We start from the raw sequence: 144,179 nt of genomic DNA, 5'->3' as shown, positions 1-144,179 counted from the left end.
TATGACAGTGTTTCCCAACCAGGGTGCCTCCAGCTGTTGCAAAACTACAACTCCCAGCATACCTGGATAGCCGAAGGCTACTTCCCAGCTCTCCTAGACTCCTGAATGACCTATCAGACTGGACTCTGATTTTGTATGCAGTGTTTCCCAACCAGGGTGTCTCCAGCGATTGACAAATACAACTCCCAGCATGCCCGGACAGCCTTTGGCTGTCCGGGCTTGCTGGGAGTTGTAGTTTTGCAACAGTTGGAGGCACCCTGGTTGGGAGACACTGACTGACTTATGAGGTCCTTTTCTGTATCCTTTCTGTAACTTCAAGCGAGAGCACAGCATCCTTCATGGCCCCTCCGTCATTCAGTCCTTGCTGGGATGCAGCGGACACTTCATCTGTTGATTCCTGTTCTTGTGATCATTGCTTGTTTCCAAAACTGGGACCCCCTATCCGTTAGATGTTTTTGTCACATTCACATAATAAATCTCTATGATGGCAGCTAATATGCTAATGAAAGCCTTTGAACTGTCATCTGGGCGCTCAGGTTCATGTCCGATTGACAACTGAGCAGACCGCCCCCTTGACAGTCCATAGGCTTATAGCAGCATTAACTGGTGGCATTGTCACTGTTGCTCAGTTGACATTGTGACATGATCCTGAGCTCCTCCCCCATTGAGAGCTAAGCACTGGTGGGAGAGGGCTCAGGGTAACCCCCCCCCCCCCCCCCCCCATTGACAGTGAGCAGGAATGAGAGTCTAGGTCCTCTATAGCATATCGAGCCGGGGGAGGACGTGGCCGATGGCAGCACAATTTTTACAGGCACTTAAACAGTTTTACTGTGAAAATCATGCACCTATTGGCCACCGCATTTGAGTGTGGCCTTGTCTGTATGCGTCCACCACAAAACGTTTACCTCATAATGCAAAGCACCATAAGGCTTTTTTTCACACATACGTTTTTGAAGTGTGTTTCCTTTCCCCAGTGGAGCCCAGAGAAGAATTTGGCTTTTTGGCACTGCTGGGGCTCTCTTGGCAGGTGATACCCTGATAGGAGTTAATTCGGGAGAGACCACACACTTGCCTTAGAGAGGCACTGCCATTGTTGAAAACTTTTGATATATTGCAGGTCTGCCATTTCACAATATACAACTGTTGTATGAAAAAAAAAAAAAAAATGTAAATTTTCACCCAAAATTTAAGCTCAAAATAGCTGCCACTAGGGGTCGTTTGTCTCTTAGCCAGACAGACAAGTCTAGATTTTGCATCATCCTGGATACCTGCCTTAAAGTGTGCCGGTATCCAATATAGGCGATCCCTGCAGTATCATGTCGAGTGTGTGCGCGGGCACGCACTGCCTGTGAACGAGCACAGGGAGCGCGTGCACACAGGCGGTGCGGAAAACACTCACAGGCCCTACTGGAGTTCTTGTCTAAACCTCCCCCACTACCTCTGGGATTTCGTAGTAATTCAGCCCCTGTAGAGCAGTGAGTGAGGCCTTACCTTTCATGCTTTTAGGCACGTAAGAGTCTGCAGCCGAGCTCTGTGCCGTCTGTCCCTTGTGCTGCTGCAGCATATAGCTCTGTACTAGAGGGCTGCATTGGGATTGGGCCCCTCCTATGTCTCCTTACCCTGCCATTGCTGCCCCCCCCCCCCCCCCTTGCCATTTTGTGGAGCCCGGGTAGCCTGACCTGGAGGATCATGCTCGTGCTGTGGCCCTGGTTGGGTCTGCAAGTGTCTGCATCTCAGCAATCCTCCCAGCCAGGGCCTCTGCACATGGGGTTAAGTGCACTGTAGAGCATTGCACCCTAGTGTCTTCCACAGACCCTAGGGCGCAATGCTCTGCAGTCTGCACATCCCCCCCCCCCAATATGTGTATAGCAGTGTGTATGTAAATTCCTATACAAGTGGAGGTATGTGCAGAGCATTGCACCCTAGTCTGTACTACTGACAAGGGTGCAATGCTCTGCACATGCCCACACCAGTATAGGAATGTACATACACCCAGAAAGGAAAGGGTTACAGAATAGAGAGAAGTGATTGGTTGACTGCCTGGCTTGCTCCAGATGAGTCACTGTGAGACAGATAGACACGCCCCCTCCAGCCAGCAAGATGAAAATGTAACTCAGCAGCAGATAAATGCTTTTTTCACACGATCCGGATTAGGTACTGAGTAACATATAATTTTTAGTTTTTTTTTGTTTTGCACTATGACAGGTATGCTTAAAATATAAATAAATAAAAATGTACCATAGAGAGTATAAGATTTGTAGTAAGAAGTTGGCTTTGGATTACACCTTCAGAGAACTGATCAGGCAGGAGGTCCAGAGTTTGGTTCACTCTATATTGAGGCATTTGGAAGGAGTCCGGTCTTTCTACTGCATTATAAGCTGTCAGTGTTTAAGGATGAAGCCATAATCGCAGATAATGGGGAGATTTATCAATACCTGTGTAGAGGAAGAGTGGTGCAGGTGCCCATAGCAACCACTTAGAGGACTTCTTTGATTTTCCAGAGACCTTTTTAAAAAGGAAGAAGCAATCTGGTTGTTATGGACAACTACACGGCTCTTTCTCTACGCAGGCTTTGATAAATCACCCCCCCCCCCCCAGTGACTCAGACTCTAAGTTCAGTGGTTGTTGTGGAAGGAGGGTATTCAGGAAAATAGTTATTTCCAGTGGAAGAGGTTGAGCAATTGTTCAGTTTGTCCATAAGTCATTATTCACAGTTCAATATATAGGCTTTAATTAAGAAAGCATGGTCTAAACCAAATAAAAAACAACTTTTTATTCCTTCTGTGGCTACCTTGTTTTAATGATTCCGTATTAGCTAGGGCCCTTTAGTTGGATGTCCCTTTCACAAAAGTATGTAGAAAATCTTACCTGCCCTTTTGAAGATCTTGGTTTCCTAAAAACAATCCCCTATGGACAAAAGGCAGTACAAGTACAGGTGCCTTCAAACCTAACATTCCTTCTTGTTATGTAGCCAGATCATTAGCAGATTGGCTGGGGACCTGGAGTCTTAAATACAAAATAATGTCCCAAGGGTAGAAATTTTGTCTGGCCTTTCTTCACTTTCACACTGCTGTTGTAACCCACCGGTAACGGGTCCATTAGGCTCTTTTTAATTGGCCTTTAATGACAGTTATCTTGCAATGGCCGGTTTACTACTGAATCAACAGCAGTGTGAAAGTAGCCTAAAAAAGGCTATGGCCATTTTAGGAGACTCTTTGGATGATGTACTAACATTTTCAGCCACTCTTGCTCACTCAACCAAGCGAGTTATCTGGTAGAAAGAAGGAAGAAGAAAAAACAGTGGGTGAGGGGGGCGGGGGGTTTACACTTGACTGCTTGGCCTTTGAAAGGATAATTTTAAGAAAATTGAGAGGGCAATCTGATGCAGTCATTCCCATGCTGCAGAAAACTGGGGACCTCTAAAATCTATTTCTGCATTTGGTCTACTTATTTTTTCTCCTTTTTGGGAGATCTAGACTTAGACCTGAACAAGCCTAACATAGCAGCAATTTTGGACTTTCTCTAAAAAGGTTTTAGAGAGGCCTTAAAGGGGGTACTCCAGGGAAGTTAAGAAACATAAAAATGCCCCAAAGCCACCACAATACCTGTTCTGTGTCCTCTGTAGTTATCATGTGTTTTTTACAGCTCTTTTGGCCCCTGATGTCTCCTAAACATAATTTTTAGATCCACTTTGTCTCCTCGAAACAAAGCCCACTTCCTTCAGGACAACACTAACTGATTTCTTTTTGGTCTAGAGCTTTGGCTGTACAGCCACAACTCCCCTCCCCGTGTGAGAGCTTGTGAGCTGTGAGAGAAAAGCAGTGAAGGTTCTTAGTCACAACTGATAACATAATTGCTGTTTTTCTGCTGAATATCTAATCACTGACTTCTGCTATTCAGAGCACAGTATGATTTATTGCTGGAGGAAGGATAGTCTGAAAGAAAAGACCTGCAGTGTGTGAGTTGCAGTGTGAACATGCACACAGATAGTGAAAGCAGTTGGCTGGCAGCCATTACACAGAGCTGCACTGACTTCTGGGAGTTGTAGTCTGTGCTGCACACAAGGAAAAAGTGTTTTTCTCTCACTTGCTGCATGTAAGTGACAGCTTAAAGAGGGAAACTGCTCTATATTGCTAATGAATAATATTAGATATATAGGTTGGTGACAGGGAAAGGATGGGCTATGGGTTTAGTTCACCAGAGTACCCCTTTGAAGGGATTATCTGGCATTTTGCAATACATTTATATCCTGCTGGGGGAGGGGGGGGGTGGGGGGAGGAGGGAGTGGTAGAGAGAGTGAAGAGTGAAAACAAAATTATACTTATCTAGCCATGGTCCCCGCCTCTCCCTTTTAGACTCCGTGAAATTGGCAGAGTGGGTAGGTTTTGGATATAATAAGACAGACTATTGAAAGAAGCAATCAGATTGGTTGCTATGAGCAACTTTTCCTCTGGGCAGGTTTTAATAAATCTCCCCCCAATGGACGTAAATGTACGTCCTGGTGCCTTGGAACTTAACGCACCAGGATGTACATCTATTATCCTGAGTGGTGGTCCAACAGCGAAACATGCACAGCCGATGCGCTTGCTTTTTAGACTGTTAGTGGTGGTGGCTAGTTCAAAATTGCTGATTTTGGTCACCTTACATTCTCTCAAAAATGGAATAAAAAGTGACCAAAAGGTCATTCGTGCAAAAGTGATCCTGATTAAAAACTAAAGATCATGGGGCAAAAAATATGCCTTAATATTGCCCTGTATATGGAAAAATTAAGTTATAGTGTTCCGAATGCCATTACATATGGGTCTGTGGATGGGAAAAATAAGTTATACTACACTGCTCCAAAAAAAATAAAGGCAACACTGAGGTAACACATCCTAGATCTGAATGAATGAACTAATCGTATGAAATATTTTCGTCCTTACATAGTTGAATGTGCTGACAACAAAATCGCACAAAAATTATCAATGGAAATCAAATTTATCAACCCATGGAGGTCTGGATATGGAGTCACACTCAAAATCAAAGTGGAAAAACCACACTACAGGCTGATCCAACTTTGATGTAATGTCCTTAAAACAAGTCAAAATGAGGCTCAGTAGTGTGTGTGGCCTCCACGTGCCCATATGACCTCCCTACAACGCCTGGGCATGCTCCTGATGAGGTGGCGGATGGTCTCCTGAGGGATATCCTCCCAGACCTGGACTAAAGCATCTGCCAACTCCTGGACAGTCTGTGGTGCAACGTGGCGTTGGTGGATGGAGCGAGACATGATGTCCCAGATGTGCTCAATTGGATTCAGGTCTGGGGAACAGGCGGGCCAGTCCATGGCACCAATCTTTCCTCTTGCAGGAACTGCTGACACACTCCAGCCACATGAGGTCTAGCATTGTCTTGCATTAGGAGGAACCCAGGGCCAACCGCTCCAGCATATGGTCTCACAAAGGGTCTGAGGATCTCATCTCGGTACCTAATGGCAGTCAGGCTACCTCTGGCAAGCACATGGAGGGCTGTGCGGCCCCCTAAAAAAATGCCACCCCACCCCATTACGGACTCACTGCCAAACTGGTAATGCTGGAGGATGTTGCATGCAGCAGAATGTTGTCCACGGAGTCTCCAGACTCTGTCATGTGCTCAGTGTGAACCTGCTTTCATCTGTGAAGAGCACAGGGCACCAGTGGTGAATTTGCCAATCTCTGTTACCTGGCAAATTCCAAACGTCCTGCACGCCCCCTCCCGTAGGCTTGCATTGAGGGGCGAAGCGTAACGTCACACGGGGGCGGAGGCGTGACATCACACACCGCCGGCCATGTAGTCGCCCGTAATCAGACCCGGAGCGAACACGCTCCGGGCACTGATTACAAACTGGGTGCCGCGTGCATGATCACGGGCGTCCCCCAGCTGCGGGACTCCCGCGATCAGGCATCTTATCCCCTATCCTTTGGATAGGGGATAAGATGTGTAAGCACCGGAGAACCCCTTTAAATGAACTGGTGCCAGAAAGTTCAACAGATTTGTAAATTTATTTTATTTAAAAATTTTAATCCTTTCAGTACTTATTAGCAGCAGTATGCTACAGAAGAAATTCTTTTCTTTTTGAATTTTTCTTCTTGTCCTCAGCGCTCTCTGCTGACACCTCTGTCCATGTCAGGAATTGTCCAGAGCAGCATTGGTTTGCTAAGGGGATTTTCTCCTGCTCTGGACAGATCCTGATACGGGTATCAGGTGTCAGCAGAGAGCACTGTGGACAAGACAAAAAAATAAATTAAAAAAGAAAAGAATTTCCTCTGTAGAATACAGCTGTTAATAAGTACTGGAAGGGTAAAGATTTTTTAATAGAAGTAATTTACAAATCTGTTTAACTTTCTTGCCCCAGTTCATAATGTTTTCCACCAGAGTACCCCTTTAAAGGGACACCTTTTTCACTAAACCCAATAAACAGGCTTATAGTGCAGGTGAATCTTCAAGGGGTACTCCAGTGGAAAACTTTTTTTTATTTTAAATCATCTGGTGCCAGAAAGTTAAACAGGTTTGTAAATTACTTCTATTAAAAAATCTTAATCCTTCCTGTTTTTTATTAGCTGCTGAATACTACAGAGGAAATTCTTTTCTTTTTGGTACACAGTGTTCTCTGCTGACATCATGACCACAGTGCTCTCTGCTGACATCTCTGTCCATTTTAGGAACTGTCCAGAGCAGCATATGTTTGCTATGGGGATTTTCTCCTACTCATGACAGTTCTTAAAATGGACAGAGATGTCAGCAGAGAGCACTGGTCATGATGTCAGCAGAGAGCTCTGTGTTCCAAAAAGAAAATAATTTCCTCTGTAGTATTCAGCATCTAATAAGTACTGGAAGGATTAAGATTTTTTTTTTTTTTTTTTAATCGAAGTGATTTACAAATCTGTTTAAGGCTGCATTCACACCTCGTTTTTACGTTACGGGTGCCGGATCCAGCTGGGGGAGGGGCAAACTGGGCTCTCCCGTACCCCAGCCGGACCAGCGCTGAAATCAATTTACTTTAATGAGCCGACCGGAGTCAAACGGTGACTCTGGTTGGCTCATTTTACCCCTATGCGGTTTACTGACCGGACCTAAAACCGTAGTATACTACGGTTTTAGGTCCGGTCACAAAACCGGATATGGTCAAAAATGAGCCGACCGGAGTCACCGTTTGACTCGATCGGCTCAATAAAGTAAATAAATGGATTTCAGCGCTGGTCCGGCTGGGGTATGGGAGAGCCCAGTTTGCCCCTCCCCCAGCCGGATCCGGCACCCGTAACTTGAAAACGAGGTGTGAATGCAGCCTAACTTTCTGGCACCAGTTGATTTAAAAAAAAAAAAAAAAAAAAAATTTTCCACCTGTGTACCCCTGCTCAGTGTTTGGAACAAACTGTTCTGAACGCTGGAGTCGGCAGCTCGTGACGTCATAGCCCTGCCCCTTCAATGCAAGTATATGGGAAGGGGCGTGGCAGCCATCACGCCCCCTCCCATAGACTTGCATTGAGGGGGCGGGGTGTGATATCATGAGGGGGTGGGGCTATGATGTCACGAGCTGCCGGTTCCAACGTTCGGAACAGTTTGTTCCAAACGCTGAGCAGCGGAGAACCCCTTTAATAAAAATCATCAAAACCTGTGCGGAGGGAAAGTTGACCAGTTTCCCTAAAGCAACCAATCAGATTGTTACTTTAATTTTTGAAAAGGCATCTGAAAAATCAGAGGCAATCTGGTTGCTATGGGCAACTGCTAAACTCCTCCTCTGCACAGGTTTTGATAAATCTCTCCCACAGATCCTATAAAATGTGGATCTTCAAATTGTAGAACTTCTGAGCAATGTGTAAGCCTCCGGACAGGTGTCACTTTTATGTTTGGGGTCTGTATCAGTTTACTAGACAGGAATGTAAGTGTGCTTTTTTCCAATACTTTGCACTCCTGATATAGGACAAAATGTTTTCTGTCAGCTATGAGGCAGCGGCTTATTTAGACTTGTACTCCACAGGGATGTGGAAATCCTATCGCCCGACACTCGGGACAAGTAGTTTTGGGCGCCGGGCAGGTGATTTTTTTTTATAGATTTAGCCCTGTATCGGGCTAGCAGGGACAGACCGACTTCTCCATTATTATTTTTTTTATGCCGGTGTGAGGCGCAGGAGCCGATGCAAGTCTGCACCTCACACCGGCGCTCAGAGTGTATGGAGGGGGCGGCAGCCCCCAGCTGACCGCAGAGCCCGAGGCCTGAGGTTTGCATGACCTAATTAAGCCACACACCCTCATCTCCCCTCCCGGAGGATGCAGCTACACATTACACAAGAAGACAGGGGGATAGATGTCCACAGCTCGGTACACAGCTCCTTCCCTCCCCCGTACACATCTCCTTCCCTCCCCCGTACACAGCTCCATCCCCTCCCCTACTCTGTCTCCACAGGACCTGATCTACCACGGGGAGGTTGCAAGTTTGCACGGGGAAAAAACAGAGCGGGGGGAGGGGAGAGAGGACGTCCGGTGTGAGGTGAAAAATTCAAACCTTGTGGATGAACAGAGTTCATGCGGCCTAGCTGCTATTGTGCCGGGACTACAGCTCTGATGTCCACTCATGGCGGCTCAGGTGAGGAGGCCGAGAATGCAGGCGGCGGCAGGAAGGGTGGTTGTATATGTATGGTGTGAGTGTATGTGATGTGTGTATGTATGTATGTAATGTATGTGTGATGTGTGTATGATGTCTGTGTATGGTATGAGTGTATGGTGTGTGTGTGTGTGTGTGTGTGTGGTGTGTGTGTATGTATGTGTGGTGTGTGTGTATGTATGTGTGGTGTGTGTGTATGTGTGGTGTGTGTGTATGTATGTGTGGTGTGTGTATATGTAATGTATGGTGTGAGTGTGTGTGTGATGTGTATGTAATGTGTGATGTGTGTATGATGTCTGTGTATGTGTGATGTGTGTATGTATGGTGTGATGTGTGTATGATGTCTGTGTGATGTATGTAATGTATGATGTCTGTGTGTATGCATGTAATGTATGGTGTGAGTATGTGTGATGTGTGAGTGGATGTGTGTGTAATGTATGATGTGGGGTGGCAGTGGTGTGTGTGCGCGTGTGTGTATGATATGGGGGCAGTGGCCGGTGCATGTATGATATGTGTATGCATGTATGATATGTGTATGCATGTATGTTTTGTATAGGGGCGGACTGACACGTTGGGCATTAGGGCAGTGCCCAAGGGGGGGGGGGCGCAGCTGCCAGTTGTGCTATCTAATTTTATTTATTTTTAGTGGCTTCTGGCCACCCGCACTAAATTGCACCCCCAGAATCCTGAACCCTTCATACTCGCCCGCTGACCAAGAGCCCCACAGATGCACGCAAAGAGGCCTGAACCCAAATTACAACTTCCAGCATCTTGCACCATAACCTAAACTGTAGAACTATAAAGTGTAACATGCTGGGAGTTGTAGTTTTGGTTCGGGTCAGCTGCAGAGCCATAGGCTGTATCAGGGCATGATGGGTGTTGTAGTTACTAACTGCAATTCCCAGTATTCCTTGACACAGCCTATGGCTCTGCAGCTGACACGGACCAAAACTACAACTCCCAGCATGCTACATGTAACTGATCTGTTATAACTGGTGGATCAGTAGGGTACAGCTATTGTTTGTTGTTTCCTATAGTCTTAATGGGGGAATTCATCTATAGTGGTATAGGTGAACGTCTTTTACCCCATTAGTGTGGTGGAAACTGTGTACAAGCACCAGATTTATTACAGGGTGCAGGGCAAGTGATAAATCTGGTGCTGATCACATATCTGACCTCAGTGCTTCACTTTGTATGGTGATTCCTCTGAGACTTTTTATCTGGTGCAACAAAATGTGCGACTTTTTAATAATGCTGTTTGCAGTCAGTTTTGTAAGCCAAGGCAGGGCTGGTGTAGATTTGTGCCTAATTTATTGTAGTTGCGACAAAAGATGCAACAAACTAAAAAGTTGCATATCATGAATTCCTGACCACTGCATGATATCAACTGAAACCACCACTTGCTATGTTCTTTGAGAAAAACCTTCTAAATCGAAAGTCGCAATGAAAAGTCTCTAAACAGCATCTGAGACAAACTGTGAGACAAATGTACACCACAAAACCAGAGTAAAACCGATGATAAATTCCCCCCAACATGTACAGCGGACATAAAGGTAGATTTAAGAAAAATGTGTGTATAATAAATATATATGGATCAGTACTTTAATAAATGCTAGTTCCCATTTGACCTACATTATATAGGTAATTGTACAGCTGTTCACTATCAGTAATAGAACAATAAAAATAAACTGAACTCTACAGTTCTCTAAGGATTAGAGAATTGCGTCTCCCCCCCACCTATGCTGTAGACTATACATGTTACAGTAGCCTGTAATCAGCAAATGGGCTCCAGCCTATGTACTGCAGTTATTGCATCTACTGTGTCTTGTTGGGGGGATCTGTTATTTTTTTTAAAGCTCTGCATGTGAAAAAAAGCAAATCTCTGTGATCCTGACTTGTTTATAGAGCCTTCACAAAGCTTGATCAGTTGTGTAGCTGGGCCACAGGGTTGTTTATGTTCCCCTTTAAATTAATCATTCTGGGCAGCCAGCATATCCCGTTAACATGTGAAGGTAATAACTAGGAATGTCCCAATACCATTTTTTTTTAAGACTGAGTATGAGTACCGATACTTTTAAGTACTCGCCAATATCAATCGGCACTGTTTCAGTAATCTGTAGATTGCATACACTGATCAATGAAAAGCCATAGCATAGCATTGATCAGTGTTATTGGCGCTCCTTAACTACTGCCTGCCATGGATGGCAGCATTAAAGGAGCAACGATTGGACGGCACGGAGCATGGTAAGGGACTTCTGGCCGTCCTCATAGCTGATCACCATCCCTGAGCTAACAGGCATGTAGTTAACTTCAGGACTTTTACAGGCTGCGGTCAACTTTGAGCGCGGCAGCTATAGGGTTAATGCCGAACATCACCGCAATTGGTGATGTTTGACATTAGTCACAGGTCCCGGCTATGATGCGTGCTGCATAGTTTGGCACCTCCGTGATACCTGCCGGTGAGTATCAGATTAGGTACCGGGGACTTTTGCAAGAGTACAATTACTTGTGCAAAAGTCCAGTATCGGTACCAGTATCGGTATGGAGATATCCCTAGTAATTAAGTTTCTTGTTCCAATGGTTAAGGAAATATATAAAAGTACTGCTTACTCAGCCAATTACTAGCTGAGAGTCTCCTTAAGCCCAGTACACATTAGATGGATTGCAAAATTGGCACATTAATGTGTATGGTCATCTTTACAGAGCGATCACTGCTACAGACAGTAGGTGATAAATCTTACTGTATGGTAACCATTTACACATGATGATTAAAGATTAGAAACCTCCTTTAAGTACTTTCACATAAGTATATGTACACTTATTTCCTGTGTATTTTAATGCATCTTCTCTGCAGCTGATTTTGCTGCCTATTGACTTCAATGGGTAGTAGCAATATCTGCAGCGGAAAATCTGCAGCAAAATATGCACATGTGAAGTCTGTGTAAACTTGGCCAACAACTGAGAGAGAGAGAGAGAGAGAGAGAGAGAGAGAGAGAGAGAGAGAGCATATGTTATGGAAAAATGAAAGTTGTCATTACAAAGTACAATTGGTCCCATAAAAAACAAGCCCCATATGGGTCTGTAGATGGGAAAACAGGAGTTATGGCTATTGTAGGGCAAGGTGGATAAAAAGTGCAAAAAAACTAAATAAACTAAGATTTTTTTTTTTTACATTTTATTTATTTATTTATTTTTTATTTTTTTGACACTGACTATTTTGGTTTAAATTATTTTGTGTACCAAGACAAGTGGATCATCATGAGGGACAAGTAGATTTTGCTCCGTTTTAGTCCCTTGGACAAGTAGTTTTTTATAGAAATTTCCACACCCCTTCTACTCATTGGAGAATTTCACTACATCATATTTTTAAGGGTTTAATGAGTAGTCCAGCGATTAAATTCTTTTCAAAAATCTTCAACAATGACTCCTTAAAGGCGTACTTTGCCCCTAGACATAATATACACTATCCAATGGATAGTGGATAAGATTTTGGATTGCAGCAATCTCCCTGCTGCACTTAGAATTCGTTTGGAGCCTCAGGTGCAGCGCCGGAGGCTCGTGACGTCCCAGCCTCGCCCTGCTGGTGATGTCACGGCCATGCCCCCTCAATGCAAGTCTATGGGAGGGGTCGTGGTGGCTGTCACGCCCCCTCCCATAGACTTGCATTGAGGGGGCGTGGCTGTGATGTCACAAGCCTCCACATCGCCAGTCATCTGGCACGGAGCAAAGTTTGCTCCCTGCACCAGATGTCTGGGGTGCTGCAGCCGAGATCGCGGGGGTCCCCCAGGCGAGACTCCCACGATCAGACATCTTATCCCCTAGGGGCTGGTTACCCCTTTAATGTTGGTGTAAAATTGCAGCAGTTTTGCTTTTGGACTTTACAGTGCTGTCAGGCAATGTTCCTATAAATATGGTCCATGCATGTACTGTCAGGAAACCTCAGGGTATATATTTCACATCTGCTTGGTACTTTTCTCTGTCTTGATCTTGCTTCATGTACAGCAGTCTACGGTATCATAGAGGGTTGTTATAATGTTTTGCCTTAGCCTGTTTGGATAGGACCTCAGAACCTACTGCTTACTGGATCTCATTGCTTAAAACCTAGGAGAGAACGCTTTACCCAACAACAAATAGCATTTGATTTCACAGGTGTAATAGAGCCCATTGTGTTTTGTCATCAGAAGGTCCTTTAGGAAGGCAGCACCGGATCACACTAGATCTCCATAAGGCCTCCTTTCATATATACTGTTTGTATGTTTGGGGTATGGCATTATTCCTGGAAGTTAGAAGGTGCTGTACATAGAAAAATACATGTAAAGCACTAATGTCTATGTTTTACAGATCACCAGGAGATCCTAATTCAGAAAACCTAGAAAATAGCCGAATGTAAGTATGATGGGCTTTATGTACTGTACAGTTTTATGTAAACGTCATTGGAACCTGCTTACCCCAACTACTAGATGGTACGGCGCCTTAGTGTACTGCCCAGTCCCACCTTGATGCACATTCTGCTTGACAAGAACTCTAAGAGGACAAGCGAGGCAGGGCTAGATCCGGAGTATAGCACACAGCCTGCTCCTGTAGTGATGACATGAAGTATGTTTATCTGATTCTACAGCATCTTTTACACTGCTGTTGTGACATGGCAGTGTGACGTCCGTCGGGGAACCCGGGGAGAAAAGCGGGAGGAAAAATACATCTTGCAACGTTTTTTCCTCCCCGCTACTCCCGTTTAAAAAAACATAATAGTAAATGGGATCTGTCGGGACCCAACAGGCACAACGGCAGCGTGAAAGGGGCCTTAGACTGAAAATGTTACGTCCAGTTAGCCCACCCTAAAGGTAACTGTTTACTAAGACTTGCAGCCTACTGGATGGGCATTCACTTCTGTGGCTCATAGAACACCTTTATCCAACCTCTCCACATCTTTGTGGACTACATTGCCTGTTCTAGGAAGCCAGTGCCACCGTATACTGTATATATGAGAGTACGTGTCTTCCCACATAACTGATGACACCAGCCCCCATTACAATACTGCTCTTATGCTTAGGATTTTCCAAACTCATAGCACTATAATTTTATTAATTTACTAACAAGTGTACCTCCACTTTTATTTCAAGTTTAATAAAGTGCCTATCTATGTTTGGAGAGTAAAATGTCATTTTAAATGTACTGCTATTCCCTGCTGGCATATTACCAAATGGGGGGGTTTAAAATTTGTCACGTGACCACCATTGTAAACGTCCTAGACAAGTACCGATAATGTCAGTGGAGAGAAGTGTCTGGCTGTTGCTTATGCCTCCCCATAGATAACACAAGAACGTATGGCTGTGCCGTATAGGGAGGCCAGGAGAATAAACCTTCAGCCGGCAGTTCAAAAAATGTAAAGCAGTTTTTTATGATAGTGAAGCGTCTGATCATTAGGAACTCCCACTGGTTAGGGCTTTGTTTCCCAATCGGGGCGCCTCCAGCTGTTGCAAAACTACAACTCCCAGCTGGGAGTTGTAGTTTTGCAACAGCTGGATGCACCCCGATTGGGAAACACCGGGTGAGGGGAACGGGCCCCATTTTCCCTATTTTAGTGAAGCAAGCATCTGCGGTACTGCTCCATTTAGTCATTCCAGTAGATATAAAACGAAGCGGCAGGACAAATCATAACTCCATTCAAATAAGAGATATTGGACCCCTGCCCTGTTTTTCATGATTATTGTGGGTCCAAGCAGTCAGAACCCACCGATAATACAGTTATCACCTGTCATGTGGCTAGGTAAGAAGTGTCTATTTTTATACAGCACCATAACAATAACCAAACAGATTAATTTCTTCACATATATCTGCCATTAATCATTGTAAGTTACACTTGTTCATGTCCTGGAAGTTGGCAAAATATTTTCTCAATCGCCTTTTTTGGTGATTGCTGCTCTATTTGCTGTCCCGCTAAATATAGCGGAGTACATTGCTCCGGTCTCTGATGGTCCTGCAAACAGTGACTCTTGTGGCAGTCAGCGCAGGTAAATGCTTAAAGGGGTACTCCGCACCCCTAGACATCTTATCCCCCTATCCAAAGGATAGGGGATAACATTTCAGATCGCCGGGGTCCCGCTGCTGGGGACCCCCGGGATCTCAGCTGCAGCACCCACCTGTACGGCTTCCACCTCACACCGGCAACGCTGGAGGCTTCAGATCCCGACCACAATGGCGGTAGAGCGTGACGTCACGAGTCCGCCCCGTGTGATGTCACACCCCGCCCCCACAATGCAAGTCTATGGGAGGGGGCGTGACTGACCTCCCATAGACTTGCATTGAGGGCAGGGTGTGGCGTCAAACGGGGCGGAGTCGTGACGTCACGCTCTTCCGCCATTGTGGTCGGGCTCTGAAGCCTCCAGCGTTGCCGGTGTTAGGTGGAAGCCGTGCAGGTGGGTGCTGCAGCCGAGATCCCGGGGGTCCCCGGGACCCCGGCGATCTGACATCTTATCCCCTATCCTTTGGATAGGGGATAAGATGTCTAGGGGGTGTGGAGTACCCCTTTAAACATTCCAACAAGGGGGTGGGAACCCTAGACTCCCCACAATCATTCCCTGTCCTCGGTTAGACAACCCCTTTAATAAATGTGGAGGAACACTCGGACTATTTTTTTTTCCCCCCCTCTCCTCTCTTCAGCGTTATAACAATGCTGCCCCCATAATTGCTCTTTCCATCTTACATTTTGTTTTCTTAATTTTATGGCATGTCAATGACACCGTTTTTCAGTGCACTTGCTCTACAAGAATGTGTAGTGTTTTGCTGTTGGGAACTATTTTGGGGTCTATTCTTCTCATGGCTTGGCTTTTGCCTGTACGTGCGTATAACTATGTTAAGCATGATAGTCCTGCATGCAGAAGCTATGGGGATGTGGCCATAAAGAGGACACCAAACATTAAAGTGAACAAGCATGTGCTTTTAGAGGTGGTGTATTTATAGAAGAAACTTCTGGCTTGTATCCATTTTCTATGCGCCTCTGCACATATCCATAGCTAACACAGAATCTCCTTTAAAGCAAGCTTAGCAATGTCTACACTTCTACTTAAATACCCCTACAGTGGCCTTGCTGTATATCTTAAAGGGGTACTCCGCTGCTCAGCGTTTGGAGCAAACTGTCCCGATCGCTGGAGCTGGGAGCTCGTGACGTCATAGCCCTGCCCCCTCATAATGTCACGCCCCTCCCCCTCAATGCAAGTCTATGGGAGGGGGCGTGGCAGCAGCCACGCCCCCTCCCATAGACTTTCATTGAGGGGGTGGGATGTGACGTCATGAGGTGCGGGGTTATGTCACAAGCTCCCGACTCCAGCGTTCGGGACAGTTTGTTCCAAACGCTGAGCAGCGGAGTACCCCTTTAATAATTGGCTCCACCATAATCTAAGCTGTGCAAATAAGAAATGTCATCGGCGGGATTATGGGACCATGAAGCGCTCTGCAAAAAGCCATTTGGTGTCAGATTCCTTCAAGATGAAGAAACAAAATACAAAGTTGTGTAGTAATTGTTTGTGTGTTAGACGATGTAAAGTAAATCTTTGGGCATCCTCTATATCGATACAATATAATCAAAAGCTTATGGCTCTTCAGATATCCAGACAGCCGCAGAATCCATGTAGGACCTGGATCTTCTCAACAACCAATAAATGTTTTATTGTTACAAATATCCATATTAACATAAGATAAAAAAAAACTTGCAGAAAATAAACTATTAGCTTTTGGTTTACAGAAACTCTTCAGGAAACAATTAAAAACTATTACAAAAGAAAAAGTAATCTGTTGTCCATATCAACCAGAAAGGTATCCAGACACTTTCCAGTATTGGCAGAAACGGGACAGCTGCAGTCTATTGGTTGCTTTGACCACCTGTGTCCCCCTCCTCCCATCTAAGTTCAATAATGATATTTGATACAGCCCCAAAAATGATAAACTTATAAGATCAATATAAAGTGGGTGCTGTAAGTGATGGCATATCACCGATAGGTTAGTGCAGGTAAAACTGATGAGATTTCCTACTGAGCAGGGAAAAGCTAGAAGGGGGGCTATAGCACCTTTATTTTCAGTGTTACTTAGGTCAGACCCCCCCCCCCCTGAACAGTGATAGAATATCTTAGTGATATATGGTCACTTTACAAAATGAGAGTAAAAAAAAAACAATAGAGTCATGGTTATTATAGGAGGGGAACAATTCCCAATGTTTAGGCTGGATTCACACAGCCGCTAAGGTCTTCTTAGTGCCCTCTGTCACTGAACCCGTTTAAAGGACAGGATAAAGATACTGCATCTCGTTCCCCCCCCCCCCCAACTCCTAGGTACTGCAGGACACCCAACTGACCCCATTTAAGTGAATGGGTCCAGCAGGACCTGGTGGTGTCTGTTGTGCAAAGGGTTCATTCAATTTCCTTGTTTGGTGCTGAATGGGACGAAGCCCAGCAGAATGGGAACGAGCCCTCGTTAGTAATAAGAGCAAAGAATGTCTCATGTTAACTGTTTTTAATGTGTTCATTCTTGTGTAAGATGAAGAATTTGGTGACTATACTGCTTCACATGCAGGATTTTGATACATATTTTTAACCAAACCAAGAGTGGAACCAACATAGAGAGAAACTCTCATGGAAAGATTTTCTTCATTTTATGTGTTTTGGTCCTAATCCTGGTTTTGCTAAAAATTCTGACCAAAGACTAATGAAAATTGTCTGCTGTAATGTACCCAATACATGTAGCTGCCATTATGTTTACAGCAGAACATACACTATATAGTACACACCCTACCATTCATACAGTCTTGCTGACTAGAGATGAGCGAACTTACAGTAAATTCGATTCGTCACGAACGTCTCGGCTCGGTGGTTGCTGACTTTAGCCTGCATAAATTAGTTCAGTGTGTGCAACACAAAAAGAGAAACATAGCCGCACATCCACCATTTGTAATTTGATCTACTTGCTTCTCAGCATAATTTCAAAAACTAACAGGTTGTTAGTATACATTTTAATCAAAAAGTACAAAGCCCACTGGCCACGTCAAGGCCACCTCGTTAGAGTGGGTCCCTAACCTGACACTGGCATAGCCCCCGGCGGGGCCACCACTGCCTCAGAGACCCCATGCCCAACGGAGGGAGCGACCCAGTGGCCATGCAGCCCCACTACTGCCCGACCAAGCCCCTGGCTCTGGGCCACTCCACCCCACAGACAAAGCATCACAGAAACAATGGCCGCCACAGAATAAATTAGTTCAGGTTTCAGGTGCTTCTGTGGGCTGGAAAAGGTGGATACAGTCCTAGGAAAGAGTCTCCATCCCGCCGGAGCACCTGAAAGCTGAACTAATTTATGCAGGCTAAAGTCAGCAAACGCTGAGCCGAGAAGTTTGTGACAAATCGAATTTACTGTTAAGTTCGCTCATCTCTAGTGCTGACTCTTGTGTGTTACAGCACATGTTCAGAAAGTGTCATACTAGTTTTGATGTTCCAGTCCTCTATCTTTAGAAGAGTTAACTATGTTTGTCTCTTTGCTGAAGTCATACATATGTGTCTTTGTATTTTCCTTTTTTGTATTAATTAGATGTTAATTTTCAGAAAATTAGTGTGGTGAAGAGCCAAGCGCATGCTCAGATAGTGTCTGCGGCAAAGCATCCCAAAGGAGTGTTTCTTATTGTATTAGAAAGTTGCTATTCAGTTTGTTGCAATATTACTTTTATGTAGTATTTTTATTTGTTTCTTTAAGATTGTATTCCTGAGCTTAGCTAGCAAAAGTTTAGATTACAACCTGTAAAGTCAATATTAGCATTAGGGTCAAGCTATCAAAATCCAGCATTCTTCTTTATAGCACAGAGGTCTGAGTGGTTGTGAACCAGTTTACCTATGATAAATCTGAACTACTAAATCACAGGTTCGGAAAGTGCTGTCTTGGGCAATTGACCAAAGGTTTAATAAAAATAAAAATGCCCTGTTATGTGTACCCATGTTTATTACAACACCATTTTGGGCTTTATTCATTTATATATACCTTTTTTTTAAAAGTTAAAACAAAAATTGTGATTTAAAAAAAAAAAAACATCCAGGTAAGCGTGTCATAATGGAGACTAAGGATAATATAGTGAAACATTATAGTCTAGAGATTGTCTCTTTCCTGACCTCTAGACTATACTATTCCACTATATTGTCCTTAGTGGCCATTATCATTCACATGTACCTGGCGGTGTTTGTTTTATTTTATTTTTTAAATATTTTTTTTTTTTTTAAATCACCCTTTTTGTTATAACATTTAATGTGTGTGTATATAAATGAATAAAGACCCCAAAATGTTGTTTTTAAACAATTCTTTATATACACACATTAAATGTTATGTTTTAATAAACATGGGATACACAGGATAACCAGGCTTTTTAAAGCTTTGGTCAATTGTTGTGTGTGGTTGATGCCATACTGTGTACTCTAAGGCATTTTTGTTGTTGTCTTGGACACACAGCACCAAAGGCTTTGCCAAAAGATGGCCTCTAATTTAAAGAGTACCTCTCATCAAATTTAAAAAATATATATTTTATAGTATAACATATATATAGATTAACTTTGTAATTGGATTCTATAAAAAAAAATGTTTCCTTAGCAATGTCTCCCTAGGAACCCCTCTCCGCCAGCTTTTCCAGTGATTTCGGACTCAGGCTAGCCAGGCTGCTGAGTCCGAAATCGCATACTCGGCACAGCTCCCTGCCTGTCAAACAGACAGGCGGGAGCGAGCGCTGTGCACATATCCCTGCAGGGCACGGCAGCTCTGTCCTACAACGTTCGTCCTCTCTGTATGGCACTTGTATAGCCAAACAGAGAGGAGGAGACTCGGAGGCTGCCATCCCTGCCCTGTACTCAGCCTGTTTGCGCGCTCCCGAGAGGGAGTGCAGCATACAGGAAGGGCGGAAGCCGGCCCTCGCAGGCATCAGATGAAGTCGTGCCTGCCAGGCCCCGCCCACTTCCTCCACACGTACACGGCACCATACTGAGCTACCGAAGATAGAGGGGAAAAAAAGTATTTACAGGGGGTTTTAACTAGAAATAATCACATGGATAGAGCTAGTCAGTCAGGGACAGATGGGGAGGGGGATTAGGGAAAGTTTAGTTGATGATAGGTACTCAAAGCCTCTGATTGGCTATGCATACTAATAACATATACACAAGAGAACTAAAACCCTATTCTTCTAATTTAAATAGGGTTTAGAAATGCTTGTCATGCACTGGCTTAGCAAATACAGTATATGTAAGATTAATGCCAAATTAAAGGGGTTTACCACCAACATTATCCTTAAAACAGGACTTGGGCCTGTCCATGGGGATTCCCATTAATTATGAGAAATGAGCACTGTTGCTCCATGCATTTCTACTGTCTGGCAAGGATAGCCAAGCGTGGTACCTGCAGATAGTGGAGTGTGGTGGGAAAACCCTTTAAAAAATGTGAAATAATAGTTATTACAGAGGAGTATGGCAGTTAGTTTCATCCATATAAACAAAACCTCTGAAGTTGTCCAGATCCGACTCGCACCATTGACTAATGTAGGGTATAAGTCAGATTTGACTGACAGAAGGGGAGTGAAGTGCCCGCTTCTGCACACTTTAACTACCTATTACTCACAATCTCAGAGGCTCCCAGGACTAAGACCAGGTGGTATCTAAAGCTTGAACATGTCAAAGATGTATTTTAATGACACAAATTCTTTAAGTTTTAAAGGGGTACTCCACTGGAAAAAAATAAATAAAAATGTAATCAACTGGATCCAGAAAGTTAAACAGATTTGTGAATTACTTCTATTTAAAAATCGTAATCCTTCCAGTACTTATCAGCTGCTGTATGCTCCATAAGAAGTTCTTTTCTTTTTGAATTTACAGTCTGCGTGACCACAGTGCTGTCTGCTGACACCTCTGTCCATTTTAGGAACTGTCCAGAGCAGGAGAGGTTTGCTATGGGGATCTGCCCCTACTCTGGACAGTTCCTGACATGGACAGAGGTGTCAGCAGAGAGCACTATGGTCAGACAGAAAAGAAATTCAAAAGGAGAAGAACTGGAAAGATTAATATTTTTAAATAGAAGTAATTTACAAATCGGTTTAACTTTCTGGCACCAGTTGATTTAAAAAAAATAAGTGCTCTAGTGGAGTACCCCTTTAATAATGCTCAATGGCTAAAAGACAAAATGCCAAATACAAACAATGGGTGCCCTTGGTAAACCTAACCGGTATAGTGTATTCATAACCTAATAAACAGGTCACCATTCCAGCACCAGGATATCTCAGATAAGCAGATAAGAGACCTTTTATATAGTGAACAATTTCCTTGCTTGAAAACAATGGGGGAGATTTATCAAAACCTGTGCAGAGAAAAAGTGGACCAGTTACCCATAGCAACCAATCAGATTGCTGCTTTTATTTTTAAAGCCTGTGAAAAATGAATGAATCCATGAAATAAAGGAACAAAGTATTACACTCAAGCACAAAACTCCTTTTTTCTCTAAAACGCAATACGGCACCAGTTGTCACACAAAGAAATGTAGCTGTACAGTGCAATCTCTCCAGAAGACGAGCCCCTTCATCCAGAACAGATGTCATGTGAGAGCTTTTTAGTCCACCATACATTCATAGTGGCTATTTCATTTGAAAAGACCATTTTTTTTATAGCAATTGTCAGTGTTCCACTCAGAGGACACATTATAGCCTAAAGGCTGTTTTTAAGATGGACCAATGTAAGCACAAGAACAAACTGATCCTGATGATCAGTGTTTATTTAATGAGCATTCACGTGGCTCAGTTGCAGGCTGGGTTGTACAAACTATCTGGATCGTTCATGCAGTTCTTTATTTTATTATTGTCTGACACTTCTTAACCATTTACACTTGATGTGCGTCTAATAACAGTGAATTTAATGGTGACAAAAGATGCAGTCAGCTTGCAACGTTTTCTCCTTTGTTAGCCTATTGTCTTCCCTTTAACTTGGACCAATTTTTAGGAACGAGTGTTTGTGCCAAAGCTCATTCACTCAATAATTGTCCTTTGTAAAAGAGCCTTAAAGGGGTACTCTGGTGGAAAACTAATTTTATTTTTTTCAAATCAACTGGTTCCAGAAAGTAAAACAGATTTGTAAATTACAACTAAAAAAAAATTCTTAATCTTTCCAGTTCTTATCAGCTGCTGTATGCTCCACAGGAAGTTGAGTGGTTCTTTCCAGTCTGACCACAGTGTTCTCTATTGACACCTCTCTGTGTCAGGAACTGTCCAGAGCAGGAGGGAATCCCCATAGCAAACCTCTCCTGCTCGGGACAGTTCCTGACATGAACAAAGGTGTCAGTAGAGCACTGTGGTCATACAGAAAAGAACAATACAACTTCCTGTGGAGCATACAGCAGCTAAGTACTGGAAGGATTAAAGTTGAAATGTGGCACTAAATTTTTAACTCCATTAGTGCCCGGGTTGCAAAAACTATTAAAAAAAAATAAAAAAATTAAAACTTTAACTCCCCTTCCTATGTTCCCCTGTTGCACCGGTATCTGCATCCCCCAGCGCTGCTTGGCTCCCTGCTTCTCAGGCTCGGAACGTCACACTACAGTCAGCGTATCGCCGGCCACAGGGATGCCCCGCCCTGGCTCCTTACGTGACATTGCGCTCAGCCTATCACCGGCCAAGGTGGGACATTGCTACAGCCGGCAATACGCTGACTACAGTGGGATGTTCCGAGTCTGGAGGAAGCATACTGGAGCAACAATGTAACTTAAGGAAGGTGAGTTAAAGGGGTACTCCGGTAGAAAAAAACCTTATTTTTTTTTTTGTCAAAGTTAAGCATATTAGTAAATGACTTCTATTAAAAAAATCTTAATCCTTCCAGTACTTATTAGCTGCTGAATACTACAGAGGAAATTATTTTCTTTTTGGAACACAGTGCTCTGCTGACATCTCTGGACAGTTCTTAAAATGGACAGAGTAGAAGAAAATCATAGAAAACATATGCTGCTCTGGAGATGTCAGCAGAGAGCTCTGTGTTCCAAAAAGAAAATAATTTCCTCTGTAGAATTCAGCAGCTAATAAGTACTGGAAGGATTAAGATTTTTTAATAGAAGTCATTTACTAATCTGTTTAACTTTCTGGCACCAGTGGATTTAAAAAAAAAAAAAAAATTAATTTCCACCGGAGTACCCCTTTTAAAGTTTTGTTTTTGCAGCCTGGGCACCGAGGACATAAATTTTCCACTGCATATCTCCTTTTAAAGTTTTAAAGTTTTTACAGCCCGGGCATTATTGGAGTTAAGTTTAGCGCCACATTTCTCCTTTAAGATTTTTAAATAGAAGTCATTTACAAATCTGTTTAACTTTCTGGAATCAGTTGATTTTGAAGAAAGATTCCGGAGTACCCCTTTAAAGTATGCACTGCAACCAATAGTAAAGCATAAACGTTATACTATGTGGGAGACACAGTCTAAGGGTGCGTTCACACTGCGGAATCTCCACTCACTGAATTCGGCAAGCGTAGATTCCGTCTGTCTGCCGCCGCCGAAAAGACTTTGGTTATAGGGCCGCGGGGCACTGAGCCATCACCATTGACAGCTATGCAGTGCTAGCGGAATCCGCACAAAGAACGAACATGTTCTTTCTTTGCGCGGAACAGTTTCAGCGGCTGAATTGTCCGCCGCTGAAATTCCACAGTGTGAACGGATCTCGCGGAGACCCATTCACACTGTTAGGTTCACTCCGCGTAATTCCGCTCTCGTAATTCCGCGGGAATTCTGTAGTGTGAACGTACCCTAAGTAATAGGGGCACAATAAGAGGCTTCATCTTGCACATGTTTCTGTTTATGCTTCTCTATTGGCGGCATTGTGTACTTTATGAAATGTCCGGTTTATTAGGTTATGATTACACTCTTGCACTATGCTTTACCGAGGGGACCCATTATTTGTGTTGTGTGGTGTTTATCTTTTAGCCATTGTTAATAATTATAGTTAAAGGGGTATTCCAGGCCAAAACTTTTTTTTGTATAGCAACTGGCTGCGGAAAGTTAAACAGATTTGTAAATTAGGTCTATTAAAAAAATCTTAATCCTTCCAATAGTTATTAGCTTCTGAAGTTTTCTTTCTAACTGCTCAATGATGATGTCACGTCCCGGGAGCTGTGCATGATGGGAGAATATCCCCATAGGAACTGCACAGCTCCCGGGACGTGAGTCATCAGAAAGCAGTTAGACCGAAAACAGAAACTCAACTTCAGAAGCTAATAACTATTGGAAGGATTAAGATTTTGTAATAGAAGTAATTTACAAATCTGTTTAAATTTCCGGAGCCCGTTGATATATAAAAAAAAGTTTTTGCCTGGAATACCGCTTTAAGTTTGTAATGGTGATACGCCTCTGTGATAACTGATACATTTACCTATCTAGGCCTAGATAAGTGTTTCCCAACCAGTGTGCCTCCAGCTGTTGCAAGACTACAACTCCCAGCATGCCCTGACAGCCAAAGGCTGCCTAGGCATGCTGGGAGTTGTAGTTTTGCAACCACTTGAAGAGCTGCAGGTTGAGGGACACCAATCTAGACCTTTTTCCCAGCCAGTATGCCTCCAGCAGTTGCAAAACTACAACTCCCAGCATGCCCAGACAGCCGAAGGCTGTCTGGGCATGCTGGACGTTGTAGTTTTGCAACCACTGGAGGCACACCGGTTGGGAAACTCTGGCCTAGATTAATAATACTCCGTTATTTGTGGGTATAGCGTGATTGGTTCTTGGCTCTTACAGTCTGCCACAGAACTATGGATGAGACTAGTTTGTGGATTACCCAGGATATCATATAGGGGGTTGCGTCACATCAGCATCTTTAGGTCCACCATTGTGATAGATATGATTTATAATAATTACATATCTAGATTAAATGTGATATGTTAACAGCTGACCTGTCAATAGATATAAAAAAAAACAGTAGTTTGTGTTTTAAGTCTGTTCATCTCAAGATTTGTTATTATGTATGTGCAAGACTAACCAAGCTTCACTACTAATCTGAATGAGCGTTCTATATGGAAGCTGTACTAATCCACATGCCTGTTTGAATGTTTGCTACAGGAAGCGAGCAGCTGCAAAGCATCTAATAGAACGCTACTACCACCAGTTAACTGAGGGCTGTGGAAATGACTCCTGCACGAATGAGTTTTGTGCTTCCTGTCCCACTTTTCTCCGTATGGATAACAATGCAGCAGCCATTAAGGCCCTCGACTTATATAAGGTTAATGCAAAACTCTGTGATCCTCATCCCTCCAAGAAAGGAACAAGCTCATCTTATCTAGAGAACAACTCCAAAAGTGCCCATAACAACCAGTGCTCGGAAAGAAAGATGAACAAGAAGGAAGTACACGGACCCAGGGATGACTTCAAAGGTAAAGCATTCTCATTGTCAATTACAATGTGTGAGTTTAAAGTGGCTTCTATAGAAATAAGGGAGATGGAAGTGTGCCCTGCGATCATGTAAGTACTCTTGACATGTTTAATCCCTCATTAAGGGTGTAATAGAACACTGTGGTGAGGCTCTAACAAACCCATTTTTTGTTTGGTGAGTGGCACTACTATTGCATGTACTACACACACACACACACGCACTAAAATAATACACCTGTGTGCGGAGACCCTCTGCAAGAGATTTGGGCGCACAGCCTCTTATTCACAGCAAATGTCAGATTTGTCTTCAGCATCTCCTGCGGTCCTGCAATGATCATCTTACCTACCTGATGCTTCTGCCATGTAAAGATATGTATTACATTTGTTTTTCATCTAGCTGTTTTTTTCTTTTTTTCTTAAGCAAATACAGTGGTCCCTCAACATACGATGGCAAACCGTTCCAAATGGATCATCGTTTGTTGAAACCATCGCATGTTGAGGGATCCGTGCAATATAAAGTATAGGACAGTGGTCTCCAACCTGCGGACCTCCAGATGTTGCAAAACTACAACTCCCAGCATGCCCGGACAGCCAATGGCTGTCCGGGCATGCTGGGAGTAGTAGTTTTGCAACATCTGGAGGTCCGCAGGTTGAAGACCACTGGTATTGGAGGTTATACTCACGTGTCCCCGCCGCTCCAGACAGTCACCGCTGCCCTGGATGTTGCCTTCCATCGCTGTCGTCGCGTCCCCGGGGTGTCCCCGACTCTCCGGGAAGGTCTCTGCTGCCTGGGAACGTTGCTCTCCGTCGCCGCCATCACGCCGCTACACACTCCGCTTCTATTGGATGACGGGACAGCGTGCGCGGCGACGTGATGACGATGATGGAGAGCGCCGGCGATGCAGGGGATCCCGAAGAGTACGCTACGGAGCCCCGAGGACAGGTGAGTGATCGTTAGCGGACCACCCGAGGCACCATAAACTGCTCGTGACGCCACGCCCAATCCATTTATGTCTATGGGAGGGGGTGTGACTGCCATCATGCCCCCTCCCATAGACATGAATGGCAGGGCATGGCGTGACGTCACGTTTCGGAGGCAGCCCCCGGCACAGAATGCCGGGGGGGGGGGGGGGGCTGCACAAAGATTGTGGGGATCCCAGTGGCGGGACCCCTGTGATCATACATCTTATCCCCTGTCCTTTTAGATAGGGGATAAGATGTATAAAGCCAGAATACCCCTTAAACTTCAGTGGCCTGAAAAAAAAGTCAAAACACATATATTTGCAAACGGCCCAAACGTAGTTACTTGCAAACTATGTTTGGGCCGCTTTTGTCAAGGGGGACCATGTCTGTACGGTATATCATGTTGTGAATGGTCTCTCAAATGTGTGTTCTCATTACAAACATGAAAAAACCCTTTTCTGAAAAAGAGCGTCCTGCCTTTAACTCCGAGCAAAGCTTCTGTCAGGGGAAGTCACAGCCAGCCAGGCATTTTCCTTGTGGGGAAAATGTTACTATTATTATTTGGGGGCCATACAGCCATAAGACCATCCATTTAAAGGGGTTTACTCAACTGGAAAATTACCCTCTACCCACAGGGGGCTAGCATCCACCCTCAGCAATCTCAAGAACAGGGACCAAAAGCTCCCGTTAGAATTTAACAGCATGTTTTGCCTCCTTTACACTACCCCATCATTGTCTATGGGATCTGCAGGGACAACAGAGCACTGTAATCGGCTATCTCTGGCAGCTCCCATAGAGGATGAATGGAGCTGCGGCGAGTGTGCACAATTCGGCCCCATTCTAATAGGAGACTCTTGACATCTAGACGGGCCACAGTGGTCCAATCCTTGGCAATCAGATAGTTATCCCCTATCCTGTAGCTAGGGGATACTTTTACCCTTTGCTAGACCCCTTTAATACGTAGACAGTCATCTAGTTGATGACTACAAAGAGGTGAAATGAAGCATTAACAAATCCTTCCTGGACTTTCAGTTTGGGAGGGTTACCTTTTTATTTTGTATGTAGTTTTTATCTACAAACAAAAGTACAATCTTTTTTAGGTAATCTGTTACCTATACTCTGTTATGAGTACTAAAACTCAGTCAGAATATTAGATTTAAAAGGATTTTACAATACTTAAAATATTGATGACTTGACTAAAGGGATATTTCATGAATATTTATCAGAGTTCATCTGTCGGCTGGGATCCCCACAGTGAACAAAATGCATCGGCCAACCCCTTCTCTGTTTATGTAGGCACAGCGACTCAACCACAAAGGCTATATCTGATCCTGTGAGAGAGTTTGAACTGTAAGGACAGGTGTGAACATAACATGGGACACAGCGCCTGCAGATTCCCACCAGTGAAACAATGGCCTATCACAACATTTTTCCATCAAAGCATTACTATCGTTACAACTCGTGGCAGAATAGGGTAGGGGGGAACTAAAAGCACTACCCCGTATTCTGATACTGGTGCCAATACTGACTGCTTGATGCCTGATGTTCAGTCCTGGAAGCCCCATTCAAGTCTGTGGGACTTCCAGAATGACGTAAGTAATCGGCACCAGTCTCGTGCAACGGGACAACGCTTTTAGTTTCACCCGTATCCTGCTGCTGGCTGAAAAAATAGTATTGCTTCTTGCTACTGCCCACTCAGCCATTTACTGCCTGCAGTGGTGTCTTATTTCATATAGCGATTAGCTGAGCAGTTCCTGCTGGGACTCATCCTGGAGAAGTGGGGGATGGGTAGGAGAGCGGATCGGGCAGATGAATATGGTTGCTTTTTTATTTTTAAAGCACCCTGAGCTAAATATCAAAACATATTTTTTTTATCACTGAAATAACCCTTTAGTGTATATTCACACATACATTATGCTTTGCATATTTAATGTGCAGGATTTCAAGCTGTGTTCAATCATTTAGTTTACATTTAAAATCTGCAGCATCAAATATGTGCCGGAGCCTGTACGTGTGAATAGACCCTTAAAGAGTAGCTATCCCTAAACTAAATTTCCCTATTCCCCCTCCCCATCTGTCCCCGACACTAACTACATCTATCCCTGTTTGTATTTCTGCCCAAATCCCCATAAAATTACCTCATGTAGAAGGGCTGCAGGAGCTCAGAGTTGAGCTCTCTGGTGAGAGCAGGAAGTGGGCGGCCCCGGCAGGCGCGACCTCATCTGAAGCCTGGCCGGGGCTCACTTCCGCCCATCTTCTCTCTCTTTCCTGCAGCTTGCGCGCTGCAATGAATGAGGAGAGAGAGAGATGCAGGGGGGTGGGGATATTAAAATTTTGAGTACTGTACTCGCTCACTGCCTGTATAGGAAAAAGGCAGAGAGCGAGCACAGCGGTCGTGCGCGCGAAATTTAAATATCGCCGCCCTCCTTGCATCTCCCTTTCCTCATTCATGTGAACTCGCATTCCGGACCACGCTGCCCGGCCAGCGTTGGTCTGAACGTGCTGAACGTCAGGGGGGGAAAAGTAATCCTGAGCCACACAGGGTGACACCTAGTGGCCAGGTTTACAAACTTAAAAAAAAAACACATAAAACGTGATTTTTTTTTTTTTTTACATTTACTATTTAATAAAACATTTTTTAATGAGTACCCATTTAAGGTTTAAATTGTAAAGAGGCTGCTGAATGTGTAGTTTCTTTTGGACGTTGCCCATTTCTCTTGATTTTGCCTCCTCTTAGAAGCTCTTCTTCTCTTTTCTTCTTTTAGATGTGTCTTTTCTCTCTGAAGAAAAGGTATATGAAATTCTTGAACTATGTCGAGAACGGGAGGATTACTCTCCTCTTATTCGGGTAATAGGGAGAGTGTTTTCCAGTGCTGATGCCTTGGTTCAGAGCTTCCGAAAAGCAAAGCAACATACTAAGGAGGAGCTAAAATCTTTACAGGAAAAGGATGAAGATAAAGATGAAGATGAAAAGGAAAAAGCGGCTTCTTCTGCTGCTATGGAAGATGATTCTGCAGCTTCATCCTCCAGACTGAATGACGGTACACAGGGAGATAACAATATACCGAAACTAGGCCCAGAAGAAGTATCTCTAGACATTGAAGCAGTTAGGCGGGTCTATCACAGGTTACTTTCGAATGAGAAAATAGAATCTGCCTTTCTTAATGCACTTGTGTACCTATCTCCCAATGTCGAATGTGACTTAACTTATCATAATGTATATTCAAGGGACCCCAACTATCTCAATTTGTTCATTATAGTCATGGAGAATTGTAATCTCCATAGCCCAGAGTACCTGGAAATGGCTCTACCATTGTTCTGCAAAGCTATGAGCAAATTGCCTTTGCCAGCACAAGCAAAGTTGATCCGACTATGGTCAAAATACAGTGCGGAGCAGATCAGAAGAATGATGGAAACATTTCAGCAGCTAATAACTTACAAGGTGATAAGCAACGAATTCAACAGTCGCAACCTAGTGAACGATGATGATGCCGTTGTGGCAGCAACGAAATGCCTGAAAATGGTTTACTATGCAAATGTAGTCGGAGGAGAGATTGAGACAGATCACAACGAAGATGAGGACGAAGAACCCATCCCAGAATCCAGTGAATTAACCCTCCAGGAGCTTTTGGGAGAGGAAAGAAGAAATAAGAAGGGGCCCCGAGTAGACCCCCTTGAAACCGAACTTGGTGTAAAAACCATTGACTGCAGGAAACCCCTCATCCCTTTTGAAGAATTTGTTAATGAACCACTCAATGATGTTCTTGAAATGGACAAAGACTATACTTTCTTTAAAGTAGAAACTGAAAATAAATTTTCTTTTATGACATGTCCCTTTATCCTGAATGCTGTAACAAAGAACCTGGGACTGTATTATGACAACAGAATCCGCATGTATAGTGAAAGAAGAATCACCGTGCTTTACAGTCTTGTTCAAGGACAGCAACTCAACCCCTACCTAAGGCTCAAGGTTCGAAGAGATCACATCATTGATGATGCTTTAGTTAGGGTAAGTCTTAAGATTTTCACTCTAAGTACATTCTCGCATACCCCAAGGCTATTCTTTGCCTGTAAATTTACTGCATTACAATTATTTTGTAGTAATTACTTTTCTAGCATTTAACCTGTCTATAGAAAAAGCTATAAGCTATGTAAAAAGATGCTTGTACATGTCTTTACTGTGCTTAGGGGACCAGATGTCTGCACCACAGGCTTTGCCTTTCTGCATCTTTGATTTGCCAATTCAATCTGCATCATAAAATCAATTGTGACAAGTACAGTATGAGTCGAGATGCTTTCACTAAGGTGGCGGCTTCCATTGATTTACTTCTAGAAGAATAGTGACAGAACTTGCTAGCTTAAAGGCTTTTGTTTTTTCTTTAGTTTTTTTGTTTGTCATAGCCTTCAGCATATTTGAAGCAATGTTTTGTAATAGTCTAAAGGCTCTCTGTTTACACTGCAGGGGGCCCATGTTAAGCTGCCAAATTAGAGGTTCTGTCTATCTGTACATATTGGGCAACATTTTTTGTTTATCCCAATACAATGAGACCAAAGCTTGTGGGGTGACATGGTTAGACCTCTATCTTAGTTGAAGGGGTTGTCCAGTACAATAAAAATAACATTTTTCTAATCCCAGACAACCCCTTTTACCCTTGATAAATCAGCTATTGACCGTATCACTGATGTCTTTGAAGACCCACAGTCCTCTGCAAGAAAGATAAGAATTTACAAAGGGGCCCAAGACTAATGGATATTTAAAGGGATATTTTTTTTATTTATTTGACTATTCTACAGGGGCTGTAAAGTTGTTGTAGTTCATAATTTAGTGTCTGTATCTGTGTTTCATGGTGGTCTCGCAATAATTCTGTGATTTTTGCCCCAATGATTTATTTTTAACGGCATACAAAATGAGAGCCTTCTCAGGTTTTCCCAGTTTGTAGTGCAACCAGAGTTATTACATCACTAGTCAGTTGTTCAGAGGGGGCTTGTCTTTGCTTCAATGGGTGAAGCCTCCGCTGGGTGGGAGGGAGATCACAGAGCTGGGTGGTATGACCAAAAATGTGTATCACAGTTACGGCGGGTCCACGGTATTTACGGTATTTTCCACCCCCCCAATCATGTGACCCGTGGGTGCTGTTTCTTTTTTGGGGGTAAAATGGGGAAAAACAGACAATTTGGGGGGCTTTTTCACTTTTTTTCTTTTACTTTCATATTTTTACATTTTCAACTTTTTTTTATTTTTATATTTTTTTATTTATTTTTTTACACTTTTTATGTCCCCATAGGGGACTATTTATAGCAATCATTTGATTGCTAATATTATCCAGTGCTATGCATAGGACATAGCACTGATCAATATTATCGGCTATCTCCTGCTCTGGTCTGCTCGATCTAAGACCAGAGTAGGAGACGCCGGGAGACGGACGGAGGCAGGTGAGGGGACCTCCGTCCGCCGTTACAGATGACCGGATCCCCGTGGCAGCGCTGAGGGCGATCTGATCATTTATTTTAACATGCGCACTGCCGCAGATGCCGTGATCTGTACTGATCACGACATCTGAGGGGTTAATGGCGGACATCTGCGCGATCGCGGATGTCTGTCATTACCGGCGGGTCCCTGGCTGTCTGGGACCTGCCGTGTAGGACGCCAGCACTTGAGCAGTCCGAGTGCTTGAGGTTATAAACAGGACGTAAATGTACATCCTGGTGCGCTAAGTACCGCCGCACCAGGACGTACATTTACGTCCGTTGTCATTAAGGGATTAAAACATGGCCATCAGTATCAAATTGTCAGGGGTCAGATACTCCTGCAACTCTGCCAATCAGCTGCTGAAGGGTCTGCAGCATTCTTGTGTACACACTGCATCACCTTGTACCACCTCTACAAATAATACAGCAGGGTAACCACTGTCAGATATTTATGGACTAACCTAAGGATGTGTTGTCAGTTTAAGGCTTGATGGCATCCTTTGTAACCTATAATGTTGAACTATACCCCCTCCATACACAGCAGGTGCCAGCTGCTATATGCAGCTGACATTAGCAGTCAATGACAGGCTTTGGAGATCTGTCAGACACTGTCTTTTAACTGCTTAGATACCTTAATCAATAGCAATTGCAGCATCTGTTCTATTGACTGTTCTATTGTGCATCATTGGTAGTTCAGTTGTAATGGCAGCCCTTGGCATTAGGTTACTGCAGCTGCTGCAAAATAAACCTAAACTGCCCAGTCATTGGGGGAGATTTATCAAAACCTGTGTAGAAAGGTGGTACAGTTTGTATGTGATCTATAGTTTATATGGATGACTGTGAGTGCCGGCTATAACACTAGGTAAAGGGGTCAGCTATGTAAGTAGTCGTAAGATTTATTGGCACATCCAGTTATTTTGGTGGGTTTTGCCATTAATTATCAAATAGCAGGATAAGCAAGACAAAAATAGGAGGCACCTAACTAACACAGCTGAGTCTCAAACTGCAAATGCAAAGGAAGTCTATGGGATGAATCGGTACAAAAATGCTGAAAATACGGTGGTGCCTGGATGTCGAAAAACATATAAGCAAATAAACTAAGAAAATGAATCCGGCAACTCACCGCAACCATAGGTGATTCAGTGTGGTGCAGCCGCCATGGATGTCCGGGATGGTGCGGAAAGCTCAGAGATAACGAACCGGTAGGTTTTGTGCAATTGCACTTCTTCCGGCCTCATGAATCCCCTATGGTTGCGGTGAGTTGCCGGATTCAGTTTATTTGCCCATTAATTACCAAATGTCTATGTAAAACATAAGACTTTTTTGTTACATTTATGCATATAGTACTTGTCATACACATAAGACTGCTTACACTAACAGCTGTCTTTTCTCTTATGAACAGGCACCATTAGATCAACAGGGTCTACTTGTTTGTTTAATAGCTTAAGATATCGGGCTGAAAATGGTGAAGTTGGTCCATATTTTTCTAATGTTTATGGCAAGCTCAGCCATGCTTCAGACTGCTTAAATGAGCCCCAACCCAGTCACAAATTAGAACTGGTGACACAAATTTACATTTATGTAAAGCTGCTCATATTACTTAGATAGCTGTCAGCTGATCACTTGTTTAGACAAGTTATGTGAGATAGATATCCTTCTTGCAGGTTACTGGTGGAGCTTGAATAAGTCCACCCTCACATTTTTGTATATATATTTTTTTTCATCTTTTCATGTGAATCTCTGCTGCAGGGCTGGTGCAAGGATTTTTGCCACCCTAGGCGAAAGCTAAATTGCCGCCCCCTTGACCCTGCCGTTTGTCGCTGTCCTTTGACGCCTTACCACTTACTACTGAGGTGACACACTGTATCAAACCCAGTTAGAGATTTTATGCGACACATGCGCTGTAAGAATGCTGAATGGACCTCAAATGGTACAGCGCCCCTTTGCCAGCCTGAAGAATACTAATTATTGTGGTGGTGGTGGTGGTGGGGGGGGGGGGGGGGGTGTTAGCGGGTGGTTTGGAGGCTGGCTAAGTTTCTTGTGGTGGCCAGAGCGGCGCCTCCCTCAGGAGGGCGCTCTAGGCGCTGCCTGTTTTGTCCATAGGCAGAGCCGGCCCTGCCCTGCTGCAGTGTAAAGTAGTGACTGCACAGTCTGTATAACAGTGTTTTTAATGTTGTGTCCCCTCAAAATATCTCCACACAGTCATTAATGTCTAAAACTTGGCAAAGGGAAATGTCCAAATTGTGTCAATATTTTGTGTAGCCACCATTATTTTCCAGCACTCCCTTAAGCCTCTTGGGCCTTGAATTCACCAGAGCATTGCAGGTGGTCACTGGAGTCCTCTTCCACTCCTCCATGACATCACGGAGCTGGGGGATGTTGGACACCGTGCTGTCTCCCACCTTCCGTTTGTGGATGTCCCACAGATGCACAATAGGGTTTAGGTCTAGAGACATGCTTGGCCAGTCCATCAACTTTACCCTCAGCTTGTTTAGAAAGGCAGTGGTCCTCATGGAGGTGTGGTTGGGGTCCGTGTCATGTTGGAATACTGCTCTACTGCCCTGTCTCTGAAGGGAATCGTGTTCTGCTTTAGTGAGTCACAGTACATTGGCATTCATGGTTTCCCTAACCCCTTAAGGACGCAGGGTTTTTCCGTTTTTGCACAGTTTTTTCCTCATCACCTAAAGATCATAACACTTTCAATTTTGCACCTACAGACCCATATAAGGGCTTATTTTTTGCGCCACCAATTGTATTTTGTATAATCGATCATTTAACCACAAAATTTGGTGGAAAAAAATATTTGTGGGGAAAATTTGGGGGGGGGGGGGGGGAAGCCATTTTGTAACTGAGGGTTTCCTATTCTACGCAGTACACTTTTCGGTAAAAATGACACCATAGCTATCTTCTCTAGATCCATACAGTTACAAGGATACCTAATTTATATAGGTTTTATTTTTTTACTACTTAAAAAAAAATAACTACATGCACCAAAATTAGTATGTGTAAAATTGTCATCTTCTGACCCCTATAACTTTTTTATTTTTTCATATACGGGGCTGTATGAGGGCTCATTTTTTTTTTTTTTTTTTGCCATGAACTGATGTTTTTATCAGTGCCCTATGGGGGCTATAACATTGCAAAAAAAAAAAGTTTATAAATGTGATTTAACACTTTCCCTAAAAAAAAGACAGAATCGCCCCCCTTTTCCAATAAAAAAAATGTGGTATCGCCGCATGCGTAAATGTCCGAACTATAAAAATATATAATTAAACTGTACAGTCAATGGCGTACGTGCAAAAAATTTCCATAGTCCAAAATAGTGTATTTTTGATAACTTTTATACCATAAAAAATGTATAAAAAGCGATCAAAAAGTCCAATCAAAACGAAAATGGTATGATAAAAACTTCAGATTAGGGCACAAAATATGAGCCCTCATACCGGCCTGTACACGGAAAAATAAGTTATAGGTAGAGATGAGCGAACTTACAGTAAATTTGATTCGTCACGAACTTCTCGGCTCGGCAGTTGATGACTTTTCCTGCATAAATTAGTTCAGCCTTTCAGGTGCTCCGGTGGGCTGGAAAAGGTGGATACATTCCTAGGAAAGAGTCTCTTTTTCAGCCCACGGAAGCACCGGAAAGCTGAACTAATTTATGCAGGAAAAGTCATCAACTGCGGATCCGAGAAGTTCGTGACGAATCGAATTTACTGTAAGTTCGCTCATCTCTAGTTATAGGGGTCAGAAGATGACAATTTTAAATGTATTCATTTTTCCTGCATGTAGTTATGATTTTTTCCAGAAGTCCGACAAAATCAAACCTATATAAGTAGGGGATCATTTTAATCGTATGGACCTACCAAATAATGTGGTGTAATTTTTACCGAAAGTAGTAACAGAAGCCCCCAAAATTTACAAAATGGTGTTTTCTTCAATTTTGTCGCACAATTATTTATTTTTTCCGTTTCGCCGTACATTTTTGGGTAAAATGAATGATGTCATTACAAAGTAGAATTGGTGCAAAAAAAGCAATCATATGGATTTTTTTGGTGCAAAAAGGAAAGGGTTATGATTTATAAAAGGGAAGGAGGAAAAAACGAAAGTGGAAAAATGTTTGGTCCTTAAGGGGTTAAGTGTTCCCTTTTTATTTTTTTGAGCATTGTAGTACAGAAGATTGAAGCAGGATGGAAATGGTTGCTTAGTAACGTTCTGAGGGTTTGGGTCAAGGGACTGGGGAAGAAAGCGTCAGTTAAGAGGAAGTGAGCACAGAGCCGCAGCAAAGGATCCTGGGACCTGTAGTTTAACCCCTTAAGGACTGAACCCTTTTTCACCTTAAGGACTCTGCCGTTTTTTGCAATTCTGACCACTGTCACTTTAAACATTAATAACTCTGGAATGCTTTTACTTATCATTCTGATCCCGAGATTGTTTTTTCGTGACATATTCTACTTTAACATAGTGGTAAAATTTTGTAGTAACTTGCATCCTTTCTTGGTGAAAAATCCCAAAATTTCATGAAAAAAATGATAATTTAGCATTTTTCTAACTTTGAAACTCTCTGCTTGTAAGGAAAATGGATATTCCAAATAAAAAAATTTTTGGTTCACATATACAATATGTCTACTTTATGTTTGCATCATAAAATTGATGAGTTTTTACTTTTGGAAGACACCAGAGGGCTTCAAAGTTCAGCAGCAATTTTCCAATTTTTCACAAAATTTTCAAACTCAATATTTTTCAGGGACCAGTTCAGGTTTGAAGTGGATTTGAAGGGTCTTCATATTAGAAATACCCCACAAATGACCCCATTATAAAAACTACACCCCCAAAGTATTCAAAATGAAATTTAGTCAGTGTTTTAACCCTTTAGGTGTTTCACAGGAATAGCAGCAAAGTGAAGGAGAAAATTCTAAATCTTCATTTTTTACACTCATGTTCTTGTAGACCCAATTTTTGAATTTTTACAAGGGGTAAAAGGAGAAAATTTTTACTTTTATTTGCATGTAAGCACATACCTCATAGGTCTATGTAAAGTGTTCGGCGGGCGCAGTAGAGGGCTCAGAAGGGAAGGAGCGACAAGGGGATTTTGGAGAGAACATTTTTCTGAAATTGTTTTTGGGGGGGGGCATGTCACCTTTAGGAAGCCCCTAGGGTGTCAAAACAGCGGGAAAAAAAACACATGGCATACCATTTTGGAAACTAGACCCCTCGGGGAATGTAACATGGGATAAAGTGAGCCTTAATACCCCACAGGTGTTTCATGACTTTTGCAAATGTAAAAAAAATTTTTTTTTTTAACCTAAAATGCTTGTTTTCCCAAAAATTTTACATTTTTGAAAAGGGTCATAGCAGAAAATTTGAAGCCCAATTTCTCCCGATTCAGAAGACACCCCATATGGGGGTGAAAAGTGCTCTGCTGGCGCACTACAGGTCTCAGAAGAGGAGTAGTCACATTTTGGCTTTTTGGTAGCAAATTTTGCTCTGGGGGCATGTCGCATTTAGGAAGCCCCTATGGTGCCAGAACAGCAAAAAGCCCACCACATGGCATACCATTTTGGAAACTAGACCCCTTGGGGAATGTAACAAGGGGTAAGGTGATCCTTAATACCCCATAGGGGTTTCACAACTTTTGCATATTTAAAAAAAAAAATAGTTTTTACCTAAAATGCTTGGTTTCCCAAACATTTTAAATTTTTACAAAGGGTTAAAGCAGAAAATTCCCCCCAAAATTTGAAGCCCAATTTCTCCCGATTCAGAAAACACCCCATATGGGGGTGAAAAGTGCTCTGCTGGCGCAATACAGGTCTCAGAAGAGAAGGAGTCACATTTGGCTTTTTGGAAGCAAATTTTGCCGCATTTAGGAAGCCCCTATGGTGCCAGGACAGCAAAAAAAAAAAACACACTGCATTATATTTTGGAAACTAGATTCCTTGGGGAACGTAACAAGGGGGTAAGTTGTTTGCTTAGTTTACATAGTACACCGCTATGAATTACGGAAGAAGAGTTATTGATGGACTGACTCTGCAAAGTGCAGTAAGGGGTTACACTAGTAATGTGCACAGTGCAGCAGAATCCCATGACATTTTTCTCTGCTTGGTAACTTCGTAGTATGAATGGGCCCTTACTCTTATGAATGAAACCAGTTACACTTGCATTTCTTTGCCTGTCTTATGTTATAGAATACGACCATGTCAGCTAATAACAGATATAATAATGTGCTTTATTTTTACTAATAACTATATTCTTAATGCCTCTTCCCTCCCTTCAGCTAGAGATGATTGCGATGGAAAACCCAGCAGACCTAAAGAAGCAGTTGTATGTAGAGTTTGAGGGCGAGCAGGGCGTAGATGAAGGAGGCGTTTCCAAAGAGTTTTTCCAACTTGTTGTAGAGGAAATATTTAACCCTGACATAGGTAAGTGTTGTATGTGTAGATCTATTTTAATTTAATACTTGGAAGTAGGGATGCACCGAAAGGGGAATTTTTGGCCAAAACAAATAATGTTTTGCTTGGCCAAAAACCGTAACCGAAAGTGCATTGCCCCGCCCAAAAATCTGTGTAATGTCAGTCAATGTTATTAGTTATTACCAAATGAATACTAGATATCACCAAATGGTTCTAATAAAAAAATCTAAAACCTTCTTGCACTCACTTTAGAAGTAGTCTTTAAACATGACTCAAGACTTTACATGTTAGCGTTCAGATTGTTTAATAACCTTTTGAACCTAATCTGCACAGAGCTAAAATATTTCCACTACGTGAAATTTTGTGTTTTTTTTGTCTTAGTAGAATTCTATATTTTCATGGGGTGGTATAAAATAGTAAGATAACGCCTTGACAGAAAGTCATGTAAATATCTTCCTTTTTAAGAGGAGAGCTACTTGCGTATATTCTAAAAAGTATTGCCCAAGGCCCTTTTCACACGACATAATTACTCCGTTTTTCGAAGTTCCGTCAGAAAATCGGCAGTTACAAAATCCAATACGGCCGTTAGAAAAATCCCATAAACTATAATGGGATTTTCTAATAGCCGTTTTAACCCATTATAGCCAGTTATTAATAACTGCCTTTATTTTGTGACGTAAGATAGTAATGGGTGAAATAGTTCATGAACTATTTCTCCTGTTCCTATTTTCCATCACAAAATAAAGGCAGTTATTAATAACGGCTATAATGGGTTAAAACGGCTATTAGAAAAATCCCATAGACTATAAAGGAATGTGGAAGGAAAGAAGGAGGCCCTTAGGTCCGGCGCTGCTTGGTCCACAAAGGTTCAGTGGGAGACGTAGTAGAGGTTAAAAGCATGCATGCATTTGGAAATTAGTTTTATTTATTAATTTTAAATAAACTACTTTTAACCTCTACTACGTCTTCCACTGAACCTTTGTGGACAGAGCAGCGCCGGACCTAAGGGCCTCCTTCTTTCCTTCCACATTCCAGTATTATATGGGTTCCTGCATAGGATACCAGTCCAGGCACCTCGGCTGCAGCACGGATATCCTCAATACCCCTTAAAACGGGGAGACACGCCTAACCCCCAAGAGGGTCACCAGGTGAGAATACACCCTGTCGGGGTTTCTATCTGGGGTTATTTGTTTTTACGGTATCACACGAGGCACTGTCCTCTCTCCACTTTTTTTCCTCATTTCCCCTGTAGACTATAATGGGATTTTCTAACGGCCGTATTGGATTTTGTAACTGCCGATTTACTGACGGAACTTCGAAAACGGAGTAATTATGTCGTGTGAAAGGGGCCTAGAATGTACACAATTCTGATAATGCTTGAAAAAAAACTCCATAGTGGACAAGGTTCACAACCTTTTATTTTGGAATTACTTTGCAGTGCCATTTCTAATCTTTTGTATACACATATTAACTAGTAGAGCGTGGTGCAGCTTTAGAAAAAGCACTGTGTTTATCCCTTAATAGAGAACACCCCCAGTCTCATAAACTACCCTTGCACTAGAGATTGTATGCACATAAGCATTGTACATGAAATGTACCTATGTTCTGTGTTTGCATGTGTGTGTTTAGGGATTATCAGCACTGCATTGTATTTGTGCTCGGTGAACACCTCTCTTGTATTTCCAGGCATGTTTACCTACGATGAGTCCACAAGATTCTTTTGGTTCAATCCATCTTCATTTGAAACTGAAGGGCAGTTTACTCTCATTGGAATTGTGCTGGGCCTTGCAATTTACAACAATTGCATTCTAGATGTGCACTTTCCAATGGTGGTTTATAGAAAGCTGATGGGGAAGAAAGGAACGTTTCGTGATTTGGCCGATTCTCACCCTGTAAGTCTTGTTGGAAGATTAGAAGTGTCCTATTATTATAGTTTCTTATTATATGTGCTATAAGGTATCTGAAAACAAGTTAATTTAGATCTTCTTTACTTTACTCTTATGTCATAACTACATTGAGATTTGTATTAGCTGACCTTTTCATCTATTTTGCATGCATTTCTCGTTTTCTGCTGCTTACTGTGAGAACTCCTCTTTGAGAACAGTGCATGCTATTTTTAGAGGGATTTTCCACCTTAAATTCAAATTGCGTTCCGATTGAGACTCTGAGATATTTTCTGCCTTGCTGTATGGAGAATTTAATTTGCACGAGCAGAAGATTAGTTTCTCAGGTCATTGGGTTCTTCAAGATAAGACATTTTGTGTAATAAAGACATGTCTTGCAGGTCCTGTACCAAAGTTTAAAAGATCTACTGGAATACGAGGGCAACGTAGAAGATGACATGATGATGACGTTTCAGATATCTCACACCGATCTCTTTGGGAATCCTCTGATGCATGACTTAAAAGAGAATGGCGATAAAATCCCCATTACAAATGAGAATAGAAAGGTAATGATCAATATAGTACTAAATAATTCCTGTTTTGCACATTACAAGTCTTTGACTGCCTTTGTGTTTGCCCTGATAGGGTATTTAAAGATAACAGAAGAGCACAGAACTATTGCAGAGAGATGGATGGGTGACTGGCGTGTACTTGCCAGGCTGTTGCTTCGAGTGAACTAGTCACTGGGGGAGTTGTATTGCAAAAGTATTTTCTAAAAAAAAAATCTACTTCCACATTTGCAATGTTTAGGGTTTATAATTGCCCTCCTAAGATGAATGTCCTCTGAAAGTGATACATTACCTAAATCACATTTTTATCATCAACATTTGTTTTATTCTTCTATTTATATAAATAGTGGGGTCAAGTTAATTGTGGCTTAACCCCTTCATGACCCAGCTAACTTTTTTTTCTGGCTCGCGTTTCTTTTCCTCCTTACCTTCTAACTAAGACCCTTAACTTTTTTTTTTTTTTTTTTTTTCCTCCCTACTGACAAAGTTGTATTAGGGCTTATGTTCTGCATGGCGAGTTGGACTTTCCACCAATTCCCTTTTTTTTTTTTTTTTTTTTTTTTTTTTTTAATCAAAGTATCACAAAGCCAGAAAAAAAATTATATGGAGGGCAAAATGTAAAAAAATATGGAATTGCACAATTTTGTTGGGCAACGATTTTTTCGGAGTTCAAAATACGGTAAATCTGACATGCCATCTTTATTCTATGGGTCAGTACAATTCCAATGATACCAAACTTGAATAATTGTTGTTTTGTTCTACGGTTGAAAGAAAAAGGAAACCTTGAAAAAAAAAAAAAACTTTGTTCATTACCATGTTCTCACCACTAACTTTTCTTTTCCACCTACGGATGTGTTAGGGTTTTTTTTTTTTTTTGAGCTGTAGTTTTTAAAGGAAAACGGTCACCTGTTCATCCGCACTATAACACGATATACCGTAGTGTATAGTGCAGTTGAACAGGAGACTATGCAGGGTCTCGGGCTGCTATACGTACCTGCTATACCTACATTCATAAGTGCCGGCGCATCACTAGATATTTAAATCTAGCCCGCCGGAACACCTCGGTGCAAAAGTGAGCGCTGGAAGAAGGGGGATCTTTGGAGGATCGGGGCCCCGGACTGCAGGTGGGTATAGCAGTCCGAGACTCCGCTTAGTCTCCTGTTCACCTGCACTATAACCTGGTCTATCGGGTTATAGTGCAGGTGAACAGGTGACCGTTTTCCTTTAATGGTACCACGTTTGTGTAGTTCAGGCTCTTTGATCACTTTTTATTACATTTTTTTGGGGATGTAATGTAACCAAAAATCTGGAATTTTGGCTATCTGGAATTTCTTTGCGTTTACGCCATTCACTGTGCAGGATCAGAAACGTAATAATGTAATAGTTCAGACAATAACTCACGCGGCGATACCAAATATGTGTATTTTTACTTTGTTTGTACAGTGTTTTATTTAAAAAATGAAAAGGGGGGTGACTTGAATTAGCGGAGGAATTTTTTTTATATTAAAACATTTTTTACTTTTTTTTATGGGACCACTAGACACCAGGGCATAGCGGCACTTAATGTTATAATGCCATGATCGGTATAGATCACTGTAATTTAAACAGTTAAATGACGGACGTCGGAGCGATCTCCAATGTCAATCATTCATGGCAGATGTCAGCTGTTGATAGCAGCGGACATCTCCCGGTCATGACATGGACCCAACCCGCGGGCCCCTGACATGTCCGCCCACCCGACCCATGACGTACATGTATGCCATGGGTCAGGAAGGGGTTAATGACTGCCGGGGTACCTAGTAAGGCTGAATAGCTATACCAATACATAGATAATCCAAAAGTAGTTCAGACTGGCACATTGTAGGTAAGGATTTCTAATGCAATGTGGGTATACAGCTCCTGCACACCTGACTGGTGTGGCCCATATACTAACATATAAGAATCAGCACTCTAATAATGTTCTATTAAACCTCCTATTCATTTTCAGCATGACTCATTTGACATACCAAAAGTTACTTACACACCTCTTGTGGTCATACCCCATATGTGTGAAATCTGCAGACCCTCTAATGATATGGAGAAGTGAACCGTATTCAACACATGAAGTAACTCACAGCCCATACTCCTGCTTAGTCAGAATGTTTATTTCATTGGAGGCTTTCAAGTTCTCCAACACAGGACTCCTACTGGTCAACTTGCTTGTAGAATCTATTGGTGTTCATCTCTTTGCTAATCTTCTTGGCTCGCATCCCGGTGCTCACTATATATCTTGTTAGGCCTTTGATTTGGCTCCATACCCCAGATCTCCATTGTTCATTGCAATATTCTCTTTCCTATTTGCCCTCATTATTTATGACCGTGTCATCATTAATGACTTTATTCACAGTTAATATGTGATGGTGTACTTAAGTTTTTAGACTCGATACTAAGTTAGATTGTATTTTATTGTCTGTAGTTGTATCTCTTATGTGGTGAGGAAGAAACAGAAGCAGTCTTGGTACCTCTGACTTTCTGGTCATAATCTGCTGAATAAAAATAAATGGAACACTTAAAAAACACAATGTAACTCCAAGTCAATCCCACTTGTGTGAAATCACACTGTCCACTCAGGAACAACACTGATTGACAATCAATTTCACATGCTGTTGTGCAAATGGAACAGACAACAGGTGGAAATTATATGCAATTAGCAAGAAACCCCCAATAAAGGAGTGGTTCTGCAGGTGGTGACCACAGAACACTTCTCAGTTCCTATGCTTCCTGGCTGATGTTTTGGTCACTTTTGAATGCTGGCGGTGCTTTCACTCTAGTGGTAGCATGAGACGGAGTCTACAACCCACACAAGTGGCTCAGGTAGTGCAGCTCATCCAGGATGGCACATCAATGCGAGCTGTGGTAAGGTGGTTTGCTGTGTCGGTCAGCGTATTGTCCAGAGCATGGAGGCGCTGGAGGAGGCCGTAGGAGGGCAACAACCTAGCCTCAGGACTGCTACCTCTGCCTTTGTGCAAGGAGGAGCACTGCCAGAGCCCTGCAAAATGACCTCCAGCAGGCCACAAATGTGCATGTGTCCACTCCTACGGTCAGAAATGGGACTCCATGAGGGTGGTATGAGGGCCTGATGTACACAGGTGGGGGTTGTGCTTACAGCCCAACACTGTGCAGGATTTTTGTCATTTGCCAGAGAACACCAAGATTGGCAAATTCGCCACTGGCACCCTGTGCTCTTCAGATGAAAGCAGGTTCACACTGAGCACATGTGACAGACGTGACAGAGTCTGGTGATGCCATGGAGAACGTTCTGCTGCCTGCAAAATCCTCCGGCATGACCGGTTTGGTGGTGAGTCAGTAATGGTGTGGGGTGGCATTTCTTTAGGGGGGCCACACAGCCCTCCATGTGTTTGCTAGAGGTAGCCTGACTGTCATTGGGTACCGAGATGAGATCCTCAGACCCCTTGTGAGACCATATGCTGGTGCGGTTGGCCCTGGGTTCCTCCTAATGCAAGAAAATGCTAGACATCATGTGGCTGGAGTGTGTCAGCAGTTCCTGCAAGAGGAAGGCATTGATGTAGTCACACCCTCTCCCATAGTCTTGCATTGAGGGGGCGGGGCAAGATGTCACACGGAGCGGAGTTGTGATGTCACAATACTCCGGCCCAGTGGTCTTCACGCTGCACACTCGGAGCCTCCAGCGCTGCGGAGAGCTCACAAAGGTGTGTGTGCAATGACAGATTGCTGGGGTCCCCAGCGGTGGGACCCCTGCGATCAGACATCTTATCCCTATCCTTTGGATAGGGGATAAGATGTATTAGGGCTGTAGTACGCCTTTAATAAAATAATAAATTGAAGAAAACTAAGTGAAACAAATTCTATGAAATGTCCTTCTGCTTGGCTATTAAAAATAAATAAATCAAGTTGACTGAGTAGTGTAAAGAGGTATACATGACTACCTGTTCATTCATAAGAAATAATTGAATGAAAGTATTTGTACATTGTTAGAACCATCTCTTTGAGCTCTTCTGTATGCCCGTGGCAAGCCACGTTCACTGGACATATTTTATGTGGTTGGTTTGTCAAATGTACTACATTATATTAGATGTCAATGTCTTGTGTTTTTATTTACGTGTCTTTCCTTTTTATTCCAGGAGTTTATCAATCTCTATACAGATTACATTTTAAATAAATCTGTGGATAAACAATTCAAGGCTTTCAGAAGGGGATTTCACATGGTCACCAATGAATCCCCACTCAAATATCTGTTTAGGCCAGAGGAAATTGAGCTGCTCATCTGTGGAAGTAGGGTAAGTGACTTCTGTCTTTATGGTCTCCTATGTTACCCAGCCCATTGTCTTGTTGTCAGGAGAATAGCTTATTCCATTGTTTTTTTCCACAGAACTTAGACTTCCAAGCTCTTAAAGAAACAACTGAATATGATGGAGGCTACACCAGAGATTCTCACATTATTAGGTAAGTAGATGGGGTTTTGATGAGTGACCAATGATTAAGATACTACTTCTGGGATATCAATACATCACTATACGTCCCTATGTCTAGATTTACGTTACGTAAAGGAGTTTTTCTCATCTTCTAAAGTAAGCACACAACACTAGGCTATGCCACCACTTTATGTTCGTGGTACTGCCTCTCGGATACCCACTCGAGCATCAGAAGGATTCGGATTCAGCAGAGTTTTTTTTTCCTGCACAGTACCACTTCTGACCACCAGCTGTGCAGGGAGCAGTTCCATTCATTTAAAGAGGTACCTTGGAGAAAAAAATCTTTATACTTATACAGATTTGTAAATTATTTAAAATCCCTAAGCTTTCCAGTACTTATAAGCTTCTGTAACCCCTGAAGGAAGTTGTATAGTCAGATATGGTGCTCTCTGCTGACACCTCTGTCTGAGTCAGGAACTGATCCCCATAGCAAACCTCCTCTGCTCCGGACAGTTCCTGCACAGACAGAGGTGACCACAGGGAGCACAGTGTCTGACTGGTGTTACGTAATGTACTGGAAGGCTTGAGCTTTTTTTAAATAGAAGTAATTTGCAAATGTGTATACCTTTTTGTCATCATTCGATTTCAGAACTTTTTTCTTTCCTGTCAAGTACCCCTTTAAGCTGTGCTGTTTTTTCCTATAACAACAAGGGTGCTGTGCTGTAGTGCAGAGTAAGACTGTGATGTGGCTGTTTTAAACGGAGTCTGTTTTGATGGGTGGGGGGGTCCTATCAATATGCCAATAAGATGGGATTTAGGATGTGTTCACACACTAGTAACCAGCAGCGGGAAACTCGCTGCGAGTTACGCTACCATTCATTTGACTGGGTCTGTGGGCAGCCTGCAAATCTGACACTATTGGAGACTGTCCGCTGACCCATTCAAATGAATGGTAGCGTTACTCACAGCATGTTTCACACACATCAATTATGGGTACACTTCTGTTAAAACACTTTTACAGTTGAAAAATTAGAGGAAAAGTTCATATTTAACTTTTTGAAAAAATGTTATTGAAATATTTTAAAGTCTAAGTTGATTGTCTGTTTTATATGTGCAAAATGTCTGTCCCACTGGTAATTAAAAAAAAAATTAGAGATGAGCGAACTTCCAGTAATTCGATTCATCACGAACTTCTCAGCTCGGCAGTTGCGGTCTTTATCCTGCATAAATGAGTTCAGCTTTCAGGTGCTCTGGTGGGCTGGAGACTCTCTCCTAGGACTGTATCCACCTTTTCCAGCCCACCGGAGCACCTGAAGGCTGAACTCATTTATGTAGGCTAAAGTCTGCAAACGCCGAGCCGAGAAGTTTGTGACGAATCGAATTACTGGAAGTTCGCTCATCTCTATAAAAAAAATAATAAAAAATGTGGTGACATCCATTGTGTTTTATTTTCCTTTTCAGGGAGTTCTGGGATATAGTACATTCATTTACAGATGAGCAGAAAAGATTGTTCTTACAGTTTACAACTGGCACAGACAGAGCGCCTGTGGGTGGACTAGGAAAACTAAAGATGATTATAGCCAAAAATGGCCCCGACACAGACCGGTAAGCTGCTGTTACTGCTGAAATACTTCAAGTATTGTAATATATTTCTTGTGCATCTTTAAGACCCCATGATTTTCACCTAGGTGGGGAATAGTAGGACAAAATTCTCGATCATGAAAATTTCAGCCCAGGCAGAAGTATTTGCTCTATAGCACTTAGAAGCTTAAGGCCCAGACTGCAAGGGCGTATGTCCTGTGTCATCTAGGGGTTAAGAGGCATCAGAAACTGTTAGGTTCTATGTTATTACAAAACACATAATGAGGAGCAAGAAATATGTAACAAATATGAATGGCTAAAGCTGTGAATGAAACCTCTTTTTGTATATTTCCCTGCAGGTTACCGACATCTCATACATGCTTTAATGTTCTTTTACTTCCGGAATACTCAAGCAAAGAGAAACTGAAAGAGAGATTATTAAAGGCTATCACTTATGCCAAGGGATTTGGCATGCTGTAAAATGAAAAGGCAAAGGAAGCATAACAAAAGGGATAACAATCAGTAATGTCAAGTCCCTGTCCACAAAGACCATAAGCTAGTCATGTAGTCACCTGTATGTGTGCCTCCCTTCTCCACTGGGACATTGGGCTGGAACAGCAGATTTCTGCTGCTTATATGAACAAAGTCTTTCTCCCTCCCCTAGCGTGAAAGTGTTGTACAATCTTTCACATGTATGTACAGAGAGGTTTTCCTAAATATTTATTTTAAGGGTTAAATCACTTTTGCTTGTGTTTAATACTGCTTGAAGTGGAGCCTACTTGTCTCTGACAACAGATACTCTCATGAATATACTATCTTGTACCAGAATAACTTTCAAGAATTTTACGTTACTGCTTCGGTTTGTCATGCATCTTCTCAAATCCTTAAATCAGGAACTGTGTTTTTTTCTTTTTTTTTTTTTTTCTTTTTTTTCTTTTTATACCGTTTGCTTATAAAACTTGAAGTAATGGAAACAGTGTGATGCAATTACTGCTGTTCTAGCCCCAAACCATTTCTGTGACGGACAAAAAAAAAAAAGATAGTCAATAAAGATGGAAGGGAGTACTTGGAATGTTATACTACAGCCTTTGCAGCCTTTTACTTTAGCCACAGCACAAAAAAATATACAAATTAAAGATACAAAAAAATAATTTCACAATTTGTTGTCTTCACATCTTGTAAGGTATACTGTGTTCATTAGAAAATCTTCTATCTGGGTCTGTGAATAGGGGGTAGAAATTAGCGCTGTTTTTACTTTGTTTTTTTTTTCTTGACTTGTGTTTACTGACAAGTGCATTTTCAGCCAAACTATATATGGGTAGATGGTGGTTCGCCTGAGGGGTCAAAACAAAAACGAATGTTTGAACCCTTGAAGCTTGTGAAAGTGCACTTACATGAAGAATATGAATTGCATATTAAATAAACCTTTTAAATAGACAATCCAAAGTCTTCCCTATACATGGTCAGTATGCTATTTTCCCACAACTCGATTGATTTCCCAATCCTAAGGCAAACGGACAGTGCTGCAGTATCATCTGTAGGATTGAATATCACACTGGAAACACACACACACCCTACTGTTCAGGCCAGTCTCCTAAAGCGATGTACAGTACACATCTTAAAACTTTTTTTTTTTTTTTTTTTATAAACTCTAACTAGACCTCCTCCCCCCAATCTGTAATTGGATTAAATGTAGGGAATATCAAACATACTATACCCGAATGTATTTGTTTCTCTATCCTGGACTTCTGCGTGTGTATATTGTTAACTTCTCATGTTGCAATATGAAATAAAGGGATTATCCATTTTTAACCAACAACATAATTGTTATATCATTTAGAGTGATAGGATTGTACAAAGAGAAGAATATGTGGGAGCGCATTAGGAAAGCTTTTTTGTTTTGCTTTTTAAACCCTGCTGCAATATTTATTGCTATGGGGAAAATGAGGACAGTAGTTTTGAAGGAATGGATTTGCTGCTGCCTTTTCCCTGCTGTCTTTTTTTTCTCTCTGTAATCTTTTAGAACAGATTTTTAGGGATACATCACATGGGCCTGAATGATGTGGTTTTTCTGCAGGTTTTGACTTCCCCTACTGAAGTCGCTAGAGACAATCGACAATAAATTTGCAGCGTCTCTGACCTAAATTAAAAATTCACACCACAGGTTTGTGTGCCTATTCCACAGAGCGAATCTCATCCAAATTGCTGCCATTATGAACACTGGCTTTTTAACAGGGAAAATGTAACCACTTGAAATAGTGCTTTTTTGGGGAGGGTGTAGATTGTTTTAAAGGGTCTTTTAAAGGGTACCGTTCATCAAAAAAAACCTTTTGATATATTATACATTAATGTATGCAGAATAACTTTACAATTGCATGTTATTAAATAATATGCTTCTTTCGGTTTAATTTTCCACTTTGAAAAAATGACCACTAGGGGTCTCCCTACCAGTCCTATGGAAAAAGAAATCCCAGCACCAGCAGCTTGGATGCCAATAAAAGGATTTATTTGTAATACAGCATGTATTCTACACATAACAAGACATGATTTGGCTATTGCAGCCTTTGTCAAACGATTGACAAAGGCTGCAATAGCCGAAACGTGTCTTGTTATGTGTAGAATACATGCTGTATTACAAATAAATCCTTTTATTTGCATCCAAGCCGTTGGTGCTGGGTTTTCTTTTTTTCCATTGGATTTATATGATCTACGAGCACGGCGCACTATACCCTGGTGCCGTCCTCCTCTACACAAGTCCCTACCAGTCCTGGCCGCAAGCCTTTTTTTTTTTTTTTTTTTTTAATTTAATTTAATTTTTATTTATTTTTTTTAATATAGATTTCAGACTCTGGCTGTACTCCTAAATCTCAGACTGCAGCCGGGACACAGACAAGCTCAGCACTGCTCCCTAGCAGCAGATGCTGTTCACAAAAAAAAACAAAAAAAAAAAACACTATAGTTCTTCCTGATAATGTATATTGCACATTTTACAGGGATTAGGAGAAATGTCTCCTTCTGTAATAGTGGAAAGAAAGCACAGATACATTAGCCTGTAGTTCTTCTATTTAATAGGCCCCCATTTAAAAAAATAGTTTTCCCCATCACCTCCAGTTCTGGGAATTGTCAGAATATATTCATTCAGAGGGTTTGTAGTGAACTCTTCTTATCTATCTTTGTTTCTTGGTAGCCATTCAGTTTTCATGTCTTATTTTTATATTCAAGGAAAAAGTAAAAAAAAAGTCTCATGCTACATTAAAAGGGGTACTCCACTGGCCAGCGTTTGGAACGTTTAGTTCTGAATGCTGTGTGCACACTGCAGGGGTCGGCCATGCCCCCCTCGTGACATCAGGCCACACCTCCTCAATGTAAGTCTATGGGAGGGGTGTCACTCCCGCGCCCATATACTTGCATTGAGGGGGCATGGCCAACTCCCGCAGCGTGCACACAGCACGCAGCAACCTAAACGTTCTGAATGCAGCCAGAATCCTGGCCAGTGGAGTACCCCTTAAAAGGCTCCCTACAAATTGATATATATACTGGCTGTGTAAAACTGTTTCGGTGATCTTGTCTGAAAACAGTCCCAGCCTATAGCCATTGACAATAATAATCGGCCTCCTTGGGTAATAAGTAGATGTCATTTTCGACAGTGCTATATTTTTGAATTTTTCATTAGGAAAACCCACATTTTTAATGATTTTTTCTATACAGTACCAGTCAAAAGTTTGAACACACAATTTCTTTCTGTGGTTTTTCTACATTATAGATTGATTTTACTATTGAAGAGATGAAAAGGATAAAGGAACACACATGGAACAAGTAGTAAATGAAGCATTAAACAAACCAGTATGTGTTTTATATTTTAGACTCTTCAAAGTAGGCCGCTTTTGCTTTGGCAGGTTTGCACTCTTGGCATTTTCTGAAGGTGCATGTAATGAAGAAAAGTGAATAAGGGTGCATTCCCACAGGGCGTATACGCAGCGTATTTGACGCTGCGCAAAATTTATGGCAGCAGCGGGAAATACGCTGCGTATCCCTTGCTCACTATACACACAGGGCTTTCCCGGCGGCAGCCCTAGGTGTGCAGTGAGTTTTGGAGGCGGAGCCATATGCCGGCGTGTCTGTGACGCGCGGCTCCGCCTCCAAAACTCACTGCACACATAGGGCTGCCGCCGGGAAAGCCCTGTGTGTATAGTGAGCAAGGGATACGCAGCGTATTTCCCGCTGCTGGCTTAAATTTTGCGCAGCGTCAAATACGCTGTGTATACGCCCTGTGGGAACGCACCCTAAGAGTGAATTCACCCTTCGAGATGGAGTTTATTGATATGAAGCACGAACATTACACAACACCTCCGTGCAGTATAGAGCAGATACAGGAGATACTTTGTTGTGTGTGTGAAAAACAAATAAACCCACCAAAGGCAGGACTACTTAGACAACATGTTATTTTTCATTTTGACTGAGAGTCATAATATACAGCAATGCTGGTAAGATTAAGGCTGCAGCTTCTCATTCACTTTAATGAGCCGACAGGAGTCAGTGACTCCGGTTGGTTCAGTTTTGTGACCGTACCTAAAACTGTAGTATGCCACAGTTTTAAGTCCGGTCACAAAACTGGATACGAGGCAGAAATGAGCCAACCGGAGTCACTGACTCCGGGACCTGGCAGCCGTAGTGACTAAATGTAATGTGAATGCAGCCTTAGCAAACCTTGTGCAGAGGAACAATGTAGCAGTTGCCCATAGCAACAACTTCGATTCCAGCTTTTTTTTTCTAGAAGCCTTTTTGGGGAAAAAAACAATAACAATCTGGTCACTTTAGGCCAGTGTTTCCCAACCTTTTTCGGGTCGGGGCAAACCTCGGAAAAAAAAAATTTCCGCAGGGCACCGCTATCGAGGTTGACGAGCAAGAAAAAAAAAACCTGTAAAAAACACAATGCACTATATTTATCAGTGGGTATGTAGTTTAAAGTGCTGCTTTATATAGCAACTCACAAATGACGTCTTCTCTAATTTGCATCGTTGCCTTCTCTTCTCCATGTGGTCCGGGCCATCATCATGATTTCTTCCACACACAATTCTTCACCGCTAAACCTGCAAAACAAACCTATTAGGCTCTGCACTTTTTTTTCTTTTTTTTACATGGGTGACAGAGGGGTGTAGAAGTGTGTACATGGGTGAAAGAGGGGTGTAGAGGAGTGTACATGGGTGACAAAGGGGTGTAGAGGAGTGTACATGGGTGATAGATGAGTGTATATGGGTGACAGAGGGGTGTAGGGAGGTGAGCAAGGGTGACAGATGGGTGTAGAAGAGTGGACGGGGTGGAGAAGTGTACATGTTTGACAGAGGGGTGTAGAGGAGTGTACATGGGTGACAGGGGTATAGAGGAGTGTACATGGATGAAAGAGGGGTGTAGAAGAGTGTACATGGGTGACAAAGGGGTGTAGGGGGGTGTACAAGGGTGACAGCTGGGTGTAGAGAAGTGTACATGGGTGACAGAGGGGTGTAGAGGAGTGTACATGGGTGACAGGGGTATAGAGGAGTGTACATGGATGAAAGAGGGGTGTAGAAGAGTGTACATGGGTGACAAAGGGGTGTAGGGGGGTGTACAAGGGTGACAGCTGGGTGTAGAGAAGTGTACATGGGTGACAGAGGGGTGTAGAGGAGTGTACATGGGTGACAGATGGGTGTACATGGGTGACAGGGGGTAGAGGAGTGTGCATGGGTGACAGAGAGGTGTGGAGAAGTGTACATGGGTGACAGGGGTGTAGAGAAGTGTACATGGGGGATAGATGGGTGTAGAGGAGTGTACATGGGGGATAGATGGGTGTAGAGGAGTGTAGAGAAGTGTACATGGGGGATAGATGAGTGTACATGGGTGACAGAGGGGTGTAGAGGAGTGTACATGGGTGACAGAGGGTGTAGAGGAGTGTACATGGGTGACAGAGGGGTGTAGAGGAGTGTACATGGGTGACAGAGGGGTGTAGAGAAGTGTACACGGGTGACAGAGGGTGTAGAGGAGTGTACATGGGTGACAAAGGGGTGTAGAGGAGTGTACATGGGTGACAGAGGGGTATATAGGAGTGTACATGGGTGACCGGGGTATAGAGGAGTGTACATGGATGACAAAGGGGTATAGAGGAGTGTACATGGGTGACAGGGGTGTAGAGGAGTGTACATGGGTGACGGGTATAGAGGAGTGTACATGGGTGACAGGGGTATAGAGTGTACATGGGTGACAGAGGGTTGGGGAGGAGTGTACATGAATAAAAGAGGGGTGTAGAGGAGAGTACATGGGTGACAGAAGGGTATAGAGGAGTGTACATGGGTGACGGGGGTGGGGAGGAGTGTACATGAATGAAAGGGGTGTAGAGGAGAGTACATGGGTGACAAAGGGGTATAGAGGAGTGTACATGGGTGACAAAGGGGTATAGAGGAGTGTACATGGGTGACAGAGGGGTGTAGAGGAGTGTACATGGGTGACAGGGGTGGGGAGAAGTGTACATGGGTGACAGATGGGTGTAGAGGAGTGTACATGGGTGACAGAGGGGTGAAAAGAGTACATGGGTGACAGAGGGGTATAGAGGAGTGTACATGGGTGACAGCGGTGGGGAGAAGTGTACATGGGTGACAGATGGGTGTAGAGGAGTGTACATGGGTGACAGAGGGGGGTATAGAGGAGTGTACCTGGGTGACAGAGGGGTATAGAGGAGTGTAGAAGAGTGTACATGGGTTACAGAGGGGTGTAGAGGAGTGTACATGGGTGACAGATGGGTGTACATGGGTGACAGGGGGTAGAGGAGTGTGCATGGGTGACAGAGAGGTGTGGAGAAGTGTACATGGGTGACAGAGGGGTGTAGAGAAGTGTACATGGGGGATAGATGGGTGTAGAGGAGTGTACATGGGGGATAGATGGGTGTAGAGGAGTGTACATGGGTGACAGAGGTGTGTAGAGAAGTGTACATGGGGGATAGATGGGTGACAGAGGGGTATAGAGGAGTGTACATGGGTGACAGAGGGGTGTAGAGGAGTGTACATGGGTGACAGAGGGTGTAGAGGGGTGTAGAGGAGTGTACATGGGTAACAGAGGGGTATAGAGGAGTGTACATGGATGACAAAGGGGTATAGAGGAGTGTACATGGGTGACAGAGGGGTGTAGAGGAGTGTACATGGGTGACAGAGGGGTATAGAGGAGTGTACATGGGTGACAGGGGTGTAGAGGAGTGTACATGGGTGACAGGGGTATAGAGTGTACATGGGTGACAGAGGGGTGGGGAGGAGTGTACATGAATGAAAGAGGGGTGGGGAGGAGAGTACATGGGTGACAGAGGGGTATAGAGGAGTGTACATGGGTGACAGGGGGGGTGGGGAGGAGAGTACATGGGTGACAAAGGGGTATAGAGGAGTGTACATGGGTGACAAAGGGGTATAGAGGAGTGTACATGGGTGACAGAGGGGTGTAGAGGAGTGTACATGGGTGACAGGGGTATAGAGGAGTGTACATGGGTGACAGAGGGGTGTAGAGGAGTGTACATGGGTGACAGGGGTATAGAGGAGTGTACATGGGTGACAGGGGTGTAGAGGAGTGTACATGGGTGACAGGGGTATAGAGTGTACATGGGTGACAGAGGGGTGGGGAGGAGTGTACATGAATGAAAGAGGGGTGTAGAGGAGAGTACATGGGTGACAGGGGTATAGAGGAGTGTACATGGGTGACAGGGGGGGTGGGGAGGAGAGTACATGGGTGACAAAGGGGTATAGAGGAGTGTACATGGGTGACAAAGGGGTATAGAGGAGTGTACATGGGTGACAGGGGTATAGAGGAGTGTACATGGGTGACAGAGGGGTGGGGAGGAGTGTACATGAATGATAGGGGTGTAGAGGAGAGTGCATGAGTGACAGAGGGGTATAGAGGAGTGTACATGGGTGACAGATGGGTGTAGAGGAGTGTACATGGGTAACAGACCAAGGGACAGATGGATGACAGGGGGGTGGACATGAGTGACAGGGATGGACAGGGAGGTGGACAAGGCGGACATGGATGACGGGGGGGGGGGAATAGAGGGAGGACCTGGGTGACGGTGGGGGGGGGGTGTAACAGAGGGGTGGAAAGGGTATGGTACCTTAAGCAAGCTGGCCCGTGCAGCTTGCAGTTCCACGGCAGGCACGGGAGTCCGGCGCAGATGCCGCTCGTTCCGCCCCAGGGCACCATTTTCGGCTCACTGCGCCGCAGGGGAGAGGGGGACGCGGGGGGGATGCTGTGTGCGCAGTACGCACGCAGACTTCCCTTCCCCCCCCCTGCGTGGTCAGACCAGGGCGGGACATTTAAAAAAAAAAAATCACGGCAAAATCCTGCGGCACCACGGGCAGTGCCGAATGGCACATACGTGTGCCGTGGCACCGCGGTCGGGAATCACTGCATTAGGCCAGTGTTTCCCAACCAGGCTGCATCCAGATGTGGCAAAACTACAGCTCCCAGCATGCCCAGACAGCCATCCGGGCATGCTGGAAGTTGTAGTTTTGCCACAGCTGGATGCACCCTGGTTGGGAAACACTGCTTTAGGCAACTGCTTCACTGTTCCTTTGCAGAAGGTTTGGTAAATTCTTAGTAGAGGGCCATTTCACATGGTGGAATACACTTTCTGCAGAAGCTGGCAGAACAAGCTAGCGCCAGGACTGCTCGAAGATGTGCTGTCTCCATAGGCGGCAATGTGTTTGCTAGCAGTATAGGCAGGAAGAATCCACTAGCTCAGACATAGGCAACGTTCGGCAATGCAGATGTTTTGGATTACATCTCCCCTGATGCTTTGTCAGCATTTTGGCTGTAAGAGCATCATGGGAGATGAAGTCCAAAACATCTGCAATGCCGAAGGTTGCCTATGTCTGCACTAGCTCATTCTCTCTGTGGAGTTCGGTGTGAGGTGCAGAACTGCATCCTATGCAACTCTGTGTTTGCATTTCCCCTCTGCGTTACCTGTTCGGAGATTGTCAAAGATACAGCAAGGGGAAGGAAGAGCTAGGCAGGACACAACTCTGCAGCTCCCTCCTCGCACCTCCCTCAGCCCTGCTCCTGTACACAGCTCCCTCCTCGCACCTCCCTCAGCCCTGCTCCAGTACACAGCTCCCTCCTCGCACCTCCATCAGCCCTGCTCCAGTACACAGCTCCCTCCTCGCACCTCCCTCAGCCCTGCTCCTGTACACAGCTCCCTCCTCGCACCTCCCTCAGCCCTGCTCCAGTACACAGCTCCCTCCTCGCACCTCCCTCAGCCCTGCTCCAGTACACAGCTCCCTCCTCGCACCTCCATCAGCCCTGCTCCAGTACACAGCTCCCTCCTCGCACCTCCCTCAGCCCTGCTCCCGTACACAGCTCCCTCCTCGCACCTCCCTCAGCCCTGCTCCTGTACACAGCTCCCTCCTCGCACCTCCATCAGCCCTGCTCCTGTACACAGCTCCCTCCTCGCACCTCCCTCAGCCCTGCTCCTGTACACAGCTCCCTCCTCGCACCTCCATCAGCCCTGCTCCAGTACACAGCTCCCTCCTCGCACCTCCCTCAGCCCTGCTCCCGTACACAGCTCCCTCCTCGCACCTCCCTCAGCCCTGCTCCTGTACACAGCTCCCTCCTCGCACCTCCATCAGCCCTGCTCCTGTACACAGCTCCCTCCTCGCACCTCCCTCAGCCCTGCTCCTGTACACAGCTCCCTCCTCGCACCTCCCTCAGCCCTGCTCCCGTACACAGCTCCCTCCTCGCACCTCCATCAGCCCTGCTCCTGTACACAGCTCCCTCCTCGCACCTCCCTCAGCAAGAGGGACGTAGATCTGAACACAGCCCCGCTCCTGTCATGGGGACATAGATCTGCACAGCCCCACTTCTGTCATGGTTACGTAGAGCTACACAGGAGCGGGGCTGTGCACATCTACATCCCCATGACAGGAGCGGGGCTGTGCAGATCTACATCCCCATGACAGGAGCGGGGCTGTGCACATCTACATCCCCATGACAGGAGCGGGGCTGTGCACATCTACATCCCCATGACAGGAGCGGGGCAGTGCACATCTACATCCCCATGACAGGAGCGGGGCAGTGCACATCAACATCCCCATGACAGGAGCGGGGCAGTGCACATCTACATCCCCATGACAGGAGCGGGGCAGTGCACATCTACATCCCCATGACAGGAGCAGGGCTGTGCACATCTACATCCCCATGACAGGAGCGGGGCTGTGCACATCAACATCCCCATGACAGGAGCGGGGCTGTGCACATCTACATCCCCATGACGGGAGCGGGGCTGTGCACATCTACATCCCCATGACAGGAGCGGGGCAGTGCACATCTACCTCCCCATGACAGGAGCGGGGCTGTGCAGATCTACATCCCCATGACGGGAGCGGGGCTGTGCACATCTACATCCCCATGACAGGAGCGGGGCTGTGCACATCTACATCCCCATGACAGGAGCGGGGCTGTGCACATCAACATCCCCATGACAGGAGCAGGGCAGTGCACATCTACATCCCCATGACAGAAGCGGGGCTGTGCAGATCTACATCCCCATGACAGGAGCGGGGCAGTGCACATATACGTCCCAATGACAGGAGCGGGGCTGTGCAGATCTACAACCCCATGACAGGAGCGGGGCAGTGCACATCTACATCCCCATGACAGAAGCGGGGCAGTGCACATATACGTCCCCATGACAGGAGCGGGGCAGTGCACATCTACATCCCCATGGCAGGAGCGGGGCAGTGCAGATCTACATCCCCATGACAGGAGCGGGGCAGTGCACATCTACATCCCCATGACAGGAGCGGGGCTGTGCACATCTACATCCCCATGACAGGAGAGGGGCTGTGCACATCTACATCCCCATGACAGGAGCGGGGCAGTGCACATCTACCTCCCCATGACAGGAGCGGGGCTGTGCAGATCTACATCCCCATGACAGGAGCGGGGCTGTGCACATCTACATCCCCATGACAGGAGCGGGGCAGTGCACATATACGTCCCCATGACAGGAGCGGGGCTGTGCACATCTACGTCCCCATGACAGGAGCGGGGCTGTACACATCTACATCCCCATGACAGGAAAGGGGCTGCGCACATCTACATCCCCATGACAGGAGCGGGGCAGTGCACATCTACATCCCCATGACAGGAGCGGGGCTGTGCACATCTACATCCCCATGACAGGAGCGGGGCAGTGCAGATCTACATCCCCATGACTGGAGCGGGGCTGTGCACATCTACATCCCCATGACAGGAGCGGGGCTGTGCACATTTACATCCCCATGACAGGAGCGGGGCAGTGCACATCTACATCCCCATGACAGGAGCGGGGCAGTGCACATCTACATCCCCATGACAGGAGCGGGGCAGCGCACATCTACATCCCCATGACAGGAGAGGGGCAGTGCACATCTACATCCCCATGACAGGAGCGGGGCTGTGCAGATCTACATCCCCATGACAGGAGCGGGGCAGTGCACATCTACATCCCCATGACAGGAGCGGGGCTGTGCACATCTACATCCCCATGACAGGAGCGGGGCAGTGCACATCTACATCCCCATGACAGGAGAGGGGCTGCGCACATCTACATCCCCATGACAGGAGCGGGGCAGTGCACATCTACATCCCCATGACAGGAGCGGGGCTGCGCACATCTACATCCCCATGACAGGAGCGGGGCAGTGCACATCTACATCCCCATGACAGGAGAGGGGCTGCGCACATCTACATCCCCATGACAGGAGCGGGGCAGTGCACATCTACATCCCCATGACAGGAGCGGGGCTGTGCACATCTACATCCCCATGACAGGAGCGGGGCTGTGCAGATCTACATCCCCATGACAGGAGCGGGGCTGTGCACATCTACATCCCCATGACAGGAGCGGGGCAGTGCACATCTACATCCCCATGACAGGAGCGGGGCAGTGCACATCTACATCCCCATGACAGGAGCGGGGCAGTGCAGATCTACATCCCCATGACAGGAGCGGGGCTGTGCAGATCTACATCCCCATGACAGGAGCGGGGCAGTGCACATCTACATCCCCATGACAGGAGCGGGGCAGTGCAGATCTACATCCCCATGACAGGAGCGGGGCAGTGCACATCTACCTCCCCATGACAGGAGCGGGGCAGTGCACTTCTACATCCCCATGACAGGAGCGGGGCTGTGCAGATCTACATCCCCATGACAGGAGCGGGGCAGTGCACATCTACATCCCCATGACAGGAGCGGGGCTGTGCAGATCTACATCCCCATGACAGGAGCGGGGCTGTGCACATCTACCTCCCCATGACAGGAGCGGGGCTGTGCACATCTACATCCCCATGACAGGAACGGGGCTGTGCACATCTACATCCCCATGACAGGAGCGGGGCTGTGCACATCTACATCCCCATGACAGGAGCGGGGCTGTGCACATCTACATCCCCATGACAGGAGCGGGGCTGTGCACATCTACATCCCCATGACAGGAGCGGGGCTGTGCACATCTACATCCCCATGACAGGAGCGGGGCTGTGCACATCTACATCCCCATGACAGGAGCGGGGCTGTGCACATCTACATCCCCATGACAGGAGCGGGGCAGTGCACATCTACATCCCCATGACAGGAGCGGGCAGTGCAGATCTACATCCCCATGACAGGAGCGGGGCAGTGCACATCTACCTCCCCATGACAGGAGCGGGGCAGTGCACTTCTACATCCCCATGACAGGAGCGGGGCAGTGCACATCTACATCCCCATGACAGGAGCGGGGCTGCGCACATCTACATCCCCATGACAGGAGCGGGGCAGTACACATTTACATCCCCATGACAGGAGCGGGGCAGTGCACATCTACATCCCCATGACAGGAGCGGGGCAGTACACATTTACATCCCCATGACAGGAGCGGGGCAGTGCAGATCTACATCCCCATGACAGGAGCGGGGCAGTACACATTTACATCCCCATGACAGGAGCGGGGCTGCGCACATCTACATCCCCATGACAGGAGCGGGGCAGTACACATTTACATCCCCATGACAGGAGCGGGGCAGTGCAGATCTACATCCCCATGACAGGAGCGGGGCAGTGCACATCAACCTCCCCATGACAGGAGCGGGGCAGTGCACATCTACATCCCCATGACAGGAGCGGGGCTGTGCAGATCTACATCCCCATGACAGGAGCGGGGCAGTGCACATCAACATCCCCATGACAGGAGCGGGGCTGTGCAGATCTACATCCCCATGACAGGAGCAGGGCTGTGCACATCTACCTCCCCATGACAGGAGCGGGGCAGTGCACATCTACATCCCCATGACAGGAGCGGGGCAGTGCACATCTACATCCCCATGACAGGAGCGGGGCAGTGCACATCAACATCCCCATGACAGGAGCGGGGCTGTGCAGCTCTACATCCCCATGACAGGAGCAGGGCTGTGCACATCTACCTCCCCATGACAGGAGCGGGGCAGTGCACATCTACATCCCCATGACAGGAGCGGGGCAGTGCACATCTACATCCCCATGACAGGAGCGGGGCAGTGCACATCTACATCCCCATGACAGGAGCGGGGCAGTGCACATCTACATCCCCATGACAGGAGCGGGGCTGTGCACATCTACATCCCCATGACAGGAGCGGGGCAGTGCACATCTACCTCCCCATGACAGGAGCGGGGCTGTGCAGATCTACATCCCCATGACAGGAGCGGGGCTGTGCACATCTACATCCCCATGACAGGAGCGGGGCAGTGCACATCTACATCCCCATGACAGGAGCGGGGCTGTGCACATCTACATCCCCATGACAGGAGCGGGGCAGTGCACATTTACATCCCCATGACAAGAGCGGGGCAGTGCACATCTACATCGCCATGACAGGAGCCGGGCTGTGCACATCTACATCCCCATGACAGAAGCGGGGCACTGCACATCTACATCCCCATGACAGGAGCGGGGCAGCGCACATCTACATCCCCATGACAGGAGAGGGGCAGTGCACATCTACATCCCCATGACAGGAGCGGGGCTGTGCAGATCTACATCCCCATGACAGGAGCGGGGCAGTGCACATCTACATCCCCATGACAGGAGCGGGGCTGTGCACATCTACATCCCCATGACAGGAGCGGGGCAGTGCACATCTACATCCCCATGACAGGAGCGGGGCTGTGCACATCTACATCCCCATGACAGGAGAGGGGCTGCGCACATCTACATCCCCATGACAGGAGCGGGGCAGTGCACATCTACATACCCATGACAGGAGCGGGGCTGTGCACATCTACATCCCCATGACAGGAGCGGGGCTGTGCACATCTACATCCCCATGACAGGAGCGGGGCAGTGCACATCTACATCCCCATGACAGGAGCGGGGCTGTGCAGATCTACATCCCCATGACAGGAGCGGGGCAGTGCACATCTACATCCCCATGACAGGAGCGGGGCTGTGCACATCTACATCCCCATGACAGGAGCGGGGCAGTGCACATCTACATCCCCATGACAGGAGCGGGGCAGTGCACATCTACATCCCCATGACAGGAGAGGGGCTGCGCACATCTACATCCCCATGACAGGAGCGGGGCAGTGCACATCTACATCCCCATGACAGGAGAGGGGCTGCGCACATCTACATCCCCATGACAGGAGCGGGGCAGTGCACATCTACATCCCCATGACAGGAGAGGGGCTGCGCACATCTACATCCCCATGACAGGAGCGGGGCAGTGCACATCTACATCCCCATGACAGGAGCGGGGCAGTGCACATCTACAACCCCATGACAGGAGCGGGGCTGTGCACATCTACATCCCCATGACAGGAGCGGGGCTGCGCACATCTACATTCCCATGACAGGAGCGGGGCAGTGCACATCTACATCCCCATGACAGGAGCGGGGCAGTGCACATCTACATCCCCATGACAGGAGCGGGGCAGTGCACATCTACCTCCCCATGACAGGAGCGGGGCAGTGCACTTCTACATCCCCATGACAGGAGCGGGGCTGTGCAGATCTACATCCCCATGACAGGAGCGGGGCAGTGCACATCTACATCCCCATGACAGGAGCGGGGCTGTGCAGATCTACATCCCCATGACAGGAGCGGGGCTGTGCACATCTACCTCCCCATGACAGGAGCGGGGCTGTGCACATCTACATCCCCATGACAGGAGCGGGGCTGTGCACATCTACATCCCCATGACAGGAGCGGGGCTGTGCACATCTACATCCCCATGACAGGAGCGGGGCAGTGCACATCTACATCCCCATGACAGGAGCGGGGCAGTGCAGATCTACATCCCCATGACAGGAGCGGGGCAGTGCACATCTACCTCCCCATGACAGGAGCGGGGCAGTGCACTTCTACATCCCCATGACAGGAGCGGGGCAGTGCACATCTACATCCCCATGACAGGAGCGGGGCTGCGCACATCTACATCCCCATGACAGGAGCGGGGCAGTACACATTTACATCCCCATGACAGGAGCGGGGCAGTGCACATCTACATCCCCATGACAGGAGCGGGGCAGTGCACATCTACATCCCCATGACAGGAGCGGGGCAGTGCACATCTACCTCCCCATGACAGGAGCGGGGCAGTGCACATCTACATCCCCATGACAGGAGCGGGGCTGTGCAGATCTACATCCCCATGACAGGAGCGGGGCAGTGCACATCAACATCCCCATGACAGGAGCGGGGCTGTGCAGATCTACATCCCCATGACAGGAGCGGGGCAGTGCACATCTACCTCCCCATGACAGGAGCGGGGCAGTGCACATCTACATCCCCATGACAGGAGCGGGGCAGTACACATCTACATCCCCATGACAGGAGCGGGGCAGTGCACATCTACATCCCCATGACAGGAGCGGGGCAGTACACATCTACATCCCCATGACAGGAGCGGGGCAGTGCACATCTACATCCCCCTGACAGGAGCGGGGCAGTGCACATCTACATCCCCATGACTGAAGCGGGGCTGTGCACATCTACATCCCCATGACAGGAGCGGGGCAGTGCACATCTACATCCCCATGACAGGAGCGGGGCAGTGCACATCTACATCCCCATGACAGGAGCGGGGCAGTGCACATCAACATCCCCATGACAGGAGCGGGGCTGTGCAGCTCTACATCCCCATGACAGGAGCAGGGCTGTGCACATCTACCTCCCCATGACAGGAGCGGGGCAGTGCACATCTACATCCCCATGACAGGAGCGGGGCAGTGCACATCTACATCCCCATGACAGGAGCGGGGCAGTGCACATCTACATCCCCATGACAGGAGCGGGGCAGTGCACATCTACATCCCCATGACAGGAGCGGGGCTGTGCACATCTACATCCCCATGACAGGAGCGGGGCAGTGCACATCTACCTCCCCATGACAGGAGCGGGGCTGTGCAGATCTACATCCCCATGACAGGAGCGGGGCTGTGCACATCTACATCCCCATGACAGGAGCGGGGCTGTGCACATCTACATCCCCATGACAGGAGCGGGGCTGTGCACATCTACATCCCCATGACAGGAGCGGGGCAGTGCACATTTACATCCCCATGACAAGAGCGGGGCAGTGCACATCTACATCGCCATGACAGGAGCCGGGCTGTGCACATCTACATCCCCATGACAGAAGCGGGGCACTGCACATCTACATCCCCATGACAGGAGCGGGGCAGCGCACATCTACATCCCCATGACAGGAGAGGGGCAGTGCACATCTACATCCCCATGACAGGAGCGGGGCTGTGCAGATCTACATCCCCATGACAGGAGCGGGGCAGTGCACATCTACATCCCCATGACAGGAGCGGGGCTGTGCACATCTACATCCCCATGACAGGAGCGGGGCAGTGCACATCTACATCCCCATGACAGGAGCGGGGCTGTGCACATCTACATCCCCATGACAGGAGAGGGGCTGCGCACATCTACATCCCCATGACAGGAGCGGGGCAGTGCACATCTACATACCCATGACAGGAGCGGGGCTGTGCACATCTACATCCCCATGACAGGAGCGGGGCTGTGCACATCTACATCCCCATGACAGGAGCGGGGCAGTGCACATCTACATCCCCGTGACAGGAGCGGGGCTGTGCAGATCTACATCCCCATGACAGGAGCGGGGCAGTGCACATCTACATCCCCATGACAGGAGCGGGGCTGTGCACATCTACATCCCCATGACAGGAGCGGGGCAGTGCACATCTACATCCCCATGACAGGAGCGGGGCAGTGCACATCTACATCCCCATGACAGGAGAGGGGCTGCGCACATCTACATCCCCATGACAGGAGCGGGGCAGTGCACATCTACATCCCCATGACAGGAGAGGGGCTGCGCACATCTACATCCCCATGACAGGAGCGGGGCAGTGCACATCTACATCCCCATGACAGGAGAGGGGCTGCGCACATCTACATCCCCATGACAGGAGCGGGGCAGTGCACATCTACATCCCCATGACAGGAGCGGGGCAGTGCACATCTACAACCCCATGACAGGAGCGAGGCTGTGCACATCTACATCCCCATGACAGGAGCGGGGCTGCGCACATCTACATTCCCATGACAGGAGCGGGGCAGTGCACATCTACATCCCCATGACAGGAGCGGGGCAGTGCACATCTACATCCCCATGACAGGAGCGGGGCAGTGCACATCTACCTCCCCATGACAGGAGCGGGGCAGTGCACTTCTACATCCCCATGACAGGAGCGGGGCTGTGCAGATCTACATCCCCATGACAGGAGCGGGGCAGTGCACATCTACATCCCCATGACAGGAGCGGGGCTGTGCAGATCTACATCCCCATGACAGGAGCGGGGCTGTGCACATCTACCTCCCCATGACAGGAGCGGGGCTGTGCACATCTACATCCCCATGACAGGAGCGGGGCTGTGCACATCTACATCCCCATGACAGGAGCGGGGCTGTGCACATCTACATCCCCATGACAGGAGCGGGGCAGTGCACATCTACATCCCCATGACAGGAGCGGGGCAGTGCAGATCTACATCCCCATGACAGGAGCGGGGCAGTGCACATCTACCTCCCCATGACAGGAGCGGGGCAGTGCACTTCTACATCCCCATGACAGGAGCGGGGCAGTGCACATCTACATCCCCATGACAGGAGCGGGGCTGCGCACATCTACATCCCCATGACAGGAGCGGGGCAGTACACATTTACATCCCCATGACAGGAGCGGGGCAGTGCACATCTACATCCCCATGACAGGAGCGGGGCAGTGCACATCTACATCCCCATGACAGGAGCGGGGCAGTGCACATCTACCTCCCCATGACAGGAGCGGGGCAGTGCACATCTACATCCCCATGACAGGAGCGGGGCTGTGCAGATCTACATCCCCATGACAGGAGCGGGGCAGTGCACATCAACATCCCCCTGACAGGAGCGGGGCTGTGCAGATCTACATCCCCATGACAGGAGCGGGGCTGTGCACATCTACCTCCCCATGACAGGAGCGGGGCAGTGCACATCTACATCCCCATGACAGGAGCGGGGCAGTACACATCTACATCCCCATGACAGGAGCGGGGCAGTGCACATCTACATCCCCATGACAGGAGCGGGGCAGTACACATCTACATCCCCATGACAGGAGCGGGGCAGTGCACATCTACATCCCCCTGACAGGAGCGGGGCAGTGCACATCTACATCCCCATGACTGAAGCGGGGCTGTGCACATCTACATCCCCATGACAGGAGCGGGGCAGTGCACATCTACATCCCCATGACAGGAGCGGGGCAGTGCACATCTACATCCCCATGACAGGAGCGGGGCAGTGCACATCAACATCCCCATGACAGGAGCGGGGCTGTGCAGCTCTACATCCCCATGACAGGAGCAGGGCTGTGCACATCTACCTCCCCATGACAGGAGCGGGGCAGTGCACATCTACATCCCCATGACAGGAGCGGGGCAGTGCACATCTACATCCCCATGACAGGAGCGGGGCAGTGCACATCTACATCCCCATGACAGGAGCGGGGCAGTGCACATCTACATCCCCATGACAGGAGCGGGGCTGTGCACATCTACATCCCCATGACAGGAGCGGGGCAGTGCACATCTACCTCCCCATGACAGGAGCGGGGCTGTGCAGATCTACATCCCCATGACAGGAGCGGGGCTGTGCACATCTACATCCCCATGACAGGAGCGGGGCTGTGCACATCTACATCCCCATGACAGGAGCGGGGCTGTGCACATCTACATCCCCATGACAGGAGCGGGGCAGTGCACATTTACATCCCCATGACAAGAGCGGGGCAGTGCACATCTACATCGCCATGACAGGAGCCGGGCTGTGCACATCTACATCCCCATGACAGAAGCGGGGCACTGCACATCTACATCCCCATGACAGGAGCGGGGCAGCGCACATCTACATCCCCATGACAGGAGAGGGGCAGTGCACATCTACATCCCCATGACAGGAGCGGGGCTGTGCAGATCTACATCCCCATGACAGGAGCGGGGCAGTGCACATCTACATCCCCATGACAGGAGCGGGGCTGTGCACATCTACATCCCCATGACAGGAGCGGGGCAGTGCACATCTACATCCCCATGACAGGAGCGGGGCTGTGCACATCTACATCCCCATGACAGGAGAGGGGCTGCGCACATCTACATCCCCATGACAGGAGCGGGGCAGTGCACATCTACATACCCATGACAGGAGCGGGGCTGTGCACATCTACATCCCCATGACAGGAGCGGGGCTGTGCACATCTACATCCCCATGACAGGAGCGGGGCAGTGCACATCTACATCCCCGTGACAGGAGCGGGGCTGTGCAGATCTACATCCCCATGACAGGAGCGGGGCAGTGCACATCTACATCCCCATGACAGGAGCGGGGCTGTGCACATCTACATCCCCATGACAGGAGCGGGGCAGTGCACATCTACATCCCCATGACAGGAGCGGGGCAGTGCACATCTACATCCCCATGACAGGAGAGGGGCTGCGCACATCTACATCCCCATGACAGGAGCGGGGCAGTGCACATCTACATCCCCATGACAGGAGAGGGGCTGCGCACATCTACATCCCCATGACAGGAGCGGGGCAGTGCACATCTACATCCCCATGACAGGAGAGGGGCTGCGCACATCTACATCCCCATGACAGGAGCGGGGCAGTGCACATCTACATCCCCATGACAGGAGCGGGGCAGTGCACATCTACAACCCCATGACAGGAGCGAGGCTGTGCACATCTACATCCCCATGACAGGAGCGGGGCTGCGCACATCTACATTCCCATGACAGGAGCGGGGCAGTGCACATCTACATCCCCATGACAGGAGCGGGGCAGTGCACATCTACATCCCCATGACAGGAGCGGGGCAGTGCACATCTACCTCCCCATGACAGGAGCGGGGCAGTGCACTTCTACATCCCCATGACAGGAGCGGGGCTGTGCAGATCTACATCCCCATGACAGGAGCGGGGCAGTGCACATCTACATCCCCATGACAGGAGCGGGGCTGTGCAGATCTACATCCCCATGACAGGAGCGGGGCTGTGCACATCTACCTCCCCATGACAGGAGCGGGGCTGTGCACATCTACATCCCCATGACAGGAGCGGGGCTGTGCACATCTACATCCCCATGACAGGAGCGGGGCTGTGCACATCTACATCCCCATGACAGGAGCGGGGCAGTGCACATCTACATCCCCATGACAGGAGCGGGGCAGTGCAGATCTACATCCCCATGACAGGAGCGGGGCAGTGCACATCTACCTCCCCATGACAGGAGCGGGGCAGTGCACTTCTACATCCCCATGACAGGAGCGGGGCAGTGCACATCTACATCCCCATGACAGGAGCGGGGCTGCGCACATCTACATCCCCATGACAGGAGCGGGGCAGTACACATTTACATCCCCATGACAGGAGCGGGGCAGTGCACATCTACATCCCCATGACAGGAGCGGGGCAGTGCACATCTACATCCCCATGACAGGAGCGGGGCAGTGCACATCTACCTCCCCATGACAGGAGCGGGGCAGTGCACATCTACATCCCCATGACAGGAGCGGGGCTGTGCAGATCTACATCCCCATGACAGGAGCGGGGCAGTGCACATCAACATCCCCATGACAGGAGCGGGGCTGTGCAGATCTACATCCCCATGACAGGAGCGGGGCTGTGCACATCTACCTCCCCATGACAGGAGCGGGGCAGTGCACATCTACATCCCCATGACAGGAGCGGGGCAGTACACATCTACATCCCCATGACAGGAGCGGGGCAGTGCACATCTACATCCCCATGACAGGAGCGGGGCAGTGCACATCTACATCCCCCTGACAGGAGCGGGGCAGTGCACATCTACATCCCCCTGACAGGAGCGGGGCAGTGCACATCTACATCCCCATGACTGAAGCGGGGCTGTGCACATCTACATCCCCATGACAGGAGCGGGGCAGTGTGAAGATCTACATCCCTCTTGCTGAGGGAGGTGCAAGGAGGGAGGTGCAGAGTTACGTCCTGCCCAGCTCTGCCTTCCCCTTCCCTCGCTGTACCTTAGGCAGCTGAGGGGAGAAGCGAATGCAGAATTGCATAGAACGCAAGTCTGCACCTCACAGGAACGGAAATTCTGCTGTGTGCACTGTGCAGCAGAATCCCATAAGAAACAATGGGACTCTGCTGCAATGTAATCTCCTTTTTTCTGCTGGATTCCACTTGGAAATTCAACCATGTGAATGGAGCATTAGAGCCCATGCACACTGAGGAAATTCAGCAAGGAATTTTCTCAGCAGATCTCTCCACTTATTTTGGCCACAATTGACTAATGGGCTTTTCTAGGTTGGTTTTGCTGAAAAAAAAGAGCATTCCACAGTTCTGTAGTGTGCACAGTGCAGCAAAATCCCATTGAAAAATAGAATGATGTTCTCAGTATGCATGGCCCTATATAATTCAGAAAAAAGGCAAGTAAAAAATGTTTTCCCTTAAAATTGTTTTATAATGGATCAAGCTACAAAAAAATAAATGTCTACATAACAGTTTTTGCTGCATCTATAAAGAGGCAGTCTGGGACACTATGAATTGTTCTCATATGCTTGGGTGTGTTAGAGTAATCCTAGTTAAAAAATGCTGCCACTACCCAGGTAAGTAGTCCTCAGGGTGTGTCCTGCCATCTGATTTCTGCCCCTGCCAGCTTGAGTGACATGTCTCTCTATTCTATACACTGCCAAGGAGAAAAGTGCCGCTCAAACCGGTGTAATGAACAGTCCCTGTAGCGAAATCTGATCCTCTGCACAGGGACACAGTTCTCTGCTTTACAGCCCAGTCCCTCTCAGTCCATCTGCTACCCTCTCTCAGGGGGACGGACACAAACTTTCTCTGCACATCTCCCAGCCTTTCTCCCACCCACCGGCTAGTTGTTCCAAGACTACAACTCCCAGCATGTCCTCACTGAATGGGTTACATAGTTCATAAGGTCAAAAAAAGACCAGAGTCCATCAAGTTCAACCCATAACCCTAATGAGTCCCTACTGAGTTGATATAGATCTAGAATCCATAACCTGTAATGTTATTATTCTCCAAAGATGCATCCAGACCCCTTTTAAATTCTTTTACAGAGTTCCCCATGACCACCTCCTCCGGAAGAGAATCCCATAGTCTCACTGCTCTTACAGTAAAGAACCCCCATCTGTGCTGGTGTAGAAACCTTCTTTCCTCTAGATGTAGAGGATGTCCCCTTCTTATAGATACAGTCCTGGGTATAAATAGATCATGAGAGAGATCTCTGTACTGTCCCCTGATATATTTATACATAGTTATTAGGTCGCCCCTAAGCCTTCTTTTTTCTAAACTAAATAACCCTAATTCTGATAATCTTTCTCGGTACTGTAGTCCTCCCATTCCCCATATTACCCTGGTTACCTGTCTTTGAACCCTCTCCAGCTCCACTATATCTTTCTTGTACACTGGTGTCCAGTACTGTACACAGTATTCCATGTGTGGTCTGACTAGTGATTTGTACAGCGGTAGAATTATTTCCTTTTTTAGTGCATCTATGCCCCTATTGATGCACCCCATGATTTTATTTGCCTTGGCAGCAGCTGTGGGAGTTGTACTTTTGCAACAGGTAGCGGGTGATGGTAAATATGCACCATGGGAGGATGGGAGAAAGGCTGTGGAGCACTCCTCTGGCTGTGCTCCACAGTCTGTCTAAGTGGTGTAGAGACTGTGTCCCTGTCCACCTGAGAGAGGGTAGCAGGGATGGAGTGAGAGGGAGCGGGGTGTAATGCAGTAAATTGTTTCCCTGTGCAGAGGGTCACATTCCCCCACAGGGCACAGTTTTCTTCACTACACCAGTCTGCGGCAGAGCAGCCGTTATTATTTCTTCTGCACAGTGAATGTCATAAAATGGAAGATAATTTTTTTTCTCATTTCACCTACCAAAAATTGTAAAAAAATGTAATCAAAAGCCTAAAAATAATACAAATGAAGAGTACAAGTCACTGCAGAATATAAGACTTCACACAACTACAATGACAAATATATAGTACAAATGTTATTGATCTTGGAATGCAGCAACACAAAATATACATTCAACACATTACATGTACCCTATAATAGTGCTATTAAAAGCATGCCCAGCTACGGTAACAATTATTTAGTTGGTGGACATGCATGCGCAGCAGCTGGATCCTAATAAGAATACTGGCGCATTGATTCCAATGAAGTTGGTGGGTAGAGATACATAGGGAAAGCTGAGCATGTACAGCCAGACACAGTTTAAGGAGGCACATGCAATCAATCATGGGGCTTGTACTAAACATCCTCTATCATGGGGTTATGTGTGAATCTGAATCCCAACTACAGTAGCTAACAAAAGCAAAAAAAAGGACTTTTTCAATAAATTAGACGGTAGCTAACCAATCTAAGGGCAGCTTAAACCTGGACACCAAGCACAGCAAAGTAGTCCTCCCTATTTTGTGTGTATGCTCAGCAGTCTTCCATAACCATGAGTTGCCTCTCTCTCTCCACCCACCTGCCACTGAATGACAGATTTTAGGCAGACAGATGACATTTAAGGGCACGATGCTGTGCTCAGTGTCCTGGCTATTATTGAAATGGCTCCATGAAATAACCATTGTTGTAATCAGGTCTCTATGACTACTTTGTGCTGTGCTTGTTTAGGTTCCTTTTAAGTGCTGAATATTACTTATATGCTCATTTATCCATTTTCAGGAGGTCCCTGGGGTAAAATGAGTCATAGTCAAACCATTTAAGGCCCTGGCCAGGCCATGTCCTTTAGGAGTTCAACAGCTCTAAACATCAGCTATTGTGAATGGGGTCTCATCTATACTCAGCTTTCATTGAAATCCTGACTGAGATGATAAGGAGGACACTGCTGGAAAGGGATTTTACAGAACAGCAGGTGTCTGCTTGTTATTAGGCTTAGTGGCCAGAATGAAAACTGCTAATTTTTTTTAGAATATAGATAGTAAAATGGAAAATTAAAAACACCATAATATAGTCTTAAAAAATATGTTTAACATGAAATCTTGACTTAAAAATAAGTCATTTTCAGATGATACATTTCATTTAAAGGAACTGTGTGCTTAGGAAAGCTTGTCAAATAGTGCAAGTTTTAAATCTACTCCTAATTTTAAATGTACCTTCCTGCACAACTATAGATGCTTTTCTCAAAGGAGAGAACTTCTACAGCCTTACTGCTACCTCTGTAGGGAAGGCAGAATGTCAAGATGATGTGTACTTAAAGGTTGTACCCAATCCCAATTGCCACCTATAGGATTATGTAGAACATTAACATTTCTATATCACTACATATCAACAACATAATAAAAAAAAAAACAGTGTTGACTATGGTAAGATTTACGTTGTACATCCACGTGTAAGTACAGAAGTAATACCTTACTTTATGCCAGTGCTCTATGAATCCCCCAAAAGCAGTGAAGAATTATTGATCACACAATAGAAATGAAATAGGGCAAATCAGTGACTACTTAGCAGAGAAGTATGGGTTGTTATTTACCCAGTTCCTTACTGAATAATTCTCTTTTGTAAGAACGAGATTATACTGTTCCATTAACAGAATATCTGTAGAGACATCTTTTCGAGTAAAGTTTTTATCCAGTTTCTTCATAGTAACGCTTCGGTGATGGAGCTCTTCTCCAGTTGGTAACCATTGGCTCTGTTCCCTTTCGTCATCCATGTATGTGAGGCTGGAAATCTCTTTTTTCCCTGTGCCATCCAACAATCTCTGGGAGTAGTAATCTTTTAGTGTGGGGTCATTGTGCTGCAGAGATTTTACTTTTTCAATAAATGTTTTGACTTTACATGAAAACAATTCTTCTGTATCGTCTGTTATGTTTCCCGTGGAGCCTGAGAAGCCTTGTAACTTGCTTCGATCATTGCTCAGCAAAAAACTTGTAGATTTTGGCCTTTTCTGCACTAGATTTCCATGACTTTGTGGCAGTTTCATGTCAGTTTCTTGTTTTTCAGCTGTAGATTTAAGGATCTCTTTGGCTTTTGTGTTTTCTATATCCAGATTCTTAGTTATAGATTTACTTACTTCCAAAAATGTGACTTGTGCCTGCCGGTTCAACGATTTTCGTCTTGGTGGTGCGGAATAGAATCTTTGAGGAGTATTCGGATATTTTTTCCTAGTTGAAAAGTTCTGAACATTATGGCCATAGTTGGCATCAGCTCTGTAGATTTTACCACTCTCTGAGATTCGAGAATTCGTTCTACATGGTGCAGACACTGCTCTCGGTGGTTTTGCATTTTGTAGGATAGCCCTCACAGCTTTCTCTGTGCCATCATTTACTGTGGTATTGAAACTGGAGAACATTGTATGTGCCAGGTCTTTGATGAGTTCTGTGTTTCCCATGAGCCTGGCATGTGCCAGGTCTGATCTTCTAAGTTTCAGAGTAAAGTGGTTATATAAAAGTTTCTGGTCAAGCGTCAGTGAATTGGCTGCTTGTTTCTTCATCAAATCCAATGAGAGAATTTTCTTCTTTAGAAGGTTGTCTTCTTTTGAATTGAAGGACATAGTGAGTGGAGATTTCTCTGCTTCTTTCAATTTCTTCTCTGTCATTTTTGACCGGGGACTGAAGGAGAAGATTTTTTTTCACCAAGTGACTTCCCCGTCCAAGTACTTTCTGAGGACTTTCAGTCCTGTGTCACTTTGTTGATGTAGATGTTGTTAGGGAACTTAAGAAGGTAGCTGAACTGGCTCCAGGTGATTGTTTTGTATCTGTATTCCCAGGACTAATGGCCACAATAAAACATAGCTTGTAATTCAGCTGCTATATTTGTAACCTTTCTGAACAATGTCAGACAAGCTGTCAAGCAGGAAATACACTATGTTGTTGGCAACCTAACCATTGATCTGTCTGCTGTGTCAAGAAATAAAATGTGTTGTCATGAAATATTGTTTACAGTACATTTGTTTAACCCCTTAAGGACGCAGGGTTTTTCCGTTTTTGCATTTTCATTTTTTCCTCATCACCTTCTAAAAATCATAACGTTTTCAATTTGGAAATAAAATTCCATATGATGGCTTATTTTTTGCACCACCAATTCTACTTTGCAGTGACATTAGTCATTTTACCCAAAAATCCATGGCGAAACGGAAAAGAAAATCATTGTGCGACGATTTTGAAGAAAAAATGCCATTTTGTAAATTTTGGGGGCTTCCGTTTCTACGCAGTGCATTTTTCGGTAAAATGACACCTTATCTTTATTCTGTAGGTCCATACGATTAAAATGATACCGTACTCATATAGGTTTGATTTTGTCGTACTTTCGGAAAAAAAATCATAACTACATGCAGGAAAATGTATACGTTAAAAATTCTCATTTTCTAACTTTTTTATTTTTCCGCGTATGGGCCGGTATGAGGGCTCATTTTTTGCGCCGTAATCTGACATTTTTAACGGTACCATTATTGTATTGATCTGACTTTTTGATCGCTTTTAATTCCTTTTTTCATTATATAAAAAGTGACCAAATATACGCTATTTTGGACTCTGGAATTTTTTTGCGCGTACGCCATTGACCGTGTGGTTTAATTAACGATATATTTTTATAATTTGGACATTTCTGCATGCGGCGATACCACATATGTTTATTTTTACACAGTTTTTTTTTATGGGAAAAGGAGGGTGATTCAAACTTTTATTTGGGAGAGGGTTAAATGACCTTTATTAACTTTTTTTTGCAGTGTTATAGCTCCCATAGGGGGCTATAACACTGCACACACTCATCTTTTACACTGATCCCTGCAAAGCCATAGCTTTGCATGGATCACTGTTATAGGCGGTCGATTGCTCAAGCTTGTATCTCAGGCTTGGAGCAATCAAACGCGACGGAACAAGGTAAGGGGACCTCCACTCGCGTCCTAGCTCATCTGGACATCACGATTTTATCGCGATAGTCCTGATCAGTCCGACTGAGCTGCCGGGAAGCTTTCACTTTCATTTTAGATGCAGCGATCAACTAAAGGGTTAATTAGTGCCGCATGCAATTGGCCCAGGGTCCTGGCTATCATTAGCCGCCGGGACCGACCCAGTATGATGCTTTAATTACCGGGACCGAGCGTAGGGCGTACAGGTATTGCCTACGTCTTTAAGAGGTTAATAAATACATTAGCTAGATATGTTTATATAATCATATACAACTTATGAACAATAAGAAAAAAACGTGGTTTCAGATGGCAGGAGGGGCTCAACCCCAAATGCAGTTGCGTATTTATGCTGGGGGAGCAGATCTTGCCCTTGTGGTCTGTTGCTGAGGGCGATCCCAAGCATAAAATGCATACAATGGAGGATGCCTGCAGCGGACTACAAGTTCCACAACAGAATCCTACACCAGATAAGCGGTGTCGATGTGTAACAATTAGAATAATACAATACATAAATTTAGGTGCACTACTGTGGTAGATGTAGACAGTAACATATGACTAACCCTCAAACTGATGTTAAAATTGAGACATTAGCCAGTATATCCTTATATGAAGGACATACTTGAGCCCGCACACTACGCCAAGGTTTCTCAAGTGGCACGGAACCTAACACTAACCAGGGGCCAGTGGGTAATTACAGCAGCATTAGGTCCGACTCATAGCCTCCTCCCTGAGACATTGTGCAGCACAAGGCAGCATGCACACCTTTAAACACACCTCATTTCCCCTAAATGTCCCAATAAAGATAGATAGATAGATACACAAACGCAGGGTAGGCAGCACAACCTCAGGGGTACAGCTGGAGTAAACAGGGGTGCAAGCGATGACTGTGGTCCCAGTCGCAGACCGTGTCCATCGATATATACTCCAAAGAAGTCACAGCACACCCAGGTAGCATATAGTGCATACCATCGAAACAACGTTTCGATGGTATCACACCATCTTTGTCAAGCATGGTGTGATACCATCAAAACGTTGTATAACATGGGCCAATAAAGCTCAACTATTTTGCACTATATGCTACCTATGTGTGCTGCGACTTCTTTATACAGTGACCCCCCCCCCGACCTTTGATGGCCCCGACATACGATCATTTCAACATGCAGATGGCCTCTCAGAGGCCATCGCATGTTGAAGGCAGCATCACCATACAATGCTTTTTTATGTCAGGGCCATCGCATAAACGGCTATCCGGCAGCGCAGACTGCTTCAGCTGCCACCAGATAGCCGTTTAAGGTGCCCCGTGTGGTCCGGTGGGTGTCACTCACCTGTACTGGCACTCCGGACGGTCCTCTTCGGGATCCCCTGCATCGCCGGTGTGAGGTGAGATTTCCGAACCCATGCAAAAATCGAACCGCCCTCCAAAGTTTTCCGAAGCTAGAGCGGGGAGGAGCGAAGGCAGAGCCCGAGATCGCACGTCTGCAGGAGATAATTAGGCCACGTCTCTTAGGTCTGGAAATCTCACTTCACACCCCCGCTCTACATTACACAAGAAGACAAAGCAGGGGAGAACGAGGATGTACACAGCTAGGTACACAGCTCCACCCCTCCCCCGTACATCTCACCTCACACCGGCGCTCTCCATCATCATCATTACGTCACCGCGCACGCTGTCCCATCATCCAATAGGAGCGACGTGCGCAGCGACGTGATGACGGCGATGAAGAGACGTAGCAGAGACAGTCCGGGGACGCAGCGACAGCGATGGAGGGCGACATCCAGGGCAGCGGTGAGCGGCGGGGACAGGTGAGTATTAACCTCCTATACCAGTGGTCTTCAACCTGCGGACCTCCAGATGTTGCAAAACTACAACTCCCAGCATGCCCGGACAGCCATTGGTTGTCCGAGCATGCTGGGAGTTGTAGTTTTGCAACATCTGATGGTCCGCAGGTTGTAGACCACAGTCCTATACTTTTCATTGCACAGATCCCTCAACATACGATGGTTTCAACTAACGATCGTTCATTTGGAACGAATTACCATCGTATGTTGAGGGACCACTATACATGACAGGGAGATGGTTATATAAGCTGTAGGAGCTAGTCAGAAGTGATGACATTACTCAGAGGGCGAGGGTATGGAGCTCAGAGAGAAGATCCAGCTAAGCCTTCTGGATAGCAGAAGATATTGTGTCATCTTTGAGGGACAGGAGCCAGGGAGCTTGAGACAATACCACTCTGACATTGAAAGGACTATACAACTTCCCGTCAGGGAGGAATCTTACAAATGCATCCTGGAGTCAGGACAATTTGTGATGACAGTATATAAATAGATTATATGTCTTATGGTAATAGTCTTTTTTTATACAATTTTCTGAAACTGGAATACCCCTTTAAATGGTCAAATCAAAGCCTGGATCTTAATCCAGTTGAGATGTTGTAGAGAAATGAAATAGGCTTTGTACGCAAGAGACTTCTAAAAAAAAAAAATCTTCATGTATTGAGAAATATTTCTTCCAGTAGATGTCAGGGGTTAGTAAAGAGACTGCTGAAGGTTGTTTCTGTCAGTGGTAACAATACTAGATACTAAAGCCTTAATGTATTTTTCCTGTTATATGAGTCTGGTCTGTTCAAAGATTATACAAGACATGATGCTGCAGTAAAGAGTACCTGTCATGATGTTAAATGTTATAATACTCCCAGTTCACTGCCCCCATCATGATAAACCACCCCCTGCCTTTATTTTTATTATTTGTGAGTTTTCTACCTTGATATCGCTCTGTATTTTCTGCTCAGATTCACAGACTGGGAAGGGTCATTACCCAGCAGGCGTGACATCATCTGAAGCCATAAACGGGAGAACTTTCTCCCTCACTCTGCTACACACAGCCCAGAGCAGTTCAGTGTGAGATGAGCTATGATTGGCTAAGGCTGCACACAACCCTCAGCACTCCAGACTGCATTTCCTGATTTTGGACTTTTTCCATGCTAGCAGGAGTTCAAAGTCTGTGCAAGAGATGGGGGAAATGTGTTCTGGACAAGTATGGAGACACCTAGTGCCATCTTTTTTAAACACAAATAAAACAGAAAACTTTATTCTAAGTACATTAGAAAGATATTTTATTTACCATAAGGAGTGCAATAGCAAAAATGTGTTTTAATGACAGTGCCCATTTAATGAAATCTTTCACTGGGCTTATTTTTCATAAGCAACACCTATGGAGGCTAGTCAGTATGCTGGGTTCTAGAGTTTGAAGTGATACAATTGGTCAGACATTTACTTTCACTGGTAATAAAATAACAAAGCTTTCCAATCCTTGATAGGGTTCAATAATTTATAAATAAAATGTGTAATCAGACAATAGATGAATCCAGAGTAAGGAAGTGGTTGTCATTCATATATGTCTCATCTAGGTCACTTATACACTGCTAAAAAAAATAAAGGGAACACTAAGATAACACATCCTAGATCTGAATGAATGAACTAATCTTATGAAATACTTTCGTCTTTACATAGTTGAATGTGCTGATAACAAAATCGCACACAAATTATCAATGGAAATCAAATGTATCAACCCATGGAGGTCTGGATATGGAGTCACACTCAAAATCAAAATGGAAATCCACACTACAGGCTGATCCAACTTTGATGTAATGTCCTTAAACAAGTCAAAATGAGGCACAGTAGTGTGTATGGCCTCTACGGGCCCGTATGACCTCCCTACAATGCCTGGGCATGCTCCTGATGAGGTGGCGGATGGTCTCCTGAGGGATGTCCTCCCAGACCGGGACTAATATATCTGCCAACTCCTGGACAGTCTGTGGTGCAACGTGGCGTTGGTGGATGGAGCGAGACATGATGTCCCAGATGTGCTCAATTGGATTCAAGTCCAGGGAACGGGCGGGTCAGTCCATAGCATCAATGCCTTCCTCTTGCAGGAACTGCTGACACACTCCAGCCACATGAGGTCTAGCATTGTCTTGCATAAGGAGGAACCCAGGGCCAACTGCACCAGCATATGGTCTCACAAGGGGTCTGAGGATCTCATCTTGGTACCTAATGGCAGTCAGGCTACCTCTGGCAAGCACATGGAGGGGTGTGTGGCCCCATAAAGAAATGCCACTCCACACCATTACTGACCCACTGCCAAACCGGTCATGCTGGAGGATGTTGCAGGCAGCAAAACGTTCTCCACGGCATCTCCAGACTCTGTCACGTCTGACATTTGCTCAGTGTGAACCTGCTTTCATCTGTGAGGAGCACAGGGCGCAAGTGGCGAATTTGCCAATCTTGGTGTTCTCTGGCAAATGCCAAACGTCCTGCATGGTTTTGGGCTGTAAGCACAACCCCCACCTGTGGATGTCGGGCCCTCATATCACCCTCACAGAGTCTGTTTCTGACCTTTTGAGTGGACACATGCACATTTGTGGCCTGCTGGAGGTCATTTTGCAGGGCTCTGGCAGTACTTCTCCTTGCACAAATGCAGAGGTAGTGGTCCTGCTGGTGGGTTGTTGCCTTCCTACAGCCTCCTCCACGTCTCCTGATGTATTGGCCTGTCTCCTGGTAGCGCCTCCATGCTCTGAACACTCCGCTGAAAAACACAGCAAACCTTCTTGCCACAGCTCGCATTGATGTGCCATCCTGGATGAGCTGCACTCCCTGAGCCACTTGTGTGGGTTGTAGACTCTCATGCTACCACTAGAGTGAAAGCACCACCAGCATTCAAAAGAGACCAAAACATCAGCCAGGAATCATAGGAACTAAGAAGTGGTCTGTGGTCACCACCTTCAGAGCCACTCCTTTATTGGGGATGTCTTGCTAATTGCCTATAATTTCCACCTGTTCTCTGTTCCATTTGCACAACAGCATGTGAAATTGATTGTCAATCATTGTTGCTTCCTGAGTGGACAGTGTGATTTCACAGAAGTGGGATTGACTTGGAGTTACATTGTGTTGTTTAAGTGTTCCCTTTATTTATTTGAGCAGTGTAGATTATTTATCCCTTATTCATGTTAGGAAGTAGCATATATACTATTAATGTGTTACCACTAAATACAATAGACAATGTCTGAAACCATACATACTTTCTTACCCTGGCAAGTAGTTCTGACTCTTTCCCTGCTTTACTATGCTTGGGGATTGAAAAGGTCTTAGCTGATCAGTGGGGTGCTGACACCCGGCACCTCTGCTATCAGTCAAAAACCCCTATAATATTCTGGACACTGGTCTCTGTCCCAACCTCTTTTGTCCTAAATATAGCCACAAAAAGAAGGGAAAAATGAGACATGCGTTAAATTTCCTAATGTTGAGGACTACCGGTAAGTGCAAATTGAAGTATTTGATAGTATTCACTTCATGATTGGTGGGAGTCTGACCTCTGGGTCCCCTATGAGTCTGAGAAGCAACACGGTCCCTCCACAGTTTTTCCTGCCAAGCAGTGCCCCAGCCATTGGCTGTACAGAGGACTACAGCATAGGCCAATGCAAGTGAACAGGGCTGTTTGCAGTTGCCTGCATAGCTTGGAAATGTTATTCCTGTGTTTTACATGTGGGTTAAATAATAAGCAAATTTTATGGTATTGAGTCGTAACCGATTTATCAATTTAATAATTTTCTTCTTTTTTTCCTCATCACATTTTAATGGCCAATTGGCCATAACTCGGTTTTTCGGTCAACATAGCCATATGAGGTCTTATGATTTGCAAGACAATATGCACTTTACAGGAAATCAGTCATCAGTGTCACCTGCACTAACCAGTTGGTACAGACAGGTATTGCAGGTGACACTGATGACAACGATATTTACCTTATTCTGTTCCGTGTTCTGTTTCTCGTACTTCTTCTGTATCTTCCGTCTTGGGGCCGACTTGGAGCATGGGCGGAGTGACGTTATTGCTCCTTTTTCTCTGCTGGGTCCCGCTGCTAGCTCGAGAACCAGAGCACGGAACAGGACCAGGTAAGTATGGTTTTCATTAGTGTCACCTGCCTGTACGAACAGGTTAGTGCAGGCGACACTGATAAAAGATTCCCTTTAATGGTACTTTTTTGTATTTCATTTAAATTATTGATCAGGTTTAATCTTTTTTTTTTTTTTGTGAATCCAGGCACCATGTCCTGCAGATGGGTGCGGAGAGATGCAGCTCTCGCTGGGTGGTACAATTGTTGAGGCAACTGTACAACACCCAGTGAGTTCTGATGGATGGGACTCATGTACAGAACTTGCTGGATTAACACTTAAAGTACATTTTATTTTACTATGAAGCATTTATTTTAACAAAGAAACTTATGACGCATTCAGTCACAGTTTATTTCTTAACAGCAGTTACTTTAACCCATTTTAGAGAAATCAGAAATGCAACCTGGGAAGCAAATATTGGTACAAAATAAATGTATATTTCTCTCAGAGGCATTTTATTAAGGATGTAAGCATATTTTCATAAAAAGCCCTTTAATGTTTAGTGTTGTTACAACCACATACACATAAATACACATAAATATACAGATGTGTTTTTTTATATAGGAAAAACACATTTCACAATGTAATCTGCAATATATGTCTCCTTTCTTATTACAGCACAGTTACCCTCAGAGGCAGTATGTGCTTTGTTATATATTACCAAATGTGCTAAACTGGCAAACATATCAGTGCTGGCATTTACTAGAAGGGTTAAAGGCTGCAACACTTAAAGGAGAACTCCAGAATAGAAAAATTGTCCCCCATACTCCCGGCAGTAAAAAAAATAAAGAGGTACATAACATCCTTCGCTCCCCCGGTGCCTCCGGTAACCGGCTCCGGTCTCTGCTGCGATCCTCTTCCTGGTTGCCGGTGGTCGGCGAGTCATACTGCGCTCAGCCAATCACCGGCCGCAACCAGGAAGAAGATCGCGGCGGAGACCGGAGTGGGTTACCGGAGGCAGCGGGGGAGCGGAGGAAGGTATGTACCTTTTTTTTTTTTTTTTTTTTTTTTTTACTGCCGGCAGTATGGAGGACACTTTTCTTTTCTGGAGTTCTCCTTTAAATGTGACAAAGCTGCAGTACAAAGTAAAAATAAAGCTTTGTGCAGTACGGACCAATGCAAACAAGGTAAAGGCTGCTGTGCATGCAACAGCATGTAGGTGGAAAATGGTGCGTAGTACCATAAGTTGGACCCCCACTAAGTGAATATGTATGTTGTAACTGACGGATAAGCCATTTAAAAAAAAATTAATAACCCCTTAAGGCGGACAGTTTTTTTTCTTCATTTTTATCTTCCTCATAACGTTCATCCCTCCTCACATTCTAAAAATCTTAACGCTTTTCATTTTCCACCTACAGAGGGCTTGTTTTTTGCACCACCAATTTTACTTTGTAATGACCAATAATTTCACCACAAAATCTGCAGCGAAACCAGGAAAAAAATAGTTGTGGGGATCAAGTGGGGAAAAAAAGAAATATATAAATAAAAGCCATTTTGTAACTTTTGGGTGGAAAATGACACCTTATCTTTTTTCTGTAGATCCATACAATTAAAGGACACGTCCGGCGCGCGCTTTTCTCGTTTTATCCCGTCCGGGCTGCAAAATAAAAGAAAACAAACTTTCTCTTACCTGCCAATGAGCCCCCGGAGCTCCAGTACACTCCGGGACAGGTGTTCGGTCCCCGGGCTGTATTCTTCTTACTTCCTGTTAGCCCGGCACGTCACACGGAGTATCAGCCTATCACTGGCTGCAGAGATGTCCCGCCTCGGCCGGTGATAGGCTGAAGCTCCGTGTGACATGTCGGGCAAACAGGAAGTAAGAAGAATACAGCCCGGGGACTGAACACCTGTACCGCAGTGCGCGCCGGACATGTCCTTTAAAATGATACACAACCTATATAGGTTTGATTTTGTTTTACTTTTGTTTAAAAAAATTATACATTTTCGCACGAAAACTAGTACGTTAAAAAATGTCCTATTCTGACCCCTATAACTTTTTGCGCTGTAGTTTGCACCATGATCTGTATTTTTTATCTATCCATTTTTGTTTTGATGGGACTTTTTGACTGTGCGGTTTAATTAACATTATATTTTTATAGTTCGGACATTTATGCACGCAACAGTACCACATATGTTTATTTACTTTTTTATGAGATGAGGGAAGGGGTTATGAGGGAAGGAGCTAATTCACATTTATTAACTTCTTTTTAAAATATTTTTTACACAATTTTTTAGTCCCCATAGGGGACTATTAAAAGCAATCCTTGGGTGGTATACACTGTTCAATGCTATGTCATAGAATATCTTAGTATAAATAGTATTTTTCCTTTAAGTATGGTGGGATAAAATCAAGCGCTGAGAGATCAAAGGCGGAATTAACAAGGGAATCTATAACCCACAATGCAACGCGTTTCGTCATATGACATCTCTTCTGTTGTTGCCTCTGGATTCACTGACAGCAAGCAGATATCTTAAAAACATTTAGAAACAGTCTGAAAAATAGGCGGAGGCCCACCAGGTATTATATTATGGTCTTTACTGAAATTGTACAGTTAACCCTTTAACATCACAGGGGATTTGTGCGTAGCTACTGCTCAATGTGAACAATCCTGTAGCTGTGTGTGCAGACTGGCTGTGGGAAAAATGGCATACATATAGGTAACAAAATGTTCCTGGATTGTTATTATATGAATGTACCAAGAGCAATATTTATTTAAAATATTGTATAAAAGTATATTTGACTATGCTATCCTACAACAAAACTGTTCCAGTCCTGATAAAACTGTGTACCATGTAATTGTCTAAAGAAGTCTAAAAGCACTTTAGTACAAAAATATTTCATTGAAGAAAATATGTAAAAATGTTTTACCCTGTATAAGCTTGAAAATAACTAAGATTGCCAAAATAAGAGATTCTATGCAGTACAAATATAAAGAATGTATAAAACAATGTTCATTTGACAATAAAAAAAGCTCAGCTCGAGTTTATTTGTCATTGTCATTGTCCTCGGCCCTGCCCGTTTCTGGAGCGCTGTCGGCCCCATCAGACGTGTTGTCATTGCCTAAATTCCTTTCCTGTATCCTCTTCTCAACTTTAGTGATTCTTTGTTTGAGTTTTAGTTGTGTGGAGTTGTAGTCAGCGAGTAACCTGGCAAACCTTGTCTGCAAGCTGTCAAAAGCAGTTTCCAGTCTCTCCACTTTTTCTTCTGTGTCCTTTGGATCTGACCCAGCCTTCGCTGCCTCCTCATCAATTAGACCGTCTTTCATTAGGATCTGTCTACCCTTTTCTTCAAGCACTGACTTAGCCTCTGGGTACTCAGTCAGAGCCTCCATTAAGTCATCCTTAGATAAACAGAACAAATCAGAATAACCAATACTCCGAATGTTAGCTGTTCTTCTGTTCCCTGATTTGCTTCCTTTGATGTTCAGTATGCTGATTTCTCCAAAATAACTCCCATCACTAAGGACTACAAACTGTGTCACACCATCATCTGCCACCACAGCCAGTTTACCTTCTTTTATAATATACATTTCCCGGCCAATGTCCCCTTTTCGACAAATATAGTCACCAGGGCTGTATACTTGAGGCCTTAGCTTCAGGACCAACTCCACCAGTAGTCCAGCTTCACAGTCTTGAAAGATTCTAACCTTCTTTAATGTGTCCAAATGGACATTAATTGCAATCTCTGCTTTCAGCTTGTCTGGTAGGTTCTTAAGGACTTCTTTTTCATCCATTGTTTTTTTGTTGGTCCACAGATAATCAAACCACTTTATTACCCTGGCTTCTAGATCTTTTGATACATTACGAAATTGCATATATTGCTTTATAGAGTCAATTTTAGACTGAAAATCTGCTCTTGATGCATTCATATTTGAAATCATAGAGCCCACATTACCAACAATGGTGGCAAATATCAGAACACCGATTAAGAAGTCAAACACCACAAAGAGGAATTCTACATCCTTGACTGGAGGAGGTGTTTCCCCAATGGTGGTTAGAGTGAGTGTTGACCAGTAAAGACTGTAAATATATTTCCGTGCAAGGCGACCATATTCTGGATGGGAAATATTAGGATAGACCCATGTGTCAGTTCCAAACCCAATGGCTTTAGAAATTGCAAAGTAAATGCATGCATTCCAGTGTATGATAATCAGAATATAAAGAACTAGGTTCCCAATGCGGAACATGTTGGGGTAATTGGTTCTAGTTTCCGTGCGATCGAAAAACTCAAACATCCTTGAAAAGCGTAATAAACGGTTGAAACGTAGTTCTGGGTAGTTGAATCCCACTTTGAAGTAGGCTACATCGGTTGGCAACAGTGATAACATATCTAGTTTAAACTGCAAAGTCTTTGTGTAGTATTCCTTTAACTTCTTAGCTTCTTTCACTAGCAAGCCTTGTTCAAGGAAACCTGAAAAATATAAGAATCTGAAAATATTTTGTCCAATTTTTTATGTACTTGAAGTCCTGTCAACTATGAAGTAGAAGGAACCAATTTGCAACATTATATACTATTCTTGGGAATTCAGTCAACTATGGACGTGTTGTGCTCATGCCAACTGAGGGTCCCCAATATATTTCCACAGGAGTGAGTGTAGCAGACTAGAGATGTGTGATCATACACACACATCTATCATATACACATCTATCATACGCACACATTTATCATATATACACACACACATCTAGAAAGGCAAAATACGGCACTCTCACTCCGTATGGTGCTTGAGTAGGATCCCACTCCTTAATAAATCATGAAAATAGAAAACTTGGCACTCGAAGGGTAGATAATAACGTAGAATTTTTATTTTTGCAATCCACAATGTAAATCAGTACTGAAGTTTCCGTCCTGATAGGACCTTCCTGACTGGATTGCTGTGGAGGCTGGAGAGAAGAACAATAAGATTGGCCACAGGCTGGGAGAAAGTGAGTGGTGAATATCGAGCAGTGTTGTTGGAGATAGCTCAGTTATCTCCAGCGACGCTGCTCACTATTCACCCCTCATTTTCTCCCGGCTTGTGGACGATCTTATTGTTCTTCTCTAGCCTCCGCAGCATTCCGGCACCTTGAGGAAGGTCCTATAAGGACAGAAACGTCAGTATTGATTTACATTGTGGATTGCAAAAATAAAAATTCTACGTTGTTAACTACCCTTTGAGTGCCAAGTTTTCTATTTTCATGATTTATTAAGGAGTGGGATCCTACTCGAGCACCACACGGAGTGATAGTGCCGTATTTTGCATTTCTAGATGTGTGTGTGTGTATATATATGATAAATGTATGTGTATGATAGATGTGTATATGATAGATGTGTGTGTATTAGGGATCGACCGATATCGTTTTTTTAGGGCCGATACCGATAATCAGTGCAGGTTAGGGCCGATAGCCGATAACTTATACCGATATTCCGGTATAAGTTATCGGCTATTTAACCCCCTGCGACACCGCTGCAGATCATTGATTTAAAGCGTGCGCTTTAAATCAATGATCTGCAGTGGCTTTTGCGGGGCCATAGACTGCCGCCGCCACCACCCGCTTCTCTCCCCTACCTGCCAGGGTGCTCCGGGCCATCCATCCATCGTTCATGTAGTGTCCGGGGGCATTCCGGGTTGAGGGTGGTCCGGTCCGGGCTGTCCTTCTTCTCCGGTGGTCATCTTCTCCACTCCGGGCAGGCTCCGGGCTAGTAAGCTGCATAGACGCCGCTGCGCAGTGACTCCCGTGCGCAGCGACGCACCTGACATCACGGCGTAGCGGCGTCTATGCAGCGTACTAGGCCGGAGCCTGCCCGGAGTGGAGAAGAAGACCGTGGGAGAAGGACAGCCCGGACCGGACCACCCTCCACCCGGAACGCCCCCGGACACTACATGAAGGAAGGATGGCCTGGACCACCCCCATTACGGGTAAGTTTAATTTTTTTATTGACTCGGAGGGTGGGGGAGGGGCCTGACCGGTATAGCGGTATGGGAAAAAATCCATACCGGTATAGCGCCTAGCATCACGGTGGGGGGCGCGACGCGGTGGGTCGGGGGTGCGGTGCGGGGGGTCGAGGGGGTGGCGGTCGCGGTGCGGTGGGGGCGGGGCATTATCGGCAAGATAATTGCCGATACCGATAATGCCCAAAATCGTGATTATCGGCCGTTAATATCAGCCATACCAATAATTGGTCGATCCCTAGTGTGTATGATCACACATCTCTAGTCTGCTACACTCACTCCTGTGGAAATATATTGGGGACCCTCAGTTGTCATCTATAAGTGTAGCAGGCTAGAGATGTGTGATCTTCCACAACGTACATTCTATTTTAAATGTTTAAATGAGATTGCGCATTTCCGAGCATTCCTAGCTCCGTTGTCAGGGGAATGTCTGCACTGAGATTTTCCGTGCAGACATTCCCCCGTGTAAATATAGCATGATAGTGCCCCTCCAAAGACTAGACTCTGGATCTGCCACTGATCACATCTCAGAGCAGGGAATGGATGTATTTTCAGAAGTGTAAGTTAAAGACATATTTCAAGTTTGACAATGGACTAATTGTCAAAACCAAACGGACAACCCCTTTAAGCAGAACTGCAGTGGGAGGGTTTTTACAAAAGCCGCAAACAGTTCAGATTTATTTTCCCTAGCGAGTATAGTTTGGGGACAGAGAAAGGATTAAGATCAACATCTTGTAATCTGAATGTTTAGATTTTAATAAGAGTGGGCTTTAAGGATTGTTACAAAAACCATATAGATAGAATTTTAGAAACATGTTTCACTGGTTATATAGGGCGTCCAGCTAAAGTAATGTCAGAGGACAAAAATGTCAGAGACTCAGCTCTGGATACCAAAATTGACATGTACAGTAGAAGTCAAAGAAGAATAGTAGCTTTAGAAACGGAAGAATGTGGATTAGTCATCTATCGATCTCTTGGAATCTTTTTAACTTCTTAAAGATAGATATACTAAAATTGATTAATATATGTCATTGTAGTTGTGGTATTGATGGTAAAACAGTGGCATAACTCACCTGTTCTGAATCTTACTAGTGTGTCCATAATGTATACGGCATCTGCACTGTAATCCAGTATCATCCACATGACTATGTTATTTTTCTGAAGTTCATCAAAACAGGCTCTTCAAAACAGAAAAATAGACAATTGTAAAATTTAGTAGATCTGGACATTTCCATGTGACTGATACCAAGGAGAGAGGTGATTGATACCAAGGAGAGAGGTGACTGATACCAAGGAGCTTTCCTTACCTGCACACAAGAAAGCACCAGTTATAAAGCACAGGTACAGAGATGATTGACAACCATCTGTAGTAATAGTTACTGGCTGGATCAACTACAAATACTTCTCTTTTCTTTCTAGAATTAAAGGACACATGTATCAGGACTACGACAGAGAAAACAATATGCCTCACGCTTTCGCAGTTTGACTATTGGACAAGGCAACAATTAAAGAGTTATTATCATAAAAAAAAAAAGATTTTTGACATGTCATAGAGTCCCCCACCAATTGTTAGAACAAACTGAGAGAAACAGAACTGAGCACATCTTCCCCCTCAATCTAGCAATCAGTCTCATCCCCCAGACCCCGACCGGTAAAAACTTGGCAAATGTCATTTTAAAGTGTAACTATAAAGTTAATAAGTTGGAAGAAAACACTTTTAAAAAACTCCCAGAAACTCTGTAGCCTGCTGCATAAGCGAGCAGTTTATAGAATTGCCTGAAGTCCCATGCAAGTCTAAGGGACTGTTGGTAATTCCATAGACTGTTCACTTTCTGGACAAGTCAAGTGACAGTCAATTACCAGCTACAGCAATGTCTCGCCTCAGCTTGTAATTGGCTGAGCAGACCATCACTAGCTGGGGTCCCATATAGGAGATTACAGGGGGTCCCCAACGATTAGACACTAAATTGTTATAAGTCCCTGATAAGTTAAGTCCCATGAAGTACCTCTTTAAAAATGTTCTACCATTTTGCTGTTGTCATATTACTCCTTCACATAGCTGGTTGTCCTGCTGCTTCCGACACTGTTTCTGGCTGTGTACACTAACCTCAGTTTTGTTGTAACAGATAGCATGAGTGAGACAAACAAGGTTGCCAGATCAGAGAGTGAAGGGGGACATCCAAATCTCCAGGGATGGCAGATAATACAGTCTGTATCAATTGTCCTGCTTCAACAAATTGAATTCATCTACTTCAAGAACTGAGGATTCAGTAGCTGCCTTATGTATCTCAACTGTTCACAGGCGTCATTGTAACAAGATAATGAATCTTATCCACTTCACCTGTCACAACCTTTAACCTTTAGTGATGACTAACATATATAGAGGGTCATGTGCTGTAAAAAAGGAATGGGTTGTTTTGCTTTTCAACTTCTACATGATATTGGGAATCTAATGGTGTCAACACATTTGTTTGTATTTTGGCATCTGAAGGATCAATCTGTACAAGTTATACAATTTACACTACATTGCTAAATGCAAATAATATACGGAATTTGTGAAAATATCTGCACAATAATGTGGTTACCCAGCACGGGAGGTGTTACCCTGTACCCTTGCTGCCCTGTCAGGCCGCCTCCCTTCAGTGTCCCCCGTGTAAATATGTTTATTATGCATTATACTGTGTAATGTGTGAAGAAAGCGTTGTCACTTTAAGACTGTTTACCATGTAAGTTGTCATGTGATTGTTATCCAGGGGGTACCAGTGACCAGGTGACTTAAGGGTGACCAATGGGAGGCTCTGGGGGGATCCCATTGGTCACCCTTAAGTCACCTGGTCACTGATACCTCCTGGGAAACAATCACATGACAAGGTGGAGCCTCTGCTCTCTCTCTCTTGCTTCCTGCTGAGGTCCAGTCAAGTCGAGCCTAAGTGTGTCCAGAGTCATAGGATGCCTCAAGTCCAGTCTGCAGCCACAAGCTACAAACCTGCAAGTAAGCCACAGTCAGTCTTGTCAGTCACAAGTCAAGTAAAGTCACAGTCATCATTTGTCAAGTCAATGTGGCCTGCATTAAATTGACCCCATCTACTACAAGTCCCAACAAGCCCTTAAGGTCTCTTAGTCACTGGTCACCTCCGTAGGCCTGGTTGAACTGTATAGACCTTTCCACCTGTCTAACCTCAGTAAAGCTACCATTATCCGTAACTTCATTATTGCCCCTGTGCCTAGCCCAGGATCCAGCAGTATTCTTTCGGGTGGTATTGAGGATAAACCACGCCCTGGCATCACAAATACAAGGGGTTAATGCCATCTTCACCTAGGGTAATTCCACCTGCCATTTGCATCACACTCCATACCACAATAATATATAATATAATACTCCTACACTGGATGGCTAAAAAAAATAAAAAAATTAACATTTTATAAAACATGTATTTCCCATACTGACCCAAGTGACTTATTAAAGGAGTAGTCCAGTGGTGAAAAACTTATCCCCTATCCTAAGGATAGGGGATAAGTTTGAGATCACGGGGGGTCCGACCGCTGGGGCCCCCTGCGATCTCTCTGTACGGGGGCCAGGCTCTCCGGCCAGATAGCGGGTGTCGACCACCGCGCGAAGTGGCGTCCGACAAGCCCCCTCAATACATCTCTATGGCAGAGCCGGAGATTGCCGAAGACAGCACTCCGGCTCTGCCATAGAGTTGTATTGAGGGGGCGTGTCGGCCGCCGCTTCGTGCGGAGGTCAACACGCCCCCTTCCCGCGGGCTGTCGGGGCTCCGTACAGGAGATCGCAGGGGGTCCGACCGCTCTGCAACTTATCCCCTATGCTTAGGATACGGTATAAGTTGTTCACCACTGGGTTCACCACTGGATATCTCCTTTAAGTGAATCACTGATCTAATACAAAGAGTATGTATCAGCAATGCAGTGCATAAAATATGAGTAGTAAATGAAAAGCGGTAAGACAGTCCGTGCAATATTCTGATAAGCAAGCATCATTTTAAATGAAGTGAGTTAGGTACTCCATCCTTGCTTTCCTTTTTCTTCTTCCCACTATAAACTGGGACAAATTTCATTTCATGAATGAGGCTATGATGAGAAGAGATGGATGAGCTATTTGATATAAATAAGGCTGGGTTCACATGACGTATTTCCCTATATGGGAACGGATACGGCTGGGGGGAGCTAAAAACTTGCGCTCCCGTATCCCTGCCGTATGCAGTCCCGTATGTAATTCATTTCAATGAGCCGACCGGAGTGAACCGGTCGGCTCATTTTACCCCATATGCGGTTTTCTACTGGACCTCAAACCGTAGTCAACCACGGTTTTAGGTCTGGTAGAAAACCACATGCGGGGAAAAATGAGCCGACCGGTTCACTCCGGTCGGCTCATTGAAATGAATTACATACAGGACCGCAATTACATATGGCAGGGATACGGGAGCGCAAGTTTTTAGCTCCCCTCAACCGTATGCGGTCCCCTATAGGGAAAAACATGATGTGAACCCGGCCTAAGCAAAATAAAGGAAAACACTGCATTCCAGCATTAAAAAAAAAAACACAGTGGTGGTAGAAATATCATGGCTTGGACCCAGGGCCGGACTGGGTGTGAAAACCAGCCCTGGAAAAAATTACATACCAGCCCCATAGTGTTGCGTCATTATACCAGCACGTCTTCATTTTCTTGTTCATAAAAGGTAAAATCATGCATTTTAAAGCATATTTGAAGAGTGCCTTATTTATAGATAAGACATATATAAAGAGCAAAAAAATTGTTCCCCCACATTAGGTGCAGTATAGTTTCCCCACATTAGGTGCAGTATAGTTCCCCACATTAGGTGCAGTATAGTTCCCCACATTAGGTGCAGTATAGTCCCCCACATTAGGTGCAGTATAGTTCCCCACATTAGGTTGGCAGTATAGTTCCCCCACATTAGATGCAGTATAGTCCCCCACATTAGGTGCAGTATAGTCCCTCACATTAGGTGCAGTATAGTCCCCAACATTAGGTGCAGTATAGTCCCCAACATTAGGTGCAGTATAGTTCCCCCACATTAGGTGCAGTATAGTTCCCCCATATTAGGTGCAGTATAGTTCCCCCACATTAGGTGCAGTATAGTTCCCCCACATGAGGACAAGCAGGGCTCTGTACACTGAGGACAAGCAGGGCTCTGTGTACTGAGGACAAGCAGGGTTCTGTGCACTGAGGAAAAGCAGGGCTCTGTACACTGAGGACAAGCAGGGCTCTATACACTGAGGACAAGCAGGGCTCTGTACACTGAGGATAAGCGGAGCTCTGTGCTTTGAGGACAAGCAGGGCTTTGTACACTGAGGACAAGAAGGGCTCTGTACCCTGAGGACAAGCAGGGCTCTGTACACTAAGGACAAGCAGGGCTCTGTACACTGAGGACAAGCAGGGCTCTTTACACTGAGGTCAAGCAGGGCTCTGTACACTGAGGACACACAGGGCTCTGTGCAGGGAGGACAAGCAGGGCTCTGTACATTGAGGACAAGCAGGGCTCTGTACACTGAGGACAAGCAGGGCTCTGTACACTGAGGACAAGCAGGGCTCTGTACACTGAGGTCAAGCAGGGCTCTGTACACTGAGGACACACAGGGCTCTGTGCAGGGAGGACAAGCAGGGCTCTGTACATTGAGGACAAGAAGGGCTCTGTACCTGAGGACAAGCAGGGCTCTGTGCACTGAGGACAAGCAGGGCTCTGTGCACTGAGGACAAGCAGGGCTCTGTACACTGAGGACAAGCAGGGCTCTGTACACTGAGGACAAGCAGGACTCTGTACACTGAGGACAAGCAGGACTCTGTACACTGAGGACAAGCAGGGCTCTGTACACTGAGGACAAGCAGGGCTCTGTACACTGAGGACAAGCAGGGCTCTGTACCTGAGGGCAAGCAGGGCTCTGTACCTGAGGGCAAGCAGGGCTCTGTACACTGAGGACAAGCAGGGCTCTGTACACTGAGGACAAGCAGGACTCTGTACACTGAGGACAAGCAGGGCTCTGTACACTGAGGACAAGCAGGGCTCTGTACCTGAGGACAAGCAGGGCTCTGTACACTGAGGACAAGCAGGGCTCTGTACCTGAGGGCAAGCAGGGCTCTGTACACTGAGGACAAGCAGGGCTCTGTACCTGAGGGCAAGCAAGGCTCTTTACACTGAGGACAAGTAGGGCTGTGTGCACTGATGACAAGCAGGGTTCTGTACCTGAGGACAAGCAGGGCGGCGGGCACACTGATCGGTGGCACAGTGAACTCCGACGTGGCGCTGCTGGGCTTAGACGTAAGGTCACGTCACCCCCACGGCCGCTGGGCCTATTTTCATGTGGGGGCCTGGAGCCCCTACGTTAATCCGGCCCTGCAAAGCGGCCCCAGGGCCGGAAGCCCACCAGGAAAAATCCCGGTAGGCCAGTTCGGGCCTGCTTGGGCCTTTTTCAATGCATATGACTTGCCATCATTCAAGGAATAATGAATTCTGTCTGAGCTAAATCTCTTGAAGCAAGATAACTACCCTAAACAGACAAGCTGTAACCACCAAAGAATGGTTAAAGAAGAATAAAGTTTTGGGATGGCCAAGTCAAAGTCCTGAGCTTAACCCCTTAAGGACTCAGCCCATTTGGGCCTTAAGGACAATTTATTTTTACGTTTTCGTTTTTTCCTCCTCGCCTTCAAAAAATCATATAAACTCTTTTATATTTTCATCCACAGACTAGAATGAGGGCTTTTTTTTTTTGCGCGACCAGTTGTCCATTGTAATGCCCTGACTCACTTTACCATAAAATGTATGGCGCAACCAAAAAATATTATTTGTGTGGGGAAATAAAAAAGAAAACCGCAATTTTGCAAATTTTGGAAGGTTTCGTTTTCTCGCTGTACAATTTACGGTAAAAATGACGTGTCATTTGTTCTTTGGGTCAATACAATTAAAATGATACCCATGATAACATACTTTTCCATTATTGTTGGGCTTAAAAAAAAAATCGCAAACTGTTTAACCAAATTAGTAGGTTTAAAATCCCCCTATTTTGAAGACCTATAAATTTATCATTTTTCTGTGTAAGTGGCGGTATGAGGGCTCATTTTTTGCACAGTGATCTGTACTTTTTATTGATACCATATTTGCTTATATAAAACGTTTAATACTTTTTTAATAAATTTTTTTTAAATAAAATGTTATTAAAAAAAAGCAGCTGTTTTGGACTTTTTCATTTTTTTACATTCACGCCGTTCACTGTACCATATCATTAACACTTTATTTTAATAGTTGGGATATTTACGCACGCGGCGATACCAAATATGTACATACAATTTTTTTTTACACTTTTTGGGGGTGACATAGGGAAAATGTACGGGGGAGGGGGTTTTTCACATTTTGTTTACTTTTTTAACTGTTATTTTTACACTTTAATAGTCCCCATAGGGGACTATTTATAGCAATCATTCGATTGCTAATACTGTTCAGTGCTACAGTGGGGATCAAAAGTTTGGGCACCCCAGGTAAAAATTTGTATTAATGTGCTTAAAGAAGCCAAGGAAAGATGGAAAAAATCTCGAAAAGGCATCAAATTACAGATTAGACATTCTTATAACATGTCAACAAAAGTTAGATTTTATTTCCATCATTTACACAAAGGGGGCAGTGCATGATATAAATTCTGCAGTGTGCCCAAACTTTTGCAGATGGCATTTTTTAGTTTTCAGTTATTTTGAAAGTGTAAATGATGGAAATAAAATCTAACTTTTGTTGACTTATGTCTAATCTATAATTTGATGCCTTTTGGAGATTTTTCCATCTTTCCTTGGCTTCTTTATGCACATTAATACAAATTTTTACCTGGGGTGCCCAAACTCTTGATCCCCACTGTATGCATAGGAAATAGCACTGATCAGTATTATCGGTCATCTTCTACTCTGCTTCTGCTCGATCACAGACCAGAGCAGAAGACCCATGGAAGGCAGCGGAGGCAGGTGAGGGGACCTCCGGCTGCCATGCTGGACGATCGGATCGCCGCGGCAGCGATGCGGATGATCCGATCATCCATTTTAGCTGCAGATACCGTGATCTGTATTGATCACGGAATCTGAGGGGTTAATGGCGGACATCAGCGTCATTGCAGATGTCCGCCTTTACGGGCTGCCGCGCATGATGCGAGCATCACTCCGATGCTCGCGGTTATGCATAGGACGTAAATGTACGTCCTGGTGCATTAAGTACCAGCTCACCAGGATGTACATTTACATCCTGCGTCGTTAAGGGGTTAAACAGGAACTCTGGTACTTAACAACTTCCACCCTAGATCCGACCGCAATCTCCTGCCTGGTACCCCGGCTCTCCCCATGCATGGAGCAGTATCGACCGCCGACATGCACCCACCATGCATCTCTATAAGAGTGACAAAGATACAGCACTCGTGTATCTCTGGCTCTCCCATAGGGATGCATGGGGGGGGGGGGGTGTTGGCAACCGCTCTGTGTGCCAGGGCGTCGGACAGAAGATCACGGGGGTCCAAGCAGTCGGACTCCGCGATCAGACACGTATCCCCTATCTTATAGAGATAAAATAAGTTGTTAAGTACTGCAGTTCCCCTTTAATACAGTAGAAATGTTGTGGAAGGACCTGAAGCAAGGAGTTCACAGAAGAAAACCAACAGCGTTTAAGCTGTTTTATATGGAGGGATAGGCTAAAATTGCATGTGGTTTGTTTCCTAATTATGTATTTTGTCTAATCCAACCCTGAATGAATGTGGTATATGGTAGTTTGAGGTAAGATTTACTTTTAAGCCCCCTATATGTCAAGTTGACCACCAATGGTTTACACTGTACGATGTATATTATAAAAGTAAGTGCAGTCATATATTTGTGAGCAATTGTATTAATCCCAGCAAAAATGCTTTTATAATGTTTTTTTTTTTTATGTGTACAAAGAAAAGAACTTAGCCCAATGCCTAGGCCTTAGAACACATAAAATAATCCTTCAAATCAACCATATAAATCCTATTCCTAACACACACAGCCTGCATAGAAATCTACTGTAGCACAGCTCTCAGTACTTACTCATTTTCCTTTTTATCATCATTTTTTGCATCCTTTTTTTCTTCTTTTTTTTGCTCTTTGTTCTCATTGGCAGCGTTCTGATCATTCTTTTTGCTGTTTAATGCATTTACATGAAGAGTGGAAAAAGTCTTTTCAGAGAAGAGAATAGTACAGCCACAAGAGCGAGCAGCCTAGTTTGTGCTGTATGAATTTGTGACCATTTCCCAGACATCATTTACATTGTAAATTTCAAATACCTGTATTATAATGTATATCTCATGTAATGAGAATATATCACCAATTTAGTACTGGAGGGACATAAAATGATTGTGAACCTAGCCTTAAAGGGGTACTCCCATGGAAAACTTTTTTTCTTTAATCAACTGGTGCCAGAAAGTTAAACAGATTTGTAAATCACTTCTATTAAAAAATCTTAATCCTTCCAGTACTTTTTAGGGTCTGTATACTAAAGAGAAATCCAAAAAGAAATGCATTTCCTGTGACTACAGTGCTCTCTGCTGACCTCTGCTGTCCATTTTAGGAACTGGATAAAATCCCCATAGCAAACATATGCTTCTTTGGGCAGTTCCTTAAATGCACAGCAAAGGTCAGCAGAGAGCACTGTGGTCAGGACATCACAGGAAATGCATTTCTTTTTGGATTTCTCTTTAGTATATAGTCCCTAAAAAGTACTGGAAGGATTAAGATTTTTTAATAGAAGTGATTTACAAATCTGTTTAACTTTCTGGCACCAGTTGATAAAAAATAAAAAAAAAGTTTTCCACGGGAGTACCCCTTTAAGGCTAGGTTCACAATCATTTTATGTCCCTCCAGTACTAAACTGGTTTACTAAACATATTACTTGTAATTGATTTAGATCTAATATCATGTTTTTGAGATTGCTGTACCTGCTTGGTATTTGTGCTATTGCAACTCAGTTCATTTTACTTTTATTGGACAAGCAAAGTATTCTGAAGTTCTGCGGATTGATGTGGATTTATATTGGTATAATGACTATGGTTGTAAAATGTGGGGGAGCAGGTATAATGAATGACTGGATGAATGGCACAATTCTTACAAACAAAATTAACAATAAAATAAAATACTATAGAAAGGGTAATACGAGGGTCACTATACTAGGAGGTTGGGCACATGACATCTATAAGAGGATTCTATACTATCATTGACCACACTATTCTACTTTGGGATTTTTCGCTATCATTGTTCACAAAAGTGTCAGAAACATTTCATCACAACTATTACGAAAGAACTTTATGGGATTTTGTTCTACGGAATAACTTACTCATCAGTATTATTGCTGTTGTTGACATTAAACTCGGCAAGAACCCAGTGACTGAAATTCATGAAAACAAAAGCATTAACAAACTACTTCCTAGTACACTGACAAAGTAAAATAGCGGATTTAATGGTTATCGGACAATTGACGACATGGCCACTTGGGCTCTACAGTATATATGCAGTACATATACCCCATTAGAAATAAATAAACAGCAAAGAAAGAACTGGGTTTGCCTGATTTGGCCCCTGATATGAACAGTTCAGCCTCTAGTGACCCTCTCTCCCTTTAACAGTATGGTACAAAAATACAAGAACAATTATCATGAGTGGTTTTGTATGAAAATTAGTCCAGACTGCTGGTCAGAACAATGGGGGGCTAGTTTACTAAATAATTTATATCATTCAAGTGCAAATGCCTTACAGAGAACCTGTAGGTCCTTGATGCCTTTCGTATTTGTCCCATAACCTTCCTTTTTTTCTTTCCAATGCTGCAGAGAGCAGAAAACCAACTTTGTATGGGAAGTAAGTGTTATCCAGTTATGGGGGAGTGCAGCAGAGTGGAAATAAGAAGTAGGCTCCCCAGGTAGATAGGTAGGTACTACCAGTACGAATGTATGCCCCCAGTAGGTAGGTAGTTTCTCCCAATAGGTCAGGTACAATAGGTCTCCTAGTAGGTAGTTTGCCACATTAGGTAAGTATTTTCCCCATTAAGTAGACCCCCCATAGGAAGGTTGGGCCTCAATAGGTAGATAGTTACCCCATTAGGTAGGTAGGTAGGTAGGTAGGTGCCTTTACTCTTTTGGTAGATAGGTTCCCCCAATTAGGTGGATAGTTCCTCCTCTTAGGTATTCAAATGCCAAAAAAATGCAAAAGACTTGACACTTATTAATGCTGAGATCTTCAATGCTCTGAATGTCCCATTGCATCTATGAACATTTTCCCTGCAACATTGTCTAACAGATGCATTGAAGATTTCAGTATTGGTGAGTGCCATGTCTTTTTTCTTATTTTTTTCTAGCATTTGGATATTTATGTATTTATTCTGAGACATTGAGCACACCCAGGCTGTGTATTAGATTTAGCTATTACTATCACCACCCACAGTATCTGAGGCTACATATAGGCAGTGTGGGCTAGTAGTAGTACTGACTCCTACATTGTTTAAGGTTCCCCTATTAGGTCCCTTCAGAAGGTAGGTTGTTTCTCACATGAGGTAGGTTAGTCTACCTTTGCCAACATAAAAAATAATAGAAGAAACTTACCTTCCCCCCGTTCCCTCATTAAGTAGCAGGGCCTACTTCCTCTGCCTTTCTGGAGCAGGTAGTGTGATGAATTGACAGCTTCATATGTGCCTACATCAGGACACAGAAGAACCAAGGGCAAAAGCTGCCTGCAGACTACAAGAGTAAGTGACAGGGCAAGTAGCCAATGGTTCTTTGTCCCATCAATGCTTTCAACCGCATGCGTGTCTTAAGGATGCCTATATAGTTAAAAGGGGTTCAAGAGGGCAATTTAAAACATGGAACCGTCACCATGCATATGCTCCTGCCCCTTACCCTCCCATGCATGGATTTCTAGTGCTGTCCCATGAAGCCTTCCACATGTCACTATTTCAACTGTACCTGCGTTCTTGGAACACACATACTGTAAAGTTGAATACTATAGTGAAGCAGGCCAAGGTCAAGTGAATATAAGTTTTATTATTTCATAGGGCCCTGTTTCACTTTGTGGGATATTTCTGTTTAATATTTCAACACACAGTTTCTCTTAATCCTGTTTCTTGTCACTTGTTTCAATATGTTCAAGGACTAATATACCTGAATCCATCCGATGTGTGAGAAGGGTCTCTAGACAACAAGCTGGTCAAAAACATCTGCAATATGTGGGGAAACCTGGCATTAAGTGTCAATTTTCTCTATGGTGGCACAAAATGGAAAATAAAGGATTACACAGTGCCCATTCAAGACAATGGATTTTCTATGTAATGTAGAACATGACAGGTCATCCAGAGCAAGAGATGCTCTTTAAATCTGCGGTCCAGAAACGAGAATCCTGGATGAAGGACCCTTCTCCTTTAAAGGGGTATTCCGGGCAAAAACATCTTATCCCCTATGGAAAGGATAGGGGATAAGATGTCCGATCGCAGGGGGCCCGCCGCTAGAACCCCCGCGATCTTCCTGCAGCAGCCCACATTCTATGCGTAGCTGCATCTGAAGTTTCAGAAACCGCCGGGCTTCCGAGACGGGGACGTGACGTCACGCCACGCCCCCTCCATTCATGTCTATGGGAAGAGGTGTTGCGGCCATTACGCCCCCTCCCATAGAAATGAATGGAGGGGCATGGTGTGACGTCACGTCCCCGTCTCGGAAGCCCTCGGTTTCTGAAAGTTCAGACGCAGCTATGCATAGAATGCGGGCTGCTGCAGGGAGATTGCAGGGGTCCCAGCGGCGGGCCCCCCGCGATCAGACATCTTATCCCCTATCCTTTCGATAGGGGATAAGATGTTTTTGCCCGGAATAGCCCTTTAACACATCATTTCCTAATATGGTGCATGAAAAAGTTTTTTCCTAAATCGGTCAACGCCTTTAATGTAGTCAATTATATACATTTATTCGTATTTTGTATGTGAACCATACAAACAATACATAATAAATTACATATGCAACTTCTGCCTTTGCTGTGAGATATGCAGTAAATAAGGTGTCATAGTAGGAAAGTCATGAAACAACAAAGCACTGGTGATGTAAATTCAGAAATACAGAATGCACAACTATTTGGTATCATGTAATTTACCTTTCAAACAATAGTGTTGAGCGGCATAGGCCATATTTGAATTCGTGAATATTCGCAAATATATGGACGAATATTCGTCATATATTCGCTAAATTCGCATATTCGTAATATTCTCGTTTTATTTTCACATATGTGAAAATTAACATATGCGGAAATTAGCATATACAAAAATTTGCATATGCAAAAAAAATGAATATTCGTAATTATAAATATATAGTGCTATATTCCCAAATATTCGCAAATTTGCGAATATGCGATATTCGCGAATAAAATTTGCATTGCGAATATTCACGAGCAACACTAGCAAACAAAGGCAGTTTCCTTTATACTATATAATAATATAGGGTAGTGCAGTGCAGTAAATTTGATGCAACATTATCCTTATGAGTATGCTCTTTAACTTTAACTTATGATATGGACTCCATCCTTCAGTTTTTCCTGAACAATGGCACAATACCATCAGGAATCTAAAACGAATCCCACTCATAACAATCTATTTATTGGTGGCAATCTTACAACAACCACTCTCGGACACTAGGCATCTGACAACAATCACCCAGTGACTCCATTTATTTCACACCAAACCAATGGTACCAATGATCTCAGAACAAGCCCACACTGAAACCAAAAATATCACTACAACCACCCAATGATAGCAATACAAAAAAGACTGATAATAGGTGTACATTACATTATTATCTCAGTACCTATGTGCTCTTTCTAGCCTGTCTGGGTTTTGGTTTTCTATTACAGAATGTGTGAAGCTGTTCCTGCTAGATGCTTCTTTAAGATCTGGCCCACGGAATCTCTCCAGAAAAGAGTCTGGGCGCTGATCTTCCCGATTCAGGTGTCTTATTGCCCAGTTCCGCATTGCTAGAAGAAATCTTGACAACCTGCAAGGAATAAGTGAGAATTTTTGTTACTTTTTCATTACAACTGCTTCCTAAAAAATATTTAAATTACTTACAGGAAAGAAACTGCCATGCAATCTGAAAAAATACATCCAAAACATTACCGTATATTTCTGTTTAATGCAGGACAAATATTTGCATATTTATAATCACATTAAGGTCTCATGTACATTGCAGAGGAGTCCCTTGGAACGACCTACTACTGTACAGTGAGGGGAAAAAGTACTTGATCCCTGCTGATTTTGTATGTTTGCCCACCGACAAAGAAATGATCAGTCAATAGTTTTAATGGTAGGTTTATTTAAACAGTGAGAGACAGAATATAGCATTACCCATGGAGATAGGCAACGATGGTCAGGACATGTCCCCTTTATATGATTTGGAAAGGAATATGGGCATGCTCTGTTACCTTTACAGAGGTAACTACACTTGAAGTGGGAGGCTAAGATGTGAACATCATCTTTTGGATTATCTACTGGTGTCAAGTTTTACTGTACTACTGTATGTGATGATATGGAGGACACTGCTGGAAAGTGATCTGTATAAAGCAGGAAGCCTTGGCTTAGTTTAGGTCTAGTGGACAAAATGAAGACTGGACTGGAAATATAGACTGGAAAAATGAGAAATAACATCACCGAACATTCTAAAAAAATATTTTTTAACATAAAAACTTGATTTAAACAGGTCATTTTCTGGTGATACATTTCCTTTCATTTGTGTAAAAAATTATTTTGACTGCTTAAGGACCAAGCCCATTTTGACCTTAAGGACCAAGCCAATTTTATTTTTGCGTTTTCGTTTTTTCCTCCTCACTTTCTAAAATCCATAACTCTTTTATATTTCCATCTACAGACCCATATAAGGGTTTGTTTTTTGCGTGACCAATTGTACTTTGTAATGACACCACTCATTTTACCATAAAAAATATTTTTTTAGGGAGGCAATTTAAATGAAAACCACTATTTTGCTAATTTTGGAGGGTTTTGTTTTCACACTGTACACTATGGTAAAAATGACATGTCTTCTTTATTCTGTGGGTCCATACGATTAAAATGATACCCATGATTACATATTTTTCTATTATTTTACCGCTTAAAAAAAATCTCAAACTTTTTGTACAAAATCAGTGTGTTTAAAATCACCCTATTTTGACCACCTATAACCTTTTCATTTTTCCATATATGGGGCAATATGAGGGCTCATTGTTTGTGCCGTGATCTCTACTTATTATCGATACCACATTTGCGTATATGAAACTTTTAAATCACAAATTTTGTATTTTTATGTTTACGTCACGCCCCACCCCCCTCAATGCAAGTCTATGGGAGGGGGCATGATGGACCTCCCATAGACTTGTATTGAGGGGACGGGGCGTGACGTCACACGGGGCGGAGCCGTGACGTCACACTCTTGCGCCATTGTGGTCGGGATCCGAAGCCTCCAGCATTGCCGGTGTGAGGTGGAAACCGTACAGGTGGGTGCTGCAGCCGGTATCTCGGGGGTCCCCAGCAGCGGGACCCCCGCGATCTGACATCTTATCCCCTATCCTTTGGATAGGGGATAAGATGTCTAGGGGTGCGGAGTACCCCTTTAAGCATTTAACCTGTAAAACGTAACCTCTTAAGGACGCAGGGAATACCTGAATGCCCTGCGCCCGCTCCCCTTTTATGATGCCGGCTCAGGAGCTGACCCCACGTCATAGTGGCGTGGTCCTGTGTTTAATGCTGGACATCACCAATCGCGGTGATGCACACCACTAACCCCTTATATGACGCAACCAAAGTTGATTGCAGTGTCTAAAATAAAGGAAGATCACTCCCCACATCGGAGCTGATCGGGACCACTGCGGTAAAACCGCAGTGTACCGAATAGCTGAGAGGACAGCAGTGATCCTTGCCGTCCAATCAGTGATCCTCTGCTGCCTCCAGGAAGCCTTAGCAGCCTGGAGCAATCGAGCACCGATAACACTGATCAATGCAATGCTATGACATAGCATTGAACAGTGTATGCAGTCCAAGGATTGCATGTAATAGTCCCCTATGGGAAAAAAATGGTGTAAAAAAGTTTTAAAAAGTTAATAAATGTGAATTAACCCCTTCCTTAATAAAAGTTGTAATCACCCCCCTTTTTCCATTTATAAAAAAATTATATGTACACAAAAATAAACATAAACATATGTGTAACTATGTCCGAACTATAAAAATATAATGTTAATTAAACCGCACAGTCAATGGCGTACACGCAAAAAAAAATCCAAAGTCCAAAATTGTGTTATTTTGGTCACTATGTATAACCTAACATTTTTTACAAAAAGCAGTCAAAAAGTACCTTCAAAACAACCGATAAAAAGTACAGAAAACTATAGGAAAAATAAAAAAAGTTATAGGGGTCAGAAAAGGACAATTGTAAATGTACAAATTTTTTGTGCATTTTCTGTATGGACCTACAGAATAAAGATAAGGTGTCATTTTTATTGAAAAGTGCACTGCGTAGAAACAGAAGCTGCTAAAAATTACAAAATGGCGTTGTTTTTTACATTTTGATTTCGTCCTAGATTTTGTAGTGAATTTGACTTAAGTCATTACAAAGTATTGGTAGCGCATAAAACAAGCCCTTATATAGGTCTTTTGGTGGAAAACTGAAAGCGTTATGATTTTTACAAGGTGAGGAAGAAAAAATGAAAGTGCAAAAATGGAAATCCTTAAGGGGTTAAATGGGCACTCTCAGATCCAAAAACTTTTTATAAGTTGTTACTGATGAGAATTGAAGACCTTTTGTAATATGGTTATTTAATTTTTCTTTACATTTAAGAAATAAAGCGGCTTCTGAAAATCCCACCACTAGGGGTCCCCATACCAACTGGGACACTAACCAGTCCTGCAGAAGCATCAGGCTTGTCCATGAGTCATGGACACAAGCTGTCTCATGGACAAGGCTGCATGAGCAGACACACCAATCACCTCCCATCACCACAAGGGAGGGACACGCCCCCTTCCCCTGGGAGGATTTCTAACACTATGAGCTACTGAAAAGAGGGATTTTTATAATAAATATAGGTGACAGAGGAATAAAAATGAGATGTACTTGGTCAGGATTAGGTACTGTTTAACATATTTTTTTGTTGGATCTGACAGGTACGCTTTAAGATCATGCTGTCTCTTAAGCAAGAGAAACAAACATTTACTTAGGTGTAAGCAACATTTTGGCTAGTACTGTATAATGTACTGTACAATGTACATTACATGGGACTATTACCTGGCCATTCCTCCCCTTCCTGTGAACGAGCTCCTGCGGGACTCAGTAAGGCCTCTTGGATCCAATGCAACAACACGCTGGAGCTCTGATGAGTTGTCCTCACACAGGGAATGGGCCCTTCAGAGTAAAACAAAGAAATCTAAGTCACATCTTGTTATGGCTGAAATGATGAAGTGTTACAAGAGGAAAATATAATAGAATGGATAAAGAATGTGTTCAAATGGAAAGATACAAAGCATGCACAAAGACACAAGGAAAGACACAAGGCATTCTTTGCCTATGCACTGTTTGTGGTTTGCTTTACTAGGTTTTGAGCCTTACTGTTTTCTTCCATATTTTTTAAATATCTATGTATATAAAAGTCAATGTGTGTGTATGTGTGTGTGTATGTATGTGTGTATGTTTCAGCATCACGTCCAAACGGCTAAAGATATTAACATGAAACTTGGCACACATGTTTCTTATATGTCAACAACAAACATATGATAGGTAAGTTAACCCTTACTCACCCCCATTTGCCAGGGGTGGAGTTTTTGTTTAAGGTCCCATAAAAGTCTATGGGAAATATATGTTACTGCATAACTTCTAAACAGGTGGAGATATTTCGATAAACTTGGTCACATGTTACTTATTTGTCCGCTTAAAATATAGGATAGTTAATTTAACCTTTAACTACCCCCATTTGTGAGGGTTGGGGTTTTTGTTTAAAGTCCCATGCAAATCAATGGGAAATGTTTGTTGCCAGAGGATGGGCTATAAGGTTGGGATATGAGGACGGGATATGAGGATGGGATATGAGGACAGGATATGAGGATGGGATATGAGGATGGCATGGGACGGGATAGGAGGACGGGATAGGAAGTCGGGATACAAGGTCGAGATAGGAGGTCGGGATAGGAGGTCGAGATATGAGGACAGGAAAGGAGGTCGGGATAGGAGGTCGTGATAGGAGGCCGAGATAGGAGGTTGAGATATGAGGACGGGAAAGGAGGTTGGGATAGGAGGTTGGGATAGGAGTTCGGGATAGGAGGTCGAGATAGGAGGTCGAGATAGGAGGTCGGGATATGAGGACGGGATAGGAGGTCGGGATAGGAGGTCGAGATAGGAGGTCGAGATAGGAGGACGCGATAGGAGGTCGGGATAGGAGGTCGGGATAGGAGGTCGGGATAGGAAGTCGGGATAGGAGGTCGAGATAGGAGGACAGGATAGGAGGTCGGGATAGGAGGTTGGGATAGGAGGACGGGACATGAGGACGGGATATGGGGTTGGGATATGACAACAATATACGAGGACGGTATATGAAGTCAAAAGCTTCCTCTGTTGATTTTCCTCCACAACAAGGATTTGGAAGGAAAAACGGGCAATGCCGTGTACTCAGCTAGTTGTAAATAAAATTTATATATATAAAACTCAATGGCCCTGATTTATCAATTTGTCTGAGACAGAAACTGGAGGGATTTCCCAAGCAACCAATCACAGCTCATGCTTTATATCTTAAGGAGCTCTGGTAAAATGAAAGCTGAGCCATGATTGGTTGCTTGGGAAAATCACTCCAGTTTCTGTCTCAGACAGATTGATAAATCAAGGCCAATGTGTGTGTGTGTGTGTATGTTCTAGCATCACGTCCAAACGGCTAAAGATATTAACATGAAACTTGGCACACATGTTACTTATATGTCAACAACAAACATAGGATATGTGATTTAACCCTTACTCACCCCCATTTGCCAGGGTCTGGGTTTTTGTTTAAAGTCCCATACAAATCTATGGGAAATATATGATGGGGTATGAGGACAGGATAGGAGGTCGGCATAGGAGGTTGAGATATGAGGTTGGGATTTGAGGACAGGATATGACAGGACAGGATATGAGGTCGAGATAGGAGGTCGGGGTATGAGGACAGGATAGGAGTACAGGAAATGAGGTTGAGATAGGAGGTCGGGATATGAGGATGGGATAGGAGGTCGGGATATGAGGACGGGATAGGAGGTCAGGATAGGAGGACGGGATAGGAGGTCGGGATAGGGGTTCGGGATAGAAGGTCGGGATAGGAGGACGGGATAGGAGGACGGGATAGGAGGACGGGATAGGAGGCCAAGATATGAGGTCGAGATATGAGGACAGGATATGAGGTAGAAATAGGAGGATGGGATAGGAGGTCGGGATATGAGGATGGGAAATGAGGACAAGATAGGAGGTTGTCTTTTGCTTTATAAAATGTTTACAATATTCTTTGATAAAATGTGACAAATGGTAGATTTAGCTGTGACAGGTTTGTGAGGTAAATTATCAGCCCTGCCGGTCTATAGCTGTGTTACCGCTGCTCCATACTGCATTGCTCTTCTATATCTCGTTGAGGTTTGGAATACTGATATATCACTCCAGTTCACATGACCCTGAGCTATTTTAGTGAGCGTGCTATGTGACTGTTGTAATATTAGGTATCTGATCTCCAATACTTCATGATGTGTAAGAACCATTAACAATACTGTAGATGGCAGTGTTCTATAACAATCTCAGTAAGGGGTTGTTTGCCAGGTAGCATCTTAGAGGAATAAATCCTCTGTTCTGAGTGATTGCTGCTTCTTTCTATTTTCCTCTTATTGAAAAACAAACGAGTTTTCACACATTGACAGCAGTAATAAAAGCAGTCACACTTACTGTGGCCAACAAGACTAACAAGACCATATATTCAAATCCATGGATCCAAGCATAGAAAACACTCGAAACCCCTGGAAATTCACATTATCTACCTGTTTTATCTTACAGAAAATGCAGTGGCTTTTTGTATGAACTAGGATGAACTTCAAATGGTGATAACACATATTACAAGCATGTCCTTACAGCACTCCTGGACTTCAGGTTTATGGGCTGTATATCAAAGACTATGTACACTTAAAGGAGTTCTCCAGTGGAAAACAAAATTTTTAACATCGACTGGTGCCAGAAAGTTAAACAGATTTGTCAATTACTTCTCTTTTATAATCTTAATCCTTCCAGTACTTATCAGCTGCTGTATGCTCCAAAGGAAGTTCTTTTCTTTGAATTTCTTTCCAGTCTGACCACAGTGCTCTCTGCTGACACCTCTGTCCAACTTTCTATGACAGACCTCTGACTAAGACTGACGCAGACTTCCTTTATTTTTATTCTTTTGAGATGCCTGCCCACTTCCCTCTATATCACAATATCAATTAATACTATTGTGTTTGTTCTATCTGGTACACCTATTTATATTGTATCTGTTTGTGGTTCTCTTATCCCTGATGAGCCCCCAACATCATTGAGGGCGAGACGCGTAAGCAAAAGATTATATTGTACCACCTTCTTATATCTCCTCACCCCATTTCCACACTTTAACTAGGAGAATTTTTGTTAGGGACTATAAGATTAGGGCCTTACCTGTTACCCCTTTTTTTCTCATGCCCCCATATCGTTTATGTGTGTACCCTTATATGATTTTTGAGCTTTTATCGAATGAAGTAAAAGTTATGTTTTAATCTAGCCTTATTGGTGTTCAAATTAGTGGTGTTCTGACACCTCTGTCCATGTCAGGAACTGTAGAAACAAATCCCCATAGCAAACCTATCCTTCTCTGAACATTTCCTGACATGGACAGAGGTGTCAGCAGAGGGCACTGTGGTCAGACTGGAAAGAAATTCAAAAAGAAAAGAACTTCCTTTGGAGCATACAGCAACTGATAAGTACTGGAAGGATTTTTTAATAGAAGTAATTTACAAATCTGTTTACCGTAACTTGCTGGCACCTGTTGACTTTTTTTTAAAATATTGTTTTCCACCGGAGTGCCCCTTAAATGTTTTTTAAGCACTACTTTATGTGCAAAAAGGAAATAAAAACATCTAAAAATTGGGCATTTTTTGGCCCTTTTTTTTAAACACATTTTTCTGCAGATCTGTTGCTATATTTCCATCCATTTCTGGGCTATTGCAAAAGCTATATCCCAAATAACTGCATTTTCGTTTTAAACTCACTTTGAGCCATTTATAGCCCTCTGGACTTTGCGTGGCTGAAAATAGGGCCCCACATTAAAAGCGTACCTGTCATTTGCAAAAACTTTTTTTTATATAATGTAGAAAATAACAATAAATGTATATCTGTAATACATATTGATAAAAAAATGTATATGTTTGGGATAAAAATATGCTGTCTTGTCCCTGCAGCTATTACCTGTGTATCTGTGTGCAGTGAGGCTCTGTGACACGCTCCTGGCATACACAGCAGGCTGATTGACAAGCCAGGAGCCTGCACAGTGCACATCTTGTCCTGTCCACACTTCCTGTATTTCACAGAGACACAAAGACAATAGCTTCTGGAACAAGACACTATTAGTTCACCCTAAAATGTAAACATTTCTTAATCAATGTATACTAAAATACACATATAATGTTATTATCTACATTATATGAAAGGTTTTTGCAAATTACAGGTACACTTTAACTTTATGGCTGTAAAACTGAACTATGTGAGGACAAAGGACTGTTCGACAGAACTCACTGAAAAATATACCTAGATTCAGGGTAGGGCTTATTTATTTATGGGGTCTGCAGGAGTGTGGAGGATGGGGGGCTTTAGCAGTGTGGAGGATGGGGGGGCTGTAGCAGTGTGGAGGATGCCGCACCCACCCCCATCTTCCACACTGCCACAGCCCCCATCCTCCACACTCCTGCAGCCCCCCATCCTCCCCATCCTCCACACTGCTACAGCCCCCTATCCTCCCCTTCCCGCGTCATCCTCCACACTCCTACAGTGCCCCCCACCCCTCTGCCATAATAAACCAGCACTTCCCCACCTGAAGTGCCCCAGGAACTGCCATGGGTGCCGTCGGGTACCGGTGGGCATCGTGGCTATGAGGCAATGTGGGTGGCTGGGAAGCCATGTGGGTGGCTGTGAGACTGGAGGCAATTTGGGTGGCTTGGAGACAGGAAGCAATGTGGGTGGCTGGACAGCAGGGAACAATGTGGTTGGCTGGGAGGCACGAGGCAATGTGGGTGACTGGGAGACTGAAGGCAATGTGGTTGGCTGGGAGGCAGGAGTCAGTGTGAGTGGGCTGGGAGATGGGAGGCAATTTGGGTGGCTGGGAGGCTGGAGGCAGTATGTAAGAGAGGCTGAAGGCATTGTGTGTGTAAGGCTGGAGGCATTGTGTGTGTGTAAGGCTGGAGGCATTGTGTGTGTCTGGGAGAGGGTGAAGGTGTTGTGTGTGAGGCTGGAGGCATTGTATGTGTGTGTGAGGCTGGAGTCATTTGGGAGAGACTGGAGGCATTGTTTGTATGTGGTTGTGGGAGGTTGGAGGCATTGTGTTTATGTGGGAGAGGCTGAAGGCAATGAGGGTGGCTGGAGTAAATTTGAGTGGCTGGGAGGCAGGAGGTAGTGTGGGTGGGCTGGGAGACAGGAGGTAATGTGGGTGGGCTGAGAGAGAAGAGGCAATGAGAGTGGCTCAGTGGCAGGAGGCAATGTGGGTGGATGGAAAGCAGGAGGCAATGTAGGTGTCTGAAAGGCTGGAGGCAGTGTGTGTGAGAGAGGTTGAAGGCATTGTGTATGTCTGTGTGTGAGGTTGGAGGTATTTGAGAGAGGCTGGAGGCATTGTGTGTGTGAGGCTGAATGCTTTGTGTGTGTGTGAAGCTGGAGGCATTGTGTGTGTGGGAGAAGCTGGAGGCATTGTGTGTGTGAGGCTGGAGGTATGTGTGTGTCAGAGAGGTTGGAAGCATTGTGTGTGAGAGAGAAAGGCTGAGGAATTTGAGAGAGGCTGGAGGCATTGTGTGTGAGGCTGAATGCTTTGTGCGTGTGAGTGTGTGAAGCTGGAGGCATTGTGTGTGTGTGGGAGAGGCTAAATGCATTGTATGTGCATGTGTGTGTCAGAAAGGCTGAAAGCATTGTGTGTGTGTGAGAGAGATAGAGGCTGGAGTCAGTGTGTGTGTGTCTGGATTTATTTGGAAGATGCTGGAGGTATTGTGTGTGTGTGAGGCTGAAATCATTGTATGTGAGGCTGGAGTCATTGTGTGTGTGTGTGTGTGTGTGTGTGTGTGAGAGAGAGAGAGGCTGGAGGCACTCTGTGTGTATGACTGAAGTTATTTGGGAGAGAATGAAGGCATTGTTTGTGTGAGGCTGAAATAATTGTGTGTGAGAGGCTGGAGTCATTGTGTGTGTATGTGTGGGAGAGGCTGGAGGCATTTGGGGGAGGCTGGAAGCATTGTGTGTGTGTGAGAGGCTGGAGGAATTGTGTGCGTGCATGTGTGAGAAAGAGGCTGAATGCATTGTTTGTGTGAGGCTGGAGTCCTTTCGGAGAGACTGGATGCATCGTTTGTGTGTGTGTGGGAGGCTGGAGGCATTGTGTATGTGTCTTTATTAGGCTGGAGGCATTGTGTGTGTGGGGGGTGAAGGTGTTGTGTGTGTGAGGCTGGAGGCATTGTATGTGTGTGGAAGGAGCTGGATGCATTGTGGGTGTGAGGCTGGAGTCATTTCGGAGAGACTGGAGGCATTGTTTGTATGTGTGTGTGGGAGGCTGGAGGCATTGTGTGTGTGGGAGAGGCTAAAGGTAATGTGGGTGGCTGGGAGGCACGAGGTTGTGTGGGTGGGCTGGGAGCGAGGAGGCAATATGAGTGGCTCAGTGGCAGGAGGAAATGTGGGTGGATGGGAAGCAAAAGGCAATGTGGGTGGCTGAGAGGCTGGAGGCAGTGTGTGTGTGAGAGAGGTTGAAGGCATTGTGTATGTCTGTGTCTAAGGTTGGAGGTATTTGAGAGTGACTGGAGGCCTTGTGTGTGTGAGGCTGGAGGCATTGTGCGTGTGTGTGGGAGAGGCTGAATGCATAGAAGAGTCAGGAGGCACTCACCACGGTATACTGCGTGAACAGGAACTTCTTCATTGCATGGTGCGGTTACAACTTATAAATGGGCAGACAAGGACGCCAAACACAGGAGAAGGTTATAGCTATTCCAGGCCAGGTAACGGCGCTTCTTCTGACCACACCCCTGCTCCCACGTCAGGGTGGTTAAATCCACCTGTTCCCGTGACATCAGAGCAAGGGGTGTTAACACTTTATGCACAATTAAAAACCAGCAAAATGTGCATAGTTAAAAACAAACAGCGGTGTAAAAAAGATATATATACAAAACAGCAGCAAATGGGGTATACAAAAGACAGTAACGAGAAACATCAGAACATGATGAGAACTGAATGGATCACCCAGACTGATAAAGCATGTGTGGTACAAACATGGGGGAGACCCTAGTGTTCTTTCCTTTTTTGGTCTGGAACGTGTTTGTGCAAGAGAAGGAATAGATCGGCGAAAGGCTCTACTACAATCTGAAGCGAAGTGGATCCTGAAAACTAATGCCCAGGGCAATTTGGGTTTGAATGACAGATTAGACTTAAGTCCTTTTATTTAAAAAAAAAAAAAAAATATATATATATATATATATATATATATATATATATATTAGTTGTGTTTCTCATTACTGTCTTTTGTATACTCCATTTGCATGTATATCTTCTTTACATTGCTATTTTTAATTGTGTATAAAGTGTTAACATCCCTTGCTCTAATGTTACGAGGACAGGTGGATTTAACTACCCTGATGGGAGAGCAGGAGTGTGGTCAGAAGAAGCGCCGCTACCTGGCGTGAAATAGCTATAACCTCCTCCGGTGTTTGGCGTCCTTGTCTGCCTGTTCTTAAGTTGTAACTGCACCATGCAATAAAGAAGTTCATGTTCACACAGTATACCGTGGTGAGTGCCTCCTGACTCTTCTATGCTACTTGGATGTGAACTATTTTCTACTGCGATTGAGAACCCGAGACGGTCCTGTGTTGGAATATTATTTTCTTCTCACATGGCTGGCTATGGTGTTATTGTAGGGTGTGTGCATTTAGGACTGTGGAGCTGTGCCTGCCATTCATACCTTTCTCATGTTATTGAATGCATTGCGTGTGTGTGGGAGAGAGGCTGAAGGCATTATGTGTGAGGTTGGAGGTATGTGTGTGTCAGAGAGGCTGGAAGCATTGTGTGTGTGTGAGAGAGAGGCTGGAGGCATTGTGTGTGTGACTGGAGTTATTTGGGAAAGACTGGAAGCATTGTTTGTGTGTTAGGCTAAAGTCATTGTGTGTGTGATGCTGGAGTCATTGTGTGTCGGAAAGGCTGGATAAATTGTGTGTGTGAGAGGCTGGAGGTATTGTGTGAGAGAGAGGCTGGAGGCATTGTGTGTGTATGTGTAAGAGAGAGTCCAGAGGAATTTGAGGGAGGCTGCAGGCAGTGTGTGAGGCTGGAGGCATTTGGGGGTAGCTAGAGGCATTGTGTGTGAGTGTTTGTGCATGGGAAGGCTGAGAGGCTGAAGGCATTGTGTGCATGGGAGAGGCTGAAGGCATTGTGTGCATGTTTATGTGTGAGGCTGGAGGTATCTGTGTGTCGGAGAGCTGGAAACATTGTGTGTGTGTGTGTGTGTGTGAGAGAGAGGCTGGAGGCACACTGTGTGTGTAACTGGAGTTATTTGGGAGAGGCTAGAGGCATTGTTTGTGTGTGTGAGGCTGAAGTCATTGTGTCTGTGTGTGGGAGAGGCTGAAGGCATTTAGGGGAGGCTGGAGGCATTGTGTGAGAGAGGCTGGAAGAATTGCGTTTGTGTGTGTGAGAGAGAGGCTGGAGGCATTGTGTGTATGTGTAAGAGAGAGAGACTGGAGGCATTTTGGGGAGGCTGCAGGCAGTGTGTTAGGCTGGAGGCATTTAGGGGTAGCTGGAAGCATTGTGTGTGTTTGCATGTGCGTGGGGGAGAGGCTGAAGGCATTGTGTGCATGGGAGAGGCTAGAGGCATTTTGTGTGTGTGTGGAGGAGAGGCTGGAGGCATTTGAGAATGGCTAGAGGCATTGTGTGTGTTTGGGAGAGAGGCTGGAGGCATTGTGTGTATGGGTGGAGATGCTGGAGGCATTTAGGGGAGGCTGGAGGCATTTGGGAGAGACTGGAGGCATTGTGTGTGTGAGAGACTGAAGGCATTTGGGGGAGGCTGGAGGCAGTGTGTGTGTGAGAGAGGCTGGAGGCAGTGTGTGTATGTAGGGAGAGGCTGAGGGCATTTGGGGGAGGCTTGTGACATTGTGTGTGGGTGATTTGTGGGGAAAAGAGGAGGATGATGCTGGAAAAGTGCGGAGCCTTAAATGGGCACTGTCATTAAACATGATTTTTAATATTTGATTCCTTTTTCCAAATAGATAACTTTTGTAATTGGCTTCCATTTAAAAAAAAATGTATCTGTTTATCTGCTATATACTTCTGGCCACCAGGTGTCTCCCTTCTTGGCCAGAACACATTCTGTCTGGTCAAAATCTCAGATTTTGGTCAGGAGGCCAAACTCAGGAAGTGTTTCTCTGCACTGAGCATGATTGACAGCTTCACAGAGCCTCACTGAAAGCAGGTGCACAGACTGAAAGCTGAAGAGAGCCTCACTGAAAGATACAGAGACTGAAAGCTGCTGCACACTGCAACCATGTGAGGGTGGAAGTGGTCCCCCAGCAGGCTTCAGTGATATCATGCCTGCTGGGAAACGCCCGCCCACTTTCCTCTGCTAGGAGATTGCACTATGTGAGCAAGAAGTGAGTAAGATACACAGCTTTTTAAAACTCTGAACTTTTTTTTAAGGGTGGGAGGAGTAGTTAGGGAACATAACCTGAGTTAGTTTAGAAAAGTTTATTTAGTGACAGGTACTCTTTAAATGTTTGTGTTGCAGGTTTTACAGTGAAAAGTTGTGGCTGGAAGAAATAGTCAATATGGTCTGGGCCAGATGGAGAAGAAAAAGGAAAGTGAACAACTCAGATCAGGGAAGACATCATCCGTTAGTCCCTGCATATAGCAGCACTGTAATCTACATAGCCAAGAGATATATACAGTAGGTATTAGGGATCGACCGATATCGATTTTTTAGGGCCGATACAGATAATCTGTGGAGGTTAGTAATCGGCTATCGGCTCATCTTTTTACATATATGTGGCCTTTAACAACCGAATTCCTTAAAGTCAACAGCACATTGAAACTGACAGCAAAACATGGCTGAGTCTGAACTACACTTTCCTTGGATCTGAGGCTCTGGGCACATGAAAGGTAGAGAGAGAACATGAAGGTTCTAAAGATGAGCTCTGGGCTATAGGGAATTAAGTATCTTTTATTACTATTTAGAGGCATTGAGGATCTGAAGAAATGATATCCCCTTTACAGGAGAAATCCGAGCTGGTTTGAATGTAATAAAGTAACATACAATTCGTAATGCCTGTTATATTCAGCTAACAAAGTAAAATACATTCACTTATGTATAGTGAATAGTGTCCTGTGCTTGTCAAAAATGGGGGAAATGTCAGCAATGTACAAAGATATCATGGACCATAAATTCTGAAAAACAACCATACCTCTTCCTCTTCTGCCACTAACCCTGTGTCTATGTCTCCAGACCACAAAGACTTTTTATATGAAGAGGTGCTGGCTACCATGTGTTTACTAAACCTTTAACAAGTTGTTATCCAGAGAAGGAGCTCATCTGCAGTCTATGTATTTACAGCATAGACTCAAGTTCAAAAGAAACCTTGTCACCAGCAGGGGCAAGTGGATTAACCCTGCTCGCTCTGGGAGTAATCTCACTGTATGTGTAAATCAGATGGACCTGGACAGCACTGCCAGGCAGAGAGAGAATGGCACTTGGCAGTAGCGTCGCCGGAGGGGGCTAATGGGGCTGTAGCCACGGGTGTATCCCCAATAGCCCCATGTCTCTGTGTCGCCACTGCTCACTGTTTTAAAACGGCCGCAGCGCAATGGCGCAGTGGCCACTTTAAGACAGTGAACCTGTCAGCTGGCCCGGGTCTGGCGAGGGACGTTGCGCAAGTGACGTTCCTCTGCAGACCCGCGCAGGAGGATGTCGGTGATGTCACTCGTCAGGCCGGCGCCGGAGAAAAAAAAAGCGATGCGCAGGCCAGGTGAGTCTGTCTGTATGTGTCTGTCTGTCTGTGTCTGTCTGTGTGTCTGTCAGTGCTACCTAATGTGGGGAAACTGCGCTACCTAATGTGGGGAAACTATGCTAACTAATGTAGGGAAACTGCACTACCTAATGCGCTGAAACTGCTATCTAATGTGGGGAAACTATGCTCCTAATGTGGGGAACTATGCTACCTAATGTGGGGAAACTGCTACCTAATGTGGGGAAACTACGTGACCTAATGTAGGGAAACTGCGCTACCTAATGTGGGGAAACTATGCCTGGACCTGGAAGGGTCAGCTCGGCAGAAAGGTATTTGACCCACATGGGGAAGAAGTGGGGTAGAGGTGTTGGCCATACCACAACCCCACTGCCATCTTATGTCCGTCTGTAGATGTAGGAAAACTACAACTCTCAGCATGCCCTGACTGGGCTTGCTGGGAGTTGTAGTTTTGCCACATCTAGAGGCACCTATATATACATAAAGCCCCTAAATTAAAACAAAGTTCTGTCAATTCTCAAAGGTCCATGTGGAAACAATGTGGAGAGCCTGAATATCCAAAAAGACTCACAGTTAATGAGTCTTTGGTACCTATTCAGACACTCCTATGGAACTGTCTCCAAAATGTTCAGTTTCAATGATGCTGGGTTTTTGTTGTGAACAAATGAAAAATGACAAGAGATGCTATGCAGTAGGTATCCTCTATGTATATTAGATCTGAACAGTGCGGCCCACATATTGTAAATGACACTCGCTCTGTAATAAATAAATCACAAATTGACTGTCACTTACTTTCTTTAATTTGGTATGTGTCATGGGTTCGATAAGAAGTAAATGTAGAAGCCCCGCCAATCATGGCACAACATAAGCACCTAGATTTACCACAACTCCTAGTTCCGTTATTAGTACCTACATTAATATCCTGCGTCACTATAGGTGTTTTAATCTACTCGGAGCGAGGAGATTACTCAAATTCTGAGATCTCGTGAGTCATGGTTCGGTTGTGAGAATATCCCTGAGGACGGTATCGTTTCTTAATAAAAAAACAATTTTTATTTTTTTTTATTCTAATTTCAGGGGCTGTCCCAATATAATATGTTATAAAATTATGTTTGAAATCCCCCTGATTGGTATTGCTGCTTGGTATCTTTTTTTTTTTATAAGTAGTTAATTCCACCTGCATTTTGTCTTTTACTTTATTGTATGCATCTGATAAAATGTATTGAGGATAACCCTTTGCAAGGAACCGATCCTGTCAGAATTTGGACTGTGCAAAATAATCTGGATCTCTTGAAAACTTTTTCCTAATGCATAAATATTGTCCATAAGGGACATTTTTTAACCACCTAGGGTAACTGTTATACTCTAAAAAACTATTGACATCCACAGCCTTGAAAAACGTGTGAGTGCAAATCCCAAGATGACTTTTAAAAATATCAAGATCTAAAAATTCCACTGACTGCTTGGAAAAGTGCATAGTGAAGGATAAACCCATTTATTATTATTGAGTTTATCAAATCTAGCTTCATCAAACGTGCCCAACCATATCTTTAAACCTTCTAAAAAAAAAAGAAAAGAAAATGTGATGTGAATTCAAGGAGCTATGCCATGAACTGGGACTCGAACCGCCCCATACAAATTTGCATAACTTGGGGCGAATCGTGTCCCCATGGCACAGCCCCTGGTCTGCCATCAAATGAAAAAATATTGCGTTGTAAATTAAAACAAATAGAATCTAAGAATCTAAAAGAAAAGTGGTTTGATGTGAATTCACGGTAGTGTCCTGTGCAAATACTTCACTAATCGCGCTAATCCCGAGTTCTGTTTCAATGTTGGAGTAAAGGGAGCACACATCCAAACTGGAAAAATCACAATTGGGGGGGGAGGGGGGGCATATTAATATTACATATTTCAGAAATTAACTGAGTTGAGTCTCTCAAAAAGAAGGCAACCCAAAACAGAATAAAATAAATCAACATAATGAGATAAATGGCATGTTATAGAATCAATCCCAGATATAATTGGGTGACCTGGGGGGTTAACAGAACATTTATGTAATTTAGGGAGATAATAAAAAATAGGCAGTGAAAAATATTTAGTGTGAAGGAATGTGTGCTCCCTCTTATCCAACAAAGATAAATCATGAGCTCCTTTTAGCAATCTAAAACCTCATAATACGAGGTATCTGATAATATATGTCTTGCTTCTGCAATATACATATCTCTATCAAAAATAGCTATACCCACCGGGAGGGGGGGGGGGGGGGGGGGCGTATAACTATAGTCTCATTGGTTTGTAAAGATTTAGTACCCTTGCGCTCTTGTATTGATAAGTTATCTCTCCCTTTTGAATGTATTACATGTTGTCTCATTGGAGACAACTGAATAAAGACAACTGAATAAAAACTCTCTATGAAGTTGGCTTTTATATGACAATTTTTTTTAACTTACATTTGCTTACGTATGACCTATTTATCAAATAGTTACATGACCTTGATAAATAAATCACACGTAAGCAAAAACCGGGAAACCCGCTTAGAAAAGCATTTTTTAAAGCAGAAAAGTTTTCCCTTATGTTAATAGCTGACGTTCTTTATCTACCCTTTATTACCAGTGGCATTGCTAGAGAGTGAATGCCCACACAGCTAAATGGTTGCGGGAGTCCGTACAGAGGGACAGACTCAAAAACCAACTTGTGAGCGGCGCTTCTCCGGAATTAAACAGACGATTTTGGCAGAGATGCTGTGTAAACTTTTTATTTCTCAATGCACAGTGGTAACAAAAGCAATATAAATTACACAGGTGCAGGACAATGCGTTTCAAGAGGGGAATCCTCTCTTCGTCAGGTTCATTTATTTAGTGTAATTTGCAAGTATTTATACAGTTTGGGGGCTTCAAACTTTTCAAATTTTGGCGGGTAGCTGAGGTCACTGGGGGCTGGGTTGTGACTTTTGTCCCCGTGACCTCAGCTCTAAATGCTGAGGGCTACAGCAGAGTATATCTATAACATTAAGATATTTTCCCCATTGAAACTAATAGACCTAATTAGGTCTATGGCAGAGCTGGCTGGCATCACATTGAAGTTGAGCAGCTTTAGGTCTGGCTAAGTCTTGGATGGGAGACCAGAGAAACACAGTGTTTGAATGGGGTTAACTAGATAATGGTTGAGATGGAAATAATTAATGTACTTTGTGGTTGCCTTAGAACGTTCAGTTAATTGTGATTGACAGATGTGGGAAGTTATTCATAGACTTGTAATTAACTAACAGTAATACGGGCAGGTTTGGAAGTGATGGAGTTGTAATGATTGCATTTGACCAGTAGGGGCCGTTGATGAAATGGTGTGTTTAAATGGGTTTGTGTTATATAGTGATGGGTATGGGAGGTGGAATGTGTATTGATGTTTTTGTTCTTGGGACAGGAATTTTAGGACTACTACTCCCATCATGGACAGACTATGCCCATGATGGGAGTTTTAGTCCATGGGCTTAGGTGCAGATCGCAGCAGGTCATTATCCAGAGACCAGCTGTGATCTGCATTTATTAAGTTAACAAGCCGGCGGTACATGCGGCTCCACTGCGCTGCCCGCCGGCTCCTGTATACGGTGTCATAATTCATAATCCCTGCCGCTGGGAGAGGGGAGCTCTGATTGGTGAAAAGCTTTTCAACAATCAGAGCTCCCATGTTCCGGTGGCGGGGATTATGAATTATGACACCATTTACAGTATTCCCAGCTGGGAGCACAGTGGAGCCGCATGTGCCGCTGGCTTTTACAGTTTATAAATGCTAGCCCATGGACTATAACTCCCATCATGGACGGAATCTCTCCATTATGGGAGTAGTAGTCCTAAACCGTGTGTTGGTCCCCCATGTCCCTCACTGCGCTATCTGTATACTATCAGCAGCGCATCTGCTGGCCGGGAAGCGGGCATTGCGCTGCCTTACCCGGCCAGCAGCATGATACGCTTCTGAAATATACTTTACAGATAGCGCTGCAAGGGACATATGTATGCGCTCGCTGGGGGGGTGGGGGGGTATGGAACACACATATAAGCACTGTTGGGGGTAATATATATAGGTAGCGCATCAGGGAGTGTATACACTTTATGTGAGCCCGGCTGCACCTGGAATACATATGTGGCTTTTAAATGGAGATGCGCCTATAGATGGGGAGACTGTGTAGAGGTGGGCACTGAAAAATTCAGAGTCTAACATGTTTGTCCTGCAGATGCCGAAGAGATGAAGTTTTGGCTGGAAGAAGCCGTCATGTTGGTCTGATTCGAATGGAGAAGAAAAGAAAAGAGGACGCCGTTGATCAGAAAAGACACCATCTGTGAGTCCCTAGATGTAATTTTATGTCTACGTTCACATGTGCGTATTTTCGCTGCAGATTTGCTTTAGTAGATTTTGCTGCCCACTAACTTTAAGCGGTAGCTAAATATGCTATGGCAAATCTCCAGCAGAAAATACGCAGGTGTAAACGTACCCTTAATACATTATGGAGTCAAACTCCAAGGTTTCGGTGTTCAAATCAGGGCTGAAGATTGCACCATATAACATAAAGTGCTTTGTTTCATGGTGCAATAAATCTTCAGCCCTGATTTGAACACCAAACTCTTGAATTTGTGCTGTTACTTTCTTTGTCTTTCTGTACTGTGTACAGCTGGTTTCTACCTCTACATAGTTCTGTATATAATCACTTATATGGTATACAGATCCTGTGTACAGCTGGTATCTACCTCTATATGGTCCTGTATATAATCATATATGGTATACAGAGCCCGTGTACAGCTGGTCTATACCTCCATACGGTTCTGTATATAATCACTTATATGGTATACATATCCTGTGTACAGCTGTTATCTACCTCTGTATGGTGAATGTATTTGGGAATATGGTCTTTTGTATAGTTTATTTTATTCAGTAACAAATGTAGTGTTATTAGTCAGTGGTAATGGTGGTGGTGGTCATTGTATGGTGGTATTATATGTTCCTACTGGTAACACACAAAACTAGCAGTGTGCACCTGTGCATGTGTTTCATTTGTTCGGAGATGCTGAGAATTTAAGTTTTTTGTAATGGTATTATTTGTAATATTGGTATTAGTTTTGGTTAGATATGGTCACTAATAGCATGGCAGTAATATGTATGGTGATAATATGTCTCCTTGTATACTGGTTTACTGTGTTCAATTGGGTGTGAATGAGGGTGCGGTTAGGGGCATGACTAGGGTGTGTTTAGGGGTGTGTCTTGGGCTATGGGCTCTAGCCCCTGGTCTTTTGCAGACCTAGCAATGCCCCTGGCACTTGGAAACATCCAGCCACCCACCCCAGCATCTCACTGAGTCTGTCCAGATTAGTTGGCTCTTTGCTGCTTCACCTTCCCATCTTAAATCATACAAGTGGAGTGCATCTAGATCATCCTGCAGCCTAGCCCCAAAATATCAGAGAAGAAATGTTCACAAGCAGACAAATCCAGTGTTGGCATGTGTAAACATATCCTATGAAAAATACCAGTAATTTACTTTACTGGTTCAAGTTCAATACCGGCACTGGATTTTAGCCAGTATAAATGAAATACTTGCTGGGGCAGTGGTCTTCTAACCCGATGGGACTGTCTCATGCTGCTGCAGACAAGCTCACTATGAATGACTGCAAGCTATTCTAGATCCTATAACTGGCATGCACCACCCTCGGCATGCACCACCCTAATCAAAAGGCTTGACCTTCATCTCACCTGGGCTGTCAACTTTGTGGGCCATGAGATCCTCCAGAAAACTATGTGCGTAATGGCATGAAAACAGCACACCAACATACATATACACTCACTGGCCACTTTATTATGTACACCTGTTCAATTGCTTGTTCATACCACCCAATCACATGGCAGCAACTCAATGCAATTAGGCAAGACAATTTTCTGAAGTTTAAACCAAGCTTTAGAATTGGAACAAAGGGGATTTACATGACTTTAAATATGGAAAGGTTGTTGATACCAGATGATGATAGTGGAATTTTCAGACATACAACCATCTCTAGGGTTTATAGGGAATAGTCAGTAAAAGAGAAAATATCCAGTGAGAGAGTTGTGTGGATGAAAATGCTTTGTTGAGGTCAGAGGAAAATGGGCAGACTGGTTCTAGATGACAGAAAGGCAACAGTAACTCAAATACGTTAAAACCAAGATATGGAGAATACCATGTTTGGTTACAAGTGTTGAACCTTGAGGTAAATGGGCTACACCAGCAGATGACCCCACCAGGTGCCACTCCTGTCAGCTAAGAACAGGAAACTGAAGATACAATGTGCACAGGCGCACCAAAATTGGACAATGGAAGATTAGAAGAACTTTGCCTGGTCTGATAAGTAATGATTCGAGCTGCATTGTTCAGATGGCAGGGTCAGAATTTGTCATAGACAACTTGAAGGCATGGATCCATCTTGCCTTGTATTAACAGTTCAGGCTGCTGGTGGTGGTCTAATGTGTGGTGGACATTTTCTTGGCACACTTTGGGCCACTTAGTACCTGAGTATTGTTGCTGATCATCCCTTTATGACAACAGTGTTTGAATCTTCTGATGGCTGCTTCCAGCAGGATAATGCACAATGTCACAAAGCTCACATCATCCCAAACTAGTTTTTAGAACATGACAATGACTTCACTGTACTCCATTGGCCTCAACAGTCACCAGATCCAATACAGTACCTTTGGGATGTGGTGGAACGGAAGAATTATATTATGGCTATACAGCCAACAAATCTTCAGCAATGCAGAATTAAGTCAAAAGGGGTCCAGTCTGCCACTACCAGTGAGTGTATATGCAGGTATACTTCAGGCCCCAGACACACAGGGACAACACTAAAGCAATAGGGTACCCTGCAAGCTCATCTGCGGAATGTGGAGGCCAAGTCAACATCTTGAACTTTTTGCCAGGCTCCATTCCAGAACAGTTTTTGCAGTGTGGCTGGGGACATTATCCTATTGAATAGAGGACAATGCCTTTAGGGAATACCACTTCCATGAAGGAGGGAACTTGGTTTGCAACAATGTTAAGGTAGGTGGTTTGAGTCAAAGTAGCATTAACATGAATGCCAGGACTCAAGGATTTCTTAGCAGAACATTGTCCAGTGCATCACACTGCCTCAGCCAGCCTTCTTCTCCTAGGGTTTCCAGGGACAATTTCTAACCCAGATATACAATGCACAGACCTCTGGCTGTCCACATGTTGTAACATATGTGATTCATCACACTAGGCCACCTTCTTCCATTCTTTGACAGTCTAGTTTTGATGCATATCTGCCCATTGCCTTTTTTTGGCTGTAGACAGGGGTCAGCATGTAAATAAATTCACCAAACCCCAGTCACCAAAGAAATGGATGATGGGGTAAAAAACCCTCAAAAGAATTCCCCCTCACTTAAATTTATATTGTATTGTAAAACTTCACTTTTATTAACTTGTTTCAAAGGGTCCGAAATAAAAGTGCATTAAACTTTGCAGTACAATCCCACTGTATTATAGTTCTCTGGTGACCGGGGTTTGGTGAATTTATTGTATTTACCCCTTCCCCACCGAGGGGGGCTTTGGTTGATTGAGTGGTCAGCATGGGCACCTGTCTGTGGCTGCATAGCTCGATGCACAGCAGGCTGCAATTTACTGTATATTCTGACAACTTTTTATCATGTCAATTTTACAGCACTCACAGTAGTTGTCACGATGCCGGCTGGCAGGTGGTGGATCCTCTGTGCCAGAGAGGGATTGGCGTGGACCGTGCTAGAGGATCGGTTCTAAGTCACTACTGGTTTTCACCAGAGCCCGCCGCAAAGCGGGATGGTCTTGCTGCGGCGGTAGTGACCAGGTCGTATCCCCTAGCAACGGCTCAACCTCTCTGGCTGCTGAAGATAGGCGCGGTACAAGGGAGTAGACAGAAGCAAGGTCGGACGTAGCAGAAGGTCGGGGCAGGCAGCAAGGATCGTAGTCAGGGGCAACGGCAGAAGGTCTGGAATCACAGGCAAGGAACACACAAGGAACGCTTTCACTGGCACTAGGGCAACAAGATCCGGCGAGGGAGTGAAGGGGAAGTGAGGTGATATAGGGAAGTGCACAGGTGTAAACACTAATTGGAACCACTGCACCAATCAGCGGTGCAGTGGCCCTTTAAATCGCAAAGACCCGGCGCGCGCGCGCCCTAGGGAGCGGGGCCGCGCGCGCCGGGACAGAACTGACGGGGAGCGAGTCAGGTACGGGAGCCGGGGTGCGCATCGCGAGCGGGCGCTACCCGCATCGCGAATCGCATCCCGGCCGGAGGTGGTAACGCAGCGCCCCGGGTCCGTGGAACCGACCGGGGCGCTGCAGTGAGGGAAGTGTAGCGAGCGCTCCGGGGAGGAGCGGGGACCCGGAGCGCTCGGCGTAACAGTACCCCCCCCCTTGGGTCTCCCCCTCTTCTTGGTGCCTGAGAACCTGAGGATCAGACTTTTGTCCAGGATATTGTCCTCAGGTTCCCAGGACCTCTCTTCTGGACCACAACCCTCCCAATCCACTAAAAAAAAAGTTCTTCCCCTGACCTTTTTGGAGGCCAAGATCTCTTTGACAGAGAAGATGTCCGAGGAGCCGGAAACAGGAGTGGGAGGAACAGATTTAGGAGAAAAACGGTTGAGGATGAGAGGTTTAAGAAGAGAGACGTGAAAGGCATTAGGGATACGAAGAGAAGGAGGAAGAAGAAGTTTGTAAGAGACAGGATTAATTTGACACAAAACTTTAAAAGGACCAAGATAGCGTGGTCCCAACTTATAGCTCGGGACACGGAAACGGACATATTTAGCGGAGAGCCATACCTTGTCTCCAGGGGAAAAAATGGGAGGAGCTCTTCTTTTCTTATCTGCGAATCTCTTCATGCGAGAAGAAGCCTGTAAGAGAGAATTTTGGGTCTCTTTCCATATGGTGGAAAGATCACGAGAAATTTCATCCACAGCGGGCAGACCAGAGGGCAAGGGGGTAGGGAGGGGGGGAAGAGGGTGACGGCCGTACACCACGAAAAACGGAGATTTGGAGGAAGATTCAGAGATTCTGAAATTATACGAGAATTCGGCCCAAGGTAGAAGATCTGCCCAGTCATCCTGGCGGGAGGAAACAAAATGTCGTAAATAGTCACCCAAGATCTGGTTAATTCTCTCTACTTGTCCATTGGATTGAGGATGGTATGCAGAAGAAAAATTTAATTTAATCTTGAGTTGTTTACAGAGAGCCCTCCAGAATTTAGACACAAATTGGACGCCTCTATCCGAGACGATCTGTGTAGGCAACCCGTGAAGACGAAAAATGTGTACAAAAAATTGTTTAGCCAACTGAGGCGCTGAAGGAAGACCAGGAAGAGGGATGAAATGTGCCATTTTGGAGAATCGATCAACGACCACCCAAATAACAGTGTTGCCATGGGATGGGGGTAAGTCAGTAATAAAATCCATACCAATCAGAGACCAAGGTTGTTCGGGGACAGGAAGAGGATGAAGAAAACCAGCGGGCTTCTGGCGAGGAGTCTTATCCCGGGCACAGATAGTGCAGGCTCGCACAAAGTCCACCACATCAGTCTCAAGAGTCGGCCACCAATAGAAGCGAGAGATGAGTTGCACAGATTTCTTAATGCCCGCATGACCTGCGAGATGGGAGGAGTGACCCCATTTGAGGATCCCAAGGCGTTGGCGTGGAGAAACAAAGGTCTTTCCTGGAGGAGTTTGCCTGATGGAGGCTGGAGAAGTGGAAATCAGGCAGTCAGGAGGAATGATGTGTTGAGGAGAGAGTTCAATTTCAGAGGCATCTGAGGAACGAGAGAGAGCATCGGCCCTAATGTTCTTATCAGCAGGCCGAAAGTGAATTTCAAAATTAAATCGGGCAAAGAACAGAGACCACCTGGCCTGACGAGGATTCAGCCGTTGGGCAGACTGGAGGTAGGAGAGGTTCTTGTGATCGGTGTAAATAATAACTGGAAATCTTGATCCCTCCAGCAGATGCCTCCATTCCTCAAGTGCTAATTTAATGGCTAGAAGCTCTCGATCCCCGATGGAGTAGTTCCTCTCCGCCGGAGAGAAGGTCCTGGAAAAGAAACCACAAGTAACAGCATGCCCGGAAGAGTTTTTTTGTAGAAGGACAGCTCCAGCTCCCACTGAGGAGGCATCAACCTCCAATAGGAAGGGTTTAGATGGGTCAGGTCTGGAGAGCACGGGAGCCGAAGAAAAGGCAGACTTGAGTCGTTTAAAGGCGTCTTCCGCTTGAGGAGGCCAAGACTTGGGATCGGCATTTTTTTTTGTTAAAGCCACAATAGGAGCCACAATAGTAGAAAAATGTGGAATAAATTGCCTGTAATAATTGGCGAACCCCAAAAAACGTTGGATGGCACGGAGTCCGGAGGGGCGTGGCCAATCTAAGACGGCAGAGAGTTTATCTGGGTCCATTTGTAGTCCCTGGCCAGAGACCAAGTATCCTAGAAAAGGAAGAGATTGGCATTCAAACAGACATTTCTCTATTTTGGCATAGAGTTGATTATCACGAAGTCTCTGAAGAACCATACGGACATGCTGGCGGTGTTCTTCAAGATTGGCAGAAAAAATCAGGATATCGTCCAGATATACAACAACACAGGAGTATAGGAGATCACGAAAAATTTCATTAACAAAGTCTTGGAAGACGGCAGGGGCGTTGCATAGACCAAAGGGCATGACCAGATACTCAAAGTGTCCATCTCTGGTGTTAAATGCCGTTTTCCATTCATCCCCCTCTCTGATGCGGATGAGATTATAAGCACCTCTTAAGTCCAGTTTGGTAAAAATATGGGCACCTTGGAGACGATCAAAGAGTTCAGAGATAAGGGGTAGGGGGTAGCGGTTCTTAACCGTGATTTTATTAAGACCTCGGTAGTCAATGCAAGGACGTAGAGAGCCATCTTTTTTGGACACAAAGAAAAATCCGGCTCCGGCAGGAGAGGAGGATTTACGGATAAAGCCCTTTTTTAAATTTTCTTGGACGTATTCAGACATGGCAAGAGTCTCTGGGACGGACAGAGGATAGATTCTGCCCCGGGGTGGAGTAGTGCCCGGGAGGAGGTCAATGGGACAATCATAAGGCCTGTGAGGAGGTAGAGTCTCAGCTTGTTTTTTGCAAAAAACGTCCGCAAAGTCCATATAGACCTTAGGGAGACCGGTTACATGAGGAAGCACAGGGACACGGCAAGGTTTACTGGGAACCGGTTTTAAGCAGTCCTTGGAACAAGAGGGCCCCCAACTCTTGATCTCCCCAGTGGACCAATCCAGGATTGGGGAATGGAGTTGAAGCCAGGGAAGTCCAAGAAGGATTTCAGAAGTGCAATTGGGGAGGACCAACAGTTCAATCCTCTCGTGATGAGATCCGATGCACATTAGAAGGGGCTCCGTGCGGAAACGTATAGTACAGTCCAATCTTTCATTGTTTACACAATTGATGTAGAGGGGTCTGGCGAGACTGGTCACCGGGATGTTGAACCTGTTGACGAGAGAGGCCAGGATAAAATTTCCTGCAGATCCAGAGTCCAAGAAGGCCACAGCAGAGAAGGAGAAGGCAGAGGCAGACAACCGCACAGGCACAGTAAGACGTGGAGAAGCAGAGTAGACATCAAGGACTGTCTCACCTTTGTGCGGAGTCAGCGGACGTCTTTCCAGGCGGGGAGGACGGATAGGACAATCCTTCAGGAAGTGTTCGGTACTAGCACAGTACAGGCAGAGATTCTCCATGCGGCGTCGTGTCCTCTCTTGGGGTGTCAGGCGAGACCGGTCGACCTGCATAGCCTCCACGGCGGGAGGCACAGGAACAGGTTGCAGGGGACCAGAGGAGAGAGGAGCCGGGGAGAAGAAACGCCTCGTGCGAACAGAGTCCATATCCTGGCGGAGCTCCTGACGCCGTTCGGAAAAACGCATGTCAATGCGAGTGGCAAGATGGATGAGTTCATGTAGGTTAGCAGGGATTTCTCGTGCGGCCAGAACATCTTTAATGTTGCTGGATAGGCCTTTTTTAAAGGTCGCGCAGAGTGCCTCATTATTCCAGGATAATTCTGAAGCAAGGGTACGGAACTGTACGGCATACTCGCCAACGGAAGAATTACCCTGGACCAGGTTCAACAGGGCAGTCTCAGCAGAAGAGGCTCGGGCAGGTTCCTCAAAGACACTTCGAATTTCCGAGAAGAAGGAGTGTACAGAGGCAGTGACGGGGTCATTGCGGTCCCAGAGCGGTGTGGCCCAAGCCAGGGCTTTTCCAGACAGCAGGCTGACTACGAAAGCCACCTTAGACCTTTCAGTGGGGAACTGGTCCGACATCATCTCCAAGTGTAATGAACATTGGGAAAGAAAGCCACGGCAAAACTTAGAGTCCCCATCAAATTTATCCGGCAAGGATAGTCGTATTCCAGAAGCGGCCACTCGCTGCGGAGGAGGTACAGGAGCTGGCGGAGGAGATGATTGCTGGAGCTGTGGTAGTAACTGTTGTAGCATAACAGTCAGTTGAGACAGCTGTTGGCCTTGTTGCGCAATCTGTTGTGACTGCTGGGCGACCACCGTGGTGAGGTCAGCGACAACTGGCAGAGGAACTTCAGCGGGATCCATGGCCGGATCTACTGTCACGATGCCGGCTGGCAGGTGGTGGATCCTCTGTGCCAGAGAGGGATTGGCGTGGACCGTGCTAGAGGATCGGTTCTAAGTCACTACTGGTTTTCACCAGAGCCCGCCGCAAAGCGGGATGGTCTTGCTGCGGCGGTAGTGACCAGGTCGTATCCCCTAGCAACGGCTCAACCTCTCTGGCTGCTGAAGATAGGCGCGGTACAAGGGAGTAGACAGAAGCAAGGTCGGACGTAGCAGAAGGTCGGGGCAGGCAGCAAGGATCGTAGTCAGGGGCAACGGCAGAAGGTCTGGAATCACAGGCAAGGAACACACAAGGAACGCTTTCACTGGCACTAGGGCAACAAGATCCGGCGAGGGAGTGAAGGGGAAGTGAGGTGATATAGGGAAGTGCACAGGTGTAAACACTAATTGGAACCACTGCACCAATCAGCGGTGCAGTGGCCCTTTAAATCGCAAAGACCCGGCGCGCGCGCGCCCTAGGGAGCGGGGCCGCGCGCGCCGGGACAGAACTGACGGGGAGCGAGTCAGGTACGGGAGCCGGGGTGCGCATCGCGAGCGGGCGCTACCCGCATCGCGAATCGCATCCCGGCCGGAGGTGGTAACGCAGCGCCCCGGGTCCGTGGAACCGACCGGGGCGCTGCAGTGAGGGAAGTGTAGCGAGCGCTCCGGGGAGGAGCGGGGACCCGGAGCGCTCGGCGTAACAGTAGTCTTATTTGTGTATAACTTGTCCGTGCCTAGAGCTGTCCTCAATATTTACTTATTTGCTCTTCAGACTGATATGCAATTGAGATGAGTTGGAAGACCGAACAGTCTTATATAAATCTATATAAATTTTTAGCATGAGAAGCCTGATCCTATGTCACTACTGCAATTTATAAGACTACCGACTACACAAATAAGACTACTGTATCTTTTTATCACAGTAACGTTTGTATTATTTGTGTGGGGAAATTGAAAAGAAAACCCCAATTGTAAAACTTTTGGGGTTTTTAGTTTTTGTGATATATCTACTAAATGGTAACATTTACATATTTTCTTTATTCTGTGGGTCAATACGATTAAAAAAATAGTTTTTCTATTATTGTACTGCTATTATAAAAAAAACGTTTTTTTAAAACAAAATAAGTATGCTTAAACTGCCCTATTTTGACCACCTATAACCTTAAATTAATTTCTATCTTAAGGGCTTTATGAGAGTTAATTTTATGCGCCATGATCATTAGTTTTTATCAGTACCACTACCACATATATGTGACATTTTAATCACTTTTTATACATTTTTTGGGAATGTGACCAAAAAGCAGCAATTCTGTACTTTTTTATTTTACGGTTACGATGTTCACTGTACAGGGTTATTAAAGGAGTAGTCTCATGTCAGATAGGGGATGAGTTTTAGATTGTGTGGGATCCGACCGCTCGGGGCCCCCTGCGATCTCCTGTATGGAGCCCTGGCTCTCCCCAGGAGCGGAGCGTCATGACCCCAGCACAAAGTGAGTGCCTCCATGTCCCCTCCATATATCTCTATGGGAGAACCGAAGATAGCTGCATGGCTATCCCATAGAGATAAATGGAGATGGCATGGTGGCCCCCGACTCAGGCAGGGGTGGGGACGTGCCGCTCCAGGGGAGAGTCAGGGCCCCATACAGATCGCTTGGGGGGGGGGGGGGGGGTATGTTTTCCAGCATGAGATATCTCCTTTAACATTACATGTTGATAGTTTAGACATTTATGCATGTGCTGATACCAAATATGTTCATTTATTTATTTAATTATATATTTTTTTATTTAATTTTTAGTGAAAAGCGGATTTTAATTTTTATTGGGGAGGGGCTCATTTACGCCCCCCCCCCCTCTCCATACAGTTCTATGGCAGAGCCGGAGTGCTGCCTTCAGTGATCTCTCGCTCTGCCATAGAACTGCATGGAAGGGGCATGTCGGCCGCAGCTTCGTGCTATGGTCGAAAATGCTTGTTTCATGCAGGGAGTTGGGGCTCCCTTCAGGAGATCGCAGGGGCCCCAGGATAGGGAATAATTTGTACATCTCAGAGTTCTCCTTTAATGTATGTATGGTAAACACAGCATTGAGTTTGTTGTACTTCTTTTTGCATGATACATGGAAGACATCACTGTACCTGCTGTTTCCATTTTCAATTCTTTCTATATCCTCATCAATAGTTCTGATCGAAAGTCTGTGCAGCACTGGATAGGATGATTGTGTAGTCACTATGGCAGCCATTTTGAATCACAGTCACTTGGTCCTCCAGTATAGTAAATGGCTAGATAAAAAAAAAAAAAAAAAAACAACAACAATAGTATCATTACAATAGTTTTTCGAATATTAGGAAACTGAGATATGGGCTGCTGTATGTTGTGTATTCACACTGTAGAGCAGCTTGAGCTGTCCTTGGGCCTACTGAACTGTTACACATATTTGTGCAAAAGTTGTTTACTTTTTTATGCACTAAAGAAATGCATGGAAAAGTAGGTTTTCAATATTTTACACATTTGTTCTGACATATGCCAGATAGAAAGAATTTTGAAATTAATCTAAATAATATGGCTTTAAAATATTTATTAACAGGCATGAGCCTTTATAAAAGTGTGGAGCAGATCACTCCTAATCTATCAGTAGTTTTCCTGCAGAATTTCGCTTTGAAATTGTGAACATAGCCATATATTGACATAAGAAACATCAGTCTTAGTACATGTGGGGTTGTGTCTCTGGATGTCACAGTAGGGATTTCAGTTGAATCAATAAGTGAATTGGTCATTGGAAGTACCGGCATACTAAGGCCATATTCACACAATGTTTACAGATGTAAAAAAATTGGCCAATTTTTATTAAAAACTAGCTGAATACCCGGCATTGCCCGGTTTTTCCTTCCTAATCCTTGTTGGGGAGGAAAATAAACAAAGGAGGAAGCTTTTGACTTCATATCCCGTCCTCATATATTGTTGTCATATCCCGACCTCCTATCCCGTCATCATATCCCGACCTCCTATCCCGACCTCCTATCCCGTCCTCCTATCCCGTCCTCCTTTCCCGTCCTCCTTTCCCGTCCTCCTATTTTGACCTCCTTTCCCGTCCTCCTTTCCCGTCCTCCTATCCTGTCCTCCTATCCCGTCCTCCTATCCCGTCCTCCTATTCCGTCCTCCTTTCCCGTCCTCCTTTCCCGTCCTCCTTTTCCGTCCTCCTATCCGTCCTCCTATCCAGTCCATCTATCCCGACCTCCTATCCCGACCTCCTATCCCGACCTCCTATCCCGTCCTCCTATCCCGTCCTCCTATCCCGTCCTCCTATCTCGACCTCCTATCCCGTCCTCCTATCTCGACCTCCTATCCCGACCTCCTATCCCGACCTCCTATCCCGTCGTCCTATCCCGTCCTCCTATCCCGTCCTCCTATCCCGTCCTCCTATCTCGACCTCCTATCCCGTCCTCCTATCTCGACCTCCTATCCCGACCTCCTATCCCGTCGTCCTATCCCGTCCTCCTATCGCGTCCTCCTATCGCGTCCTCCTTTCCCGACCTCCTATCCCGGTCCTCCTATCCCGGTCCTCCTATCACGTCCTCCTATCCCGACCTCCTATGTCGAGGACCTCCAATGTGCTATTTTACCATGATTGTGCAAATAGCTGCAAAATAATAAAATTTTTGCTGTAACTTGGTAAAAATAGCAACACAACTACAGGAAAACATGGCAAAACACTATACTCAGACTGCGTATCATTCTTTGGTCCAGCTTTATCGATCTGTCTAATACAAAAAGCTGTCTGATTTGCCCACAGCAACAATCACAGCTCAGCTTTCATTTTACCAAAATAATCGGAGAAATGAAAACTGAGCTGTGATTGGTTGTTATTGGCAAAACCGAGACTTTTTGTATTAGACAGAAAGATAAATCCAAACCATTGTGACCTTGTTTATATGCCTCTTTGGTATAGTCCAAAAATAAAAAAACATTCATTTGGACACATGACAGTATAAATTATACGGCATAGATTGTCTCTTCTAAACTTTGTTTGTAAATCACATTTCAATAAATAAATAGTATTCTATAATATGACTGGGAAAGAATAGTATCCACATTGCACAACAGCAGAGATCTTTACAAATAAGCAAACTGAATGCATAAAGTACAGTCATGGCCGTAAATGTTGGCACCACTGAAATTTTTCTAGAAAATTAAGTATTTCTCACAGAAAAGGATTGCAGTAACACAAGTTTTGCTATACACATGTTTATTCCCTTTGTAAAAAAAGCAAATTGGACATAATGTCCCCAAACTCCAAAAATGGTGGAGTTTTCATCATTTTCTTGAAAAATTTTAGGGGTGCCAACATTTACGGCCATGACTGTATATTAGAAAATTGTGTGACTTTTCATTATGTACACAAGTCTGGCAAAACATTCCCAAATAAACCAGAGAAAGCCTTTATAGGAAATCTGGTTGTGGCGGTCTGCATTGTCTACATTGTATGATATTTCCTAGTAATCCCCTCTAGAGGCCTAATAAGACAGGCTACGAATCCTCGGACCACATGGGAAAAACATAGAAGGTGTACACCTATTAGCATGAACAGGGAATAGTTCTCTTTATTAAAAGAATCCAGTTATCAGATGTGTCTTTTAGGAGGTAGGTGCTTGTCATCAAATTTACCCCTTACGTGTTTTAAAAAGGAATTATAGATAAAATAATATGAATGTGAATATAAGCAAGTCATTTTTTTCATATAAAAAATTTATAACATGAAAGGCTCATGTCCCCTTCCAAAACACTGTAAAAGGCTGGTTTACATATAGTATTTTGGTGAATATTTAAGTCAGTATTTTAAGCCAATACCAGTGGGTCAAAAACACATAAAAAGGAGCCAATCTTTCCATTATACACTGCTCAAAAAAATAAAGGGAACACTAAGATAACACATCCTAGATCTGAATGAATGAACTAATCTTATAAAATACTTTCGTCTTTACATAGTTGAATGTGCTGACAACAAAATCACACAAAAAATATCAATTGCCAACTCCTGGACAGTCTGTGGTGGCGTTGGTGGATGGAGTGAGACATGATGTCCCAGATGTGCTCAATCGGATTCAGGTCTGGGGAATGGGCGGGCCAGTCCATATAATCAATGCCTTCCTCTTGAAGGAACTGCTGACACACTCCAGCCACATGATGTCTAGCATTGTCTTGCATTAGGAGGAACCCAGGGCCAAATACACCAGCATATGGTCTCACAAGGGGTCTGAGGATCTTATCTCGGTACCTAATGGCAGTCAGGCTACCTTTGGCAAGCACATGGAGGGCTGTGCGGCCCCCCAAAGAAATGCCACCCCACCCCATTACTGAACCTCCCTCAAACCGGTCATGCTGGAGGATGTTGCAGGCAGCAGAGCGGCGTCCCCAGACTCTGTCACGTCTGTCACATGTGCTCATTGTGAACCTGCTTTAATCTGTGAAGAGCACAGGGCGCCAGTGGTGAATTTGCCAATCTTTTTGTTCTCTGGCAAATGTCAAACGTCCTGCACAGTGCTGGGCTGTAAGCACAACTCCCACCTGTGTACGTCGGGCCCTCATACCACCCTCATGGAGTCTGTTTCTGACCATTTGAGGTGACACACACACACATTTGTGGCCTGCTGGAGGTCCTTTTGCTGGGCTCTGGCAGTGCTCCTCCTGCTCCTCCTTGCACAAAGGTGGAGTTTGCGGTCCTGCTGCTGAGTTGTTGCCCTCCTATGGCCTCCTCCACATCTCCTGATGTACTGGCCTGTCTCCTGGTAGCGCCTCCATGCTCTGGACACTACGCTGACAGACACAGCAAACCTTCTTGCCACAGCTCACATTGATGTGCCATCCTGGATGAGCTGCACTACCTGAGCCACTTGTGTGGGTTGTAGACTCCGTCTTGTGCTACCACTAGAGTGAAAGCACTGGCAGCATTCAAAAGTGACCAAAACATCAGCCAGGAAGCATAGGAACTGAGAAGTGGTCGGTGGTCACCACCTGCAGAACCACTCCTTTATTGGCGTGTCTTGCTAATTGCTTATAATTTCCACCTGTTGTCTTTTCCATTTGCAGACCAGCATGTGAAATTGATTGTCAATCAGTGTTGTTCCTGAGTGGACAGTGTGATTTCACAGAAGTGTGATTGACTTGAAGTTACATTGTGTTGTTTAAGTGTTCCCTTTATTTTTTTGAGCAGTGTAGCTTTTCCCCCGTGTCGGTTCAACTTCTGGTTTTGACCATTGACCAAAAATAATGCCAATGTACTGTGTGTGAATCCAGCATAAAGCAGATCTGTCATCAGACTATACATTCCAGCTGTCCTATTAGCCAAAATGGAAAAAAAATATTTATATACCCAGGATAAAGGAAAAAAGCAGCAACATTCACCAGTACTGCACATTTCAACTTTTTTTTTTTTTATAACATATTTTATTTGGTTTTCTGCATATAAATATAACAAAACCTTGTAACAAAAGCAATCAAGAACAGTGTGGGATCACAGGAGGCAACAGAAGATCATCAGTAGGAGCAACTAGTCCAGAAAATAGAGCAGACTCCATCAGAGGGAGCAACTCAAGTCCAATGAAGAAAGAAGTATAGGTGTTGAATCTTCTGGGAGGCAGCTGAAACAAAGCAAATTCTTCAAGAACAATACATTAAATCTACATAGAAGCAGAAAAGAAGTCCTATCTCCCACAATGTAGCCTAGGTAGGGGGGATTTGGAGCAGTCACTAAGGGGAAAGCTGCAGAGCACCTAACATGCCCCCAGCATATTCAGGCAGTACCACTCTGTAGAGCTAAAGGGGCGAACAATGTCTGCTACATCAACAGGGGTATATTGTGAAAGAATAAATATCTTCCATTTGTCAAAAAAACGTTGCCGTCTGTGTGTTTTTTTGGCGCTCCGTGTCAACTCTATTGATCCCACAATATAACATAAGTTCGGCGTTGTAGGTCATTTCCGGTAGTTAGCTGAGGCGCTTCCTGATACCACAGGTGTGTTAATAGTTTCCTTATTGAATACCCTATATATCCTTGCTCCTATTTAGTACATGCATACTCCTTGACAAAGCCGGTCACGGTGAAACGCGTTGGAGGTGATCGCAAGGACGTGGAACCTATCTTCTTTTTACATGTGGGGTCAAGTACTTACATTCTGACACCTTCACTTTTAGCACCTTATTTTTTGTTTTCTTGCACTGTTTTTTTCATTTATTGTATACACTTAGATTTCTGTGTTGCACATTGCACTTTATGCATATATTTTTAAAGTTAAACACACTTTTTATGCTTTAAACTGAGTGTCACATTGCACGTATTTTATAGCAACAGGTGCTTTTATGATCCATTGGTGATCAGTTGACCCCGACATTTACGCCTTTCCTTTTTACATCCTTTTCCCGTCCCTGCTATCTTTTGCATTTTTTAAGTTCATTTATTTACATATATATATAATTAATTTTTTTAAACAATTATACACAATATCAAATTGCGCTAATGATTACTATTTTTATGTATGTTATATAGCTATATATTATTATCAATCTTTTTTGCTTGTGTATGATACATATTTTTTTGTAAAATAAAACTATATTTATTAAACTTGATGGTTATTGATTTATCAGATTAATATATTTCTTATTTATTTTATTATATACATTTTTTATTCTTGGTGGGTTTACCCTATACGCTGTAGTGCCGTATTTATAGGTTTTTAATATAACATAAGTTGCGTTATAACCATTGTCAGGGTTGGGGTGGTAGTTGCAAACCAAGAGGTGAACAAACAGCAGAGAGCCACTAGCAGGACTCTATGTACTAATTGAGGAACCCTAGGTAGGGGTGCAACGATGTTGTCAGGTGGTCTAAATTGGTGGAAAAGCAGGGGTGCAAGGTAAAGTCAGGCCCCAATTATCCTTGGTAAAAGAAAGAATCAGGTGCCAGTATGTCACGGTGTAAGAGCAGGTCCATATCCCATGCCACAAATTAGTCAGGGGGGTAGAACAGGCAGGCAGTTATTCTGTCAGGGAAGTCGGGGGATGGTAGGATATTAAACCCATAAAGCACCTTGTGTGCCAGTTTGAAATACATTTCGTGCCAGCGTTCATTAATGATACAGCGGCTAATCATATTCCTACCCTGAAGTATACAGTCGGAAATGTCGTCATTCGGAATCAAGGAGGAAAAGGAGGAGAAAAGGTTGGCTGGGTCAGTCTTGACAAGAGCATTCCCGATGACCGGATAAATAGAAGAAATGGAAATTTTCTGCAGCTCGTTACCAATCAGAAGATCTAAGGCATGGTCAGAGGACTCTATATCCAGGTTTCTCAACCATTTAACAAGGAAAGAATATATTTGATTCAAGGGTAGTATATGGGATGACGGGAGTTCAGTCTTCTGAGTAGCGGATCTGGAGTGGTGTAGCTCCCTAGGGGAGCGGAATCTGCAACCAGAGTGTCGGGAAGAACGTTGTGAAGAGGCGTCCTGGAGATGATCCAGAGATGAGATTTGTAGACAGATATGTTGCCATCTGGATGAAAGACTTGCAAGACTGCTGGGTATTGGAGCTGGAAACGGTAGTTGGCTTTGAAGAGCGCTATACAGATGAAGCTGAAGGCTCTCCGGTGTTTGCCACTTCCACGGAATAATCTTCGAAAAGCAATAAGTGCATGTCATGAAGTACAAAAGTGCTTATACGCTTGGAGGACCTCCACTTTGTCTTTAAAGTCCAGGAAATGGAGGATAACTTGTCATGGACCATTCCACAATGCTGCTGGTAAGCCCTGAGAGGAGTCTGGGGGCGAGCCAATGCGCTGGGCCCTCTCCACTTGGCATGGGTGAGAGAGGTCTAGGGCTGTAGGAATGTCGCACTCACAGAAACGCTGAAGATCAGGAGGCGCCACAGATTCCTTAAACCCTACTATGCAGAGATTGTTGCACCAGGACCTGTTCTCTAGATCCTCTAGCTTGTCAGTTTGAGTAATTCAGCCTCAGTATGGCGTGAGCGTTTGAACACATTCGTGTCAGCGTCTTCCAGGGTAGATACCTGGTATTCAACTTCTGTCAGGGGAGTAGAATGAGAGGCCACATCTAATTGTAGGTTCTGTAGAGTTGCTTTCAGGACCTTCTCCACAATATGTTGTACTGTAGGTGTCATACGTTCTGCCACCTCCTCAGCTAATAGCTGATAATCCATATCTGTTCCCTGTTAGGAAGAATCATGGTCCCCCATAAATATGGCTGGCAGGCTAACATCCATTTCAGTCCCTGGTGGTATAGCGGCATGGCCAGTATCAGAGGGCTCCGGTGGGGGCTGAGTAGCGTGCGGAGGCTGACAGGCAGTAGGAGCAGGAGCTGCTGCCATTTTAGAACCGCTGCGACGCTTGTGAGGAGTCTGTCTGCGGCTGTGAAACAGGCTTGCTGCCGCGCTGAAGATACCGGTCCATCCCTGGAGGTGAGCAGAGGCACGGAGGAGCCGACTGTGGGGACGGTAAGCAGACAATACTAGCCAGGAGCCTGTCCTACATCAGCAGCGCCAGATCCAGAAGTTCTCAACCTTCTTTATTACAAGACTAGGTGAAGAGGCCAGAGGAAGAGGCCAGGATGCGCTGTAATGTAAAAGTCTTGAAATAAAAAAGGTTGAAGTATACAATATTGGTGAGTGCTGTTGTTTTTTCCTTTTATAATTGATTCATGCAATAGCCTGTTTTGACTGAGTATTACTTGAAAATATCTTGGAGCATGAAGAGTCCCAAACAATCCCAGCTGTACCAGGCTTCTTTATATTTTGTGTGTGTGTGTATATATATATATATATATATATATATATATATATATTTATCAAAATTTGGGTTATTTAGTTTAGAAAAAAGATGGCTTAGGGGCAACCTAATAACTATGTATAAATATATTAGGGGCAGTACAGAGATCTCTCCCATGACCTATTTATACCCAGGACTGTATCTATAACAAGGGGGCATCCTCTAAATCTAGAAGAACGAAGGTTTCTACACCAGCACAGACGGGGTTCTTTACTGTAAGAGCAGTGAGACTGTGGAACTCTCTGCCAGAGTGGTCATGTTGATCAGAAAAAATGGTTCGTAAGAGGCCTGGATGCATTTCTGGAGTGTTTTAAGATTACAGGTTATGGATTCTTGATTAACAGAATGTTGATTCAGGGATTTATTCTGATTGCTGTATTTTAAGTCAAGAAGAAATTTTTCCTCTTAAAATGTGGCAACTTGCATCAGCCTCATAATTTTTTTGCCTTTCTCTGCAGTAACATAGTTGGGACAAAATAGGGATATAGGTTGGACTTGAAGGACTTTGGTCTGTTTCTAACCTTATGAACTATGTAATAACACGAGGGGTGGGGAAGCACATTCCACAGAAAGGCTGCAGGACATCTCAAAAGGGAACCAATGTCTAGAATCTCTTGACAGACTAGCCTTATAAACATAGAAACATAGAATGTGTCGGCAGATAAGAACCATTTGACCCCTCTAGTCTGCCCAATAATCTGAATCCTATCAATAGTCCCTGGCCCTATCTTATATGAAGGATAGCCTTATGCCTATCCCTATCTTATATGAAGGATAGCCTTATGTCTATCTCTATCTTATATGAAGGATAGCCTTATGCCTATCTCTATCTTATATGAAGGATAGCCTTATGCCTATCTCTATCTTATATGAAGGATAGCCTTATGCCTATCCCTATCTTATATGAAGGATAGCCTTATGCCTATCTCTATCTTATATGAAGGATAGCCTTATGCTTATCTCTATCTTATATGAATGATAGCCTTATGCCTATCCCTATCTTATATGAAGGATAGCCTTATGCTTATCCCTATCTTATATGAAGGATAGCCTTATGCTTATCCCATGCATGTTTAAACTCCTTCACTGTATTTGCAGTGACCACTTCTGCAGGAAGGCTATTCCATGCATCCACTACTCTCTCAGTAAAGTAATACTTCCTGATATTACTTTTAAACCTTTGCCCCTGTAATTTAAAACTATGTCCTCTTGTGGTAGTTTTTCTTCTTTTAAATATCCTCTCCTCCTTTACCATGTTGATTCCCTTTACACTAGGAAACTAGTAAGATTTCTGGAGTAATTCATTATGTAACAGCAGTTCTTGTGATAATAAAGACCTTTGTCCTGGGTCAGTACATTAAAGGGATTATTCAGGATTTAAAAGACAGGGACACGGAAGTAACATCTAACCAGAGCTTCTCCTGTCTTTATTTTTCACAAAATAAAGCCTGCTTGTCCAGAGTCAGGTGACTCACTACCAGTCATCCAGCAGAACAATCAACAAATATGTCACACAGGTTATAATGTCCCCATTTTTTAGGCTGCAGCCTTCAGGTTTTAAGCTGCCTTTGGAGGGTCATGCTTCTCACAGCCTTACTTGAAAACAAGCTGTCTTCAGCACCTGTGCTGATCTAGGCTTGTCTGAAAGCCTGGATTGGCCCTGGAGGGGGTGAAAACCCCCACTACCAACTTGCTTTTCATCCAATAAAAATTAATTTTTTTCTGCATTTCCCCATATCTTACCCAGGTTTCCTTGGATGATATATGAGCTTCCATAAACCTGGTATACACATACGACAAGTACCTTGGGAAATGTAGCAATTCCCAAAGACCACCATCTTTCACTGTCCCAAATAAGCTAATACTGATGGTAGTAGAAGCGATCCTGATGCCTCATACTTCACTGCCCAAGTGTAGATATTACTGCTGTACCTTCTTATTTGACCCACTTTAAAGCATAGGTGCTGTTTTTTTTTTTTTTAGCTTTAGGTTGATTATGGTTTTAATTGCAGAATGTAGGATTTTACATAAATGGGGTATTCTAACCTCAAATAGTTATCGCCAACCCACAGGATATGGGATAACATGCTGACTGGTGGGTGTCCATCCACTGAACCCCTTCTCCCCCCCAGTTTCTCAAAATGAAAGAAGAATTCACCCTAAAATGAGTGGAGTATATTGTGCATGTGGTTAAAAAGAAAGCTAAATATGTATACTTTTGTAGGTCAGTCCAGGGTTAAAAACTGGAATCCACTGCAGAAAACCTTCTGTGCCTGTACTAAAGGCTAATGCACTAAATCCCTGTTTGTGGAATGGCCTTATGAAAGTAAACTGATCACAGGGTGTTCTGATGCTGTGACCCCAGACATACACCGTACTCTGTGAGGGTAACCATTACCAAAGGTTAAATGTGCCTGCAGCATCACCACTGGACCTAATCTCTCTAACTGATGGAGGGCCAAATGGGAATTTCCCCCTTAAGGGGTAATTACATTTATTCTAAGAAAATAGCCATTTAAAGCCAGGCTTGTGGTCCGACACGTAACATAGTTAACCTCACATGATTCAATAAGGCTTATCCTACATGTATCCAGGATTACCACACTGTCACTCCAGCTTCACCCTCAATGGGTTTTCCCTTAGGTTGTACAGTATGTACAGGGATGTAAATGGGTAATATTACGGTTTTGTGTAGTCTATAGAAAGGCATTGTAGTTGGTAGTAATCATTATTTACAGACACAATCTGTCCTCTTCTATTTCTCATGTAGTTACAGTATTTGAACTCTCTTAGGGTATATGCACACAGCGTAAAATTTTATGTGCACATTTTCCGTCCGTAAAATAATATGCCAACGTAATTTATGCGTATTTATGCAAATGCCCCCATGGAATAAAATGATATCTGGATATATTTTACAGCTGCTTGTTTTACTGGTTACTGTCACTCCAGACATGTATCGAAACACGTATCGAAACACGTGAGACATGATCCAAATAGGAGGCAGAAGTTCTGATTAACTGAGGACATATAATGTTATGAACCAGGATCAAGTCATTTCAACAAATCCGTTACCATAACGATAAAAGCATTTCGTATCTCAACCATTCACTTTTTCGTTGACAGCTTAGGGTTAAGGACCTTGGTCTTCCCCTTCCTTCCCAGAACACACACAATGGCCAACCTCCCCTCTTTGTGCTGATGTGATGAATAATAAGAGTAGCGGTGGAAATAGCACCGAGCAGCGTGTTGTCACGGAGAGGGTTTATTTACTGACTGCTGAGAATGGAAATGCCATTCTCAATGTATCTTCATGATTGGATAGTAATGGCAGAGCCATTGTTTAAAGTGCAGTTGTCTTGGCATGCAAAAAAAAATAATAAAAAGTCATTTCAATTGCAGAAATATAGGAAAAGCCATTTAGTGTAATCCACACATACATCCCTATGACAGGAATACAGAGGAGATGGCCAATTTACAGCGTGACCAAAAGCTGCTGTCGTCTAGGCAAGCCTTAAATGGTTCTAATAGCATACTTTCTTCTCATCTTTTACACTATCCGATACACCGCTATAGTCAGTGCCCAGACTTTACAGTGGGTATCTATAAAATAACCCCTATATCTATATCAGTGTTTCCCAACCAGGGTGCCTCCAGCTGTTTCAAAACTACAACTCCCAGCATGCCCAGACAGCCTTCGGCTGTCTGGGCATGCTGGGAGTTGTAGTTTTGCCACAGCTGGAGGCACCCTGGTTGGGAAACACTGATCTATACAGTACTTTATGTGTCTGCTATGGATATGTATAATGTGAGTTGAATACAAATGGAATCAGTTCCATCCAGTAACTTTCTTTGATCTCCCAATGTCACTATTCCCTTCTCTCTTTTTGATTTAGGGGACCTAAAAAATGAACCCCATGTTATTATGGGATTATATTCTGGCACAGTTCCCCTTTAACAGCAATGATCTTAAATCCCAATGATCTGGTGACAGAATGGAGACTCCTCTGATCCAGGGGCAATTACAGAGAAAGCCTAATCCCTCTGACCACAGGGAAGATCCACCATGCTTAAGTGCTCTGTTAATTGGGATTGCCATGGCAACTGACCCCTGTACTTAGGCTTTCCTGTAACTGTATCTGTGACCCCTGTATTGCCAGCACTCACCTTAGCTCCAGGTGATCAGTATATGGAGAAGTTTATTGGTGGAGATGCAGCAGGCAGCAGTTGTGTGAACTCTTTGGCATAGTGGCATATGTCCAGGGCTCTTCATGGATGATGGCTGGGCTCACCACCTACTATTCCCAGGTCACATCCTGCGACCATCTGCAGCTCTTCATGTCTGTGCTCTGGAGACTCCCAGCAGCCATCCCCTGGCTCCGTGTCTTGTGAGGATGAGCGCAGTAGCGCCCTCCACAGGCTTCCCGGGGACCAGCAGCGCTTGCAGGCAGGGGTTGGTTCAGCACTAGGTGTGTGGACAGCTCCGGCAGCTCTGGGACTGTCCCTGCCCTGAGCTCCGATCACACAGCTTGCTGCCCTCCCCTCTCCTCCTCCTCCTACTGCTGCACGCCTGGTCCTGACCACTCACCAGCCTCTCACAGGTGGCATCACCACCTCTCTAGTCATGTGTCCCCTAGTACATGGTTTCCCAACCAAGGAGCCTCCAGCTGTTGCAAAACTACAACTCCCACCATGCCCACACCACATGCTCACACCATGGGCATGCTGGGAGTTGTAGTTTTGCAACAGCTGGAGGCACCTTGGTTGGAAAACACTACCCTAGTACAGTGACCCCCCCCGACCTACGATAATTTCAACATACGATGGCCTCTCAGAGGCCATAGCATGTTGAAGGCTGCATCAACACACAGGGGGAGATGTATCAAAACCTGTGCAAAGGAAAAGTTGACCAGTTGCCCATAGCAACCAATCAGATCGCTTCTTTCATCTTGCAGAGGCCTTGTTAGACATGAAAGAAGCAATCTGATTGGTTGCTATGGGCAACTGAGCAACTTTTCCTCTGCACAGGTTTTGATAAATCTCCCCCACAATGCTTTTGTATGTCGGGGCCATCGCATAAACGGCTATCCGGCAGCGCAGACTACTTCTGCCGTTTAAAGGGGTTCTCCACTTCCCTGCCTTCCGGAGCTCCGCTTGCAGCGTCCGGAAGTACTCAGAACGCTGTGTGCGGGCTTCCGTGTTCAAGGCCGCCCCCTCGTAACGTCACGCCCACCCCCTCAACGAAAGTCTATGGGAAGGGGGCGTGACAGTGGTCGCGCCACCTTCCCATAGGCTTTTGTTGAGGAGGCGGGGTGACGTCATGAGGGGGTGGGTGTGACGTCACGAGGGGGCGGACGTGACATCACAAGGGGGCGACCTCGAACACGGAAGCCCGCACACAGCGTTCGGAGTAACGAACTTCCGGACGCAGCGAGCGGAGCTCCGGAAGGAAGGGCAGTGGAGAACCCCTTAACGATGCCCCGTGTGGTCCGGTGATGATTAGTGATGAGCGACATTGCCCATATTCGAATTTGCAATATTTCGCGAATATATAGATGACTATTTGTCCTATATTTGCGAATTTCACGTATTTGTTCTATTCACATATTCGCGTATTCGAGGAAGAAAACAGTGAGGGGGTGGGCAACTTTACTATTGGTTGCTAGGGATGTTGTCGATAACCTCTGACAAGTGTATTTGCTTCATTTTAAGTGAAAAGAAGGAATATGCGAATATTCACATATGCAAATGTTTGCATATGCGGGGAAAAGGGAATATTCGTAATTTCGAATATATAGTGAATATATTCGTAATATTTGCGAATTTGTGATATTTGCAATAAAAATCACTATTGATGATCACTCCCCTGTCCCCGGCGTTCGGACCGTTCTCTTCAGGATCCCCTGCATCGCCGTCGCTCTCCTTCATCGTCACGACATCGCCGTGCATGCCGTCCTGTCATCCAATAGGAGCGGCGTGCGCAGCGACGCGATGACGGTGATGAATAGCGACGATCCCAGGCAGCAGAGACGGTCCGGAGCGGCGGGGACACCCCGGGGACGCGGCGACAGCGATGGAGGGCGACATCCAGGGCGACGGTCAGGAGCGGCGGGGACAGGTGAGTATAACTTTCTATACCTTACATTGCACAGATCCCTCAACATATGATGGTTTCAACTAACGATGGTTCATTTTGAACAAATTACCACTGTATATTGAGGGACCACTGTATATGGTGCACTCTACTTCTTCATCCTTGTACTGCACTATATAGGAGTTGTAGTTTTGCAACATCTGGAGGTCCGCAGGTTGAAGACCACTGTTTACACTATGGGTGAGATATATCAAAACCTGTCAAGAGGAAAAGTTGCTGAGTTGCCCATAGCAACCAATCAGATCGCTTCTTTCATTTCGCAGAGGCCCTTTCAAAAATGAAAAAAGCAATCTGATTGGTTGTTATGGGCAACTCAGAAACTTTTCCTCTGGACAGGTTTTGATAAATCTCCCCCATTTGTACTTGTAGTTTTATTCTATTGACAACTGTAGTTTGAATGAGTAATAGTCAAGTCTCATATAAAGGGGGTTCTATATACACTGCTCAAAAAAATAAAGGGAACACTAAGATAACACATCCTAGATCTGAATGAATGAACTAATCGTATGAAATACTTTCATCTTTACATAGATGAATGTGCTGACAACAAAATCACACAGAAATTATCAATGGAAATCAAATTTATCAACCCATGGAGGTCTGGATATGGAGTCACACTCAAAATCAAAGTGGAAAACCACACTACAGGCTGATCCAACTTTGATGTAATGTCCTTAAAACAAGTCAAAATGAGGCTCAGTAGTGTGTGTGGCCTCCACGTGCCTGTATGACCTCCCTACAACGCCTGGGCATGCTCCTGATGAGGTAGCGGATGGTCTGAGGGTTGTCCTCCCCGAACAGGACTAAAGCAGCAGCCAACTCCTGGACAGTCTGTGGTGCAACATGGCGTTGGTGGATGGAGCAAGACATGATGTCCCAGATGTGCTCAATCAGATTCAGGTCTGGGGAACGGGCGGGCCAGTCCATAGCATCAGTGCCTTCCTATTGCAGGAACTGCTGACACACTCACGCCACATGAGGTCTAGCATTGTCTTGCATTAGGAGGAACCCAGGGCCAACCGCACCAGCATATGGTCTCACAAGGGGTCTGAGGATCTCATCTAATGGCAGTCAGGCTACCTTAGGCAAGCAGATGGAGGGCTGTCCGCCCTCCCCCCCCCCCCCCCCCCCCCCACCGCCAAACTGGTCATGCTGGAAGATGTTGCAGGCAGCAGAACATTCTTCACGGCGTCTACAGACAGTCTACACGGCGTCTGTCACATGTGCTCAGTGTGAACCTGCTTTCATCTGTGAAGGGCACAGGGTGCCAGTGGCAAATTTGCCAATCTTGGTGTTCCTGCACGGTGTTGGGCTATAAACACAACTCCCACCTGTGGACATCGGGCCCACATACAACCCTCATGGAGTCTGTTTCTGACCGTTTGTGTGGACACACATTTGTGGCCTGCTGGAGGTCATTTTGCAGGGCTCTGGCAGTGCTCCTCCTTGCACAAAGCTGGAGGTAGCGGTCCTGCTGCTGGGTTGTTGCCCTCCTACAGCCTCCTCCACGTTTCCTGATGTACTGGCCTGTCTCCTGGTAGCACCTCAATGCTCTGGACACTACGCTGAGAGACACAGCAAACCTTCTTGTCACAGCTTGCATTGATGTGCCATCCTGGATGAGCTGCACTACCTGAGCCACTTGTGTAGGTTGT

The 144,179-nt window shown here is 44.9% G+C and overlaps 2 protein-coding genes across 11 annotated transcripts in view; one reads left to right on the top strand and one right to left on the bottom strand.

The window, feature by feature from the left end:
* UBE3A (ubiquitin protein ligase E3A) overlaps nucleotides 1-47,475 on the top strand; it is a 56,165-nt gene extending 8,690 nt beyond the window's left edge. For all 4 annotated transcript variants that reach the window (XM_056555924.1, XM_056555925.1, XM_056555923.1 and 1 more), the window contains exons 2-11: nucleotides 12,962-13,006; nucleotides 24,703-25,013; nucleotides 28,740-29,983; nucleotides 37,715-37,859; nucleotides 39,537-39,742; nucleotides 40,135-40,299; nucleotides 44,445-44,600; nucleotides 44,693-44,766; nucleotides 46,197-46,340; nucleotides 46,676-47,475. In XM_056555924.1, coding sequence (XP_056411899.1) covers nucleotides 13,005-13,006; nucleotides 24,703-25,013; nucleotides 28,740-29,983; nucleotides 37,715-37,859; nucleotides 39,537-39,742; nucleotides 40,135-40,299; nucleotides 44,445-44,600; nucleotides 44,693-44,766; nucleotides 46,197-46,340; nucleotides 46,676-46,796 — 2,568 coding nt within the window. In that variant the 5' untranslated portion in view covers nucleotides 12,962-13,004 and the 3' untranslated portion in view covers nucleotides 46,797-47,475. The remainder of the gene's footprint in view (nucleotides 1-12,961; nucleotides 13,007-24,702; nucleotides 25,014-28,739; nucleotides 29,984-37,714; nucleotides 37,860-39,536; nucleotides 39,743-40,134; nucleotides 40,300-44,444; nucleotides 44,601-44,692; nucleotides 44,767-46,196; nucleotides 46,341-46,675) is intronic.
* Nucleotides 47,476-81,879: 34,404 nt separating this feature from the next.
* Nucleotides 81,880-141,064, bottom strand: CNGA3 (cyclic nucleotide gated channel subunit alpha 3). 7 transcript variants are annotated; one of them, XM_056555915.1, is made up of 9 exons: nucleotides 140,538-141,064; nucleotides 128,672-128,815; nucleotides 102,950-103,066; nucleotides 99,491-99,676; nucleotides 95,995-96,045; nucleotides 94,713-94,805; nucleotides 86,953-87,060; nucleotides 86,719-86,825; nucleotides 81,880-84,123 (listed from the first exon to the last, which is right to left on the bottom strand). In XM_056555915.1, exons 2-9 carry the CDS (start codon nucleotides 128,773-128,775, stop codon nucleotides 82,697-82,699), a joined length of 2,193 nt encoding a protein of 730 aa, XP_056411890.1. In that variant the 5' UTR covers nucleotides 128,776-128,815; nucleotides 140,538-141,064; the 3' UTR covers nucleotides 81,880-82,696. The 7 variants fall into 7 exon arrangements, with proteins under 7 accessions (XP_056411890.1, XP_056411891.1, XP_056411892.1 ...); XM_056555916.1 differs by lacking the exon at nucleotides 94,713-94,805 and having other exon boundaries at nucleotides 140,538-141,063; XM_056555917.1 differs by lacking the exons at nucleotides 94,713-94,805; nucleotides 95,995-96,045 and having other exon boundaries at nucleotides 140,538-141,062.
* Between the last annotated feature and the right edge of the window lie 3,115 nt (nucleotides 141,065-144,179).

This window comes from Hyla sarda, chromosome 2, assembly GCF_029499605.1.
Source record: "Hyla sarda isolate aHylSar1 chromosome 2, aHylSar1.hap1, whole genome shotgun sequence".
Taxonomy (NCBI): Eukaryota; Metazoa; Chordata; class Amphibia; order Anura; family Hylidae; genus Hyla; species Hyla sarda.
The sequence above is the reverse complement of the archived record's forward strand: the minus strand, read 5'-3'. Positions and strand labels throughout refer to the sequence as shown.

Excerpts from the sequence above, each read along its gene's own strand:
- CNGA3 (XM_056555915.1), bottom strand. The coding sequence starts at position 128,775 with ATGGCTGCCATAGTGACTACACAATCATCCTATCCAGTGCTGCACAGA. Across the intron at positions 99,677-102,949 it reads GGAAGGGGAGGAATGGCCAG|GTTGTCAAGATTTCTTCTAG; the intron begins GTAATAGTCCCA and ends TATTCCTTGCAG. Across the intron at positions 96,046-99,490 it reads AGGCTAGAAAGAGCACATAG|TCACTGGGTTCTTGCCGAGT; the intron begins GTACTGAGATAA and ends CATGAATTTCAG.